The sequence below is a fragment of the Hypanus sabinus genome, chromosome 9 (assembly GCF_030144855.1).
Source record: "Hypanus sabinus isolate sHypSab1 chromosome 9, sHypSab1.hap1, whole genome shotgun sequence".
In the NCBI taxonomy this organism is placed as follows: domain Eukaryota; kingdom Metazoa; phylum Chordata; class Chondrichthyes; order Myliobatiformes; family Dasyatidae; genus Hypanus; species Hypanus sabinus.
The window spans coordinates 6,663,098-6,784,105 of record NC_082714.1 but is presented as its reverse complement, the minus strand read 5'-3'; the positions used below and the strand labels follow the sequence as shown (position 1 = coordinate 6,784,105).

Sequence of the window (121,008 nt, the reverse complement as noted above, 5' to 3'; positions counted from 1 at the left end):
GGGTATGTGGAATATTCTACGGGGGGGGGCATTTAAGAGTCTCTTAGAAAGGCTTATGAATGAAAGGAAAATAGAAGAGTGTGTGGGAGGGCAAGTGGTGGCAGGGCGGAGGTACCAAAGGATGTGTAACGTGCTCCTTCCCTCTGCTAGTTTACACTCGCCCTCGGGCAAGGTGTAACACCTGCTTAGGCAGCTTCCTTCAAAGCCACCAATCAGGGTTACGGGAAGCCACGGGAGCAGGTGGCGGATGATCGTTTGAGCAGCCGATGCAGATCACATATCCTTATGTGACCACTGACTCCAGGCAGACAATCTGCTGCCCTACTTTGTATGTTTGACTCCCATCAAAATCTCAAGATCTTAACGTTTTCCCAATGAAATTATCTCTCACTCTTCTGAGTTCCATGAGCAGAAGCCTAACCTGTCCAACCTTTCATTAGAGGACCTGTTGAGACATGTAAATAATGTAAGACTTTCTTTCCTTTGAACAATGCAATTTTAACATGAAGCATGAAGTAATGGTGTACACAACTTTTAACAAAACTTTTTAAAATAAAATAAAGTTGATTGCTAATAAAAATGTTTACAAGAATAGATTTTATATTCATAATCAATGCCTACAGTACTGTTCTATTTAAAACTCTTACACATAAAAGTTCAAAGTGCATTTATTATCAGTGTTTAATATATACAACTCGAGAGCCGTCTCCTTACACAAGAATTAAACCCAGTAAACCCACTGACTGTCAAACACCCCATGTGCAGAAAAGAATTAAGTCACGCAAACAATAAAAGCAAACAACATTCAGAATTGAAGTTGACAAAAGTGAGACCACAGCCACAAAGTCAGTCACAGCCAATCCAGGAGCTTCAGTTCAACGCAGAGACGAACAAATAGCACATCACTCACCTCCAGCACCAAACCCCTGACCTTTGCAATCTGGCCCAGAGCTGAAATTGGCCAAACAGTAGGTCAATTCTCGCTCTCAGACCCAAACCCTGCTGCTTCGATCCAGTCTTGGACCATGGCCCCACCACCTTGAGTTGCCTAATGCTTAAATCTGCCAAACCTTGCTCTGAAGTTTAAAAATGGCTCCTTGCTCTGGTCTGTACCCTTCCACCTCAACTGCTCAGTATTGCTGCTGCCTTTCGTGTGCCCACCCCCACCCCCAGGGTGGTTATACTACTCCAATAGCTGAGGGGATTCCTCATCCACCTCAGCCCCTCCCTGTCCATTAGCAGAAGAACCCTACACTGTGGTTCTTCCCCAATGAGCCCTTGAGGTGGCTGCACCGAGCTTCAGCAGGTACTCCCACAGCCTGGAGTGTTCCAGTCGGCAGCATTCCTCCACAGACATTTCAACATGGTGGCAGTCCAAAGGATGTCCTCACTGAGCTGGTGGTGCCAGCAGCACTTGATGTTAAAGTTGCTCCATGTCACCAACTGCTCACTGCCTTCACCTTGCAACAAGGCAAGGTGTAAGATAAATGTCCAGGTAAGGATTTTATGGATAGTGTGCAACCAACCCAAGCAAGAAAGGTCTTTGAAGAGCATTATTTCTCTTTACACAACAGGGGACCAGAGCCATTTGGCATCCATAGACAAAATAAGGATGCATGTAATTGAAGAATGCAAAGCACGCACCAACTAGGGGATATTTTACTCAATTCAAAACATCATCAGAATCAGGATTAATATCACAAGCATATATCAGGAATCCTGGTGACCTTGCGGCACCAGTACAATATATATTTAAAAACATGAGTTACAGTAAGTATGTATATCAAGTAAATTAAAAGTCGTGAGGTAGTGTTCATGGGGTCAATGTCCATTCAGAAATTGGATACAGAGGGGATGAAGGTGTTTCTTAATCATTGAGTGTGTGCCCTCGGACTTCTGTACCTCCCTGAAGTGGGCAATGAGAATCAGTTGTTAGCTTGTAATTTCTATTGATTTTTAACACCTGTATTGTAAATGGCAATTGATCATGCAAACAAGGTATTTTGGTCAGTATCTGTAATTGCTAGTCAATACTGTTTAAAAATGGCTCTGTAAGGTTGTGTGCACTCCCTGTGACCACATGGGCCTCCCCCAATTTCCTCCCACATTCCAATGACGTTTTGTGTTAGTGTGTTGCTTGGATTTCCAGCATCTGCAGATTTTCTCTTGTGTGTTGGTAGTTTAGTTGGTCACACAGGTGTAAATAGACACAGGCTCATTGGGCCAGAAGAACCTGTTAGTGTGCTGTAGCACATCATAAATAAAAATGCACTCTATGTATATATTTTTCCACTATGGCATTGAAGGACAAGACATACAAGCAGAATCAGGCCTTTTGGCACAATTTGGCACATTCGATCATAGAATTAAGATGCCTGAGAATAGATGTTCAAAAAATGCATGCCCTTCAAATGTTGTTTAGTAAAAGTCAGTCTAACAAACAAGTTGTCTTTGGAGAGCACATAGGAATTTAGTTTCAAATGAAAGACTGCACTTCTAACAGCACTGAACCTCATGAATACCTGCAAGTGACAGTTCAGGTCAAGACACTTTTTTCAGGGCCAGGAAGAGGGGTATAGCCAGTCCGAAGAGCTGGCAGGAAGGGGGAGGGATAAGAGATGGCAGGTGATAGGAGGGATCCAGGGAGGGGGATGATAGGTAGGTGAGGGATGGGGAGGGAGTATAAATGTCAGAAGATGGCAAGTGACAAAGGCTGAAGGAAATGGAATCCGACAAGAGGACAGTGGGCCATGGAACAAAGATGGGGAAGGGAATCAGAGGGAGTATAAGAGAATATGTACACAATGCTGGAAGAACTCAGCAGGTCAGGCAGCATCTGTGAGAAAAGAGTAGCCAACATTTCAGGCCAAGACCCTTCATCAGGAATGGGGGGGGGGGGGAGAAGAGAGGGCTGAAGCCCAGTAATAGAGATAGGGGAGGGGGTAGGGCCTAGAGGTGCCAGGTGGAAAACCAGAGGAAAGATAAAGGGGGAGGGGGGAGGGGATAAGCATAAAAGAACTGTAGAGATAAAGAAGCAGAAAGTTGAAAGGGGAGAGAGGCAGAGAGGGACCTGGGATAGGGGAAGGGAATTACCGGAAATTGAAGAAATCAATGTTCATACCACCAGGCTGGAGGCTACCCAGATGGTAGATGAGGTGTTGCTCCTCCAACCTGAGTTTGGCCTCATCATGGCAGTAGAGGCGGCCATGTATGGACATATCTAGATGGGAATGAACCCATATATGGGAACGCAACACCTCATCTACTGTCTGGGTAGCCTCCAGCCTGGTGGGATGAACATTGAATTCTCCAATTTCCAGTAATTCCCTCCCCCTTCCCCTATCCCAGGTCCCTCTCTACCTCTCTCTCCTTTCGACTTTCTGCTTCTTTATCTCTACAGTTCTTTCATGCTTATCCCCTCCCCCTTTATCTTTCCTCTGATTGGTTTTCTACCTGGCACCTCTGGACTCTACCCCCTCCCCTATCTCTATTACTGGGCTTCGGCCCTCTCTCCCCCCCCCCCCATTCCTGATGAAGGGTCTCAGCCCGAAACATTGGCTACTCTTTTCTCACAGATGCTGCCTGACCTGCTGAGTTCTTTCAGCGTTGTTTACGTATTCTTTGGTCCACAGCATCTGCAGTTGTATTTTTGTGAGAGAGAGGATAATGTGTGGGGGATAGGCAGATGGAGAGGGGAAAGGATTGGCATGCTGGGGCTGGTGGGATAAGGAGGGAATAACAGGGGAAGCAGTTGCCAGAAGTTAGAGAAATCGATGTTCATGCCATCAGGTTATAAAACCCAGGCAAAGCCCTCCTCACCATTGACAAGCTCAGGAAGTTGAATGGTTACCCTTCAACCATTAGGCTCCTTAACCAGTGTGGATAACTTGAGTCACTTTAACACTGAACTGATTCCACAACCTATGGATTCACTTGCAAGTTCTCAAATTTTATTATTACTGTGTATTGAATGCTTGGCAGCCTTGGTGAGTAGTTTTTTCATTGATTCTATTGTACTTTTGTTCTACTGTTAATGCCTACAAGAAAATGAATTTCCAGGCAGTTATGGGTACTTTGAACTTTGAACTCAGACATGTAACCATGTTGTCTATCACCACCTAGAGGTCGTGAATGGTCACTGTAGCCATGGCGGGAAACAGCAAAATAAATGAAAAGATAAATATTTGTTTTCAATCTCAGAGCCATTACTTTTATTGTATTTTGTGGCTTTTATTTATAGATTCAAGTGTACAATTTGTCACTACATTTTAAAGGCATTTTGCAACATCAGCAACAGTTTGAATAAGGAGAGAATGTAAAATTAATAGTTTGAGAGACCCAAATGTATGCAGCCTCACAGAGTACACTTCAGTGAAGGTGTGAGGGCAGAAGAGGAATAGGAAAAGTTTACATTGGACAAATGCTGCCAACTTAAAGCAGACATTTTCCTTCTTTGACAGCTACACTAAAAAGTAGACAAATGTGTCAGAACACAAGGAAAGGTTTTTTTTCCATAAAATGTTTATTGGGCAGTATCACAAGATATCATGCAACAGCTCAGTGTGTAAAAAAAACTACAAGGTAAACCTCTCAATGTTTCAAAAATAATAAGAGTGGTAGTCGAGGTCAGCGATTCTATCAATTTGTTCAACAAAATAAAAAACCCAGGATCAAACTCAAAGCCTCATGGTCCCTTGAATACTTAAAACGTTATATTGTCCAAACCACTTTCCAATCAGTAATATGCACATCTAATGTAGTCAGGTTTTGATCATCTTTATTCAGGTTCTATGTTCACATGTGAACATGTGCATTCTATCTGGAGGTGGGTTAACCACTGATAGAATAAAGGAAATCTCACCAACAGCCTTTAAGACAAATAGTGTTTTTGTTTTGAATGGTTGGTAGAAGTGAAAGATGGCAGCTGGGAATAGAATCAACAACTTTCAAAAAGAATTTGGCAAATTCAAATAAATACAGTAAGTGGTTGGAAAAATAAAATCACAGACCAGTTTTGTCCATCAGATACTGCATTACAAGTAAATTAACGTGGTCAGCCATGTTCAAATTTCTTCCAAACAATTTGCACTTAATCCTCGTAAACAGCTCAGGCAGAAACACATGATGCATTTCCAATCCAAGCCTCCAAGATTGTTTTAAACCACAATGAGTAATTCAGCTTTTCAGCATAGATTTTTGTAGAAAATATATTTTTACATTGTAATAAAAAAAGGCAAAGATGCATAAAACAGAAAACTGAAGTCTGTGGTCCATTATACGACAGATCAGCTGCAGACATTAACTTCAAATACTACTCAGTTATTGCCTCTGCTCTCTGTTTTAGGCATCTTACGCTCTTGATTTTTGTGGTAATGCTTCCTTTGTGTGGAGACGACCAACAACAGAAGTTCTGATGATCTTTGGCACTTAAGCTGGTAAACTCAGCTTCTTTCCTTTCAGAACTAAAGGAAAACAGAGAAAGAAAAAGTCATTATAATGACTAAGGTTTATTGTTCAGAGTCACAGAACACAGCACAGAAAGTCCCTTCAACACATCTAGTCTGTGAAGTATAATTCTGACTAGACTGATCGACCTGTGTCTAGACCACAACCCCCCCCCCCCCATAACCCACCTATCCATGCACTTATCCAAACTTCTCTTAATGTTGCAATAAAACGTACATCCACCACTTCTGCTGGCAGATCATTCCATACTCTCACCACCCTCTGAGTGAAGTTCCCTTCAGGTTCCCCTTCACCTATGATCTTTAGGTGTAGTCTCACCCAACCTCAGTGGAAAAAGCCTGCTTGAATTTATCCTATCTTACCCCTCAATCTTCTCTCATTCTCTTACATTCTAGAGAGTACTAGCTTAAAAGCTACCTTGCCTCAAATAATCCCCAAGCCCACAATGTGAATTTGTTCATGTGCCTAGTTAAACGTTTCTTCAATGCCCCTAACATATCTGCTTCTACCACCAGTCCTGGCAGCACACTCCCTGCACTCACCACTGTGTAAAAACAAAACTTACCCCTGACATCATCCCTATACTTGCTGAGCTCCTGCAGCATTTCGTGTGTGAACATGGAACAGTGCAGGCCCTCCGGCCCACAGTATTGTGCCAAACATTTAACCTATACCAAGATCAATCAAACCCACATAGCCCTCCATTTTTCTTCATCTGTGTGTCAATCTAAGAACATCTTCATACTCCTAATGTATCTGCCTCCACCATCACCCCAACACCTTGCTCCCAGCTAGCGGGGAGAAAAAGCAGTTCTCACCTTTTGTAACATACAAATAGAAGAAGTCGCAGTAGAGGATGGTTTGAACCACGCCTGCCACAATAGCAATGAGGTCAAAGAAGCCCTCAAAGTAATAGCGCCAGATCCAGTTGATTAGGTACAGGGCACGATACATGCCAAGGAAGAAGAGGTAATGGGTCGTGATGGTTTCTGCTTCACCAGTCTTGCTGATCATGAAGAGCTGGGGCAGGATGGCAACTGATTCCAGATAGATTGAGAAGGTCCACAGAATCTGCAAGAGAAAGCTTTGATCAGACCTCCTTCAGGCTAAATCAGTTTGAAATAAATGATTTTGAACCGCTTTGGTTTAGTTAAATTTCACACTTCAATCCTAAGAATAAAGAACACAGGACCAATTCAGTCTAATTTATTTACATCCCATTCTGCAATAGATGACAACCCCACAAGTTTTTCCAATGTGTCTGCACACAAACCTCTCCCCAAATCTCCAAAAGTAGTGAATATAGCCTAGTCCATCACAAGAAAAACATCCTCACCATTGAGTGCATCTAGAAGGACAAAGTAAATATTATCAGATTACATATATCACCACATACAACCGTGAGATTCACAGTTCTGCAGGCATAATCAGCAAATCTATAGAATAGTAACTATGACAGGATCAATGAAAGATAAGCCAGAGTGCAGAAGACAACAAACTGTAAATGCAAATAAATAACCAGAACATGAAATAACAAGATAAAGAAGCCTTAAAGTGAGATCACTGATTGTGGGAGCACTTCAAGGGCTGGGCAAGTGAATATAGTAATCCCTTTTGTCCAAGAGCCTGATTGTGGAGTTGCAACTGTTCTTGAACCTGGTGGTGGGAGTCCTGGAGCTTTGGTACCTTCTACATAATGGCAGAGTGAGAAAGGAGCAGGCCTGGGTGGTGAGGATCTCTGATGATTAACACTGCTTTCCTATGATAGGGTTTCCTATAGATGCGGTCAATGATTGGGAGAACTTTACCTGTGATGTACTGAGCCAAATCCACTATCTTTTGTAGGATTTTTCATTCAAAGGCATTATTATTTTCATACCAGGCCATGATACAGCCAACACAAGTAAGCAGCATCCACAAAGGATCCTCACCATCCAGGCCATGCTCTTCTCATTGCTTCCATCGGGAAGGAAGTACAGGGGCCTCAGGACTCACACCACTAGGTTTGGGAACAGTTATTACCCCTACAACCACCAAGGTCCTGAAACAGCGTGGATAACTGCATTCACTGCAACACTGAACACAAATATGGAATCACTTTCAAGGGCTCTACAACTCGAGCCCTCAAGTAATATTTTTATTAATTTTTTGTATTTGCAGAGTTTCTTTTGCACATTGGTTGCTTGTCAGCCTGTGTGGTTTTTCTCATTGAATCCACTGTATGTTTTAGTTCTGTGAATGCCTGCAAGAATATGAATCTCAGGGTAGTATATGATGACATATATGTAGTATGATAATAACTTTAATTTGAACTTTGAAATGAAAGTGTATATGATAGTCACCATCCCAAGCAGGGTCATAGGCTCACTTTCCCAAATGTATCTGAGTGGTTGAGGGGTGGGTTTGTGCTGGGATTTGTGGATGTTGTGGCAACGGTTATGATAATATCCAGGCAAGGATAATTTAGACCGCAGTCAGCCCAGGTAATTAACCTGGTAACTCTTGACAGTACAAAACTCCGTACGCTGTCTTCAATCACTTTTACCCCAACAATCAAATGAAGTCACAGTTTGCAAAGTTTCAGTAAAGCCTGCAGATTATTTGTTTCCTAGGGAACCATAGTTAGCTTTAAGTGGAGAGGCCATTGTGTGAGTGGCCCAGTGTTAAGAGTGGAGAGTTGAGGCTTTAACTCTTTGAGGCTTTTGCAAGGAGGGGTGTAGCTGTAGGTAGATTTTTTTAAATTATTATTTATTCTTATTGCACATTTAGAGCAGTACGTATGCCAGGCAGGATAGTGCAAGGCTGCTCTTGTGGGATGTGGAAGACGGGGAAACCTCCAATGTCCCTGATGACTACACCTGCAAGAACTGCACCCAGCTGCAGCTTTTAACAGACCATGTTAGGGAGCTGGAGCTGGAAACTCTGGATTATTCAGGAGGCTGAGGAGTTGAGATACAAGACAGACAGGGAAGTACTTGCACCCAAATAGCCAAACAATCAATTCCTCTTAAAAAAAAGGGGGGGGGTAATTCTTTATTCAAATTTTATAGCAGTTAGAATACATTTGGCGACAGTGGACAGAGTAACACATGCAAAATGCAGGCCAGGCAGCATCTATGGAAAAAAGCACAGTCGATGTTTCAAGTTGAAACCGTTTGGCAAGGCTGGAGATAACAAAGCTGAGGAGTAGATTTGAAAGGCGTGGGAGGGAGAGAGAAGAACTAGGCAATAGGTGAAACAGAGGGGGAGGGATGAAACAAAGAGCTAGGAAGTTGATTGGTGAAAGAGACAGAAGGCCATGGAAGAAAGACACAAAAAGGGTGGGGGGGGAGGGGGAAGAGGAGCACCAGAGGAAGACTATGGGCGGGCAAGGAAAAATAACATGAGAGGGGGAAAAAGTGATGGGAAATGGTGGGGGGAGGGGGGAAGCATTACTGTTAAGTTTGAGAAATTGATGTTCTTGCCATCAGGTTGGAGGCTATCCAAATGGAATACAAGGCGCTGTTCCTCCAACCTAAGCGTGGCCTTATCCCGAAGTGGAATTAAAATGGGTGGCCACTGGGAGATCCCGCTTGTTCTGGCGAAGCAGTCTCCCAATCTACATCAGGCTCATGATACACAAGAGGCCACACTGGGAGCACTGAACACAATATATGACCCCAACAGACTCACAGATGAAGTGACACTTCACCTGTGAGTGAATACATACTTCTAGTGGTTAAACAAAGTATAATGCTAAAGCAACACACACAATGCTGGTGGAACACAGCAGGCCAGGCAGCATCTATAAGGAGAAACACTTTTGACGTTTCGGGCCGAGACCCTTCATCAGGACTAACTCTAATTCTAAAGCATCTTTGTTCTTTCATTAAGTGGCTAGTATTTTGTCATTGTTTGTTTTTATGGCAGTATTGAGTAAGTGTTTTCTAATTGGCTTATTATCTATGGAAGTTCCTTATCTTTCGGGTGTAAAAGTAGCCACTTTATGCTAGGCACCATCTTTGGCTCCTCTCTCCAAGTAGTAAGGCTCCCTATCACTGTTCAGTTTCTGATCCCCTTTTTTCTATTAACTCTTAATAAAACAATCACGAAGTTTTATGCCTCGCTCCTGACTTCTGAAAGAACCTTGGACTTAAACAACAGAATCCAACGTATGTTAACTCCTTCATTCCTGGGATCATTCCTCCTCTGAACACTAATACAGGAAATCTTTCTGAGCCACCTCCCATGCTGAGCAGAGATATATCACAGCTAAGCAACTTAATCAAATTTAATTGGGAAGTTAACAAAAGCATCTTCAGAAACAGTTTTTCAAGATCATATGAGTTTAAGTTTAGGACCAGCTTCTTTCCATCCCTCAGATTTCTGAACGGTCCATGGGCACTCCCTCACCATTTGCTCTCGTACCTATTTTTATAAAAGTCTTATTGTAACTTACAGTAATTTTTAATAAATTGCACTGTACTGCTGCTGCAAAACAACAAATTTTAATGACAGAGTGAAATTAAACATGATTCTGAAATAATTTACCTCCATTGGAGAGAAGTCATGATTGACCAGGAAGGACAAACCACCGACAGGGACAACCAGAAATTCCACCCGGAACGTATCATGGTTTCCATCATATGTAGCCTTGAATTTGAAGTAGATCAAATACACTGTGGCAAATGAACAAGCAATGTAGACGACCTGTGAAAACAAAGTCATTATGGCTCAGCAGAGCAATAAATACCTGCGAGGACAAGCAAGACATGTTCATAAGAGCTTACCTGCACACACAAACTCTTAAAAATAACTCTAGAAATATAATATAGGCACGAATGTTAGAAAAAAATTTAATATAACCACCCTTGAAGCAATTGGCTTGGTTCTTTAATGGGAAGGGAGGGCCCAAGGTATGTAAGGTAAAGAGGAAAGCCTTTTTTTCTCTTTGCAGTTTGTGAACCCACTAGAAAGGCTGCATTTCATGGACATCCTTAGAAGACATTGTGAAAGTGGTGGAACAGCAAATCTTCTTTGAACGACTGCAGTCCTGCTTCCACTGTTGGGTAAAGTTCTAGATCTGGACCCAAAAACATTGAAGAAACAGCAGTGTTTCCATGTAACAATAGTGTCTGAATGGGTGGCAAAGGTTAAGGTGGGCAAAGCACTGATCGCTTGACTGTCGCGCACTACAAAGTGCTAGAGCAACTCAGCATGTCAGGCAACATCTACACAGGGGAATAGGCACGTGGAGGAGCTTCGGAGGAAAATGGCACCTAACGACAACTCCTTAGCTTGCATCTTCGGAAACAGTTCTATTTCTATTTTTTTTCCCCCTTTCAGGGTTCTTTTGAAGACCCTGACCTTGGTTCTTTGCGGAAATGGGACCCGTTCTCAGGGTCTCACGACTGGCCACTATTTGACATGCCAAGGACACGGCCTAGAAGACCAGCACACCTTCAGGGTTCTGGGATTTCGTGCCTCTGAAGGCGGGCGGACTTGAGGTCAGTGTTGCCGCAGAAAACTAGTGTGTCATGGGATACGGAAAATTGATAGCAGTGAGCTGGCTGCGTGCCCAGAGACCCCCAGTTCTTTGGGCACAGAACTTGGAAGGAGAGGCGTAACAGACTTTTAACATTGTAAATCAGTGAGTTGTTTGTTATGTCTCCCCTCTCGCTGTGGAATGGGGACACCTCTTTCCCTTATTAGGGAATGGTCGATATATCGAATACCAGGCGACTACCTCGAGTAGTCTTTGGGGTACTGCAAATCTGTGTCTTTACTGATAACTTGCTGCACACTTCTACACTCAGTGGTGGGTGCTGTTGCTTTCGGGGGGGGGAGAGAGGGGGGGTTGCTTTGTTGCTGCTTGTGTGAGGGAAGGGGGGAGCTACGAGGGGCTTTGGGGTTATAACATTTAATTGTCATTCATTCTTTGGGGCACTCCTCTGTTTTCATGGATGCTTGCAAAGAAAAAGAATTTCAGGATGTATATTGTATACATTTCGCTGACATTAAATGTACCTCTTGAAGCAGTTGACTGTTCATTTCCCTCTATCAGAGGTTTCCACCCTTTTTTAACCTACCATGAACCAAGTCGTCCGTGGACTCCAGGATGGAAACCCCAGCTCTATATAGATACTGCCTGACCCACTGAAGTACATGTCTACTCGGAAATATTGTTTCTGCACACTAGTTTTTATTTTATATGCATTGAAGAATAAGGCAAAATCTGTTTTATTTTAAAAGTGAATCAATTCTTCACAAGCCTCATCACCCAGTTTAAAAATCTAACAACCAAATGCTATTGCACACAAGATACTTAAAATGGGTCTTACACTTGTGAACCCCTAGCACCCTCCACAACGTCTAAATGACCTCTGACATCTCCCCCCATACTTTCCTCCAATCACCTTAAAATTATGCCCCTTCATTAGCCACTTCCACCTTGGGAAATAGTCTCTGGCTGTCCACTCGATCAATGCCTCTTACAATCTTACACACTTCAATCTACTCTCATCCTCCTTTGCTCTAAATAGAAAAACCCCAGCTTGATCAACCTATCCTCATAAGACATGCTCTCTAATCCAGGTGGCAACCTGGTAAATGTCTTCTGCACCCTCTAAAGCTCCAACATCCTTCATATAATGAGATGAGCAGTATTCAAGTATTCAACACAATATTCCAAGTGTGGTCTAAACAGAGTTTTATGGAGCTATAATATTACCTCACGGCTCTTCAGCTCAATTTCCTGGTTAATGAAAGCTAACATACCATGTGCCTTCATAATCCACCTTTCAACTTACACAGCAACTTTGAGGGAACTTTGTGCAGCCATGTTTGAGCTAAGACTGAAGAGTGCTGGTGGCAAGTGAAACCCAAATGGGCCAATGAGTGGTATGCTGGTGAACAAATGTCACTTTGTTCACACCTGCCACTGAGTGACAGTAGGCATATTGGGCAATAAATAGTTGTATTGACTTTATCCTATAATTTTTGATAGGGAGTGTCAGAGCAACTTTTCCACATTGTGACTGCACAAGAGAGGTACTTCATAAAAGGTCTCTGTGCTACCACACCAGAAAATTCTTCAGCCACAATCTTAAATTTACCTTCATGAACGTGTTGTAGAAAGAGATGAAAACCGTGAACAGATCCAGGTATCGAGTGACAAAGACCAAGGCAAACAGAATTTGACTCTTCCCAGAGATTCCTAAGAGAGAGAAGACAACAACTTTAAACAGGACACTCCAAAAATATCCAAATGGCATTACAAGTTTTACTTAAATAATTAACTTAACACACACAATGTTGTTGACCATTATTTAAATGGCAAGATAAAAGATTAGTCACATGTACAACAAAACAGTGAAAGGTGCCGAGGCAGCCCGCAGGTGTTGCCATGCTTCCGGTATCTGCAACTACCCTGCACACCTTTGGAATTTGGGAGGAAACTGGAGTACTCTGAGGGAACCAAAGCAGTCATGGGGGAGAGCACGCAAACTCTTTACAAACAGTGGAAACTGAACCTGAATTGCTGAGACTTTGGTGTTACACAAGCTGCTACACTACTGTGCCACCCTTTAATGACGTAACATTATGGTATCATTACTGTATCATTCTTAATGGTGACTGTCATTAAGAGTCACCATTGAGTTGACAGGCTTGTTAGCTAATCTAGTCACAACTGCTTATATGAAAAGCAAGACCATGGCGATTGCTAGATAAAAACCAAGATCCATTTAACGTAGTTGTAAAAGTACAATGTACCAGGAGAACCCTTTAGAATTTTGTCTATTCTGCAAAAATGACCTAAAATATGATCAGATCTTACACAAGACCTAAAAGTAAATAAAGAGAACCTAATTAAAACACAATAACATTATACTTGTTCATTTGTTTACTGAAAAAAATGATCCAATATTACAAGTATTTATTGGAAAAAAATGTGAAACTCCAGTATTATCAGTTCATTTAAAGGGGAATTTAGAGTTAGACATTTCAATCAATGGGATGACAATCGGGTGTGAGTGTGGGAGGCCCTGCCCTATTTAAAGAACATAAACCTGGGTCTTCACGATCAAAGTCTGATATTTAAAGGTTTTTGGAAGAGTACCTGGCCTCGATCAAAGGAGATTTCTGAGGACCTCAAAAAAAAAGTTGATGCTCACCAGGCTGGAAAAGGACACAAAATCATCTCTAAAGAGCTTGTACATAATCAGGCAGATGGCGTACAAATAGAGGAAATTCAGCACCGTTGTTACTTTCCCCCAGGAGTGGTCAACCAACAAAAATCATTCCAAGAATAAGACATGTAATATCCCAGGAGGTCACTCAGAACCTCAGGGTAACATCTAAGGAGCTACAGGCCTCTCTTGCATTGGCTAATGACAGTGTTCATGAGTCTACCACTAGGCAAACACTGAACAACAATGGTGTTAGTGGCAGGATTGCAAGGAGAAACCCACTACTCTCCAAAACGAACGGTGCTGCCAGTCTAAAGTTTACTAAAGACCACATGGATAAACCAGAAGGCTACTGGAAAAATCTTCTGTGGACAGATGGGTCCACAGGGTGGTGAAAGTGTGGAATGAGGTGTCAGAACAGGTGGTGAATTTGATTTCATTTTCAACATTTAAGAGAAGTTGGGACAGGTACCATGGACGGGATGGGTACAGAGGGCTACGGACCCGGTGCAGGTCAATGAGATCAAGCAGTTTAAATGGTTCGACAGAGACTAAAAGGGCCGAAGGGCCTGATCTGTTCTACAGTATTTTATAACTTTATCCAGAAATTTGTTGTAACTGCATCAGAAAGGACAATACATTTTTAAGAACTTTTTGGTTTAAATAATAAGTGTTATGTTCAGCAAAAAGCAAACACTGCATTCCAGCACAAGAACCTCATCCCATCTGTGAAACATGGTGGCAGTGTCGTGGCTTGGGCCTGCTTTTCTGCATCAGTTTGCCATCATTGGCGGAACTATGAATTCTAAATTGTACCTGCAAATTCTACAGGAAAATGTCAGGGTATCCGCTCATGAATTGAAGCTCAAGAGAAGTGGGTCAGGCAGCAAGACAACTACCCTAACCACACTAGTCAGTCTACCAAAGAATGATTAAACAGAAGAAATTTCATGTTTTGGAATGGCTGAGTCAAAAGGCCTGACCTTAACTCTATAGAAATGTTGTGGAATTTCCATGGGATTATGAAAATCCAATCCTCCAGTTTTTGTTTCTGCAATATACTGCAATGTTAATAACCGTGCTCTGCTCTACATCTGTTGAAACTTCATAGTACCTTGCACTGCACCAATCTGTGGAAACATACAACACATACAGGTGGCCCCCGTTTTTCGAATGTTCACTTTACGACAGTTCGCTGTTATGAAAGACCTACATTAGTACCTGTTTTTGCTAACCAAAGAGGATTTTTGCTTTTACGAAAGGAAGACTCCCGCTTTATACGTGTGCTAACCCCGAGAAAGACTACAATGACCGTGAAGCCCTGTGTAGGCAGTTGTGTGCACATGCTTGTACATGTTGATTTTTTTTCTCCAAATCCATTTTGGCTCACTGTCTTCCTGATTCTGATAAGTGAAACTACACCGTACATACTATATTTCTACTTTATATAGGCTGTATATTTATCATATCATTCCTGCTTTTACTATATGTTAGTGTTATTTTAGGTTTTATATGTTATTTGGTTTGATTTAGTAGGTTTTTTTTGGGTCAGTGAACGCTCAAAAAAATTTCCCATATAAATTAATGGTAATTGCTTCTTCGTTTTACGACATCTCGGCTTACGAACGGTTTCATAAGACCGCTCTACCTTCAGATAGTGGGGGAAACCTGTACGCAAAAAGGAAAACAACAAATTAATCTGAAATAAATTCAAAATGCTGGACATCAAAGTAATTGCATCTCCAATTCCACAAGTGACCAGCTGTGTATTAGCACTAGTTTGTATTTATATCAGATTCCCAGAATTGCCATTTTATTTTGCTTTCGGATTAATTGAAAAGCAGAGTTGACATTTTCTCTAGAAAAGACAGCACCAGAAGGTTTTGCAGACCCAGGCCACTTCTTCCAGTTTGTCCACAAACAGCTTATTCTTTTCTCACATCTCTTTTCTTTTGAAGGTGGCTGGGGTCCTGTCGGAGTTTGTGACCTACAGCTCAAACACGAGCAGACTGGCATGCGGCTCGATGTTTTGATATCTCCAGGTGCAGCCTGGAAGAAATGCCTCTTCAGGGTGTGGCCCCGTGGACGACTTGTTTCCTCGCCGATGTCGCTGACTGAAACCTCAAGGCAAAAGCGCATGCTGCCAGCTGTCACTGTGGGGGAGAAGCGGGCTCTGTGATGTTTCTTGTGTAAGTAGTGGGGGTGAGGGTCGATGCTTCTGCGTGGGCAGGGGAAGGAAGGTCTTTGGAGTTCTGATGTTTCTGTGAGTTATTCTTTTTGTTTTGTGGATTCTGAAAAGATTAAGAATTTCAGTTGTAAACTGTATACATTCTCTGAAGTTAATTTGAACAGAGAGCAATCCATTTTTATGCTGGTCATGAGGTTCCACTAAAGGAGCTGTTCCCAATCTGGGGTCCACGAAGCCCTTGCTTAATGGTATTGGACCATGGCATAAGGTTGGGAATCCTTGCACTAAAGCCACAGTGGACGATCACACAAACCTGCCTAAACAGTCGGTTGAAATATCACTGACCTGACCTGCCAAGCTTAATAAGATCAGCAGTAGACCATCTCTGTACAACTAGCTGACAAACCATACACTTCATTTAACTAGAAGTGAATTGGTGCCAATGCAGATGAAACACATGCACACACAAAATCCTACTGATTGCAAATCGTTCCAAAGGTATGCTTGCATTCAGGGAAGAACAAAGATGACCGGTTTGGGCAGACACCACATGGAAACACAAGTCAATCTACTGCTCAGGGTACAAGACACCAAAGATAAAATGAAAATGTTACAGATTAGTTTCAACACAACACACAATGGAAAACTTACCAGGATAAATAGTTTGAGAGAAGCAGAGCATTTTAACAGTGAATGACTTTTCACACTCTAGTATGGTTCTAAAAATCGCTACTGAAGCAAGTGCACTGCATATCAACAAGCTGAAAAGCAAGACCTGGCATTATTGGCATGGTGTTGCTCAGCAACCTGACAACTTGCAATTTCAATTCACTGTTTTAGTGCCTCAGACTCAGTTGGCAGGTTAAAAGTGATACTGAAAGTTGAAGTGGGTATCGAAAGATCAGTGCAAAACATCAACATGCCATCCATGATTCTCACCCTCAAAAAAACTAAATGAAAGGATATATACAAAAAGAAAATTTACAAGGATGTTGCTGGGTTGAGTTATAAGACTGAATAGGTTAGACTTGAGTTATAAGATTGAATAGGCTAGAACTTTATTCCCTAGAGCACGAGGGGGGATTTGATAGAGGTATACAAAATTATGAGTATAGTTAGGGTAAATGCAAGGCTTTTCCTGTGAGGTTAGGTGGGACTACAACCAAAGGTCATGGGGCAGGGGTGAAAAGGAACACGGGGAATTTCTTCAGAGGGTGTTGAGTGTGGAATGAACTGTCAGCACAAGTGGTGAATGTGATTTCAGTTTCAACATTTAAGAGAAGTTTGGACGGGATGTGTACAGAGGGCTACGATCCTGGTGCAGATTGATGAGACAAAGCAGTATAAATGGTTCGACAGAGACTGGATGGGCCAAAGGGCCTGATTCTGTCCTATAGTATTTTATAACTATCCAGTTCTTTGCTGTAAGCACAACAAAAAGGACAATGCATTTATAAGCCAGCAATCGTTACTGATGAGTCAATAACTTGAGTTTAAAATAGTACAAGTGTATGTAGAAAAATTGTGTTACTGGAATATGGACAAGGTATACAAAACCATGAGAGCTGGGGAGTGGGAAACCAAATGGAGACAAGGGCAGCTTTTCTAAATTATTTTACAAGAATATACATATTTAAAATGCTCCCCCAAAAGCAGTTAAGTTTAAAATCTCTCCACACACCCGATTATCCTAGTGCCACTTTTGCCTCCTTACATTCCCATTCTGCTACCCCATTCCAGACCGAGTGCCTTTGGATGTCTGATAAGTAAATCCTAAGCTCAACCTCTGGAAAATATGCAAAAGCAGGGGAAATGTAGCCAAGACGATCATTCGTATTGGTGACAAACAAGCTTTAAACAATCCTGATGAAAAGTCTCTACTCAAAACCTCGACTGCTTCTCCCCCTCCAGAGATGTGCCCGTCCTGCTGAGTTCCTCCAGCACTGTGTGCGTTTCTCTGGATTTCCAGCATCTGCAGAATCTCATGTTTAAAAAAAATATGCAAGCTTAAAATGAATCCAAGATTATTCAAGCTTTACCAGGTAGGCAAAAGATTCATCAACTTGTCTGAGAAGCAGTTAAGCAGCACCTGTTAACTAACTGGAAAATAAACATTCAAAAATTTTAATAAACCTATGAACACCCAGAATCTAAAACGTAAGAAACTCGTACTTTGCACAAAATGTCTAACTTTAGGAGGTATGAATGAGACATTGCAATGCCAAGATATTTGTCAGGCAATCACTACATAAATTAGATAGCTATTAACATCAGACATATGATGTACTCCAACAAATGTTACATACATTTTGATACTAGCTTGTTAAAAATAGCAGTGAAACGGACAGACTTACACACAAAAAAATTAAGAACTTGACTGCAGCCAAAATACAGTTGCAAGAAAAAGTTTGTGAACCCTTTGCAATTAATTATTTTTCTGCATTAATTACTCAAAATGTGGTCTGATCTTAATCCAAGTCACAATAACAGACAAACACCATCTGCCCAAACTAATAACACATTGTTTAACCACTCACAGTCCAGGCTGGAGATAGTATGTGAACCCTTGTATTTAATAACTGGCTGAACCTCCTTAAGCAGCAATAACTTACACCAAACGTCTCCTGCAGCTGCTGATCAGACTTGCACAATGGTGAAGAGGAATTTTAAATCACTCCAATATCGTAACTGTTTCAGTTCATCAATATTTCTTGCAGGAACAGCCCTCTTCAGGTCATACCACAATATTTTAATTGGGTTAAGGTCTGGACTCTAACTTGGCCATTTTAAAAAATGAATTTTCTTTTTTTTTTTAAAAAAAGCATTATGTTATTTACTCCCTTGTTTCAGATCACTGTCTTGTTGTATCATCTGACTTCTATTAAGCTTCAGGTGACGAACTACTATCCAGACATTCTCCTGTAGAATTCCTCAACGATTGCAAGCTCTCCAGGCCGAGAGCAGCAAGGCAGTCCCAGACAACGATGCTACCACCATGCTTCCCAATCGGAATGAGGTTTTGGTGTTGGTGTGCAGTGCCCTTTTCCATCCAAATACATTTCTGCCAAACAAAAAGTTCAACTTTAGTCTCACCTGCCCACAGAACACTGCTGCTCCCTGTGTGTTCTTTTACACCTTCTTCAGCATTGAATGTTGTGCAATAGGTGCAGGAGTAGGCCATTCGGTCCTGCTAGCCAGCACCGCCATTCACTGTGATCATGGCTGATCATACACAGTCAGTACCCCATTCTTGCCCTCTCCCCGTATCCCTTGACCCCGCTATCTAACTCTCTCTTGAATGCATCCAGAGACTTGGCCTCCACTGCCTTCTGGGGCAGAGCATTCCACATATCCACCACCCTCTGGGTGAAAAAGTTTTTCCGCATCTCTGTTCTAAATGGCCTACCCCTTATTCTTAAAACTGTGGCCTCTAGTTCTGGACTCACCCATCAGCAGGAACATGCTTCCTGCCCCCAGTGTGTCCAATCCCTTAATAATCTTATATGTTTCAATCAGATCCCCTCTCATCCTTCTAAATTCCAGTGTATACAAGCCCAGTCGCTCCAATCTTTCAACATATGACAGTCCCGCCATTCCGGGAATTAACCTTGTGAACCTACGCTGCACTCCCTCAATAGCAAGGATGTCCTTCCTCAAATTTGGAGACCAAAACTGCACACAATACTCCAGGTGGGATCTCACCAGGGCCCTGTACAGCTGCAGAAGGACCTCTTTACTCCTACACTCTATTCCTCTTGTTATAAAGGCCAGCATGCCATTAAGTTTTCTTCACTGCCTGCTGTACCTGCATGCTTGCTTTCATTGACTGATGTACAAGAACACCTAGATCTCATTGTACTTCCCCTTTTCCTAACTTGACTCCATTTAGATAGTAATCTGCCTTCCTGTTCTTGCCACCAAAGTAGATAACCTCACAGTTATCCACATTAAACTGCATCTGCCATACATTTGCCCACTCACCCAACCTGTCCAAGTCACCCTGCATTCTCATAACATCCTCCTGACATTTCACACTGCCACCCAGCTTTGTGTCATCGGCAAATTTGCTAATGTTACTTTTAATCCCTTCATCTAAATCATTAATGTATATTGTAAACATCTGCGGTCCCAGCACCGAACCTTGTGGTACCCCACTGGTCACAGCCTGCCATTCCGAAAGGGACCCGTTAATCGCTACTCTTTGTTTCCTGTCAGCCAGCCAATTTTCAATCCATGTCAGTACTCTGCCCCCAATACCATGGGCCCTAATTTTGCCCACTAATCTCCTATGTGGGACTTTACCAAAAGCTTCCTGGAAGTCCAGGTACACTACATCCACTGGCTCTCCCTTGTCCATTTTCATAGTTACATCCTCAAAGAACTCCAGAAGATTAGTCAAGCATGATTTTCCCTTCATAAATCCATGCTGACTCGGACCGATCCTTCTACTGCTATCCAAATGTGTCGTAATTTCCTCTTTTATAATTGACTCCAGCATCTTTCCCACCACTGACGTCAGGCTAACCGGTCTATAGTTCCCTGTTTTCTCTCTCCCTCCTTTCTTGAAAAGTGGGACAACATTAGCCACCCTCCAATCAGCAGGAACTGTTCCTGAATCTATAGAACATTGGAAAATGATTACCAATGCATCCACAATTTCTAGAGCCACCTCTTTAAGTACCCTGGGATGCAGACCATCAGGTCCTGGGGACTTAACAGCCTTCAGACTCAACAGTCTATCCAACACTGTTTCTTGCCTAATATAAATTTCCTTCAGTTCATCCTTTACCCTGGTTCCTTTGGCCACTATTACATCTGGGAGATTGTTTGTGTTTTCCCTAGTGAAGACAGATCCAAAGTACCTGTTCAACTCGTCTGCCATTTCCTTGTTCCCCATAATAAATTCACCCGTTTCTGTCTTCAATGGCCCAATTTTGGTCTTATCTATTTTTTTGCTATTCACATACCTAAAGAAGCTTTTACTATCCTCCTTTACATCTTGGCTAGTTTACCTTCATACCTCATTTTTTTCTTGGCGTATTGCCTTTTTTGTTATCTTCTGTTGCTCTTTAAAAGCTTCCCAGTCCTCCGGCTTCCCGCTCATCTTTGCTATGTTATACTTCTTCTCTTTTATTTTTATACTGCCCTTTACTTCCCTCGTCAGCCACGGCCGCCCCTTACTCCCCTTAGGATCTTTCTTCCTCTTCGGAATGAACCGATCCTGCACCTTCTGCATTATTCCCAGAAATACCTGCCATTTTTGTTCCACTGTCTTCCCTGCTCGGGTATTGTTCCATTGAACTTTGGCCAGCTCCTCCCTCATAGCTCTATAGTTCCCTTTGTTCAACTGTAATACTGACACATCCGATTTTCCCTTCTCCTTCTCAAATTGTAGGTTAAAACATATCATATTATGGTCACTACCTCCTAATGGTTCCTTTACCTCGAGGTCCCTGATCAAATCTGGTTCATTGCACACTAAATCTAGAATTGCCTTCTCCCTGGTAGGCTCCAGTACAAGCTGTTCTAAGAATCCATCTCAGAAGCACTTGAGTTCTTTGCTGGACTCCTCGGGAGAGTAGCAACAGTACTGAATTTCCTCCACTTATAGATAATTTCTCTTACTGTGGACTGATGAACTCTCAGGTGTCTAGAAATGCTCTTGTAGTCTTTTCCAGCTTCATGCATCTCTGCAATTCTTCTTCTAAGATCCTCTGAAAGTAGTTCTGATGGAGGCATGGTGAACATAGAGTGTGATTGTTTAAATGGTTGTGTGTCATTAGTTCAGGCAAATTGTGTTTGTCTATTATTGTGACTTAATGAATATCAGACCACATTTTATGAGTAATTAATGCAGAAAATCAGGTAATTGCAAAGGATTCACAAACTTTCTTACAATTACGTTGGCTACAGTCATGACCTTGTGCCTTGGCTCTGATTGGGTCACCCATGCCAAAGATGTCAAAGCGTAGAGGCCAGACTAAGGGTGGTCACCGGTCCTGCAACTTCAGGGGTTCAGCTTAGGGCTAACAATCCTGACTGACAAAATAAAACTATTACTAAAACAGCAATGAATCCTTATACATCCGTGTAGTTGGCAAATTATTCAAATTCACTAATATACGATATAGACATTCATTAGAAAGGACAATGTAGCATGCATCTGTTAAGGGAAAGACATAGTTGGCAAATATGACTGAATTCTTTGAGGCGGTAACAAGGAGGGCTGAGGATAGTGTACTCAGATTTTTGACAAGATCCCATATAGCACAAATAAGATAGCAAGCACTGAAGAAAAGCTGCAACTACACAAGATCGTGTGGTGGAAATTCATGAAATTGTTGCTAGGATTGGAAAATTGTAGCTATAGAATGAAAGACTGGAAACACTGGGGGTTACTTCATCAGAACAAGGAAAGTTGTGGAAATATAAATGTTAAACACAAGAGTTTCTGAATTGGGTAGCATCTATGGAGGGAACAGAGTCAACGTTTGGGGTCAAGACTTCTCAGTTGAACAATTTCCAAATGAAGAGCTTTGACCCAACACACCTATTGGCACTTATGCTCTGTGATCCACTGAGTTCCTCCAGATGCTAGTATCTGCAGTTTCATTGTCATCATTTTCCCTTGGACATAGGGTCAAAACCCAAAGTTCAAAGTCCCATTGTGTCCAATGATGACAGAAAGACCTAAGGGGGATGGTTTTTAGAGTGGAAAAGGCATTGCACTGGAGCAGTTCCACCCTCTCGACCTCAGGTCTGGGTCAAGTGGTACAAACAAGCATCTCAAACAGGGGTCTTCCATGGTTGCAGTGGATAATCACTACATCTTCTGTACCTTGTCATGTCCTTCGCTTTCCACAGAACATTGCAGTACGATCTTCCTAGCCTTTGGATCTTACTGTAGATGGCCTAGACAGCCCTGTCCCCATCTCACTAGGGTACAAGGCTGCCAGCTACCCTCACCTGGTTTAGGCTGCCTGTTGAAATGGCTATACCAGGGTGCCAACAGCCACTTGGAACCGGTGTCCAGTGGGGAGTAAAGGTGAGTGAGCTACCTCGGAATGGACATGACAAGCCTCTTCACTAGTGGTGCTGCCCCACCTTAAATATGTCTGAAAGTACATATACTACCATATACAAAATTGAAATTAATATTCTTGTGGGCATACTCATAAAATCATTGATGAAAGAATGAATGGACTCAAGGGGTATGTATAGTTTTAAAATAATTTGTAGAATGACTATAGGGAGATGTGCTCAAAAAGCTTCACAAAGACAGTACGGGAAAAGGAAATCAATAAAAGAGCAGTGGAAATAAACCTGCCTGGTTGTGTACTTGAAGAGCCACAACCTGCAGAGCAATGGGTCCAGTGCTTGAAAATGAAAATCCCTTGAAGAGCTCTTCCAATGGGTGTGGGGACAATATACCGATGTTTTAGATTCAGAATCTTCACTGCCAACAGCCAATGCAGGAAGAGATTTCCACCTCTCAACATACTGGCTTCACTGTAAAACATGGCAGTCAGAGCCCAACTGTGTAGGTCACGTCTGGTAATAAAGAAAAGTAAGTGCCTGGTCCTGGTGGGTTTAGACTGACGTGTTTGGAGACCCAAGCAGATCTCTAAAGAGCTTACCAAAGACAGCTCCATTTTGCCCAGCTCCCAAAAATTCCAAACTGAACTGCCTACAGGTCTAAGTATCTTCAGCACTGTGTAATCTGAGCGTTCAGGTTCAGGGATTACAAGATCTGTTATTCTTTGATTTAACACTCTGCAAGGTATGTTAAAGATTTAAAAGCTAATAAATTAAACTATGGTTTATACAGATTTCATGGCATCCTAATGTGTGGCTGCACCAACGATGCAGAACTTCCAGTCTATGGGAAGACCCCCATTCAGCCATTCTGCATCAAGTTCCCGACTGACAGGTTCCTTGAAAAGCATAGAGCCCTCTCACTTTAAGAGCCATCCTTAAAAATACTATGACAGCTGATCCTGTCATACAGCCAAATTACCAGCTGTCAAAACATCACAGACTAATGCCTGTATCCTTTAACATTCAAACATAAAGTATTCAACTTTTTCAAGTGGCAAGTTTAATTTTAAAGTACTGCAAAATACTTAAATACATTTTTTATCTATTAAAAGGTGAATACAATTAGCTGGAACTTTCCCATCACTGCCATACAGAGTGATTTACCATTGCAACTTCTGTTACAGGAAGTTGGCACACTGCCACAGTATTCCAGAAAGAGCCCAAGTATGCAATCAGAATATACGTGGCAAAGATCTCCCAGGAAGATCAGATTTCCACACTTCAGAAGTGCTCTGAATAATGAATCTGACTGAGTCTCTTCTGCAAAGGTGTATGCCCCCATTGAGTCAACAACGCAAAAACTGAAAAGATGCGACCACAGCAGGCGATGGAAGCACAGGGAGGCAGACACAGCACAAAGGCATTAACTGCACCCAATCACCAAGCTGCACACAGATTCTTGTATATTTCAGGAGGTTATTCAATTAGCTTCTCAGCCATGAGATTAGGAAAGTGAAATATAATGCAAGCTGACAAGCTAATGTCATATCACCCACAAAATGAGCTAAATTTATGACAAGTTAATATAACATCACCCTCAAAATGAGCCAACTCATGACAAGTTAATATCACATCCCCAAAACAAGCTAAATTCATGACAATTTAATGTCACATCACCCTCAAAACAAGCTAAATTCAGGAGACATTTTGTCAACACAGGAAACCACTCATTGTAGAAAAGTGCAAATGTCGAAATACACCAGAGAATCATCAACCTCCACGACCATCTTAACCAACTCAGCCAAGGCTGGCGGCCCAGAGGAGGAAGGTTGGGCATGGGGCTAGCCCATAAACACCTAGCACAACAGAAGCTCCAAGGACCTCATCCCTGGGAGAGGAAGATAGGACACACCTGGGTACAGGCTGAAAAACTGGCCCAGGATAGAGGACTCTGGCAAGCTGCTGTCGTCAGCCAGTAGGGGTTTTGGGTTTAAGTGACCACTTTAAACAGATGATGACCAATCTCTCCAATTAAAGAACTGTCACATTATTAACACTAAAGAAACCATTCACAAAGCACATTTCACTACGCAATGTTATTACAAGGTATTTCAGAATCATTGAGGTGCTATTGGAATGTAAGAAAAATGTAACAGCCAATCCAGGTCTACAAGAGAAATAATGGTACAATGGAAGAATCTGTTGCATTGAATGAAGTTAACTGACACATGAGAACTTAACTCTGAAATAACCACAGAACTGATTCACTCTGCAGGGGTTCCCAACTTTTTTTTAAGCCTTGGACCAATACTATTATGCAAGGAGCCTGTGGATCCTAGGTTAGGACCCCCTATGTAACTCATTCCAAGAGTGCCATATCCAATAGCACATCATTCCCTCAGTTCTATGCTTCACTATCGGTCTAGACAATATGCACTGGTCTATGAAGTGAGATGGATTATCTTGGTCACTAACAGGCAAGATGGTGAACCTGAACCATTTAACCAACTATAATCCTCCTGCAAGCCAGACCATTCTTGAGGGCCATGCTTTATTTACTTATTTAGAGATACAGTGAGGAACAGGCCCTTCAGGCCCAATGAGCCACACCACCCAGCAACCCACCGATTTAACCCCAGCCTAATCACAGGACAATTTGCAATGGTTACAATTTACAAGGTTAATTTATAATTAACCTACTAACTGGTACTACCCTACTAACTAGGTCTTTGGTCTGTGGGAGGAAATTGGAACACTTGTAGGAAACCTATGCACTCACTGGAAGGATGAATAAATTTCTTACAGGACGCCAAAATTAAACTTTGAACTCCAACGCCCCAAGCTAATTGTTGCACTAATGTGGCAACCCATTATATTGTGACCTATTACTTTTAATATTCTTTCAATGGCATATCACATCACCGACACATTTTAATGATGCACTCTCCCTAACCAGGACAGAGTTTTCCAGAACTACAATAAACTGTTAAAAAATTTCAAGTGACTTAACCTATTCTCTGGACCCACAGATCTCTGTTTGAAACACCTACCAGAAGAGTTCACCTTCTCACATCAGACATTAATTTGGAGCTAAAGCATGTTTGTGTGTAGGAGTGGAGTGGGAGCAAGGGAAGGAATTTCCCCCACAAGTGATGTTGCACAGCCACATTAAGTCAACATTGTGCACCACACCTTGTAGACCTGGGTGGAATCACTTAGGCTTCCTTGCAAAGGGCCTCATCATCAAAAACTTCAGTGTACGTAGCAGGAAGCTGCTCCACCTGTTTTTCCCAACATTGACTCTAATAAAGAAGTCTATCAAATGAAGTTTCCTCTGTTTACATTACACCAGATGGCTTGGAAACAACAGATACATGATAATTCTTGTAGAGCTAAAAGATTTTGCAATAATGGGGAGAAAGTACAATTCTAGCCACTTAACATAGTACAGACAATTTGTGTGTGTGTATGCACGCGCTGTATGTGAGCTACAACACTGGCAACTTTAAACTGGGGCAGAGAAAGATGGTGGTCTCTGAGGGACAAAGATATCAAATGACCGAATTTTAGGAAACCCTTGAGGAAATCAGTAACTTAGGACTCACAATCTCAAACAATGTAATTCCAAAGCTGAAAATACCCCTTGGTTAAAAGCAAGCACCTTTTATTGTAGCTGAGGAATGAATAAATATACATTTGGTAATGGAGGGTCAAGATTAACACCTATGAGGAGTTTTGATCCCAATGCCAATTGGGCGGCATGGCGGGGTAGCAGTTAGCGCACAGCGATCACTAACCTGGGTTCAATTTCTGCTGACACAAGTAGATTGCACAACCTCCCTGTGACTGTATGGGTTTCCTCCCACATCCCAAAGGTGTACAGATTAGGGTTAGTAAGCTGCAGGCATGCTATGTTGGTGCTGGAAGTGCGATGAAACTTGCAGGTGTCCCCAGCATGATACTCACACTGTATTGGTTGTTGACATAAAACAACACATTTCACTGTGTTTTGATGGACGTGTGACAGATAATACAATTAATTTTTATCCTTTGTGAATCTGAACTATAATTGTGATATTTAAGAAAAGACAATTGCTCTAAGTTTTTTAGTCCCAAATTCAGGATAGGCTGTGACAGGGTTGAAAGATATTTGAAGAAATTCCTCCCATGCAAGAAAGTTGTTCAAAGAACACACCCGGAAGAATTTAACCTGATGGCTAGCTATACCCTGCATAATGTTGGGTAAAGCAGTCAGCTGCACAGAAAGTACTTTACACGTTTACAGGAGCAGCAAGTACACTGGTGTGTGGCATCTGTTCATCTTGAAGGATAGCACAGGTAGATGATGATAGCATTGTGTGTAAAATCTGAGCAGCTAAGTTTTAAGCAGCACTGTAGAACTACAATGAAATGAAAATGACTGACTCAACTTTTCACATGCTTTACATTACAAATGGGATCATTTTACAGTTGAGGTATTGCTTTCACCAAACATTTTCCTATTGACACTTTAATATACAGTGAAAACATTGATAAAAACTCCACCTTCAAGGAGAAACAGGAAACCACCTCTTCACGCAGTAGCTATTAAGATTTTATAGCATCATTCTTAAGTAAATGCTGGAGGTCACTGATAAAGTGCTGGCAGTACTTTCAAACTGCAGTACAGCTCATCACAGGTGCGCTTATGGCAGAGTTCACATAACCTAATACGGAGAGGTAACCTGGGGGATAACCATCTGCTTGGCCGAAAGCTTTATACAACAGTTGGTAGCTGAAATAAAAGTGAAAGTAACATAACAGTTCATGTCAATGACTTTTCACCAGAATCGTCTCGTCACACAAGCTGCATGATTGGCTGTGTATTTCCAGCAGTTGTTATACCTTTCCATGTGTTGTGAACAAACCAGATACACTGTACTTAATTTAGGGATGAAAGTTGGTTAGCCTTCACAGACCACACCAAGGCTTTCTCAAGTACATAAAATCAGTGGGGAAAACAAGCTAAAGACAGCCTAACAGGCAAATATTTGCTACGAGGGAAGGCTAACACTAGAAAAAAAATCAGAGTTTAGAGGTTAAACGTAGAAGCTATTTTCAAGTTTTTGCAACACACCCAACCACTACAACTAACTTCTTTCATTGTCACTTTCAAGAATTAGACTGTTATTTCTGTTGTGACTGAAATCTTAATCAGTCACTATCACAGGTAAATCACTTCAAATGCTTATTTAAGTTACATGTCCAAAAACAAAAGGCACTGCCACTACAAAACTACACATGTACACACACCAAGCTTATACCTTTGATAATCTTTGACTAAGGGATCTTAAATATCAATTTATCTAACTTCCAGTAAATTCACTCCTCCCCTTCTGATTCCCCTTTCAGCTGCCCATTGCCTCCCTCCTCCTTCCCCTTCTCCCATGGTGCATTGTCCTATCAGGATTCCCCTTCAGCCCTTTACCTTTTCCACCTGTCACCTCCCAGCTTCTCACATCATTCCCTCTCCCAATCCATCCCTTCCTGGTTTCACCCTTCACCTGCCAGTTGTACTCCTTCCCTTCTCCCCACCCCCCACCAACTTCTGGCTTCTACCACCCTCTTCTTTCCCAGTGCGGATGAAGGGTCTCAGCCCAAAACATTGACTGCTGCCTGGCCTTCTGAGTTCCTTTGACAAACAACCTTTTGTCAATAGCAAAGTCCAAATACAGGAGATAAGAGACAAGAAAGAAAGGTATATAATGTAAGCACAGTTAATTCAGAGAAAAGTATTTTCTTTATCAATGAGAGATTGTACAAGAAACAGTATTCTGTGATTCATGTGATTGAATGAATACATTGTGAATTGGTGATCAGACATTTGGTCAATTTACCAAATCCCCCCCATTACTGAAGACTTTTGCTACAAATAACCCCACAAATCATTATGCTAATGGACAAGGCTGCTTCTGAATAAGCAGCTTACTGCATTGACAGTTACAAATCCAACTCCAATAGTACTTGGAGAGGCCCAACCAAGCTCTTCACAAGGGAAAAGGGAAGACACTCAAGGGCAAACCCTCAAAATACACTTAGGTAAGTTTTTCAATATCTGGATTTGGGGACTACAATAGCTTCCGTTTGTACATGGACAATTCATCAGAATTTTTACTGGACTGTTCCCCATTTTAACTTGGAAGGACAGAAGTGCAACGAGCAGCAAGGTTTGACTGAATTTGCGGGAGCGCTCAAACACTTAAAATACATTGTGCATCTTTTTTAATATATAAATTTCAGCAAAGTGAATTTTACTGAGTGCAACTTACACGCATGCGTTCAAGAAACGGTGGCGAAACAAAGGGCAAACAAAGCTGTTGCATTTTCCTCACAATATCGGAACCAACAGATTGTTAAACCAAACACCTAAAGTTAACTAACATTCTCATTCGAAGCGCATCCTTTGCAGAGAAGACAACTCCCTGACCATACCTAAAGCGTCTGCCACGTCAGAGCAATACCATCAAACCAAACTGACGGCTCCACAATGGCATGGGGGGACGGGACCCGAGGAATACACTGAAGTGCAGTTAGAAAGTCATGATTCAATAAAATAAAAGCCTTTCGAACGATCAATTATCATTAGTTATTCGCTATTTGAGCTTCAAATGCTCTACGAATTGGACGGAAGCATCCTTTAGGACATCCATGGTTATTCTCTTGCTAACTTGCAAGGAACATGAAACTCTTATTTAACGTGATCGTTGCAAAGTGAAATCCAACCGTGATGTCAGCAGGGGTTAGAGAGAGATGGTGTGAGTGACCGCAGGTCTGGTCAGGGAGCAGGGTCCAAAAGGTCAGCGCAGACCACGGACGGGACAGCGACCAGATGCGGCCAACACCTGGAGACAGACATTAAGCGGTGGAAGGGAGGACCCGGGGGCACCGCAAAGGCAACCGGGCCTACCGTGGGCCGCCGTCCACTCCCCGGGATTTTCTACATGAAAACCCCACGAAGGTAAGCCCTCTGCAGCTTCGGCGCTGCTACCGCCCCCTTCCCCGTTACCCGCCGAGCTCACCGGCGCACGATCGGGTCTTCCATATCTTCAGCAGCAGGATGATGATGGCCACCAAGTGCGAGAAGTCGCCGGTCAGCCGAAAGATGTTCATGGCGGCCGAGCGTCTGAGCGAGAGGCAGGAGAGAGGGAATGAGAGAAAGCAAAGCGGTGACCGTCAGTCAGCCAAACCTCGGGCGCTCCTCCCCGGCAAAATGGCGGCGGCAGCGACGTGGCCCGGGGACGTGGCCAACGGCCGGGAGGCCACGCCCCCTCCAGGGCCGCGCCGCGCACCATGGGATTGCGGGCAACGTCATCCCTGCCGCCTTGGAAGCCGCACCTACACAAGCCGGATCCCGGACCAAAAGAAAGCCACGCCCACCTAACCCTAGAATCCGCGCCCATTGACCGCGAGGGGACACGCAGACCCGGACCCGAGCGAATCCGGAACCGGCCGGGGCGCGCAGCACCCCATGACGTCATCCCCGCCCGCTCGGCCCTTAGCCCCGCCCACTGCTACTCTTAAAGGGCCAGTATGATGTTTCGCCCCATATTACGGTAATGTCTTTTCCAAAACTCCACAAAGTTATCCGTTTTCGGAGGTGCACAACTAACAGGAATGGTCCTTCTAATAAATAAAAATAAACACTAGAAATACCTAAACAAAGAGATTCTGCAAAGCAACACACACAAAATGCTGGAGGAATTCAGCAGGTCGGGCAGTAACTTGAATAAACAGTCAACGTTTCGGGTCGAAACCCTTTGGGACTAGAAACACCCATTAGATTAGGAGGTATCTTTGAAGAGGAAACCAGGCAAAACCGTTGCGCATCATTAAACATTTCAGAACGGTGAAACACCTTTGTGGGAATTTACACGACACGGTCTGTTGATTTCAGAATCTCAGCATTTGCAGTTTTTTTAAAATTAGAAGCAGGACTGCACACCTCTCTATGTGTCAACGGTACGGAGATGAAGATGGCTGAGAGTTTCAAATTCCGAGCTCTAAATATTACCGCGATCCAAACACATGTATTCAATGGATAAGAAAGCTCAGCAATTGTCTTTACTTCCTCAGAAGGCTAAAGAGATTCAGTGTGTCTCCGATTACTCTGATCGGACGCATCGGGTACAGTAACGACTGCACCCAAGACCGCAAGAAATTGCAGAGTTGTGAACCTCCCCTACATTGACTCTGATTACACCTCCGCTGCCTCAGGAACAAAACCTCTCCACAATGTTGTGCCAAGCTTTTAAGACCAATCTAACCCTTCCCTCCCACATAACTTCCATTTTTCTTTCATACGTGTGCCTATCTAAGATTGTCTTCAATGCCCCTAATGTATCTGCCTCTACCACCATCCCTGGCAGGGTGTTCCACACACCCACCTCTCTCTGATACCCTCCCTATACTTTCCTCCAATCACCTTCAATTTATGCCCACTTGTAATAGCCATTTCCACCTGGGGAAAAGGCCACTCTACCTATGCCTCTATCTTGTATTCCTTTATCAAGTCACCTCTCATCTTCCTCCAGTCCAAAGAGAAAAGCCCTTGCTCTTCATTCTCTAATCCAGGCTGCATCCTGGTAACTGTCCTCTGCACCCTCTGTAAAGCTTCCACCCCCTTCCTTTAATGAGACGGCCAGAACTGAACACAATACTCCAAGGGTGGCCTGACCAGGGTTTTATAGAGCGTCAACATTACCTCATGGTTCTTGAACTCATTCCCCCGACTAATGAAGGCCAGCACACCAACCACCCTATTAAAACATTGTGCGGCAACTTTGAGGAATCTATGGATTGGAACTCCAAAGTCCCTCTGATCCTCCACGATGCAAAGAATGCAGTCATAGACGATCCAAACTGGACCCACAACACCTCCTCATTAGTCTAGAAGGCACAGCAGTGTCTACACTTTCTGAGGAGACTGGGGCATGCAAGGCTCCCATTCTAACAACGTTCTACAGGAGCACCATCAAGAGTGTCCTGTCTGACTGCATCATCGGACCACAAAGCCTTTCAAGGATAGTAAAAGCCACTGAGAGGATCATAGGGGGTCTCCCCCCACCTCCCCCATTTGTGACACTTACCAGGAGAGTTGTAGACGAAGGGCCCAAAGCACCGTTGAGGATTCCTACCACCCATCCCACAATCTCTTTGACCCACTACCATCAGGAAGGAGGGACAGGAGTATTAGGACTAGGACTGTCAGACTGGGTGACAGCTTCTTCCCTCAGGCTGTGAGATTAATGAACGCCACTGCCAAGGTCTCATCACTAGGACGGAGAACTGTTTACTGTTTACCTGTGCTGTGCACCACATGCATTTTGAATGATATTTTATTAACTTATTTATGTTAATAACTTGTTTTGTATGCCATGTGTGATATATGTTGTGTGGCTGCACTGTGGTCTGGAAGAACATTGTTTCATTTGCTTGTTGACAAAAACTTAAACCTGAACTTGAATTAACCCTGTACTCTGCCTTCAAATTTGATCTTCTGAAGTAAATCACTTCACATGTATTACACATGACCTTTTCACTTAATTCATAGGTCTGGATTATGAAGTTAGTGTCCAAGCACTAATCCCGACAGCATCCCACTAGTCACAGTATCTGAACCCTATTACAACTCTGTGTCCTTCATCCAACAGCCAATCCTCAATCCATTTCAGTATGTCATCTCCAATAGTCTGTGCTTTAATCTCCTTTAATTATCTTTTGTGTGGCAACTTTTCAAAGGCTTTCTGAAGGTTCAAAGACTCCACATAAACTGCTTCTGTCTTACCTATTTGCTGGTTACAACTTCAAAAATCTCTCCAATTTGTCAAACGTACTTCCTTCTCAAATCCATGATGACCGTCTTACTCATGGCATGAATATCAATAGATTTCAAAAGCTACACTTAATGTCAGAAATGTATACGATATACATCCTGTATTTCTTCGCAAACATCCATGAAAACAGAGGAGTGCCCCAAAGAATGAATGACAGTTAAATGTTAGAACCCCAAAGGCCCCCAGTTCCCCCATGCACAAGCACAGCAAGGCAACAACCCCCCCACCCCCACCAGCAAAAAAGCATCAGCACCCTCCACCGAGCACTTCAGTGTGCAGCAAAGCATCAATAAAGACACAGACTTGCAGTACCCGAAAAACTACTCGTTCACCAGGTAATTCAACAGACCACAGGCTCTCTCTCCCTAATGAGAGAGAAGAGGTGTCCCCATTTCATAGCAAGAGGAGAGACATAGCAAACAACTCGCTGATTTCTCCTCCCAGTATTTTTTCTTCCACCTTCTCTCAGCTTCTATTCCCTATCCTGGCCCCTTCTTCTCCTCACCTGCCTATCACCTCCTCCTGGGTCCCCTTCCTCCTTCCCTTTCTCCCATGGTCCACTCTCCTCTCCTATCCTTTCTCTCCAGCCCTTTACCTTTCCCACCCTCCAGGTTTCACCTGTCACCTTCCAGCTGGGCTCCTTCCCCTCTCCCACCAGAAAGGCCAGAAAATTCTGGCATTTTCCCACTTCCCTGAAGGTGGAAAAGTCTTGGCCCAAAACGCCGACTGTTTATTCATTTCAATAGATGCTGCCTGTCCTGCTGGGTTCCTCCAGCATTTTGTGTGAGTGTTGCCCCAGATTTCCAGCATCTACAGAATTTCTTGTAAGAATCAGAAACAGGCTTATTATCACTGACATATGTCGTGAAATGTGTTGTTTTCGATAAGATAGCAGTACAGTCCAAAAATTTAAATATTGCAAATTCAGTAAGAAGGAAGGTAGGAAGGAGGGAAGGAAAGAGGTATGGAAGGGGGGGAGGAAAAATGGAGGGAAAGAGGACAGAGGAAGAAGGGAAGGAAAAGAAGAGAGAAAAATAGTGAGGTAGTGTTCCTGATTTCATTGTTCATTCAGAAATCTGATAGCAGAGGAAGAAGCTGTTCCTAAATATCAAAAAATTACTACAAATAGCAGTAAACAATAAAAATCTAAATTAAATCAATATTTGGTGTGACCACCCTTTGTCTTTAAAACTGCATCAACTCTCTGAGGTACGCTGTCATGCAGTTTTATTTAAAAAAAATCAGCTGGTAGGCTGTTCCAAGCATGGTGGAGCATTTGCCACAGTTCTTCCCCAGATTTCATCTGTCTCACTTGCTTCTGTCTCTCCAGGTGATCCCAGACAGCCTGGATAATGTTGAGATTAGGGCTCTGTGGAGGCCACACCATATAAAAAATCAGTGCTGTATGTCAGTGTTAATAAGCCTGATTTGGATTCTGATTCTCATAATCCTATTGAACGATGGAGGTGTGGTTTCAGGATTCTGTTGCCTGGTTCCATTGTGTTACACATCATGTCAAAATTAACTACTGATCCAAGTCAGCTGATATTTGCAGAACTTCTGAACTTTTCCCAAACATCACTCCTGCAAGGAATGCCTCCTTCACTGAAACTGAGTCCTGAGTCTCCCCAAGTGAAGAGCCAGACTGCATTAATATTCATTCTGCAAGGAAATCACCCATTAAGGTTTTACGTTTGGGCAACAAACGATCTGCTGGAGGAACTTAGCGGGTGGAGCATCATCTGTAGTGCAGGCGTGGAGAGGAACTGTTGATGTTTTGGGTCAAATCTCTACATCAGAACCAAGAGTCTAAAATTATACATTGACAGTTCCGATAGATGCTGCCGTTTTAATCAAGGTTCTTTTAGAAGTCAAGAATGAGACATAAACCATGTCGCTTCACAATTGTTTTATTCAAATTTGATAGAACAAGAAGAAATTGAAACAGTGACCAGGGAGTCTACCATTTGATGATGAGAGAGAAACTAAAGATGGTGCCTAGTATAAAACAGCTAATTTTATACTTCCAAGATAAGGAAAATTTCCATTCAAAGCTATAGATAAGAGACAGCCAATTAGAAAGTGCTCATTTGAATATTGCAGTACCAAGTTAGCCAATGAGAAAGCGCATATTCACTTAATGCGAAACAAAGAAGCTTCCAGAGTGTTCCAGAATTATGCTTTGTATAGACACTGGAGGCATATTACACTGTTATTAAGAACCACTTAAAATACAAGCAGATAATTATTGCTAAACTGTAAAGAAAATAATTGAACAGTCTAATCTAGGAATTAAACAGTCATCCCCCCCACCCCCACTCCCACTCACACGCTGCTTGACCCTCTGAGTTTCTCCAGCAGACTGTTCCTGAGGAAATACAGTAACGTGTAAAAAATCTTAGGCACACTTAAAAAAATCTGTGAAGTGAAGATGAGTTCAAAACTAATGAAGTGAAAAGATACTGAATATCAAAAAAATTAATAGAAAGAGCAGTAAGCAGTAAATAAAAACTAAAATCAATATTTGGTGTGCCCCCCCCACTTTGCCTTTAAAGCTGGATCAATTCTCTTAGGTACACTGGTGTGCAGTTTTATAAGAAAATTGGCTGTAGGTTGCTCCAAGCATCTTGTGGAACTCGCCAGTTTTTCTACAGACTTTGGCTGTCTCGCTTGCTCCTGTCTCTCCGGGTAATCCCAGACAGTCTCGATGATGTTGAGATCAGGGCTCTGTGAAGCCCATACCATTTGAAACTATATAAGAAATCTAAGAAGCCCAAGATTTTTCCACCTTTCCACTCAATTACTGGTGCCCTGTCTTGGAGGGTTGACAGAGAGAGATCGGGGGTTCTCACACAACAATACCACCTCTTGCAGGAGGGAGGTACCAATCCAGGGAAACTTTCCAGTTTCTTCTTTTGGGAGGAGGTCCAGGACCCTGAAGACCCATACTCAACGTTCCAGGTACAGCTTCTTCCATTCCACCATCAGATTTCTGAACAGTCCATGAACCCAAGAATACTGTGTGGCTAGGCATAGCCCAAATGGCATCTGTCAATTTGCTGACGACACAAGTATTGTTGTCAGAATTTCAGATGGCGAAGAGAGGGCGTACAGGAGCGAGACATATCATCTAATTGAGTGTGTCACAGCAACAACCTTGAACTCAATGTCAGTAAGTGTGAACAACTGATAGTGGACACCAGAAAGGGCAAGACAAGGGAACACAGCCAGTCCTCATAGTGGGATCAGAATTGGAAAGAGTGAGTAATTTCAAGTTCCTGGGTGTCAACATCTCAGAGGATCTATCCTGAGCACAACATATCATTGCAGGTACAAAGGCGGCGTATCATTGGCTATATTTTATTAGGAGTTTGGGGAGATTTGGTATGTCACCAAAGACACTTGCAAATTTCTTCAGATGTATCGTGGAGAGCATTCTAACTGGTTGCATCACCGTCTAGTATGGGGGGGGGGGGAAGAGGCTACTGTATAGGATTGAAGTAGGCTAAAGAGAGCTGTAAAATTAGTCAGTTCCATCATGGGCACTAGCCTCCGTAGTATCCAGAACATCTACAAGGACTGTTGCCTCAAAAAGACGGTGTCCATCATTAAGGATCCCCTTCAGGAAAATGGTACAGATGCCTGAAGACACACACTTATTAATTCTGGAACAGCTTCTTCCCCCGCCATCTGATTTCTGAATGGACATTGAACCCATGAACACTACTTCATTACTTTTGTTATTTCTATGTTTGCACTACATATTAACTAACATACATATACTGTGTAAACTTACTGTAATGCATTTTTCTCTTTAATTATATATTTAATTGTACTGCTGCCGCAAAGTCAACAGATTTCGTGACATATGCCAGAGATATTAAACCTGATTCTGATTGTACATCACTATTCCTCTTTCAGTACTCTTATTTTTGTAATTTATCATAATTTTAAGTCTTTGCGCTGTACTGCTGCCACAAAATAACAAGCTTTACATAGATTAGTGATAATAAATCTGATTCTGATTCATTTTGAAGCAGTTTAATTTATTGGCATAGTAAAACATTTCCTTTCCAGTTCATTGCTTCCTGGTGAGTGAAGTCATGGTAACTTAGCGGTTAGGATTATGATTTATAGCGCTCGCGATCACAGTTCAATTCCTGCCACTATCCGTAAAGAGTTCTTTCGTTCTCCCCATGACACCGTCAATTTCCTCTGTGTGCTCCAGTTCCCTCCCACATCCTAAAGATGTAAAGGTTAATATGCTTGGAAGTGCTGTGTTGGTGATGGAGGTCGATGGAGCATATTCTACCTGGAGGTCGGTGACCAGTGGTGTTCCACAGAGATTTGTTCTGGGGCCCCAGTTCTGTGATTCTTATAAGTGTCTTGGATGAGGAAGTGGAAGGGTGAGTTAGTAAGTTTGCAAATGACACGGAGGTCGGTGGAGTTGTGGGTAACCTGGAGGGTTGTTCTAGGATGCAGTGGGATATTGACAGGATGCAGAGCTGGGCTGAGAAGTGGCAGATGGCGTTCAGCCTGGAGAAGTGTGAAATGATTCACTTTGGAAGGTGGAACTGGAAGGCAGGATACAGGGATGGTGGCAGAATTCTTGGCAATGAGGAGGAACAGGGGGATCCTGGAGTTCATGACAATACATCCCAAAAAGTCGCAGTGCAAGTTTATAAATTGTTAAGAAAGCTTTTGATGTATTGGCCATCATTCCTCAGGAGACTGAGTTCAAGAGCCGTGAGTTGGTGTTGCAGCTCTATAAAACCCTGGTCAGACTACACTTGGAATATTGAGTTCTGATCGCCTCATTATAGGAAGGATGTGGAAGCTTTAGAGAGGCCGCAGAGGACATTTACCAGGATGCTGTCTGGATTGGAGAGCATGTCTTATGAAGATAGGTTGAACGAGATATGGCTTTTCTCTTTGGCGAAAAGGAGGATCAGAGGTGATCTTGACAGAGATATACAAAAGGATAAGAGGCATTGATAGAGTGGATAGCTGGGGTGGAAATGACTTATACAAGGGGGCATAATTTGAAGATGAATAGATAAAGTATAGGTGGGTTGTCAGAGGCAAGTTCTTTACACAGGGATTGGTGGGTGTGTGGAACACCCTGCCAGGGGTGGTGTTAATATCACATTAAGAAACACTTAGATAAGCACATGGATGATAGAAAAATGGAGGGCTATGTGGGAGAGAAGGGTCAGATTGATCTTAGAGTAAGTTAAATGGTTGTCAAAACATCGTGAAAGGCCCTGTTGTGTGCTGAACAGGACCTCATGTATGAGAACCACATCTCCTTCATTAATAAAAAGGCTCAGTAGAAGACGTACTTCATGCAGCAGTGGGTAAAATTCCATCTTCCCCAGCACCTACTGGTACGATTCTACACTGCCATCACAGACAGCATCCTCACATCAGCTATTTCCTCTCTGGTTTAGTGCAGCATCCTCTCACAATATATGAAAACTAAGCAAGCTGTCAGGTCAGCAGAAAAGGTCATTGACCATCACTGCAGGACTTGCATGTGTCCAGGGCAATGAACTGGGCAGGTAAATCATAGTGGACACTACCCACCAGAAAGCTGCCTTTTCCAAAAGCTCTCTCTGGAAAGCATTATGAGGCTATTAAAACAAAAATTTTACTCCATCTTAAAAGTTTCTTCCCCCAGGCAGTTAATTTGATTGACCATTCTAGTTAGCACCCACCCCCACCCCCTCTATCTATCAACCCTGTCGCTGCACTGTAAACACTTTATACCACTGTTTATAATGATGTTTTATATTGTAAATACATACTGGTATTTATTTACAGTATTTATGCACATTTTATTCTATATTTATTCGATATAATTCATCAAAATTATAATTGTGTTTTTTGTTGCATGTCACACCCTGACCTACACACCACAGCAAATTCCTAATCCATGTAAATGTATGTGGTGAATAAAATTGATCCTCGATTTGTTAAAGATTAAAGCTTAGCTTTATTTTGTTACATGTAAATCGAGATATCTAGTTAAATGCATCACTTGTGTCAATGACAAGCATGGTCAGAAGATGTGCTGGGGGGCTAACATTTCTGGGGCCAACATAACGTGTCCTCAACATATTAACCCTAACCTGGACAGCTCTGTGCAAAAGTCCTGGACACATTTATAGCCAGGGTGCCTAAGAATTTTGCATAGTACTGTAGTAATTTTATGTATTGTGCTGTACTGCTGCTGGGAAAAAAAAAAGATATTTCAGGACACATGTGAGTGAAGATAAACCTGATTCTGATATGGGTCTCTATTGTGGACTGAGAGTGGGAAGGGGGCAGGGAGAGGGGAATCATGGTTGGGAAAAGGGGAAGGGAGCAGGAAGCACCAGAGAGACATTCTGTAATGATCAATAAACCAACTATTTGGAATCAAATTACCTTGCCTGGTGCTTTAGGGCTGGGTGTGTCTGCACCTGTTCCACACCCCAACCCCGAGACTCCCCCTCTGCCACCTGTTCCCCCGGTGCTCCACCCTCACCATTCCCGACATCCTTTGTTCCTGTCCACGTTGACAAATACAGCACTATACAAGAGTCTGTTTCCTACTTCATTCCAAAGAGGAATGGGCTCGGGTCAGTGAGCTGTGGGCACACTATGTTGGCTCCAGAAGTGCAGCCCAGCTGACGAGCTTTGATGCAAACAATGCCATTCACTGGAACACAAACAAATGCTGGGGGAACTCAGCAGGTCAGCAGGCAGCATCGATGGAGATGAATAACCAGGTGACATTTCGGGCTGAGACCCTTCATCAGCACTGAAAGGAAGGAGGAAGATTAAGAATAACACACTTCACTGAATGTTTCGATGTACATGTGATAAATAAAAATAATTTTATCTTTTTAAAGACAGCATCGGGAATTGAACCCTGATCAGTGATTGCTGGTGCCGTAAAGCGTTATGCTAATCTGTGTCTTTGTAGCCAGCCACATTCTGTTGACAGGGACATCTAGAGCCTTTGACCATTCGAATGTACAACAGTATGTGCTGGGACACGCAACTCAGTCTGACCATCAGGGATCAACACACACAGCAGCTGCGGTCGAGGCAGCCCAGAGCAGGAGGTGTAGGTCACCACGGCAAGCCGAACCTGTTAGAAAGTCTAATGAATGAAAAGAATGATTAGACGCAGGAGACACAGCAATGTAAGACAAAAACAATTACTACTCTGCGCTTGGTTCACAGAACAGTGCAACTCTGTCAATCTGGCACTCTCGAGATTTGTTGGTGCTGGTCTGTGCATTGTCTGGACTGCTGGATATTATATTTACCAAAACTTCAAAACATTTTTAAATTAATTTCTTTTATTTATAAGTGATCCGAGTAAATCTAAAGGGAATGTTGGAAATCAGATCCAGGTGAGTGTAAAGGTAGTTTATGAGCGGTATAGATGGGGCAAATGCAAGCAGGCTTTTTCCACTGAGGTTGGGTAAAACTAGAACTCGAGGTCATGGGTTCAGGGTAACAGATGAAATGTTTAAGAGGAACCTGAGGGGGAACTTCTTCACTCAGAGGGTAGTGAGAGTTGCCAGCGGAAGTGGTGGATGGCAGGCAGATTAATGGGTTGGCATGGACTAGATGGGCCAAAAGGCCTGTTTCTGTGCTGTAGTGTTCTATGACTATTGTATGAATTGGTGTCCCGGTGCAGATGGGAAAGGGATCTGAATCCTGATGGGGTGATGGGGAGGGGGACACCTGGTCCAGTGTGGGTGGGAAGGGGACCAGAGTCTCATTGTGGTCGGGAGGGGGCCCTCGGATCCCGGTGAGTTGACGGGAGGGGGGACAGTAGGGTGAGTTATATGCCCAGCTCAGTACAGCAGCGACTCCACACTCACTACCTGTAATCGGGGAAGTGGAGGGGGCTGTCTCCTCTGCTTCGCCTCCGTCCCTGGCGGCCTGCAGACTGGAGGCCTGGTCTGGGTCCAGTGCTGCCATCTGGGCCCCAGTCGCGGCAGCCGCGTTCTCTGGCCCCAGGTTCAGCAGCTGTTGTGGGGAGAGCTCCTGCAGGAGAGGAAAACCACAGGCCAATCTACCCATCGCACACCCATCCGTCACCGACCCCTCAGTCACTCATCTGGTCACGCCGGGCATGAAATGCAACAACTGCTGCAGTTGCTCGGGGGGGAGAGAGAAACGGAGAGGGAGAGGAGGAGGGGAGAGGGAGAGGAGGAGGGGAGGGGGAGAGGAGGGGAGGGGTGGAGGAGGGGGAGAGGGAGAGGGTGGGGGAGGGGATGGGGAGGAGGGGGAGGGGAGGAGTGGGAGGGGAGGGGAGAGGGGGAAGAGAGATTGAAAGAGTTGGAGAGAGACATAGAGAGTGAGTGAGAGAGAGATACAGAATAAGAGAGAGGGCAGAACAGAGTGAGGGACAGAGAGAGAGGGAGACAGACAAAGAGATACAGGGAGAATATGGGGAATACTTGGAGTATTGTGTTCAGTTCCAGTCACCTCATTACAGGAAGGATATGGAGGCTTTAGAGAGGGAGCAGAGGAGATTTACCAGGATGTTACCCGGACTGGAGGACAGGTTGGGCGAGCTGGGGCTTTTCACTTTGGAGTGAAGGAGGATGGGGTGACCTGATAGAGGGGTACAAGGTGGGGAGGTGTAGGTAGAGTCCTGAGACTGACATAGACCAGCGGCAGTTGTATTGAATAATGTGGTTGGATGAGCGGCCTCCTCTGCTCCTATTTTTTTGTGCTCCAGTGAACTTGGATAATGTTCATGACAAAACCATTTCACGTTGCTTTTTATAAGGTTTCTCGAAACCAAAGCACAACTCTGAGTTACCCCTCTCTGGAACGTGGAGCACCTCACCAGAGTAAAGCTTTGGTTCTCCACCTTTCAGCCTAGCCCAAGATCAACTGAGCCCTTCCTTCCCACATAACCCTCCATTACTATCTATGTGCCTAAAAGTCTCTTAAATGCCCCTAATGTATCTGCCTCTACCACCACCCTTGGCAGTGTGTTCCACACACCCACCACCCTCTGTGTAAAAACCTACCGCTGATATCCCCTCCCCCTAAACTTTCCTCCACACACCTTATAATTATTCCCCTTGAATTACCCTTTTCTGCCCTGGGAAAAAGGCACTAACAGTTCACTCTATCAATGTATCTCATCATCTTGTACACCTCTATCAAGTCACCTCTCATCTTCCTTCACTCAACCTACCTTCATAAGACTTCTCTAATCCAGGCAGCATCTGGTAAATCTCCTCTGCACCTCTCTAAAGCTTCCACATCCTTCCTTTAATGAGGCGACCAGATCTGAACACAAGGGCAAGCAGCTATGAAACTTCTCCCAGTGACTGGTGTGATTGTCGGGTACCGCACGTCCCCCTCCCCACCAGCATGAGCAGATGAGTTTACACACACGGGGGATGCCCATCGCACTAGTGCATGCACCAAACTGCAACTGTCGACGACGTCCCTGGGACCAGGGAGAGTCCGGTCTTCTCACCTGGAATACGTTGGCAGGTAGTGCAGCCACCGCTGCTGGCATGAAATAGGGCATCAGGTCCCGGTTCAGCTCCTTAACCTCCTCCCGGCTCAACCCAGCTGCCAAGAAGTTCAGCGGTGAACAGTGAGAGGCTGTAACACAACAAGGAAGTCTGCAACCCTGCCACCTCCCCATCCAGCAGCTCCCAGCAACAGCAGTGCCTCATGGAAGTGGGGTGAGCTTTGCGCCAGAACCGTATGCCCCCTCCCAAAGGGAAAAGGAGGTTCTGGCAGCCTTCCCCAGAACGGGAATCCCACACAATGAGGCCACAATAGATGAAGATTTTCCATCTGGGTAGTCTCCAACCTGACGACATAAACATCAATTTCTCCAGCTTCCAGATATTCCACCCCCCCTACTTTTCCTGCTCTCTTTTTCCACTCTGGTTCGCCTCTCATTCCTTCTCTTCTCCTCACCTGTCTGTCATCTCCGGCTGGTCCACTCCTCCTTCCCATTCTCCCATGGTCCACTCTTCTATCAGGTTCCTTCTTCTTCAGCCCATTACCATTTCCACCTATCACCTCCCAGATTCATCCACCCTCCCCCAACTACCCACCTTTGACAAACTTCTATAGATGTATAATGACTGGCTGCATCACTGCCTGCTATGGAAACACCAATGCCCTTGAATCGAAAATCAAGGAAAAAAAAGTAATGGATATGGCCCAGTCCATCACAGGTAAAGCCCTCCCCAGCAATGAGCTCATCTACATGAAACGCTGCTGTAGGAAGGGAGCACCCATCACGAGACAACCCCCACAACCCAGGACCTGTTCCCTTTTCGCTGCTGCCATCAGGTGGAAGATACAGGAGCCTCAGGACTTGCACCAGGTTCAGGAACAGTTATTACCCCTCAACCATCAGACTCTTGAACCAGAGGGGATAACTTCACTCAATTTCAACTTCACCTGCCCCACCATTGAAATGTTCTCACAACCGATAGACTCATGTTCAAGGACTCTTTATCTCATGTTCTAGATATTTATTGTTTGTTTATTTATTTATATTATTGTTTCTTCTTTTTGCATTTGCAGTTTGTTGTCTTCTGCACTCTGGTTGAAAGCACTAGTTTGGCAATCGTTCATCGATTCTGTTATGATTACTATTCTATAGATTTGTTGAGTACGTCCACAAGAACATGAATCTCAGTGTTGAATATGGTGACATATACATACTTTGACAGTAACATTTACTTTGAACTTTGAGTTGGAATTAACTTCCCATTTTGAGGAAAGTGATCCTCAGAGCACAACATCTACCAGGAGGGGGCAGCAGCGTACAGCTCTCCTTAAGCACCTCAGCTAGTGTAGTGGCAGATGTGCCTTCCCTCCTATCGAGGTTGTGTTGACGGACCATGAGAACTCGGTGATGTTCATCCCCAAAAACCTGAAACTGGAGACCTTTTCCATTATCTCACTATGTACACTATGTATGTAGGGGCTTGTTCCTGAACTCAATTATTATTTCTTTAGTCTTTGTGATGTTGAGTGATAGGTTGCGTTGTGCTTTCTGCACCAACTGGACAGTTTCAGTACCTCCTCTCTATATGTGGAGACATTGCAGAGAACTGGCCAGTGACAGGGACAGCAGTTCCTTCTGCAGACACAGTCAGAGCAGCCATGGGGGCGAAGGGCACTTATCGAGGTACAAGAGAATGCGGATGTTGAATCTGGAGCAAGACATATGGCACCTAAAGATGGCAGTGTCCATCATTAGAGATCCTCATCACCCAGGAGATGCCCTCTTCTCATTACCCCCCCCCCCACCCCCAGAGGAGGAGGTTCAGGAGTGTAGCAGTTAGCATAAAGCATTACAGCAGCTCGTGTCAGATCAGGGATCGATTCCCAAGGTTGCTGTAAGGAGTTTGTACGTTCTCCCCATGTGACTGCGTGGGTTTCCTCCGGTGGCTCCAGCTTCCAAAGACCAACTCTGCAGTTTGTTTCTAAGCTCTGTGACTGTGGCCTGCAGCCATTAGCACACCCCTCAGCCCTGAACCGGCTCTGTGACTGTGGCCTGCAGCTATTAGCACACTCCTCAGCCCTGAACCGGCTCCGTGACTGTGGCCTGCAGCCATTAGCACACCCCTCAGCCCTGAACCGGCTCTGTGACTGTGGCCTGCAGCTATTAGCACATCTCTCAGCCCTGAACCGGCTCTGTGACTGTGGCCTGCAGCCATTAGCATACCCCTCAGCCCTGAACCGGCTCTGTGACTGTGGCCTGCAGCCATTAGCATACCCCTCAGCCCTGAACCGGCTCTGTGACTATGGCCTGCAGCCATTAGCACACCCCTCAGCCCTGAACCGGCTCCGTGACTGTGGCCTGCAGCCATTAGCATACCCCTCAGCCCTGAACCGGCTCTGTGACTATGGCCTGCAGCCATTAGCATACCCCTCAGCCCTGAACCGGCTCTGTGACTGTGGCCTGCAGCCATTAGCACACCCCTCAGCCCTGAACCGGCTCCGTGACTGTGGCCTGCAGCCATTAGCACACCCCTCAGCCCTGAACCGGCTCTGTGACTATGGCCTGCAGCCATTAGCATACCCCTCAGCCCTGAACCGGTTCTGTGACTGTGGCCTGCAGCCATTAGCACACCCCTCAGCCCTGAACCGGCTCCGTGACTGTGGCCTGCAGCCATTAGCACACCCCTCAGCCCTGAACCGGCTCTGTGACTGTGGCCTGCAGCCATTAGCACACCCCTCAGCCCTGAACCGGCTCTGTGACTGTGGCCTGTGAATGATGTTCTGTTCTGTGTGTTATTCATTTACTTTTTGATTGTTTGTTCTTTTCTTTTGCACTTTGGGTGCTGTGTGGGCTTGTTTTAAAATGGTTTGTCCCATGGTGTTCCTTTGTTCTGTGGCTGCCTGCAGGGAGACAGATCTCAGGGTTGTGCACAGTAGACATACTTTGATAATAAGTGTACTTTGAACTTTGGGGTTAGTAAGTTGTGGTGCTGGGAATGTGACAACATTTGTGGGCTGCCCTCAGGACAATTCTCGCTGATCTGATTTGGCATAAATGATGCATTTCATTGCAAGTTTTGATGTGTATGTGACAAATAAAACTAATTTCTGTTCCCAATGACTCAGGAAGAGCTTCTTCCCCTCCACCATCAGATTCCTGAACAGTCCATGAAACCCTGAACAACTAGCTCATTCTCCCTTCGTTTCGCTCAGATTTCTTGGTAATTGACATTAATTTTATGTTTTTGCCCCGTGCTGCTGCTGCTGAACAACAAATTTCCCATCATCACACACAAACTGCTGGAGGAGCTTAGCAGGTCAGGCAGTATCTGTGGAGAGGAATGAACAGTCAGTGTTTTGGGCCGAGAGTCTTATATAGGACGAAGCTAATAAACTTGATTCTGATCCTTAAAACAATCTGCTGGAGGAACTCATCTTTAGTTTGTGGTGTGGGGAGGAAAATCTACATCAGGATTTTCAGTCTTCGATGAATCGTTGGCAGCTCCTTCCCTCCTGCAACAGAGGTTTCCCAACCTGCTAGAGTTCCTCCAGCAGACTGTTCCTGAGGAGATATCAGACCACTGGACTCAATTCTCTGTGCCCCGTGCTGGAGGGGTGACAATTGGCAGTAGGGAGAGAGAATCTCTTTTAAATCTTTCATCTCAATCCAATGCTGTCTAGGTTTAGACTGCCCTACACTGGGGAAAGGACCCTGACTATTCAGCTTATCAATAACCCTCAATGTTTATAAACTTCCCGAATTATGATTTGCCAATACTCCTTACAGGAGTTTCAGTGGTAGGGACATGGAATTTCTTACGGGAGTTTCGATGGTAGGGATAGAGAATTCCTTATGGGATTTTCAGTGGTAGGGACAGGGAATTCCTTTCAGAGAGGGAATTTATTTATTTCGAGATAGAGCACAATTACAGACCTTTCTGGCCCAACGAGCCCAGGCCGCCCAGTTACACCCATGTGTCTAGTTAACCTACTAACCTGGCTGTATGACTTTGGAATAAAAGCATAAGACAAAGGAGCAGAATTAGGCCATTCAGCCCATCACATCTGCTCTGCTATTCAATCAGGGCTGATTTATTATCCTTTTCAACCCCATTCTCCTGCCTTATCCTTGTGGGAGTAATCCAAAGCACCCAGAGGAAACCCATGTGTTCATGGGGAGAACGTACAAGCTCCTTACAGGCAGAAGTGGGAATTGAACCTGTGTCGCTGGTACTGTAATAACGGTGACACCCCATATTGACGGGAATGTGGGGAGCTGGTGGGATTAGTCTAACTTGCTGGTCAGTACAGATACAGTGGGACAAACGGTCAGTTTCCATGTCCAGTCCAATCCTAGGGCTCAGCCCTTGTCCACCTTGACCCCCGTTCCCTCCACCACACACAGCCTCATGGCTGCAGCACCGTCTCCCTTGCTTTCTGACCTGCCACTGTTCCAACTTCCTGGAGGACGAAGCCTGGCCACTCGCCGATGTCTCCGAACACCTCCCTCGCCTTCCTCAGCAGCCTCCGCCGCACCTCCAGCCCGCAGGTGACCTGGCCGATCCTTGCTGCTGCGACACTGCGAGAGGCAGAGGGTGATCACCGGGTGCAGCCATCGCCTGAGCACATTCCGCTAGGCTCGAGACTATTGAACCGGCCCTGATACCCCAAAGTGGACTCTTGATCTCACAATCTCCCTCATGATCTTGCACTTTATTGTCTCCCTGCACTGCACTCCCTCTGTAACTCTGACACTTTATTCTGCGTTCTGTTGTTGTTTTACCTTGTTCGTCCTCAATGCACAGTTGTAATGACCTGATCTACATCAAAAAGGCGACATCCACCATTAATGACCCCACCACCCAGGTCACACCCTCTTCTCATTGCTACCATCAGGAAGCAGATACAGGAGCCTGAAGCCACACACTCAACGATTCAGCAACGGCTTCTTTCCCCCACCATCCGATCTCTGGATGGGCACCAAATCCATGAAATCTACCTCGATACTTTTTTAATTTCTATTTTTGCACTAGTTATTTAATTTAACTATTATATACATACACACAGACACTTACTGAAACCCACAGTAATTTTTCTATTATTATGTATAGCATTGTACTGTTGCCACAAAGACAACAAATTTCACAACGAATGTCAGCGATAGTAAACCTGATGCTGACAAGTTTTTCACTGTATCTTGGTACGTGTGACAATAATAAACCAATTCCAGTCCTGTTATTGCTTTACCTTGTTCTGCCTCAGTGCTCTGTGTAATGATCTGATCTGTGTAAACGGTGTGTAAGACAAGCTTTTCACTGTATCTCAGAACATCTGACAATAATAAACCAACTCCAATTCCACTCCTCACGGCCTCTCTCTTGTGCAGCGGTTGCCCCGACAACACCGTGACCTCGATTCCAGCTTCACTCTGCCACTGTACATTCACCTCCACCATTTCCAAAATGGAAGCCCATGCACACTACCTCAATACTCCTCTTTGTCAGCACTATTTATTTATCCTTTTGTGACTTATACTGATCTTTTGTCTTGGCTCTGTACTGCTGCTGCAAATTAAAAAAAATTCTCAGCATCAAAATCAGTGAAAATAAATCTGATTCAAAACCCGATTTTGAGTCTGATTCTGATAATGAATCTGACTCTGATTTTGACTCTGATTCTGTTGTTGAAGTGAAGTTGGGAGATAACTTCCCTTGTTCCATCATTGAACTGTTTCCACAACCCATGGACTAACTTTCAAAGACTCATCTCATGTTCTCAATATTTTTTGCTTATTTATTATTATTATTTCTTTATTTTTGTATTTGCACAGCTTGTGGTTTTGCATACTGGTTTTACCCAAGTTGGTGTGATTTTTCACTGATTCTGTTATGGTCATTACTCTATAGATTTATTCAGTATGCCCACAAGAAAACAAATCTCAGGGTTGTATTTAGTGACGTATATGTCCTTTGATAATAAATTTACTTTAAACTTTTGAACTTTGAAATAAATCTGATTTTGATTCCAACCTGCAAAATGGTCTCCCTACCTGTAGGCAGCAGCATTCATGGAGTCAACCTCAGAGCTGGTCATCGCGCACAGCAAGCTGCCGAGCCCAGCCAGGACCCAGCCATCCAGATCACCAACCGCCAGGCCGGAACCTCGGAGAAACCCATCCAATATGGCTCTAGCCTGCCGGAGAAGAGCAGCTGCTGAACCGAACAAGAAATATTCTGCACTCTCGCAGTCCCTGTATCTCAGCAGCAGATGTAAGGATAGGAGAGGAAAGGCTCAGTCAAAGAAAGGAGTTTAAGGAGCCTGTGAGAGGTGACGAAAGAGACGGAGAGGTGCAGGGAGGAATTTTCAGAGCTTGGGCCCAGTCTCCTTTAAACCCTCCCACCCTGTCTAAGAACAACCCCAGTGTCTTCTGTCTGAAGGATGACACTGAGGTGCAGTGGATAGAGCCACTGGCTCACAGATCCTGACCTCCGGCGCTGTCTGTATGGAGTTTGTGCGTTCTCCCTGTGACCGCATGGGTTTCCCTGATCTCTACCCACATCTCCAAGCCATGGGTCAATGGGCTAATCGGCTGCTGTAAATAGTTGCTGGTGTGTTGGTGAGGGGTAGAAATCTGGGGAAAATTGGAGGGAATGTGGGGAGAATAAACTAGGATTAGTGTAAATGGTCTGCACAGACTCAATGGGCCGAACAGCCCGTTTCTCTGCTAGGTACCTCCCCAAATTTTCTGCATGCTGGTAATCACCTATTTTTGATGAGAATCAGAAAACCTGCAGATGTTGGAAATCTGGAATAAAAACGAAATGTGCTGGAGAGACTCAGCAGCTCAGTCAGCATCTGTAGGGAGAGGAACTGTTAACGCTTTAGCGTCAAAGTTCAGTTCTGATTATTTTACATCTTGTACAGTGCAAACAGAAAGGGACAGTTACTGACCCTGTTGTAAAGGGCCCTCTTCCAATCACATTGATGCTACGGCTGAGAAAACTCACCAATATCTCAGGAGGCTAAAGAAATCTGCCATGACCCCGTAAATATGATAGAAAGATTTGTAGATACTATAGAACAAGTGCAGAGGTTTCTATATTCTATAGAAAGCATCCTACCTGGACACATTATGACTTGGTTCTGTAACTCCTCAGCCTGTGACCGTAAGAAACTGCAGAGGGCTGTGGATCCAGCTCAGCACATCACAGAAACCAGCCTCCCTCCACGGACTCTGTCTACACTCCTCTCTGCCTCGGTAAAGCAGCCAGCATAATCAAGGACTTCATCCACCCTGAACATTCCCTCTTCTCTCTCCCAGCAGGCAAATTTGGGGAGGCGTGTGGTGTGGTGGATTAGTGTAACGTTATTACAGCACCGGCGCACCGGGTTTGATTCCACATCTGTCTGTAAGGACTGTCAGTCTGTCTGTTCTCTGTGACCGCGTGCGTTTCCTCTGGGTGCTCCGGTTTCCTCCCACATTCCAAAGGAAAGCACATACCCCCGGGCTGAAACACCCACTGTGATAAGTCTACTGAGCCACCCCAGAGGGGGCTGATTGAGCCTCCAGATGGCTGTGGATCAGGAGATGTGACCCATGGACCATGCTGGGACACAAGCCAGGGCCTGATCAAACCTGGCCAGGTCGCCTGAGTGAGGATGACTGATGCTGAAACACCTGATGGCCCCAGGTTACATCACTGAGGGTGAGACCCAGCACATCCCCAGATGTATCTCAGCATCAGGTTAGATAAGATGAACTCATGACTTCACAATCTACCTTGTTGTGACCTTCCACCTTTTTTGTCTGTCTGCGTGGCACTCTCTCTGTAACTGTGAAGCTTTATTCTGCATTCTGTTATTGTTTTACCGTGTTCTACCTCAATGCACTGTGTAATGACCTGTCTGTGTGAATAGTATGCGAAACAAGCTTTTCAATGAAAACAATAACAGAATGCAGAATAGAGCATCACCGTTACAGAGAGAGTGCAGTGCAGACAGACAATAAGGTGCAAGGACATAATGAGATAGACTGTGAGGTCAGGAGTCCATCTTGTTGTTGTAGGGAATCTCTCCGGACTGTGGGAGGAAACTGGAGTACCTGGAGGAAACCCACGTGGTCACGGGGAGACGTACAAACTCCTCACAGACAGCAGCAGGATGTAACTCTGTATTCTGCATTGTTATCATTTCACTTTGAACTACCTTCTCAGGTGTGGTGGGGTGGAGGTGTGTCTCTACCAAAGGGGGTGTAAGGAGCTCCTTCCTTCCATTAGCCTGCAGATCACCATTGGACAAGGTGTAGCTCCTGCTTAGCCCCTGATCGGGGTCATGTGAAACCATGGGAGCAGGTGGTGGATGGTCGTATGAGCAACTGGTGCAGATCACAATTTCTGGTTCTGCGACCGTTGACACCAGGCAGACAATCTCTGAAAAGTATTGATAATGGCTGGGCTCACCCATCTTGTAAAGACACTGCCCAGAAGAAGGTAATGGCAAATCACTTCTGTAGAAAAATTTGCCAAGAACAGTCATGGACGTCAAAAGACCATGATCGTCCACGTCATACAGCACAAATTATGATGATGTCATATGGCACAGCACATAATGATGTCATACGACACAGCACATAACGAACCCACTTTGACGTACTGATGTCATAAAATGATCAATATGGATGTCATGCAAACAAAGATTTTCACGGTTCCTCAGTATACAAGATGGACTCCTGACCTCACAATCTATCTCATTATGTCCTTGTGCCTTACTGTCTAACTGTGACACTCTGCATTCTGTTACTGTTATAGGACTATTGAACGGTCCCCTCATACGATAAGAGAAAATCTGCAGATGCTGGAATCCCAGAGCAACACACACAAAATACTGGAGGAGCTCAGTAGGTCATCTATGGAAAAGAGTAGACCGTTGACAGTTCAGGCCGAGACTCTTCATCAGGATCAGAAAGGAAGGGGAGAATCAGAGTAAGAAGTTACTGTTTTCCCTCGTTCTACCTCAGTGTACTGTGCAATGATTTACTCTGTAATGAACAGTATGCAAGACAAGTTAGAAACAATAATGCACCAATTCCAACTCATTCCTCTGAGACAGGCTTTTTCACACAGGGAGGCGAGGGTCAGAAGGAACTGGTTGAAGAAAGGGACAAAAATGTTTGGGGTCAACAGCCTCTACAGATGCTGCCCGACCTGCTGAGTTCCACCAGCCATTTATTTTTTTTCTGGATCAAAGCATCTGCATCCTCGTTTTCACAGAGCCCCAGGTGTGGCCTCATCTAGCACCAGTGTTGGCGTGTTTAATCTGTCGTCCGTTTTGCACTCATCTGAATTATGCAAATTGTTTATCATATGTACATTGAAACATTCAGCGAAATGCCTCGTTTGTGTAAACAACCAACACAGTCCAAGAATGTGCTGGGGGCAGCCCACAAGTTTTGCCAGTTGAGAAGAAAGAGAGAGAGAGAGAGAGAGAGATGACCTCACTGAAATGTATTGAATATTGAAAGGCTTGGATAGAGTGGAAATGGAGTGGATGTTTTCTATAGTGGGGGAGTCTAGGACCAGAGGGCACAGCTTCAGAATAGAAAGGCATCCATTTAGAACAGAAATGAGGAGGAATTTGTTTAGCTGGGAGTGTGAATTTGTGGAATTCATTGCCACAGATGGCAGAGGGGGTCAAGTTGTTAGGCATATTTAAAGCAGAGGATGATAGATTCATGATAATAAGGGTGTCAAAGGTTATGGGGAGAAGGCAGGAGAATGGGGTTGAGAGGGATAATAAATCAGCCATCATGAAATGGCAAAATAGAATCGATGGGCTGAACAGCCTAATTTTGGTCTTTTGTTAAGAGTGCTGGGAGTATTCAGCAGACCAGGCAGCATCTGTGAAGAAAGGAACCAAGTTAACGTTTCGGGCGTTAGCTGCCCCTACCTGCAGTGGAGACCACTCACTGTGCCAACTCAGAGCCATCACGGTGTCGATGGAGCTGAGATCAAGCTCCGCAATCTCCGCCTCACTCAGGGAGTGCACGATCCGGCCGAGAGCACGTATCTGGTACTTCTTCCAGCCCGGGACAGGGCCCCACACCTACCGGCAAGGCGTCAGTGACACTGTCAGCACTCAACGCTCATTTACTATCCACGTATCTAAACTTGAGATTCATCTTGCAGGCAGCCACAAAGCAGAGAAGCTCAACAAGCCTGCACACAAGAGACCCTCCCCAACTCCCACCACCACTACCCAAGGGGTGGGACCAGCTGCAGGAGTGCTTGTGGAAGGGCAGGTCTGTCACTGGTCTCCCTAATCCCACTCTCCATACACAAGGACAACTAACCTCTCCCTCCCCACATCCCATGTCATCCCCCCCCCGGCTCAATGACTCATTCCTAACTCAGCAACTCTTAACACTAACATCCTCATCCGTGTTCAACATCCCATCCGTGTTCAACATCCCATCCATGTTCAACATCCCATCCGTGTTCAACATCCCATCCGTGTTCAACATCCCATCCGTGTTCAACATCCCACCCGTGTTCAACATCCCACCCGTGTTCAACATCCCATCCGTGTTCAACATCCCATCCGTGTTCAACATCCCATCCGTGTTCAACATCCTCATCCGTGTTCAACATCCCATCCGTGTTCAACATCCCATCCGTGTTCAACATCCTCATCCGTGTTCAACATCCCATCCGTGTTCAACATCCCATCCGTTTCAACATCCTCATCCGTGTTCAACATCCTCATCCGTGTTCAACATCCCATCCGTGTTCAACATCCCATCCGTGTTCAACATCCCATCCGTGTTCAACATCCTCATCCGTGTTCAACATCCTCATCCGTGTTCAACATCCCATCCGTGTTCAACATCCTCATCCATGTTCAACATCCTCATCCGTGTTCAACATCCCATCCATGTTCAACATCCCATCCGTGTTCAACATCCTCATCCGTGTTCAACATCCCATCCGTGTTCAACATCCTCATCTGTGTTCAACATCCCATCCGTGTTCAACATCCTCATCTGTGTTCAACATCCCATCCGTGTTCAACATCCCATCCGTGTTCAACATCCCATCCATGTTCAACATCCCATCCATGTTCAACATCATGCCATTGGCACATTCCTCAACTTCCACTTCCCCTTCTCTCACTTCCTTTCTCATCCCATCTTTCTCCTCTGTCTCTTTTTCTCCCATTCTCTTTCCCCTCTTTCTTTCCATCTCTCTCTTTTGCCTTCTCATACCTACCTTCTCTCTCCCTCCTTCTCCCTCTCTCACATTCCTTCCCTCTTTCTCTCTCTCCCCATTTGTCTCTTTGTTTCATTCTCTTTCACTCTCTCTCTCTCTCTATCTCCTCTTTCTCTTTTCCCCTTCGAGGAGGTGAAGAAGGTGATTGGTGAAGGTAGAGCCATGGAAGTTGTTGATGTGGATTTTAAGAAAGTATTTGAGAAAGACTCTCATGCTGGGCTCATCCAGAAGATTAGGGCGGTATGGTAACGTAGTAGTTAGCACAATGGTTTACAGTGCCAGCAACTCCGGTTCAATTCCCGTCACTGCCTGTGAAAAGTTTGTATGTTCTCCCTGTGACCACATGGGTTTCCTCCAGATACTGGTTGGTAGATCAATTAATTGGTCATTGTAAATTATCACGTGATTAGGCTGGGGTTAAATCAGGGTTTGCTGTATGTTGCAGCCTGTCCCACACTGAATCTCAGTAAATTAAAAAAAGATTAAGATGCATGGGATCCACAGTGACTCGGACATTTGGATTCTGGCCCAGAGGACCATTCAGCCCAGCCAATCTTTACTAGCCTTTATGCCCAAGCCTTCTCCTGCCTTTCTCTATCTAAATGTAGCAGTGTGACCCTCTGGCCTTCTCTATCCTCTCCCTAATTGTTTCAATCCTCGATCATTCTTTCTGCATTCCCACCACCGTGGTGTTAAAGATATTCCTTTCCTCCCTCATGTGGCTCAGCATACATTTAAACTGAAATCCCCAGGTGGCTTTTCTCTGGGACGCTAAGAAAAAGAATGGATTAGAAACACTCGGCAGGTCTGTGGAGAGAGAGTTATTGTTTCAGGGCAAAGATTATTTTATATCTTGTACTCCACAATGAGGACAGATTTGGTACTAATCTTATAAAGTCACACACACAAAATGTGGAGGAACTCAGCAGGTCAGGCGGTGTCTATAGAGAGGGATAAACCTCTAGAGGGAGCCATAGCAGCGTAGCGATTAATGCAGCGCTCTTACAGTAGGGGGCGCTGGAGTTCAAGTCTGATGCCCTCCTCGTGACCGTGTGGGTGTCCTCTGGCTCCTCCACACTACAAAGTCCTACAGTTAGTAGGTTCATTGATCATTGTAAACTTCCCAGGATTAGGTTAGAGTTAAATAGGTGGGTTGCCGGGTAGTGCAGCTTGTTTGGGCTGGAAGTGTCTGTTCCACACCGTATCTCTAAATAAAATAAAATTAAATAACATTTCTAATTGCCAACAAGATACCCTGATGAAAGATCTCAGCCTGAAACATCCACTGCTTATTCCATATAACCATATAACAATTACAGCACGGAAACAGGCCATCTCGGCCCTTCTAGTCCGTGCCAAATGCTTATTCTCACCTAGTCCCACTGGCCCACACTCAGCCCATAACCCTCCATTCCTTTCCTGTCCATATACCTGTCCAATTTTACTTTATTTGACAATACTGAACCTGCCTCTATCACTTCTACTGGAAGCTCGTTATACACAGCTACCATTCTCTGAGTAAAGAAATTCCCCCTCGTGTTACCCTTAAACTTTTGCCCCCTAACTCTCAACTCATGTCCTCTTGTTTGATTTATAAAGGCCAACATACCAAAAGCTTTCTTCACCACTCTATCCACATGAGATTCCACCTTCAGGGAACTATGCACCATTATTCCTAGGTCACTTTGTTCTACTGCATTCTTCAATGCCCTACCATTTACCATGTATGTCCTATTTGGATTATTCCTACCAAAATGTAGCACCTCACACTTACCAGCATTAAACTCCATCTGCCATCGTTCAGCCCACTCTTCTGACTGGCCTAAATCTCTCTGCAAGCTTTGAAAACCTACTTCATTATCCACAACGCCACCTACCTTACTATCATCTGCATACTTACTAATCCAATTTACCACCCCATCATCCAGATCATTAACGTACATGACAAACAACATTGGACCCAGTACAGATCCCTGAGGCACACCACTAGTCACCAGCCTCCAACCTGACAAACAGTTATCCACCACTATTCTCTGGCATCTCCCATACAGCCATTGTTGAATCCATTTTACTACTTCAATATTAATACCTAATGATTGAATCTTTCTAACTAACCTTCTGTGTGGAACCTAGTCAAAGGCTTTACTTAAGTCCATATAGACAACATCTGCTGCTTTAACCTCGTCAACTTTCCTTGTAACCTCTTCACAAAATTCAATTAAGATTTGTCAAACATGACCTTCTGCGCACAAATCCATGCTGACTGTTCCTAATCAGACCCTATCTATCCAGATAATTACATATACCATCTCTAAGAATACTTTCCAATAATTTATCCACCACTGATGTCAAACTGACAGGCTTATAATTGCTAGGTTTACTCTTAGAACCCTTTTTAAACAATGGAACCATATGAGCAATACGCCAATCCTCCGGCACCATCCCCATTTCTAATGACATTTGAAATATTTCTGTCAGAGCCCCTGCTATTTCTACACTAACTTCCCTCAAGGTCCTAGGGAATATCCTGTCAGGACCTGGAGATTTATCCACTTTTATATTCCTTAAATGCACCAGTACTTCCTCCTCTTTAATCATCATAGTTTCCATAACTTCCCTACTTGTTTCCGTTACCTTACACAATTCAATATCCTTCTCCTTAGTGAATACTGAAGAAAAAAAACTGTTCAAAATCTCCCCCATCTCTTTTGGCTCCACACATAGCTGTCCACTCTGATTCTCTAAGGGACCAATTTTATCCCTCACTATCCTTTTGCTGTTCCTCTCCACAGATGCTGCCTGACCTGTTGAGTTCCTCAAGCATTTTATGTGCGTTGCTCTGGATTTCCAGCATCTCGTGTTTATAATTTGTTGTATAGTTATTGCTTGAAAACAGCTCTGATGTGAGGTCATCGAGCCGAAAGGCAGACTGTCTCTTTCTCTCCACAGACGCTGCCTTTCCTGTGTTTGTCTGGCTCCTGTGTCAAGGCTTAGCATGGCCACACCTCTTTGGCCTTCTCCTTCAGGGCCTCCAGCTGAGCGATGCTGAATGTCTTCACGGTACCGAGGAGCTCGACGCTTCGTACAAAGGTCTCCTGGGACAGGCAGCGCAGCTCTTGGACTGACCAATAGGAGTTGGCGTCGGCCAGCTTGAGGATGTGGTCGGAGGGTGGGGTTCGAACCCCAGTGCAGCCTGAGGGGAGATGGAGGGGGAAACACTTCATCAGCACAGATTGGTTAAGAGGCAAAGAAAGGAGAGGGAGAGAGTGAGAGAGGGGGAGAGGGAGAATGTGGGAGAAAGGGGAAGAGGGGAGGGGGAGAGGGGGTGTAGGGAGAGAGAGTGAGAGAGAATAAGAGAGAGTGAGAAAGAGAGAGAGGGTGAGAGAGCAAGAGAGCATGAGAGACAGCAAGAAAGAGAGCGAGAGAGAAAGAGAGTCACAATTTACCATCTTATGATCTTACACCTTACTGATAACCTGCACTGCACTTTTTCTGTAACTGTGACGCTTTATTCTGCATTCTGTTATTGTTTTACCTTGTTCTATCTCAATGCACTGTGTAATGATCTTATCTAGAAACATAGAAAACCGACAGCACAATACAGGCCCTTCAGCCCACAAAGTTGTGACGAACATATCTCTACCTTAGAAATTACTAGGCTTACCTATAGCTCTCTGTTTTACTAAGCTCCCTGTACCTATCCAAAAGTCTCTTAAAAGACCATTTTGTATCCACCTCCATCACTGTTGCCAGCAGCCCATTCCATGCACTCACTACTGAGTAAAAAACTTACCCCTGACCCTCTGTATCTACTCCCCAGCAACTTAAACCTGTGTCCTCTTGTGGCAACCATTTAGCCTGGGAAAAAGCCTCTGACTATCGACACAATCAATGCCTCTCATCATCTTATACACCTCTATCAGGTCATCTCTCATCCTCCATCGCTCCAAGGAGAAAAGGCCGAGTTCACTCAACCTATTCTCATAAGGCATGCTCCCCATATCTGTATAAACAGTGCACAAGACAAGCTTTTCCCTGTATCTCAGTACATGTGACAATAAAAAAGCAATTCCAGTTCCAATTCCTGTCTCCGTGGGCACTACCTGACCTGGGTCCAGCACTGCTTGCGATGGCCAGGCTCAGCCATTACAATGGGACAAGCACTGGACCCAGCATAAACACCACATCATTGCCAGATTCCAGCAGTCATTCTGGATTCCCAGACACCCAAACGATGCAGCAACATGGACTGACCCACTGGAGTGTGGAACCAAAGGACACAGGTACAGAATTAGGCCATTCAGCTCATCAACTCTGCTCTGCTATTCCATGATGACTAATTTATTATTGTACTCAACCCCATTTTCCTGACTTCTCTCTGTAACCTCCATTTTAAATACACCCAATGACAGTCTCTACAGCCATCTGTAACAATGAGTTCCAGATTCACCACCCTCTGGCTACAGAAATTCCTCCTCATCTCTGTTCTACCCTGAGGCTGCACCCTCTGGTCCTAGACTCCCCCACTATAGGAAACATCCTCTCCAAATCCACTCTATCTGTGTCCTCTGGTCCTAGACTCCCCCACTATAGGAAACATCCTCTCCAAATCCACTCTATCTGTGTCCTCTGGTCCTAGACTCCCCCACTATAGGAAACATCCTCTCCACATCCACTCTATCTGTGTCCTCTGGTCCTAGACTCCCCCATTATAGGAAACATCCTCTCCACATCCACTCTATCTGTGTCCTCTGGTCCTAGACTCCCCCGCTATAGGAAACATCCTCTCCACATCCACTCTATCTGTGTCCTCTGGTCCTAGACTCCCCCACTATAGGAAACATCCTCTCCACATCCACTCTATGTGTCCTCTGGTCCTAGACTCCCCCACTATAGGAAACATCCTCTCCAAATCCACTCTATCAGTGTCCTCTGGTCCTAGACTCCCCCACTATAGGAAACATCCTCTCCATGTCCACTCTATCTGTGTCCTCTGGTCCTAGACTCCCCCACTATAGGAAACATCCTCTCCATGTCCACTCTATCTGTGTCCTCTGGTCCTAGACTCCCCCACTATAGGAAACATCCTCTCCATGTCCACTCTATCTAGGCCTTTCAGTGTTCAAAAGGTTTCAATGAGATTTCCCATCATTCTTCTGAACTTCAGGGAGTACAGCCCAGAGCCGCCAAACACTCTTGGGAATGGAACAAATCTCTGTAGAAAAATACTAAAACCTCCCTTGTATTGTTTTTTGTTCTAATTCTGTTCTTTCTTGTTAAAGAACTGTGTACAATCTATGTTCATGTTTTTCTTGTGAATGCTGCTTATCTGATACGATGTTGCTGTCTGTAAGTTTTTCACAGCGCACATGGACCTGCACTTTGACTTCAGTCCTTAAGGACGTGAAGCTGGGAGCAGGAACATTGTACAGGAAATTAAAAGGCCTTCAGAAATGTAGAGTATGGAGACTGTAAGCCAGGCCTCTGACACATCACCGTCACTGTAAGGGCCACACCTTCTGGAAAGATTATAAATCGGTTTATCCATTTATTGTTGTCACCTGATCAAGGTACAGGGAAAAACTCTGTTTTGCATACCGTCCTTACAGATAATTCCATTGCAACAGTGCACTTGGGTAGAACAAGGGAAAACAACAACAACAAAGTTCGAAGTAAATTTATTATCAAAGTACATAAAGGTCATTGGCGTCAAAATGGCTGCTGTGATGTGTCTAGTGTGGTAGAGTAGTGGGTAGTGCTCATCACTCTCACTTTCAGCTTCCACCGCTGGCTGGCAGTCTCGCGAAAAGGAGAGCGGAATGTGTAAGTCTCTCCCTGCCAGTACACAGCCTCTCCAACAGCAAGCCTCATGCAATGCCTCCTTACTGGTGACACATGGAAACTGAACTCCTTTCAGACTCAGGCTGAACTACAGAGGACGGGGAAGAGGTCTGGCCCCTGCACACATAGCACACAGGCCCACCAGGGTGGACTCACCCTGGTGCTCATGAACCTGATCCCCAGCTATGGGTAAATAGAGCCACTGCCCATGGGCAGCCTCGGGAGACGAAGGCTATGGGAGTAAACCCAGACAACAAATCCGGAGTGGAGCCCCTAAGGTGGCTGGATGTCATTGAACATCCTTCCAGCAGCTCCTTCATATGCTTTCCTTTGGTGAGGCTGAGAAGGGGACCTTGACAACCGGGTATCGCAGTCTCCGTACCTTCTGCCCAGGCTTGCGATGATGATCATCACCCATTGTCTTTCGAGACAGACGGATGCCAACGACGATACAGGTCATCATATACAATCCCGAGATTCACAGTGGATACAAGAGCATAATAGAATCAATGATTCCGGACTCGTCCGGACTTGGTTGGGGCTGCCCTCCAGTGCTGGATTGGTGGAATTCCAGGCTGGGCTGCTGGGAACCATCAATTCGTGGGACTTGGACTAAAAATGTGTTTTCTTACATGACTGTTCATTTGTTCCTCTCATTATTTTGAATGCGCATGTATGTTTTTGTAGCTTGGCCCTAGAGGAAGACTGTCTTGCTCAACTGCATCCACGTATGGCTTTAATGATAATTAAACTCCATTTGATTTGAAAGACCACTCCCAACAGGACAGAGAGTCAGTGTGAAAAGGACAACAAACTATGTAAATACTAAAAGAAAAATGCAATAATAATAATAAATAAGCAATAAATATCAAGAACATGAGATGAAGAGACCTTGAAAGTGACACACACATAAAATGCTGGAGGAACTCAGCAGGCCATAGTCGACATTGACTGTACTTTTTTTCCACAGATGCTGCCTGGCCTGCCAAGTTCCTCCAGTATTTTGTGTGTGTTGCTTTGGATTTCCAGTATCTGCAGATTTTCTCTTGTTTGAAAGTGAGCCCATAGGTTGTGGGAGCAGTTCAGTGTTGAGGTGAGTGAAGTTTTCTCCTCCGATTCAAGAGCCTGATGGTTGAGGGCTGATAACTGTTCCTGAACCTGCTGGTGTGAGCCCCGGGACTCCTGCACCTTCTTCCAGCTGGGTGGTGGAGTCCACGATGATGGATGCTGCTTTCCTGTGACAGCGGTCCGTGTAGATGTGCTCAATGGTGCAGAATAGAGTGTTACAGTTACAGAGAAAGCAATCTATTTCCCACCCCCCTGGGAAAAAGACTACATCTCTGCTCCTGTAAGATCAGCCCTCAGTCTCCTACATTCTGTGGAATGAATCCCAGCCTGTCCAACTTCTCCTCTCTCCGTCTCTCAGTTACTTACAGTCTACACAAGTCAGTATCGTTTTCACAGATGGTGAGGTTCTCTGTGGCTACTCTTTTATTCTAGGTGTACGGTATCTATTCTGTGGATTGACTAAGTTCCCCTTATTGTGTCTGCCCTGAACAGAGTGCTTGTTGAACACAAAGATACCATATCAACAAGTACTTTCCTCACGCTTGCTCTCCAGAGGGTTCAGGGCTGGACAGGATTGGATCTCCAAATGATTCAGGCAAGCAGAGAACAGAAGGGATCGATAACAGCCAGACTCAGACAGAGGGCTCTTTCAGAAAGGAAAAGATGTTGGAGAGGGGGTTGGGCCGCCTCCCAGGGGGTCAGGAGAAGGGAGCAGATTCACCTGAAGACGGGTCCGAGGATTTCATGCTCCCATTTGTTCTCTCGAGAGCGTGGAACACTGCCCAGAGGAAATCCTGAGGAACAGCCTTGCCCTTGGCTTCCAGCGCTGACTGCAGCAAGATGTCGGGGAACTGTAGGTGAACGGACACGGTTAAACTCACTGGGAGAAACACAGCACTGTGCGAAAGTCTTAAGCACGTATAGGGTTCCTGTGACTTTTGCACAGCACTGTATCTGTCAACGTGGAGCGGAGAGCGAGTTTGTAAATCTGGCAGAGCAAAGGATGCTGGGGATGGGGAGGGTGGGGAGCCGCGGGAGGGGTGAGGGACAGGTGGCAGAAGAGGAGTGCCAGGACAGGGGTTGGCCCGGGTGCAGACACACCCAGCCCTGAGACACCAGGCAAGGTCATTTGATTTCAAATAATTGTTTTACTGATCATTACAGAATGTCTCTCTGGTGATTCTCTTTTCCTCCTCCTTCTCCCAACCATGAGTCCCCTCTCCCTGCCCCCTTCCCACTCTCAGTCCACAACAGAGACCCATATCAGAATTAGGTTTATCATCACTCACTTATGTCATGAAATGTTCTTTTTTGTGGCAGCAGTACAGTGCAATACATAAAATTACTACAGTAGAGTGCAATGCATAAAAATAGTACAGTATTGTGCAAAAGTCTCAAGCACCCTAAAGTCTCAGGCACAGTACTGTATGCCTTGCTGAATGTTTCCTCAAACCTTTTCTATTCTCGGCTGCTGGTTCTGCTGATTGCCCATTTAGCACTGAAGAAAGAGAGGGAGGGAGGGAGATAAGGAGAGAGGGGTCAGACAGAACACTGCTCAGACTGGGGGGGGGGAGAGATCCCCGACTGCTCAGACTGGGAGGGGGGTAGCCCCATTGTTTTTTTTTTGTTTTTTTTAAATTTAATTGCACCTGGTATTCCCAGGCGATCTCCCATCCAAGTACTAACCAGGCCTGAGCCTGCTTAGCTTCCGAGATCGGACGTATGGCTGTAGGCCAGAACCCCACTGTTGGACTGGGTGGGGTTCCTCCCCCAAGACGTAAATCGGTGCTGTGTTGCTCTATGACTCAGTCATGGAGCATTACAGCACAAAACAGGCCTTTCAGCTCATCTAGGCCATGCTGACCCAATCTTCTGCCTTGTCACATCTACCTGCACCTGGGCCATATCCCTCCAATTCCCTCCCATCCATGTACCTACCCAAATTTCTCCTCAATGTTGCTATCGACTCTGCATCCACACTTCTGTTGGCAGCTTGTTTCACACTCTCACCACCCTCCAAGTGAAGAAGTTCCCCCTCGGTTTCCCCTTAAATATTTCACTTTTCATCCAAAACCTATAACCTCTAGTTCTACACATAACTATAGTCCTGACAAAGGGTCAGTCTGAAATATCAACTGTTTATTCCCCTCCACAGATGCTGCCTGTCTTGCTGAACTCCATAAGACTATGAGACATAGGAGCAAGATTAGGCCATTCAGCCCATCGAGTCTGCTGTGCCATTTCATCATGGCTAATCCTGGATCCCACTCAACCCCTTACACCTGCTTTCTCATCATATCCTTTGATGCACTGACCAATCGGGAGTCTACCAACTTCTGCTTTGAACATACCCACGGACTCGGCCTCCACCGCAGTCTGTGACAGACCATTCCACAGATTCACCATTCTTTGGTTAAAAAATTCCTCCTTACTTCTGTTCTAAAAGGTCGCCCCTCAATTTTGAGGCTGTGCCCTCTAGTTCTGGATACCCCCACCAGAGGAAATATCCTCTTCACATCAACCTTATCTAGTCCTTCCAACATTCGGTAGGTTTCAATAAGATCCCCATACATTCGTCTAAATTCCAGTGAGTACAGGCCCAAAGCAGCCAAACACACCCCTCATTCATGGATTCATCCTTTTGAGCCTTCTCTGGACTCTCTCCAATGACAACACATTCTCTCTGAGATATGGGGCCCAAAACTCTTGACAATACTCCAAGTGCGGCCTGAATAGTGTCTTATAAAGCCTCAGCATTATCTCCTACTTTTATATTCTATTCCACTTGAAATAAATGCCAACATTGCATTTGCCTTCGTTACCACGGACTCAACCTGTGAATTAACTTCCTGTGAATCTTGCACAAGGACTCCTAAGTCCTTCTGCACCTCTGATGTTTGAACCTTCTCCCCCTTTAGTTAATAGGCTGCACTATTGTTGCTTTTACCAAAATGCATTATCGTGCATTTCCCAGCATTGTATTCCATCTGCCACTTTTTGCCCATTCTTCCAATTTGTCTAAGTCCTGTTGCAATCGCATTGCTTCCTCAGCACTACCAACCCTCCACCTACCTTCATATCATCAGCAAACTTTGCCACAAAGCCATTAATTCAAATCCAAATCATTGGCAAACAATGTGAAAAGTAGTGGTTCCTATACTGACCCCTGAGGAATACCACTAGTCACTGGCAGCCAACCAGAAAAGGCCCCTTTCATTCCCACTCACTGCCTCCTGCCTGTCAGCCATTCCTCTATCCATGCCAGTATCTTTCCTGTAATACCATAGGATTTTATCTTGTTAAGCAGTTTCATGTGAGGCACCTTATCAAATGCATTCTGAAAATCAGGTAAATGACATCCACTGCCTCTCCTTTGTCCACCCTGCTTATTACTTTCTCGAAGAACTCTTAACAGATTTGTCAGGCAAGATTTCCATTTAAAGAAACCATACTGACTTTGACTTATTTTATCATTAGTCTCCAAGTATCCAGAAGCCTCTTCCTTAATAATGGACTCCAACACTTTCCCAACCACTGAGGTTAGGCTAACTAGTCTATAATTTACTCTCTTTTATGTTCTTCCCTTCTTAAAGACTGAAGTGACATTTGCAATCCAGTCCTCCGCGACCATGACAGAAACAAGTGATTCTTGAAAGATCATGTCCAATGCATCTATTATCTCTTCAGCAACCTCTCTCAGGACTCTGGGATGTAGTTCATCAGGTCCAGATGACTTATCCACCTTAAGACCTTTCAGTTAGCCTAGCACTTTTCCTTTGTAATAGCAATGGCACTAACTCCTGCTCCCCGACCCTCACAGACCTCTGGCACACTGCTGGTGCCTTCCACAGTGAAGACAGATGCAAAGTACCCATTAGGTTCATCTGCCATTTCTTTGTCCCCCATTACTATCTCACCAGCATCATTTTCCAGCGGTCCAATATGAACTCTCACCTTCCTTTTACTCTTCATATAACTGAAAACACTGTTTGTATCTTGCTTTATATTATTGGCTAGTTTGCCCTCATATTTTATCTTTTCCCTTCTTATAGTTTTTTTTAGTTGCCTTTTGTTGGATTTTAAAAGCTTCCCAATCATCCAACTTACCACTAATTTTTGCTAGCTTGTATGCCCTTTCCTTGGCTTTTGTGCAGTCCTTAACTTCCCTTGTCAGCCATGAATGCCTAGCCCTGCCATTTGAGAATAATTTCTTCTGTGGGACATATCCATCCTGTGCCTTGTGAACTATTCCCAGAAACTTCAGCCACCTCCGCTCTGCTGGTATCCTCCTCCAATCCACCTGGGCAAGCTCCTCTCTCATGCCTCTGTAATTCCCTTTATTCCATTGTGATACTGATACATCTGACTTAGGCTTCTCCCTCTCAAACTGCAGTGTGAATTCAATCGTATCATGATCATTGCCTCCTAAAGGTTCCTTTACATTAAGATGACGAATAAGATCTAGGTTATTACACAACACCCAAACTAAGATCGTCTTTCCCCGAGTAGGCTTGAACACAAGCTGCTCTAAAAAGCCAACTTATAGGCATTCAACAAATTCCCTCTCTTGCAATCTGGCACCAACCCAATCCCCTTGCATGTTGAAGTCCCCCGTTACAATTCTGACGTCCCCTTATTACATGCCCTTTCCAGCAACCTTTGCACCTTGGCTACCATTTGGAGGACTATATATGATTCCCATAATGGTAGTTTTACCCTTGTGGATTCTTAACTCCACCCACAAAGATTCAACATTTTCTGATCTGATGTCACCTCTTTCTAAAGTGTAATTCCATCTCTTACCAACAGAGCCACACCACAACCTATGCCTCCTACCTGTCCTTTCAATACAAAGTATATTCTTTGATGTAAAACTCCCAACTATGGCCTTCTTTCAGCCACGGATCAGTGATGCCCACAATGTCATACTAATTGCACCATGAGTTTGTCTGCCTTATTCCAAATGCCACGTGCATTTAAATACAGCAGCTTCAGTCCTGCATTCTTCAACACTCCCCCAGTATCTTGTGTGCGTTCTCAAGATTTCCAGCAACTGCCAAATCCATTGCATTTATGAACTTCTAGCTCTAGTCTCACCCAACCTCAGTGGAAAAAGTCTCTTTGAATTTACCCTATCCACATCCCACATCATTCTGTATACCACTATCAAATCTCTCCTCATTCTCGCAAGCTCCAGAGAATAAAGTCCTGATCTATTGAAACTTTCTCTGTAACTCAGATCCTCAAGTCCTGCCAAATGTTCTCTTGTAAATGTTCTCTGCAATCTTACTGATATCCTTCCTGCAGACAGCTGACCAGAACTGCTCACAGTATTCTGAATTTGGCCTCACCCAACATCTTGCACAACTTCAACGTAACATTGGTGCAGCAGACAGGTTTCTATGGCAACCCAGTGCAGTTGTGTCACCATTACCAATTCCATTTTTGATTCTGAATGCAATTAGAGTCTACAGAGTCACACAGAATAAGGAACAGGCCTTCAGCCGGACTGCTCCATGCAACACCAAGATGCTTCACCTCAGCTAGTCAGTATGTGGCCCATCTCAAGGACCCCACTGTCCAGGCCATCTTACCGCTGCGGTTGGGAACGAGCCTTAGGTCCCACGCCACCAGGTTTAGGAACAGTTATTACCCTACCACCACCAGGCTCTTCAACCGACTAACTTCACTCACCTCTTTGAACTTCAAAGATCAAGATACGTTTCTTGTCAAAGTATGTATACATTATACAGCCCTGAGATTTGTCTCCTCACAGACAGCCACTAAACAAGAAACCCGAAAGAACCCATTAAAAAAAGACTAACTAACACTTGATATATATATAGAGAGAAAAAAAAAAACACAAATTGTGCAGACAATAAAAGTAAGCAAGTAGCATTTAGAACTAAAGTGAGTCCTCAGATGTGAAGCCTGGAGCAACCGGAACCTACTTAACCCTCTCGATCGGTTGTATCTGTCCAACCGTCCTTGGAAAGTGAAATGGCCGACATTGCTCTGTTAGTGAGAGGGAGAGCCTGTGATGTGATGAACTGCCGGGTAATCTATAGCTCTTTTTGTTGGGCTGCAGACCCTGGTCTCTCTTTGGGTGATTTCCTGTCACTTGGTGGGAGATCAGCACTGATGTTTTCTGCTAAAATGGGTGGGGGGGGAGAGGGGGAGGGTTGATGCTTTGCCTCTGCTTGTGCATGGGGGGGGGGAAGAGGGGGCTTTGGGGTTTTAATGTTTTTCTGGATGCCTGATAAGAGTAAGAGTTTCAGGCTGTGTACTGTATACATTTTCTGATATTAAATGGAACCACTGAACTATTGAAAAGTCATTAACTCAGCCGCTTCCTCTGGCAGCTTGCTCCACATATGTAGCAACCTTTGTGTAAAAATAACTGCCCCTCAAGTTCCTGTTGAGTCTCTCCCCTCTCGCCTCAAACCTCTGCCCTCTGTGGTTTGACAATTCTATCATCTTCCTTGAACATGGATAGGCTTTTTCACTGGGGTTTCGGGGAAGCAGGAATGCTCGGAAGTTTAGGGGATCTGGCGTGTCATTGAAAGGTCTACAGATGTACAGTGGAGAGCATTCTGACCGGCTGCATCACTGCCTGGTAAGGATGGCCGAGGTCCTGGGGAGTGGTGGGAATCAGTGCCAGTTCCGTCATGGGGATGGCTCTCCCCACTGTCGCGGACATCTACAAGATGTGATGTCTCAGGAACATGACATTCATCACCAGGCCCCTCCTTGATGCTCGAGTCATGCGTGGGTACGGAAGTCAGAAGACCCACACCTCAAGGTTTAACGACTGCTCCTGTCCCACCGCTTTTCCTTGAACTGACCCGAACAACCCTCACACTACTTCTGACTGTACCTCCCTCCACTTGCACTGATGTTGTTAAGCTTATTTTCTTGTGTGAGTTAAGTACAAATGATATTAATTTGACCATAAGATATAGAAGAACTAGACCATTTGACCCATTTAGCTTGCTCTGTCATTTCATCATGACGGATACATTTCCCTCTCAATCCAATCTCCTGCCTTCTCCCCATAACCTTTCACACCCTGACTAATCCAAGAGCCTATCTATCTCCACCTTAAATACACCCAATGGCTTGGCCTCCACAGCCGTCTGTAACAAAGAATTCCACAGATTCTCCACTCTCTGGCTAAAGAAATTCCTCCTCATCTCCATTCAAAATGGGTTCCCCCTCTGTTCTGAGGCTGTGCCCTCTGGTCCTAGCCTCCCCCACTGTAGGAAACATCCTCTCCACATCCACTCTACCCGGGCCTTTCAACATTAAATAGGTTTCAATGACATCCCCCCTCATTCTTCTAAATTTCAGTGAGCACACGCCCAGAGCCATCAATAGTCGCTCATACGATAACCCTTCTACTCCCGGAATCATTCTTGTGAACCTCCTCTGACTTCTCTCCAATGTCAGCACATCCTTTTTTAACTTGGGCGCCCAAAACTGCCCACAATACTCCAAGTGAGGCCCCACCAGTGCCTTATAAAGCATCAGCATTGCATGCTTGCTTTTATAGTCTAGTCCTCTCGAAATGAATGCTAACGCTGCATTTGCCTTCCTCACCGCTGACTCAACCTGTAAATGTGAGTTTGTAATGTTCTGTGCTGCTGCTGCTAGAAGATAATTTTCATGACATTTATACCCTGGGGACGCTTGCTCATGGATGGTCCCAAGCCTGGCTGTGGAAGGAGGGTTGGGCACGGGACTAGCAAAGCCAGAGCTCCAGAAACACCCACAGAAGCTCCATAGACCTCGTCCCTGGGAGAGGAAGGATCTCCGACGATGGGCTACACCTGGGGACAGCTTGGAAGACTGGCCCAGGACAGAGTGCTGTGGTCAGCTGCTGTTGGTGGCCTTTGCCCCAGTAGGACTGATGGGATTAAGAAGCAGAAGAAGAATGTACAGAATGCCCACAACAATAAACTTGAACTTAACTCTGACAGTAAGACACAGCGCAGACGGGTGGTACCTTCTCAGCAACCGTGGTAAGGTCCTCCTTTGACAAGAGTGTAACCAGGAGTCCCAGATCCTGCATCAGCTCTGGCGGCCACGCGGCTGGATCGCTGTTACAGAAACACAGGGCGACCTGGGAACTCAGTGGACTTCTGACTAAAGGTATTCGGGGGTGTCGGGCAAAGACAATGTTAGATTTCCGATTTAACTGGAAGTGGTCTAGTGACTACATACCCCAAACCTTCGCCACATATGTATGTTCATTGCCCTCCCCACAAGAGATACTGCCTCAAGAAGGCAATGTGTATCATCAAAGAACCCCTCCATCCAGAATCAGAATCAGGTTTAATATCACTGGCAAATGTTGTGATATTTGTTGTTATACGACAGCAGCACATAATAATAAAAACTGTAAATCACAGTAAACAGTATGTGTATATATAAAGTTAAATTAATTAAGTGCAAAAAGAGAAAAAAACTAGTGAGGTGGTGTTCGTGGGTTCATTGTCCATTCAGAACCAGGAAGGCAGAGGGTTAGAAGCTGTTCCTGAATTGCTGAGTGTGTAGTTCCTTCAAGTTCCTGTAGCTCCTCCTTGCTGGTAGCAGGCCATGGCATCTTCCCACAGCTCCTATCAAGCAGGAGATACAGAAGCCGGAGGTCCCACACCACCAGGTTCAGGAACTGCGACTTTGCTTCAACGATACGGTTCCTGAACCAACCGGCGCAACCTTAATCTCTGAAGTTTATCTCCGCTATGTCCACACTGCACTAAAACTGACCTCAGTCATTTGTTCTTAGTGAGTTCTTTGTTGTACAAATTGTGTTTAATTTATATTTGGAGAGAACTGCAAGGCTGAGATTAGCACAATGCTCTATAGTGTCAGTAATCGCGGGTTCAATTCCCTCCACTGTCTGTAAGGAGTTTGTACGTTCCCCTGTGACTGTGTGAGTTTCCTCAGGGTCTCATTGTTTTGTGCAGATGACAATAAACTGAATTTTGGCTTTCTTTGGGTAATAAACTATCTCCTGCCTTACCCGTAATATTCCTGCATTTTATTTCTAACTTCGCTCTTCTGGGCAGGGCTGAGCTCCGTACAAGTCCTGAACTGCATGAGGGCTTCATTCATGGCCTTGTGGGAAATGTTGGTCCTTATGAACTCGGCTGACAGATGGCAGATGGTTCTGCCCAGGACATCGACATCGTATTCGTCCAGCAGTCTGTAGTCCTGAAGAATGTGAAAATGAACTTTCACCCATTTGCTTTAACAAGACAGCTGGAGTTGTGGTTGCTCTGGGGTGGAGCTGCCAGCGGAAGTAGTGCACGTGGCTTTGATTGCAACATTTAAAGAAAAGCTTGGATAAGTACAGAAACACCACAGATTCAGCAGATGCTGGAAATCCAGAGCAATGCACACAAGATGCTGGAGGAACTCAGCAGGTCAGGCAACATCTATGGAAAAGAATAAGCAGTTGACGTTTGGGGCTGAGCCCCTTCCTGAGGACTGGACAGGAAGGGGGAAGACACCTGAATTAAAAGGTGGGTTGGGGAGGAAGGAGTGCGAGTGAGAAAGTGATAGGTGACACCAGGTGAGTGGGTGGGGGAGGGGGGTGATGTGAGAAGCTGGCCAGTGATTGGCAGAAAAGGTCAAAGGTTGAAGAAGAAAGAATCTGATAGGAGAGGTGAGTGGACCATAGGAGAAAAGGAAGGAGGAGGGGTACCAAAGGGAAGCTACGAATCTGGTCCAGGTACACATCGATGGGACTAAGCAGAATAATTGTTTGCCACGGACGAGATGGGCCAAATTATTTCTGTGCTATGTGACTCTGCGTGGGCTCGTCTAGGCTTCATCTCTGTAACTCCTCCAGCTCTCTAACCTCCCTGACTCCTGCACATCTCCCAATACTGGCCACCTGAATGTCCAGCCCGCCCTCTTCCACCACCCCAGCATTTCAATTGGCCCCCCATTGTCAACAGAATGCTCAGCTACCCCGATCAGAATCAGATTTAATGAGACCTTCCATCAGCTGGGGTTGACCATGGACGTTGTGTACAAGTTGTCTACATTTGCTACGCCAGCCAGGACAGTGCGATACGGGGAGCAAGCTGTTGATACGCCAGCCAGGACAGTGTGATACGGGGAGCAAGCTGTTGATACGCCAGCCAGGACAGTGCGATACGGGGAGCAAGCTGTTGATACGCCAGCCAGGACAGTGTGATACGGGGAGCAAGCTGTTGTTACGCCAGCCAGGACAGTGCGATACGGGGAGCAAGCTGTTGCTACGCCAGCCAGGACAGTGTGATACGGGGAGCAAGCTGTTGTTACGCCAGCCAGGACAGTGTGATACGGGGAGCAAGCTGTTGTTACGCCAGCCAGGATAGTGCGATACGGGGAGCAAGCTGTTGTTACGCCAGCCAGGACAGTGTGATAAGGGGAGCAAGCTGTTGCTACGCCAGCCAGGACAGTATGATATGGGGAGCAAGCTGTTGTTACGCCAGCCAGGACGGTGTGATACGGGGAGCAAGCTGTTGTTACGCCAGCCAGGATAGTGCGATACGGGGAGCAAGCTGTTGTTACGCCAGCCAGGACAGTGTGATACGGGGAGCAAGCTGTTGCTACGCCAGCCAGGACAGTGTGATATGGGGAGCAAGCTGTTCTTACGCCAGCCAGGACAGTGTGATATGGGGAGCAAGCTGTTGTTACGCCAGCCAGGACAGTGTGATACGGGGAGCAAGCTGTTGTTACGCCAGCCAGGACAGTGTGATATGGGGAGCAAGCTGTTGTTACGCCAGCCAGGACAGTGTGATACGGGGAGCAAGCTGTTGTTACGCCAGCCAGGACAGTGTGATACGGGGAGCAAGCTGTTGTTACGCCAGCCAGGACAGTGTGATACGGGGAGCAAGCTGTTGTTACGCCAGCCAGGACAGTGTGATACGGGGAGCAAGCTGTTGTTACGCCAGCCAGGACAGTGTGATACCGGGAGCAAGCTGTTGTTACGCCAGCCAGGATAGTGTGATACGGGGAGCAAGCTGTTGTTACGCCAGCCAGGACAGTGTGATACGGGGAGCAAGCTGTTGTTACGCCAGCCAGGACAGTGTGATACGGGGAGCAAGCTGTTGTTACGCCAGCCAGGACAGTGTGATACGGGGAGCAAGCTGTTGTTACGCCAGCCAGGACAGTGCAATACAGGGAGCAAGCTGTTAGTTATGCCAGCCAGGACAGTGCGATACAGGGAGCAAGCTGTTGTTACGCGAGCCAGGACAGTGCAATACAGGGAGCAAGCTGTTAGTTATGCCAGCCAGGACAGTGCGATACGGGGAGCAAGCTGTTGTTACGCCAGCCAGGACAGTGCGATACGGGGAGCAAGCTGTTGTTACACCAGCCAGGACAGTGCGATACGGGGAGCAAGCTGTTGTTACGCCAGCCAGGACAGTGCGATACGGGGAGCAAGCTGTTGTTACGCCAGCCAGGACAGTGCGATACGGGGAGCAAGCTGTTGTTACGCCAGCCAGGACAGTGCGATACGGGGAGCAAGCTGTTGTTACGCCAGCCAGGACAGTGTGATACCGGGAGCAAGCTGTTGTTACGCCAGCCAGGATAGTGCGATACGGGGAGCAAGCTGTTGTTACACCAGCCAGGACAGTGTGATACGGGGAGCAAGCTGTTGCTACGCCAGCCAGGACAGTGTGATACGGGGAGCAAGCTGTTGTTACGCCAGCCAGGACAGTGTGATACGGGGAGCAAGCTGTTGTTACGCCAGCCAGGACGGTGTGATACGGGGAGCAAGCTGTTGATACGCCAGCCAGGACAGTGTGATACGGGGAGCAAGCTGTTGTTACGCCAGCCAGGACAGTTGGATACGGGGAGCAAGCTGTTGTTACGCCAGCCAGGATAGTGCGATACGGGGAGCAAGCTGTTGTTACGCCAGCCAGGACAGTGTGATACGGGGAGCAAGCTGTTGCTACGCCAGCCAGGACAGTGTGATATGGGGAGCAAGCTGTTGATACGCCAGCCAGGACAGTGTGATATGGGGAGCAAGCTGTTGTTACGCCAGCCAGGATAGTGCGATACGGGGAGCAAGCTGTTGTTACGCCAGCCAGGACAGTGTGATATGGGGAGCAAGCTGATGTTACGCCAGCCAGGACGGTGTGATACGGGGAGCAAGCTGTTGTTACGCCAGCCAGGACGGTGTGATACGGGGAGCAAGCTGTTGATACGCCAGCCAAGACAGTGTGATATGGGGAGCAAGCTGTTGTTACGCCAGCCAGGACAGTGTGATACGGGGAGCAAGCTTTTGTTACGCCAGCCAGGACAGTGTGATACGGGGAGCAAGCTGTTGTTACGCCAGCCAGGACAGTGTGATACCGGGAGCAAGCTGTTGTTACGCCAGCCAGGACAGTGCGATACGGGGAGCAAGCTGTTGTTACGCCAGCCAGGACAGTGCGATACAGGGAGCAAGCTGTTGTAACGCCAGCCAGGACAGTGTGATACGGGGAGCAAGCTGTTGTTACGCCAGCCAGGACAGTGCGATACAGGGAGCAAGCTGTTGTAACGCCAGCCAGGACAGTGTGATACGGGGAGCAAGCTGTTGTTACGCCAGCCAGGACAGTGCGATACAGGGAGCAAGCTGTTGTTACGCCAGCCAGGATAGTGTGATACGGGGAGCAAACTGTTGATACGCCAGCCAGGACAGTGTGATACCGGGAGCAAGCTGTTGTTACGCCAGCCAGGACAGTGCGATACAGGGAGCAAACTGTTGATACGCCAGCCAGGACAGTGTGATACGGGGAGCAAGCTGTTGTTACGCCAGCCAGGACAGTGCGATACAGGGAGCAAGCTGTTGTTACGCCAGCCAGGATAGTGTGATACGGGGAGCAAACTGTTGATACGCCAGCCAGGACAGTGTGATACCGGGAGCAAGCTGTTGTTACGCCAGCCAGGACAGTGCGATACAGGGAGCAAACTGTTGATACGCCAGCCAGGACAGTGTGATACGGGGAGCAAGCTGTTGTTACGCCAGCCAGGACAGTGTGATACGGGGAGCAAGCTGTTGTTACGCCAGCCAGGACAGTGTGATACGGGGAGCAAGCTGTCGTTACGCCAGCCAGGACAGTGCGATACAGGGAGCAAACTGTTGATACGCCAGCCAGGACAGTGTGATACGGGGAGCAAGCTGTTGATACGCCAGCCAGGACAGTGTGATACGGGGAGCAAGCTGTTGTTACGCCAGCCAGGACAGTGCGATACGGGGAGCAAGCTGTCGTTACGCCAGCCAGGACAGTGCGATACAGGGAGCAAACTGTTGATACGCCAGCCAGGACAGTGTGATACAGGGAGCAAGCTGTTGTTACGCCAGCCAGGACAATGTGATATGGGGAACAAGCTGTTGTTACGCCAGCCAGGACAGTGTGATACGGGGAGCAAGCTGTTGTTACGCCAGCCAGGACAGTGCGATACGGGGAGCAAGCTGTTGTTACGCCAGCCAGGACAGTGCGATACGGGGAGCAAGCTGTTGTTACGCCAGCCAGGACAGTGTGATACGGGGAGCAAGCTGTTGTTACGCCAGCCAGGATAGTGCGATACGGGGAGCAAGCTGTTGTTACGCCAGCCAGGACAGTGTGATACGGGGAGCAAGCTGTTGCTACGCCAGCCAGGACAGTGTGATACGGGGAGCAAGCTGTTGTTACGCCAGCCAGGACAGTGTGATACGGGGAGCAAGCTGTTGTTACGCCAGCCAGGATAGTGCGATACGGGGAGCAAGCTGTTGTTACGCCAGCCAGGACAGTGTGATACGGGGAGCAAGCTGTTGCTACGCCAGCCAGGACAGTGTGATATGGGGAGCAAGCTGTTGTTACGCCATCCAGGACGGTGTGATACGGGGAGCAAGCTGTTGTTACGCCAGCCAGGACAGTGCGATACAGGGAGCAAGCTGTTGTAACGCCAGCCAGGACAGTGCGATACGGGTAGCAAACTGTTGCCCATGCAGCAGGCTCCCCCCTCTACAAAGCTGGTGGATCTAAAGGAACGGCACCAGCAGCATCGCAGGAGTTGCCAGTCCGCACCGAATTCAATGTAGGATTGCCTGAGGAACTCCAGCTCTGGATTTTTCCCTCGGGGTTCACTCCCAAAGCCTTCCCCATGAGTGGGTACCGCCACAAGGCAGCGGAGGTTTGAGATCAGAGATTTCCTTCTCCTAGGTGAGCTGACAACCACGGCTGACAAGCCCCATCTGCCCAAAGTGACTAGTTTCATGGCGCCAGTAATCTGCCTTTGCACCTTCTCCTGTCAGTGGAAGCAGTTTCGCAGTTTAGCTAAGCCACTCGTGAAGGCCAGGAGCTGGATGTGCATGTCAGAGGCTATTTGAGATGCATGTCATTGGGAGCATTTAATAGGTTATCCCCATGACAACCTTAAGGAACCTCAGGTTTAATATCACTGATAAATGAGATGGAATTTGTTGTTTTGTGGTAGCAGTATAATGCAATACATTAAAACATTTACAACATTACAATAACAAAAATATATTAAAAATTAAATCAAATAAGTAGTGCAAAAAGGGAGCAAAAATACTGAGGTAGTGTTCATAGGTCCATTGTCCATTCAGAAATCTGAAGGCGGAGGGGAAGAATCTATTCCTAAAATGTTGTGTGTGCTCTTTCAGACTCCTGTACCTCCTCCCTGATGGTAGCATTGAGGAGAGGGCATGTCCTGGGGGATGGGGGATCCTTAATGACAGAAGCTGCCTTTTTGAGGCATCGACTTTTGAAGGTGTCCTATGGCCCGTGACCGAGTTGACTGTGTTTGCAACTTTCCACAGCCTTTTCTGATTCTGTGCAGTGGCCTCTCCATACCAGACAGTGATACAGCCAGTCAGACTGTTCTCCACAGTACATCTGTAGAAATTTGCTAGAGTCTCTGGTGACACACCAAATCTCCTCAAATTCCTAATGAGATATACATTAGCTGGTGGTGCGCCTTCTTCTTATTTCCATGAACATGTTGGGCCCAGGATACGGTAGATCTTCAGAGATGTTGACACCAAGAGCGTTAAACTGCTCCCCTTTCCACCACAGACCCCTCGATGAGGACTGGTGTGTGTTCCCTCAACTTCCCCAAGTCCAATTCCTTGGTCTTACTGATGTTGAGTAGAAGAGTTGTCGTGCCGTACTGCACAGGAACAGGTCCTTCAGCACATGACTAAACACCCATTCACACTGTTGGAACTGATTGTGGGCTTCAGGAAGGGGAAGCCAGGAAACACACACCAATCCTCATCGAGGGATCAGCAATGGAGAGGGTGAGTAGATTCAGGACCTTTGGTGTTGACATTGCTGAGGATCTGTCCTGGGCCCGACATATTGACACAATCACGAGGAGGGGATGCCAGTGGCTGTATTCCATCCGGAGTTTGAGGAGACGTGGTTTGCCACCAAAGACTCTTGCAATCTTCAGGAGATGTGCCACCATTCTGGTCTGGAGGCTCCAACGTACAGGTTCATAAGAGGATTGTAGAGTCAGTCAGCTCCACGACAGGCACCACCCACTCCTACCATCGAGGATGAGAGCGGCATCCATCACTAAGGACCCTCACTACCCAAGACATGGCTTCCTCATTGCCAACATCACAGTCAAGGTACAAGAGCCTAAAGACCCACACCCAGGGTTTAATCCACGGACCCTACCTCCTTGTTCTGTCCTTTTTTCTGCACTGGTGGTTAGCACATGCACTGTGGGCAGCAGGCTCAGTTCCTGTTCTATACTGCTTTCTGTTCCTCCTGTTGGCGGGTGTCTGTCAGCGGGGAATGGAGGGAGAATATCTGCCTTGAGGGGAGGTGGGAGTTGTGCGGGGAGAGTTGTGGTGAGTGGGTCAGTTAGCGGGTCTCCCACTCAGCGCCAGACTCACCAGGCAACGCTCTGCTCTGCTGACTACCACCGCCCTCTTTGCCGGCTCGGGAATGATTGACGACAAATCCGCTTCAGACAGTGCCGCTAACAGCGGCCGGCAGACAGAGGGCGGGCTCGTGGCCAGGACCCCAGCCCTGGGCAGAGGAGAAACAGGTCACAATGGGAGGCTGCTCCCTGGCTGCCCCCCACCAAACCCATGGCCCACACATTCCCACCACTCGGCCACACAATCTCCACCAGCACACACCCCCCCCCACATATACCGACCTCAATTCCACAGACACACACCCCCATGTGTACCCATCCCAATTCCACAGACACACACCTCCATGTGTACCCATCCCAATTCCACAGACACACACCCACATATACTGATCCCAAACCCACAGACACACAGAGTGATACAACGCAGAATAAGCCCTTCCAGCCATATTGCCCCGGCAGCCCAGGACAATACTAATTGAACCCCAACCTAATTTACACGTCCTGATGAAAGGACGAAAGAAAGGTCAACTGTTGATTCTTTTCCATAGATGCTACCTGAGCACTTCCAGCACTTTGTGTGTGTTGCTCGGATTTCCAGCATCTGCAGATTTTCTCTTGTTTGCAATGTCTGGGACATCCTTGGAATGTGGGAGGGAACCAGAGTACCGGGAAAACCCACACTTTCCTTGGGGTGGATGTACAGTGATTCCTTGCGGAGGACATTGGAATTGAACCCCGAACTCTGATCCTCCATGCTGTAACAGTAATACACTAACCGGTATGCTTCCACAGTGCCCAGTATACACACTCACACATCACCCACCCCCGCCCCAGCCAAGCAACAACCCCCCCACGGCCACAGCCACATCCCAACTCCATCTCCACACACCCGACCCACCCTCCCACAAAGCCACTACACCGACCCCACCCACACCACTCCAGCCTACAGCCCCTGCCATCCTCACCCTCCCTGCACCCCGGGCAGCGGCTACTCACGGGAGGGTGGCGAGCAGGAGAGGAGGCAGTGAGTCGGGTTCCAGCCGCAGAAACCTCCAGGCCAGGCAGTTCAGCTGGACAGACAGGAGTAACACATTACGGATAGGCACCGCCAAGCAAGTATGCGTTGCTGGAGTTACTGAGGGGGCTAGTATCACCGAGAGAGGCAAAGGGCTCCTACAAACACCAGCTTTTGGCAACCCCCCACCCACCCTTACCTCTAGCCCTCTGGGGCAGCAGACTGACAAGAAACCATCGCGAATGAAGGACCAACCAGCAAGCTCTCATACACCAGCACAGGGTTGACGGGCTGAACAATCTCACTCCACTGGGTGGGATCTCAGGAATGGTGTCTACCTGGTCAACCACAACGCCCACACTGGCCAGGGCTCTCACCATCAGGCGGCTTCAGGAAGTACCTCAGCAAGGAAACAAGCCCCTCAGCCCTACAGTTCCAATACTGACCGAGGAGTAATTCATCTCACGCCCGTGTCCCTCCGAACCTTTCCGATCCATGCACCTGTCCAAGTGTCTTTATTCGTCATATGTACATTGAAACATACAGTGAAAGGCATTAACTGCCAACACAGTCTGAGGATGTGCTGGGGGCGGCCCACAAGTGCCTCTTTCCTCCTGGTACCAACATAACATACTCACAACCCACCAAACCAATCCGGCATGTGTCTGGACTGTGGGAGGAGACCAGAGCACCCGGAGGAAACCCATCTGGCCACGGGGAGGACATACAAACTCCTCACAGACAGTGGTGGGAACCGAACCCGGGCTGCTGGCAATGTCAAAGCATTACGCTGCCCAGGTTTGCATCTTGTTGGATCTGGCTGTGCGCATGCTGGCCGCCACCAGTCCAATGGGACAGCAGTGACGTCATTGGTCAGGAGGAGACTCGAGTGTCCCGGGAATAGTGACCGCTGCCTCTCGGTAGCGCCGCTTACCTGGTGGGGTGACAGCAGGGCGAGGCTCTCCTGGAAGAGGGCACGAAGCCGGAGGAGGGTGGGCCGCTCCAGGGAACGGAGGTGGCTGCAGGTCAGGCCCCTTGCTAGCTCCCCGAATCTGTGCAGGCAGACAGAAGCAGAAGCAGTGAAGGGTGACAAAGCCAGGGTCTATATCGATGGGGGGGGGGGGGGAGAATGGATAGAGCAGCATGACTGAAAAGGAGGGTCTGTCCTGTCAGAGGGACCTCCAATGCAAACACGTTCTCCCAGAAAGAGAGCAGGAGCTTTCACTGGGAAATCTGATGCAAATGAGAATGGGAGCAGGAAGATAAAGAGAGATAGAGAAAGAGAGAGTGAAAGGGGGAGAGAGAGAGAGAGAGAAAGGGGGAGGGAGAAGGAGAGAGACAGAAGGAGAGAGAGGGAGGGAGAGAGAAGGAAAGAGGAAGAGAGGGAGAGAAAGATAGAGAGAGAGAGGAGAGGATGGTTAGCGAGAGGGGGAATTGAGAGAGAGGGAGGGATGGATAGAGTGTGAGGAATAGAGAAAGAGAGATGAGAGATAGTTAAAGGGAATGGGATAGAAAGAGATGGATAGAGGAAAGGGTGTAGAGAGAGGGAAGAAGAGTTTATATAGAGAGAAATGGAGAATAAAAAGGAGAGTAGCAGAGAAAGCAGAGAGAGGGAGGGAGAAACTGAGAGAGACAGAATCAGATAGACACACAAACAAAGGGAGAGACAGAGAGAGAGAAAGAGAGGAGAGTGAGTGATGCGCTATCAATAACTCTAAGAGACTGGAAGTAGAGTACAAAATGATTGATGCACCATCAATTTCTCTAAGACGTGAAGGCAAGATATCGGCTTTTATTGACTGGAAGAAAGAACAAGCAGTAGTTGACCACCATACTACATCCTGGAGACTGAGGGCCGGGCTCAGGCCTCAGTTGCGTTTATACTGGGGTCTGTGGGAGGAGCTATGGTCAGTGGCAGGGGCCACAGGAGCAGTCAGCAGGGGGCATGTCCAGACAGGTGTATGTAGTTCACCACAATGATAGGCTTTTATTAACAGCGAAAATGGGCATGACCATATTGAAGACTGAGGGAGGAGCAGTGCCCCAATCACCTTTATACAGGGGTCTGTGGAAGGAGCCACAGGAGCAGTCAGCAGAGGGGTGTGTCCAGACAGGTATACATAGTTTACCACAGTGAGTGAGAGAGGGAGCAAAATATTCAAAGGGAGAGTGACTTGTGAGGAAGACCCATTTTTGAACACTTCCTTATCTGAACCAAAGGAGACCTTTCCAGGGACCAATTATTGGAAAATTAAGTTTCCCACATGCTCCTTACCGGATAATTTCCTGGATGGGCAGTGTGTCTGATGCCAGATGGTACAGGAACAGAGCCTGTGGGTGACAGGGAAAGTCGTAGCTGAATATGACAGAAAGGGAGCACCATCACGTTCCTTCCCCTCCCTTCCTTGTTTTTGTTACAAACATACAAAACTTCACTCAAATACAAAAGACCTACAAAGCTTAGGGGTTACAATATTGTTAATGAATCCAAATGAAAATACAATTATAATGTACTCAATTCCCTGGAGGGCCCACCCTTCCCAGCAATCCCCACTGAACCCATTGGGATTGCATGCTCCTGAGCAAGGACACCGGGCACAACCATAGCCCTGGAAGGGGAGTCGGCATTCGGCCCAGGTAGAGCCCTCAACAGCTGCTGTCCGGACCCTCAAATGGCCCTCTTGGCCAGGCCAGAAGGTCACACGGGCAACCAGCCCACCCCCGTACTGGGTGCCCACAAACCCATTCCTGCAGCAGCCTGACCCAGCAATTAAGGCCGGTTTTGTGCAGGTCTTGTAGCTTTAGTTTTTGGTCTTGTTTTTGTCTGGTGGATTTGGAGCTCCTTTCCGGGGAATGGAACGAGCTAAGACGGTAGCTCGATATTAATACGCAGCAGCCTTTCTGGACTCTGGATTGGGGATTGCCAAACTTTATGTGGATTTTCTGGTGTAGTCTGTTTTGTCAAATGCTTTTGTGATATCATTCTGGGGGAACATTTTCTGATTTTTTGACTGCATTGCATTTGTGGTTTCTAAATGACAATAAACTGAATCTGAATCTGGATTTCTGACAGAAACAGGGTGAGTTATAATGTCACCCATGGGGGGTCGGGGAGGGGTGGCACACTGAAAGTTGGTGCAGCCACCATAAGAGCTCAGTGGGATAGGACAACTCCCTGGGTGCTACCCGCTCCCACACATGTGCCCCTCAGAGAACGCCAGGGATTAGATTAGCTTTCTTTGCTATGTGTAAGAGACACACGGTGAAATGCATTGTTTACATCAACAACCAACACAGGACAGGGAGAGGGGAATCATGGTTGGGGAAAAGGGGAAGGGAGACAGGAGGGAGTGGGAAGCACTAGAGAGTGATTCTGTAATGATCAATAAACCAATTGTTTGGAATCAAATGACCCAATTTCTCAGGGTTGGGTGTGTCTGCACACGCCACCCCCGCCCCTGACACTCCTTCTCTGCCACCCCCACCCGGTCCCTCACTCCTTTCGTGGCACTCTACACTCACCATTCCCAACATCCTTTGCTCCCACCAGATTTACAAACTTGCTCTCCACTCCACATTGACAAATACAGTCGGTGCAAAAGTCTTAGGCTCCCTAGCTGTATACAGAGACCTCAGACTTTTTTGCACAGTACTGTAGGTATATTATTGTAAGTTATAGTGATTTTATCTATGGCACTGTATTGCTGCCACAAAACAACAAATTTCATGGCACATCAATGATAATAAGGCTGATCCCGGCTGCAGTCAGGCAGCATCTATGGAGGGGTGTGTGGCAAAGACCTTTCATCCAATGACTACAGACCAGTGGCATTGACCTCCCACATCATGAAGACCCTGGAGAGACTTGTTCTAGAGCAGCTCCGGCCTATGGTTAGGCCACACTTAGACCCCTCCAGTTTGCCTACCTGCCCTGACTAGGAGTTGAGGATGCCATCGTCTACCTGCTGAACCGTGTCTACGCCCACCTGGACAAGCCGGCGAGCACCATGAGGGTCATGTTTTTTGACCTCTCCAGTACGTTCAACACCATCCGCCCTGCTCTGCTGGGTGAGAAGCTGACAGTGATGCAGGTGGATGCTTCCCTGGTGTCATGGATTATTGATTACCTGACTGGCAGACCACAGTACGTGCACTTGCAACACTGTGTGTCAGAGAGAGTGGTCAGCAGCACTGGGGCTCCACAGAGGACTGTCCTGTCTCCCTTTCTCTTCACCATCTACATCTCGGACTTCAACTACAACACAGAGTCTTGCCATCTTCAGAAGTTTTCTGATGACTCTGCCATAGTTGGATGCATCAGCAAGGGAGATGAGGCTGAGTACAGGGCTACGGTGGGAAACTTTGTCACATGATGCAAGCAGAATCATCTGCAGCTTAATGTGAAAAAGACTAAGGAGCTGGTGGTGGACCTGAGGAGGGCTAAGGCACTGGTGACCCCTGTTTCCATCCAAGGGGTCAGTGTGGACATAATGGAGGATTGCAAATACCTGGGGATACGAATGGACAATAAACTGGACTGGTCAAAGAACACTGAGGCTGTCTACAAGAAGGGTCAGAGCCGTCTCTATTTCCTGAGGAGACTGAGGTCCTTTAACATCTGCCGGACGATGCTGAGGATGTTCTATGAGGCTGTGGTAGCCAGTGCTATCATGTTTGCTGTTGTGTGCTGGGGCAGCAGGCTAAGGGTAGCAGATACCAACAGAATCAACAAACTCATTCGTAAGGCGAGTGACCTTGTGGGGGTGGAACTGAACTCTCTGACGGTGGTGTCTGTAAAGAGGATGCTGTCCAAGTTGCATGCCATCTTGGACAATGACTCCCATCCACTCCATAATGTACTGGTTAGGCACAGGAGTACATTCAGCCAGAAACTCATTCCACCGAGATGCAACACTGAGCATCATAGGAAGTCATTCCTGCCTGTGGCCATCAAACTTTACAACTCCCTCGGAGTGTCAGACACCCTGAGCCAATAGGCTGGTCCTGGACTTATTTCCACTTGGCACGATTAACTTACTATTATTTAATTATTCATGGTTTTATATTGCTATATTTCTTCACCATTCTTAGTTGGTGCAGCTGTAACGAAAGCCAATTTCCCTCGGGATCAATAAAGTATGTCTGTCTGTCTGTCTGAGTTGCTCCAGCATTCTGTGCGTGTGGCACAAGATCTGCAGATGCTGGAATCCGACGTGAGCAGCTGGAAGGAGGTAAAACAAACCTGACTTCTCCTCAGCTCCTTCCGCTCAAGGTGGGTGATGTTGTAGCTCTCCAGTGGAAGCAGGCCCTGGAGGGGCAGCTCCTTTAAGAAGGGACCATCCAAGAGGTCCAGCAAGGCCGACACATTCCTGGAATCTGCAATCTGGGAATGGGGGCATAAATAGTCAGATCTGAGCACAAAAAATACACTTTAATGAAATATTGGTTACTGTAACACTATTACAGCGCAGTGACCAGGGATCAACTCCTGCCTCTGTCTGTAGGGAGTTTGTACATTCTCCCCATGACTGAGTGGGTTTCCTCGGGGTGCTCTGGTTTTCTCCCACAGTCCAAAGATGTATGGGTTAGTAGGTTAATTGGTCGCATCAGGACTGTGAAAATGGCCGAGGGGATCACAGGATCACATTTACCAGGAGCGCTGTGTACACAGGGCCATTAGTATGATCAAAGATCCCACTCAACCATCCAGCGTCCTCTTTGACCTTCTACCATCAGACAAGAGACACTGATGCATAAAGACAAGAACAGTCCGGATATGAAACGGTTTCTTCCCTCAGGCCATTAGGCTTCTGAACTCCCAGCCGCATCGCATTCGAATTGTCACCGGATAATTAGTACTGTACCTGACAATATTTAATTTATACACTTCACTTTGTTTATCTATGCGTAATTCATTTGTGGACTTAATTCCTACTTCCCTAAGTTATTGTGTGTTATGTGTACAGTACTAGTGTGCTTTACACCCTGGTCCAGAGAAACGTCATCTTGCTTAATGGTACATGTGTATATAGTTAAGTGACAATAAACTGGACAAGAGTGAAATTGGGCATCATGGGCTTGTTTGGATGTGTTATCATGCTGAATCACTAAACAAATAAATAAATAAACTTCAAATCTGAATAAACCTGCAGCTGCGACAAAATGAAGTCTCAGAACGTGAGGGGTACAGACAGGGTGACAGCAAGCAGCCTTTTTCCCCTCAGGTTGGGTGAGACGAGAACTAAAGATCATGGGTTAAGCGTGAAAGGTGAAATGTTCAAGAGGAACACGAGGGGGTAATTCTTCACTCAGAGGGTGGTGAGAGTGTGGAACGAACTGCCAGAGGAAGTGGTGGATGTGGGTTTGATTTCAACATTGAAGTTGGGGGTATGGAGGGGCGGGGTCTGTGTGCAAGACTAGGCAAGAGATCAATCAGTATGGACTAGATGACCAGTTGCGGGACTCTGTGTTCTGGTTCAGTACCACCCCGACGTACTTGTGAAATGATCCACCTGGAAGACACACAAACAAATACTTTTCACTGCTTTTAGTGTCCATGACAACTCCTTCCCCCCACAGTGAGCTCTCACTGTGTTTCCAGCAGCTCTTGTTAACGGGGGGCTGGTGACTTTAAACCCACTGAGGTTTTTCATATGGACAGGCCCTTTAGCAGATGATTTGTTCATTCAGATTGAGAAACAGGCTTATTTATCACATATACATCAAAACCTACAGTGAAGAGTGTCTGCGTTACACTAGGAAGGCCAGCCTCTTTAAGCTACCCTGAAGAAGTTTAAATTTTCTCATCAGTGAGACCCTCCCTCTGTGATCTCTGCTGCCCTCCAACTCATCGACCGTGTGCTCACCCAGACCCGCAACCTATCACCTTCCTGCTATCCTCCTGCCCCTCACCCTACCTTTTCATTCTGGTGTCTTCCCTCTTTCCTTTCCTGGAGAAGAGTCTCAGCCCATAACCTATTCATTTCCACAGATGCTGCCTGACCTGCTGAGTTCAGGGAGGAGGTACAGGAGCCTGAAGACACACACTCAATGATTCAGGAACAGCTTCTTCCCCTCTGCCATCCGATTTCTGAATGGACAATGAATCCAAGAACACTACCTCACCACTTTTTTATTTCTATTTTTGCACTATGTATTTAATTTAACTGTAATTCAGTTTTTTCTGAACCTGATTGCTATAGTGTTGTATGTGTGATGCCAAGGAACATCAGGTCAGCATGGATTTGATGGGTCGAAGGACATGCTTCTGTGCTGTAGTGTTTCATGACTCTACCATTCGAATCGTCCTCAGAAACTGCAGGTTCCAATTACCATCTCTGCTCATCCCGAGACACAAGAGACCGACTGCAGACTCTGGGACCTGGAGCATCACACAAACCACTGGCAGAACTTAATGCATCGAGCGAACAGCAGCTATGGAAGGAATTGGAGAGTCCATGTTTCAGGTTGAGACCCTTCAGCCGGAGTCCTGACCTGAAATGTCGACTCCCCATTTCCCTCCACGATGCAGTCTGACCTGCTGATTCAGACACCGTGATTCGGTCCCACCTGCTGATTTAGACACCGTGATTCGGTCCCACCTGCCGATCCAGACTCCGTGATTCGGTCCGACCTGCTAATCCAGACACTGTGATTCGGTCGGACCTGCTAATCCAGACACTGTGGTTCGGTCCGACCTGCTAATCCAGACACCGTGATTCGGTCTCACCTGCTGATCCAGACACCGTGATTCGGTCGGACCTGCTAATCCAGACACCCTGATTCGGTCTCACCTGCTGATCCAGACAGCGTGATTCGGTCCAACCTGCTGATCCAGACACCGTGATTCGGTCAGACCTGCTAATCCAGACACCGTGATTCGGTCCGACCTGCTAATCCAGACACCGTGATTCGGTCCAACCTGCTGATCCAGACACCGTGATTCGGTCCAACCTGCTGATCCAGACACCATGATTCTGTCCGACCTGCTAATCCAGACACCGTGATTCGGTTGGACCTGCTAATCCAGACACCGTGATTCGGTCGGACCTGCTAATCCAGACACCGTGATTCGGTCCGACCTGCTAATCCAGACACCGTGATTCGGTCGGACCTGCTAATCCAGACACCCTGATTCGGTCCGACCTGCTAATCCAGACACCCTGATTCGGTCTCACCTGCTGATCCAGACTCCGTGATTCGGTCGGACCTGCTAATCCAGACACCGTGATTCGGTCCGACCTGCTGATCCAGACTCCGTGATTCGGTCCGACCTGCTGATCCAGACACCGTGATTCGGTCCGACCTGCTAATCCAGACACCCTGATTCGGTCTCACCTGCTGATCCAGACTCCGTGATTCGGTCGGACCTGCTAATCCAGACACCGTGATTCGGTCCGACCTGCTGATCCAGACTCCGTGATTCGGTCCGACCTGCTGATCCAGACATCGTGATTCGGTCCCACCTGCTGATCCAGACACCGTGATTCGGTCCCAGCTGCTGATCCAGACTCCGTGATTCGGTCGGACCTGCTGATCCAGACACCGTGATTCGGTCGGACCTGCTAATCCAGACACCGTGATTCGGTCTCACCTGCTGATCCAGACACCGTGATTCGGTCTCACCTGCTGATCCAGACTCTGTGATTCGGTCTCACCTGCTGATCCAGACACTGTGATTCGGTCCGACCTGCTGATCCAGACACCGTGATTCGGTCCGACCTGCTGATCCAGACACCGTGATTCGGTCCGACCTGCTAATCCAGACACCCTGATTCGGTCTCACCTGCTGATCCAGACTCCGTGATTCGGTCGGACCTGCTAATCCAGACACCGTGATTCGGTCCGACCTGCTGATCCAGACACCGTGATTCGGTCCAACCTGCTGATCCAGACACCGTGATTCGGTCCAACCTGCTGATCCAGACACCATGATTCTGTCCGACCTGCTAATCCAGACACCGTGATTCGGTTGGACCTGCTAATCCAGACACCGTGATTCGGTCGGACCTGCTAATCCAGACACCGTGATTCGGTCCGACCTGCTAATCCAGACACCGTGATTCGGTCGGACCTGCTAATCCAGACACCCTGATTCGGTCCGACCTGCTAATCCAGACACCCTGATTCGGTCTCACCTGCTGATCCAGACTCCGTGATTCGGTCGGACCTGCTAATCCAGACACCGTGATTCGGTCCGACCTGCTGATCCAGACTCCGTGATTCGGTCCGACCTGCTGATCCAGACACCGTGATTCGGTCCGACCTGCTAATCCAGACACCCTGATTCGGTCTCACCTGCTGATCCAGACTCCGTGATTCGGTCGGACCTGCTAATCCAGACACCGTGATTCGGTCCGACCTGCTGATCCAGACTCCGTGATTCGGTCCGACCTGCTGATCCAGACATCGTGATTCGGTCCCACCTGCTGATCCAGACACCGTGATTCGGTCCCAGCTGCTGATCCAGACTCCGTGATTCGGTCGGACCTGCTGATCCAGACACCGTGATTCGGTCGGACCTGCTAATCCAGACACCGTGATTCGGTCTCACCTGCTGATCCAGACACCGTGATTCGGTCTCACCTGATGATCCAGACTCCGTGATTCGGTCTCACATGCTGATCCAGACTCCGTGATTCGGTCGGACCTGCTGATCCAGACACCGTGATTCGGTCTCACCTGCTGATCCAGACTCTGTGATTCGGTCTCACCTGCTGATCCAGACACTGTGATTCGGTTCGACCTGCTGATCCAGACACCGTGATTCGGTTCGACCTGCTGATCCAGACACCGTGATTCGGTCCCACCTGCTGATCCAGACACCGTGATTCGGTCCCACCTGCTGATCCAGACACCGTGATTCGGTCCCACCTGCTGATCCAGACACCGTGATTCGGTCCCACCTGCTGATCCAGACACCGTGATTCAGTCGGACCTGCTGATCCAGACACTGTGAGTGATTCGGTCCCACCTGCTGATCCAGACACCGTGATTCGGTCCCACCTGCTGATCCAGACACCGTGATTCGGTCCCACCTGCTGATCCAGACACCGTGATTCGGTCCGACCTGCTGATCCAGACACCGTGATTCGGTCCGACCTGCTAATCCAGACACCGTGATTCGGTCCGACCTGCTAATCCAGACACCGTGATTCGGTCGGACCTGCTAATCCAGACACCCTGATTCGGTCCGACCTGCTAATCCAGACACCGTGATTCGGTCTCACCTGCTGATCCAGACACCGTGATTCGGTCTCACCTGCTGATCCAGACTCCGTGATTCGGTCCGACCTGCTGATCCAGACTCCGTGATTCGGTCTCACCTGCTGATCCAGACTCCGTGTTTCGGTCCGACCTGCTGATCCAGACTCCGTGATTCGGTCTCACATGCTGATCCAGACTCCGTGATTCGGTCGGACCTGCTGATCCAGACACTGTGATTCGGTCCGACCTGCTGATCCAGACACCGTGATTCGGTCCGACCTGCTGATCCAGACACCGTGATTCGGTCTCACCTGCTGATCCAGACTCTGTGATTCGGTCTCACCTGCTGATCCAGACACTGTGATTCGGTCCGACCTGCTGATCCAGACACCGTGATTCGGTCCGACCTGCTGATCCAGACACCGTGATTCGGTCCCACCTGCTGATCCAGACACCGTGATTCGGTCCGACCTGCTGATCCAGACACCGTGATTCGGTCCCACCTGCTGATCCAGACACCGTGATTCAGTCGGACCTGCTGATCCAGACACCGTGATTCGGTCAGACCTGCTAATCCAGACACCGTGATTCGGTCCGACCTGCTAATCCAGACACCGTGATTCGGTCCAACCTGCTGATCCAGACACCGTGATTCGGTCCAACCTGCTGATCCAGACACCGTGATTCTGTCCGACCTGCTAATCCAGACACCGTGATTCGGTTGGACCTGCTAATCCAGACACCGTGATTCGGTCGGACCTGCTAATCCAGACACCGTGATTCGGTCCGACCTGCTAATCCAGACACCGTGATTCGGTCGGACCTGCTAATCCAGACACCCTGATTCGGTCCGACCTGCTAATCCAGACACCCTGATTCGGTCTCACCTGCTGATCCAGACTCCGTGATTCGGTCGGACCTGCTAATCCAGACACCGTGATTCGGTCCGACCTGCTGATCCAGACTCCGTGATTCGGTCCGACCTGCTGATCCAGACACCGTGATTCGGTCCGACCTGCTAATCCAGACACCCTGATTCGGTCTCACCTGCTGATCCAGACTCCGTGATTCGGTCGGACCTGCTAATCCAGACACCGTGATTCGGTCCGACCTGCTGATCCAGACTCCGTGATTCGGTCCGACCTGCTGATCCAGACATCGTGATTCGGTCCCACCTGCTGATCCAGACACCGTGATTCGGTCCCAGCTGCTGATCCAGACTCCGTGATTCGGTCGGACCTGCTGATCCAGACACCGTGATTCGGTCGGACCTGCTAATCCAGACACCGTGATTCGGTCTCACCTGCTGATCCAGACACCGTGATTCGGTCTCACCTGATGATCCAGACTCCGTGATTCGGTCTCACATGCTGATCCAGACTCCGTGATTCGGTCGGACCTGCTGATCCAGACACCGTGATTCGGTCTCACCTGCTGATCCAGACTCTGTGATTCGGTCTCACCTGCTGATCCAGACACTGTGATTCGGTTCGACCTGCTGATCCAGACACCGTGATTCGGTTCGACCTGCTGATCCAGACACCGTGATTCGGTCCCACCTGCTGATCCAGACACCGTGATTCGGTCCCACCTGCTGATCCAGACACCGTGATTCGGTCCCACCTGCTGATCCAGACACCGTGATTCGGTCCCACCTGCTGATCCAGACACCGTGATTCAGTCGGACCTGCTGATCCAGACACCGTGAGTGATTCGGTCCCACCTGCTGATCCAGACACCGTGATTCGGTCCCACCTGCTGATCCAGACACCGTGATTCGGTCCCACCTGCTGATCCAGACACCGTGATTCGGTCCGACCTGCTGATCCAGACACCGTGATTCGGTCCGACCTGCTAATCCAGACACCGTGATTCGGTCCGACCTGCTAATCCAGACACCGTGATTCGGTCGGACCTGCTAATCCAGACACCCTGATTCGGTCCGACCTGCTAATCCAGACACCGTGATTCGGTCTCACCTGCTGATCCAGACACCGTGATTCGGTCTCACCTGCTGATCCAGACTCCGTGATTCGGTCCGACCTGCTGATCCAGACTCCGTGATTCGGTCTCACCTGCTGATCCAGACTCCGTGTTTCGGTCCGACCTGCTGATCCAGACTCCGTGATTCGGTCTCACATGCTGATCCAGACTCCGTGATTCGGTCGGACCTGCTGATCCAGACACTGTGATTCGGTCCGACCTGCTGATCCAGACACCGTGATTCGGTCCGACCTGCTGATCCAGACACCGTGATTCGGTCTCACCTGCTGATCCAGACTCTGTGATTCGGTCTCACCTGCTGATCCAGACACTGTGATTCGGTCCGACCTGCTGATCCAGACACCGTGATTCGGTCCGACCTGCTGATCCAGACACCGTGATTCGGTCCGACCTGCTAATCCAGACACCCTGATTCGGTCTCACCTGCTGATCCAGACTCCGTGATTCGGTCGGACCTGCTAATCCAGACACCGTGATTCGGTCCGACCTGCTGATCCAGACTCCGTGATTCGGTCCGACCTGCTGATCCAGACATCGTGATTCGGTCCCACCTGCTGATCCAGACACCGTGATTCGGTCCCAGCTGCTGATCCAGACTCCGTGATTCGGTCGGACCTGCTGATCCAGACACCGTGATTCGGTCGGACCTGCTAATCCAGACACCGTGATTCGGTCTCACCTGCTGATCCAGACACCGTGATTCGGTCTCACCTGATGATCCAGACTCCGTGATTCGGTCTCACATGCTGATCCAGACTCCGTGATTCGGTCGGACCTGCTGATCCAGACACCGTGATTCGGTCTCACCTGCTGATCCAGACTCTGTGATTCGGTCTCACCTGCTGATCCAGACACTGTGATTCGGTTCGACCTGCTGATCCAGACACCGTGATTCGGTTCGACCTGCTGATCCAGACACCGTGATTCGGTCCCACCTGCTGATCCAGACACCGTGATTCGGTCCCACCTGCTGATCCAGACACCGTGATTCGGTCCCACCTGCTGATCCAGACACCGTGATTCGGTCCCACCTGCTGATCCAGACACCGTGATTCAGTCGGACCTGCTGATCCAGACACCGTGAGTGATTCGGTCCCACCTGCTGATCCAGACACCGTGATTCGGTCCCACCTGCTGATCCAGACACCGTGATTCGGTCCCACCTGCTGATCCAGACACCGTGATTCGGTCCGACCTGCTGATCCAGACACCGTGATTCGGTCCGACCTGCTAATCCAGACACCGTGATTCGGTCCGACCTGCTAATCCAGACACCGTGATTCGGTCGGACCTGCTAATCCAGACACCCTGATTCGGTCCGACCTGCTAATCCAGACACCGTGATTCGGTCTCACCTGCTGATCCAGACACCGTGATTCGGTCTCACCTGCTGATCCAGACTCCGTGATTCGGTCCGACCTGCTGATCCAGACTCCGTGATTCGGTCTCACCTGCTGATCCAGACTCCGTGTTTCGGTCCGACCTGCTGATCCAGACTCCGTGATTCGGTCTCACATGCTGATCCAGACTCCGTGATTCGGTCGGACCTGCTGATCCAGACACTGTGATTCGGTCCGACCTGCTAATCCAGACACCGTGATTCGGTCGGACCTGCTAATCCAGACACCCTGATTCGGTCCGACCTGCTAATCCAGACACCGTGATTCGGTCTCACCTGCTGATCCAGACACCGTGATTCGGTCTCACCTGCTGATCCAGACTCCGTGTTTCGGTCCGACCTGCTGATCCAGACTCCGTGATTCGGTCTCACATGCTGATCCAGACTCCGTGATTCGGTCGGACCTGCTGATCCAGACACCGTGATTCGGTCCGACCTGCTAATCCAGACACCGTGATTCGGTCGGACCTGCTAATCCAGACACCCTGATTCGGTCCGACCTGCTAATCCAGACACCGTGATTCGGTCTCACCTGCTGATCCAGACACCGTGATTCGGTCTCACCTGCTGATCCAGACTCCGTGATTCGGTCCGACCTGCTGATCCAGACTCCGTGATTCGGTCTCACCTGCTGATCCAGACTCCGTGTTTCGGTCCGACCTGCTGATCCAGACTCCGTGATTCGGTCTCACATGCTGATCCAGACTCCGTGATTCGGTCGGACCTGCTGATCCAGACACTGTGATTCGGTCCGACCTGCTGATCCAGACACCGTGATTCGGTCCGACCTGCTGATCCAGACACCGTGATTCGGTCTCACCTGCTGATCCAGACTCTGTGATTCGGTCTCACCTGCTGATCCAGACACTGTGATTCGGTCCGACCTGCTGATCCAGACACCGTGATTCGGTCCGACCTGCTGATCCAGACACCGTGATTCGGTCCCACCTGCTGATCCAGACACCGTGATTCGGTCCGACCTGCTGATCCAGACACCGTGATTCGGTCCCACCTGCTGATCCAGACACCGTGATTCAGTCGGACCTGCTGATCCAGACACCGTGATTCGGTCCGACCTGCTGATCCAGACACCGTGATTCGGTCCCACCTGCTGATACAGACACCGTGATTCGGTCCCACCTGCTGATCCAGACACCGTGATTCGGTCTCACCTGCTGATCCAGACACCGTGATTCGGTCTCACCTGCTGATCCAGACACCGTGATTCGGTCCCACCTGCTGATCCAGACACCGTGATTCGGTCTCACCTGCTGATCCAGACACCGTGATTCGGTCTCACCTGCTGATCCAGACACCGTGATTCGGTCCCACCTGCTGATCCAGACACCGTGATTCGGTCCGACCTGCTGATCCAGACACCGTGATTCGGTCTCACCTGCTGATCCAGACACCGTGATTCGGTCCCACCTGCTGATCCAGACACCGTGATTCGGTCCCACCTGCTGATCCAGACACCGTGATTCGGTCCCACCTGCTGATCCAGACACCGTGATTCGGTCCCACCTGCTGATCCAGACACTGTGATTCGGTCCCACCTGCTGATCCAGACAGCATGATTCGGTCCCACCTGCTGATCCAGACACCGTGATTCGGTCCGACCTGCTGATCCAGACACCGTGATTCGGTCCCACCTGCTGATCCAGACACCGTGATTCGGTCCCACCTGCTGATCCAGACACCGTGATTCGGTCCCACCTGCTGATCCAGACACCGTGATTCGGTCCCACCTGCTGATCCAGACACCGTGATTCGGTCCCACCTGCTGATCCAGACACTGTGATTCGGTCCCACCTGCTGATCCAGACAGCGTGATTCGGTCCCACCTGCTGATCCAGACACCGTGATTCGGTCCCACCTGCTGATCCAGACACCGTGATTCGGTCACACCTGCTGATCCAGACAGCGTGATTCGGTCCGACCTGCTGATCCAGACACTGTGATTCGGTCCCACCTGCTGATCCAGACACCGTGATTCGGTCCCAGCTGCTAATCCAGACACCGTGATTCGGTCCCACCTGCTGATCCAGACACCGTGATTCGGTCCGACCTGCTAATCCAGACACCGTGATTCGGTCGGACCTGCTAATCCAGACACCGTGATTCGGTCCCACCTGCTGATCCAGACACCGTGATTCGATCGGACCTGCTGATCCAGACACCGTGATTCGGTCGGACCTGCTAATCCAGACACCGTGATTCTGTCCGACCTGCTGATCCAGACACCGTGATTCGGTCGGACCTGCTAATCCAGACACCGTGATTCTGTCCGACCTGCTGATCCAGACACCGTGATTCTGTCCGACCTGCTGATCCAGACACCGTGATTCGGTCCGACCTGCTGATCCAGACACCGTGATTCGGTCCGACCTGCTGATCCAGACTCCGTGATTCAGTCTCACCTGCTGATCCAGACTCCGTGATTCGGTCTCACCTGCTGATCCAGACTCCGTGATTCGGTCTCACATGCTGATCCAGACACCGTGATTCTGTCCGACCTGCTGATCCAGACACCGTGATTCGGTCCGACCTGCTGATCCAGACTCCGTGATTCAGTCTCACCTGCTGATCCAGACTCCGTGATTCGGTCTCACCTGCTGATCCAGACTCCGTGATTCGGTCTCACATGCTGATCCAGACTCCGTGATTCGGTCCGACCTGCTGATCCAGACTCCGTGATTCAGTCCGACCTGCTGATCCAGACTCCGTGATTCGGTCCGACCTGCTGATCCAGACTCCGTGATTCGGTCCGACCTGCTGATCCAGACTCCGTGATTCGGTCCGACCTGCTAATCCAGACACCGTGATTCAGTCCCACCTGCTGATCCAGACACCGTGATTCGGTCCGACCTGCTAATCCAGACTCCGTGATTCGGTCCGACCTGCTGATCCAGACACCGTGATTCGGTCCGACCTGCTGATCCAGACACCGTGATTCGGTCCAACCTGCTGATCCAGACACCGTGATTCTGTCCCACCTGCTAATCCAGACACTGTGATTCGGTCCCACCTGCTGATCCAGACACCGTGATTCGGTCCGACCTGCTAATCCAGACACCGTGATTCGGTCCGACCTGCTAATCCAGACACCGTGATTCTGTCCGACCTGCTGATCCAGACACCGTGATTCTGTCCGACCTGCTGATCCAGACACCGTGATTCGGTCGGACCTGCTGATCCAGACACCGTGATTCGGTCCCACCTGCTGATCCAGACACCGTGATTCAGTCTCACCTGCTGATCCAGACACCGTGATTCTGTCCGACCTGCTGATCCAGACACCGTGATTCAGTCTCACCTGCTGATCCAGACACCGTGATTCAGTCCGACCTGCTGATCCAGACACCGTGATTCAGTCTCACCTGCTGATCCAGACACCGTGATTCAGTCCGACCTGCTGATCCAGACACCGTGATTCAGTCCGACCTGCTGATCCAGACTCCGTGATTCGGTCTCACCTGCTGATCCAGACACCGTGATTCGGTCGGACCTGCTAATCCAGACACCGTGATTCTGTCGGACCTGCTGATCCAGACACCGTGATTCGGTCGGACCTGCTAATCCAGACACCGTGATTCGGTCCGACCTGCTGATCCAGACACCGTGATTCGGTCGGACCTGCTGATCCAGACACCGTGATTCGGTCCCACCTGCTGATCCAGACACCGTGATTCGGTCCGACCTGCTGATCCAGACACCGTGATTCGGTCGGACCTGCTAATCCAGACACCGTGATTCGGTCCCACCTGCTGATCCAGACACCGTGATTCGGTCCGACCTGCTAATCCAGACACCGTGATTCGGTCGGACCTGCTAATCCAGACACCGTGATTCGGTCCCACCTGCTGATCCAGACACCGTGATTCGGTCGGACCTGCTGATCCAGACACCGTGATTCGGTCGGACCTGCTAATCCAGACACCGTGATTCTGTCCGACCTGCTGATCCAGACACCGTGATTCGGTCGGACCTGCTAATCCAGACACCGTGATTCTGTCCGACCTGCTGATCCAGACACCGTGATTCTGTCCGACCTGCTGATCCAGACACCATGATTCGGTCCGACCTGCTGATCCAGACTCCGTGATTCAGTCTCACCTGCTGATCCAGACTCCGTGATTCGGTCTCACCTGCTGATCCAGACTCCGTGATTCGGTCTCACCTGCTGATCCAGACTCCGTGATTCGGTCTCACATGCTGATCCAGACTCCGTGATTCGGTCCGACCTGCTGATCCAGACTCCGTGATTCAGTCCGACCTGCTAATCCAGACTCCGTGATTCGGTCCGACCTGCTGATCCAGACTCCGTGATTCGGTCCGACCTGCTGATCCAGACTCCGTGATTCGGTCCGACCTGCTAATCCAGACTCCGTGATTCGGTCCGACCTGCTGATCCAGACACCGTGATTCGGTCTCACCTGCTGATCCAGACACCGTGATTCGGTCCGACCTGCTGATCCAGACACCGTGATTCGGTCACACCTGCTGATCCAGACACCGTGATTCGGTCCGACCTGCTGATCCAGACACCGTGATTCGGTCCCACCTGCTGATCCAGACTCCGTGATTCGGTCACACCTGCTGATCCAGGCACCGTGATTCAGTCTCACCTGCTGATCCAGACACCCTGATTCGGTCACACCTGCTGATCCAGACACCGTGATTCGGTCCGACCTGCTGATCCAGACACCGTGATTCGGTCACACCTGCTAATCCAGACTCCGTGATTCGGTCCCACCTGCTGATCCAGACACCGTGATTCGGTCCCACCTGCTGATCCAGACACCGTGATTCGGTCCCACCTGCTGATCCAGACACCGTGATTCGGTCCCACCTGCTGATCCAGACACTGTGATTCGGTCTCACCTGCTGATCCAGACACTGTGATTCAGTCTGACCTGTTGATCCAGGCTCCCCAATGCAGTCTGGGCTCCCCGTGACAACGTATGTTTCCCCGGGTGCTCCAGTTTTCTCCCACAGTCCAGGTTAAGGATTGTGAGTTGTGAGCTTGCTGTGTTGGTGCTGGAAGTGTGATGACTATCGTGGGCTGCTCCCGGCACATCCTCAGACTGTGCTGGTCATCGATGCAAATGACACATGTCTCTGTATGCTTCAATGTGACAAATAAAGTTTCAGACCTGGAGGAATCATTCACGGGGCTGATGATCTAGTGTGTGTCCCTGGGAACGACTCTTAGAAGTGTGGGACAAACACCTCTACATCCCTGCCTGGCACTGGAGCATTTCTGGAGAAGGTGGGTCCCATTCCCAGGAAGGAGAAGCCAGGAAGAACACACACCAGTCATCAAGTGATCAGCAGTGGGAAGGGTGAGCAGCTTCAAGTTGCTGGAGGTCAACATCTCTGAAGATCTACGCTGGTACCAACATACCGATGAAGAACAGAGTAGAAATTCATTGTCATTGCTCATGGTGATGAGATTGTGGTACACTTTGGTAGCTGTATTTCATCAGGTGTTTGAGAATATTCCGTGTGTCCACCAATTTCTACCGATGTAGAGCATTCTGACCGGTCGCATCACCGTCTGGTATGGAGGCTCATAAAGATTCAAATTCAAAAACTTTATTGTCATTCTAACCGTACATCAGCTCTGCAGGGCAGAATGAGACAGCATTTCCCAGGAGTAGTGCAAACATAACAAACACAACACTAAATAATAAACATAACAATAAACAGTAAAAACACAACAGCCACATGTCAGTTAAGAACATCAGAAATAGGAGCAGGGGGAATTAGCACTCCTAGCAGTGTGCTCAGTTGAGGTCAGCAGTAAGTGGCGAGAGAAAAGAATGGGCAACCCTCGTGTCTTCTTCAACATTGGTTTTGATAAGCAGCCAGGAGGCTACATTGTATTCGAGCTAAGGAGCGATGTTGTTCCAAAAACTGCAGAGAACTTCCGTGTGCTTTGTACCAAGCCAGAGGGTGACGGGTTTAAGGGATCGATTTTTCACAGAATAATTCCTGGCTTTCTGTGCCAAGGTGGAGATTTCACAAAAGGCAATGGCACAGGAGGCAAATCCATCTATGGGAACAAATTTCCAGATGAGAACTTCATACTCAAACATGAAGGACCGGGAACACTATCGATGGCAAACGCTGGGCCCAATACTAACGGATCACAATTTTTTATCTGTACTGATAAAACTAATTGGTTGAATGGAAAGCATGTTGTGTTTGGCCGTGTAGTAGAAGGCTATGATGTCATACAACAAACAGAATCAAAGGGATCACAGTGTGGAGAGACAGGTGTTACTGTTTGCATTCTTGACTGTGGAACAATGTGATGAGAACATTCCTATGGTGGCTGCTCAGTCTTTTTTCCATTGGTACGTTGCTATGAAGGTGGCAAAATCCAAATCTCAAGTTGATTTGTGTGATCGTACATTTCCAAGTTTCCAAGTGAGGCTTTTGCCCAGGTTGGAGCCTGAACCATCAATTTTCAGTGATCTGTGTCAGTGCTTAGCCTTTAACATTTTTCATGAGGTATAATGGAACTATTTGTTTATTTTAGCCTTGTACTAAAACACTTGATTCAAATAAAATGTACATTTGCTCACCAAAAAAAAGAAATAGGAGCAGGGGTCGGCCATCCAGCCCATCAAGCCTGCTCTGCCATTCAATAAGATCACGGCTGATCTGACAGTACAATGTACTGAGTATGTTAATCAAAATGGCTTCTTTGTTTTGTTAAGAGTAGGAAGGCTTCTTTGTTATGAGAAGTGCTTTCTCTCACAGTTGTTTAGCTTTAGAATTGCTGATAACGGGGATTGTATTCATTTGTTAACCAATGGGGGGGATGTTATTTTGTCTTGTGGGTCTGGGAGCTGGGGTTTTCGCAGTCTTTTTGAGGAGTCAAGAAGATGCCGAGGAAGGTGGACATGTGCTGCACTGCTCGGTCAACTACCCGGGTGGTCCCAGGTGCAAGGACGTGGAGGTCGGAGGAAAGCGACGAAGGGTCAAATGGTTCGATGGTTGAGCTCCAACGATGTGCACTAAACTGAATGAACTCTGAAAAGTTTGGCGCCTTGTACTTTATTTTCTTTTTCCTTCATATATACTGTATTGGTAGTACTCATTTAGTTTTAGTAAAATCTCTAAAGTATATTCCATAACGGTATCCGGTGTGAGTTTGATATTGTGTGCGTGACGCGGCATTAACTTGATTCCCACAACACCTGCGTATACGGGAGGCGGGGTTGGTGAGTGGCTAGACTTTTTTCCCCCTAGACATTTACCAGCCTGTTCGGCAAGTGTTACATGACCATCTCCATCTACCTGCCTTTCCCCCATAACCCTTAATTCCTCTACTATGCTAAAATTTATCCAACTTTGTTTTAAATATATTTACTGAGCTAGCCTCCTCTGCTTCATTGGGCAGAGAATTCCACAGATCTACCACTCTCTGGGAAAAGCAGTTCCTCCTCATCTCCGTCCTAAATCTACTCCCCCTAAATGTCCCCTGTTCTAGAAGGCTCCAATGCACAGGATCGGAAAGAGCTGCAGAGGGTTGTAACCTCTGCCAGCTCCATTGTGAGCACTGGCCTCCCCACCATCGAGAACATCTTCAAATGGCGAAACCCCAAGAAGCCAACAGCCATTGTTATGGACCTTCAGCACCCAGGACGTGCCCTCTCTTCTCACTGCCACCATCAGGGAGGGGCACAGGAGTCTGAAGACACACACTCAACGATTTAGGAACAGCCTCTTCCCCCTGCCATAAGATTTCTGAACGGTCTGTGAACCCTAACTTTTTGCTCTATCTGTACTATTATTTTTTATATTTCCTATATAACTGATAGGTTTTTATGTACTGCAGTGTACTACCGCCGCAAACCACAGATTTCACAAGATGTCAGTGATAATGAACCTGGTTCTAATTCTGACTCTGCAGCCATCCACAGCGTGTGGCACGGCCAGTGAACCGCGCATTGGAAATCCGATGCGATGTGGTTCTTGCTGGAAATGTTCCGGCCCTGAGGCTTTGGCAGTCTGCTTGGGAAACCGATCCAGCATCTCCCTCCCCTCACTAGGACCTAAACGTTAACTTGCAACTGGTAAGGAAGGCAAATGCAGTGTCAGCATGGGTGCAGCGCTGAGGGTTTATAAAGAATCGGTCAGACTGCACTCTTGGAGTACTTGGGCCCCTTATCAAGCCAAGGATGTGCTGGTATTGGAGAGGGTCCAGAGGAGGTTCACGAGAATGAAACAGTTAATGAATGAGAAGTGTTTGATGGCTCTGGGCCTGTATTCATGGGAATTTAGAAGAATGGCGGGGGGAGATTTCATTGAGATGTACTGAATGTTGAAAGGCCAGGATAGAATGGTTGTGGAGAGGGTGTTGGGGAGTGGAGGAGGCTCAGACCAGAAGAATCCCACCTCCCCAATTCTCTCCCCATCCTGTTCCAACACCACATACCATCCCCACCTCCTGCTCCCTCCCCATTCTCCCCCTCATTCCATTCCCTTCATGACCCCTCCCCCTCTCCTGAACCACCCCCACCCTGAAGTGCCGGTTACCTGGGAGACGATAGCCAGCCGCTGAGCGATGGAGAGCTGATCTCCATGCTCGGTCAGGACTCCCCGCAGGGCCTGTGCCAGCTCACCAGCCTGGGTGTTGTACAGAGTGTTGGCACCGAGCCCAGGCACCACAGATCCCATCTGCCTCAGCAGAGACAGTGTCAACAGCTGCAGGAATAAGGGGGGTGGTGAATACACATAGCCATTAACATCACACCAATCCCACCCCTCTGCAGGAGGCCATTCAGGCCATTGGGACCATGCTGACCCCTAGCAGACAGTTTAGCACATTACAGAAAACTAGCCTCCCCTCCCCTTCTCGCTGCCTCAGTAAAGCAGCCCCCACCCACCCAGACATTCTCTCTTCTCCCCCTCCCATCAGGCAGAAGATACAAAAGCCTGAAAGCACATCCCACCAGGCTCAAAAACAGCTTCTACCCCACAGTTAAGAGACTTGAATGACTCCCTAATGGACTCTTGACCTCACAGTCTCCCTCGTTACAGTCTTGCACCTTATTGTCTACCTGAACTGCACTTTCTCCCTTACTATTATATTTTATTCTGCATTGTTATCGATGTCCTTGTTCTACCTCAAAAGTGGTGGCTACAGCCCAGTCCATCACAAGCCAAGTCCTCCCCACCACTGAGCACATCTTCACAGAGCGTTGTCCCAGGACAGCAGCATCCATCATCGGGGACACCCTCCACCCAGGCCACGCTCTCTTCTCGCTGCTGCCATCAGGAAGGAGGTACAGGAGCCTCAGGACCCACACCACCAGGTTCAGGAACAGTTACTACCCCTCAACCATCAGACTCCTGAACCAAATGGGATAACTTCACTTAATTTCAATTCTGAACTGATTCCACAAACTATGGACTCACTTCCAAGGACTCTACAACTCCTGTTCTCAGTATTTATTCATTATTATTATTTTGTTTTTTCTTTTTTGTGTTTGCACTATGTGTTGTCATTTGCACATTGGTTGTTTGTCCATCTTTGTGTGTTGTCCTCCATTATTTATCATGTTTCTTAGTATTTACCATGAATGCCCACAAGAAAATGAATCTCAGGATGGTATATGGTGACAAAGCTCAGAAGTTCAAAGTTCAAAGTAAACTTTACTATTGAAGTACGTACATGTCACCACCTACAGCCCAGAGGTTCATTTTCCTGTGGGCATACTCAACAAATCTTTAGAACAGTAATTATAACAGATCAATGAAAGATCAACCAGAGTGCAGAAGACAACAAACTGTGCAAATGCAATTATAAGTAAATAGCAATAAATAACATGAGATAAAAAGTCCCTAAAATGAGATCATTGGCAGTGGGAACTTCTCAATGAACTTCTTCAATGAGTGAAGTTATCCCCTTTGTTCAAGAGCCTGATGGTTGAGGGGTGGTAACTGTTCCTGAAACTGGTGCTGTGAGTCCTCAGGCACCTGTACCTTCTACCTGAAGGCAGTAATGAGAAAGAGCAAGGCCTGGGTGGTGAGGATCCCTGGTGATGGATGCTGCTTTCCTATGACAGTGTTTCATGTAGATGTGCTCAATGGTTGGGAGGGCTTTACCTGTGACGTACTGGGCTGAATCCACTACCTTTTGTATACATGTACTTTGATAATAAATTTATTTTGAACTTTGAACATCATCGCACTGTGTAATGGTCTGAAGTTTTTCCCGATCTGGGTACGTGACAAAAATAAACCAATTCAAATTTTGTTTACTGTTTTACCATGTTCTGCCTCAATGCTCTGTTGTAATGATCTGATCTGTATGAACAGTGTGCAAGAGAAGCTTCTCACTGTACCTCCGTACATGCGACAAAAATTAACCCTATCAAAACGTTCTGATTTCTCAACACCAACTTTCTTCCGTCTGCACTCTCAGCCTTGTAGGGTGTTGACCATCCCTCTGCCTCCACAGACACTGTCAGACTCACTGAAGTCCCCCTGCGGGTTGGTTTGAACAAGCTGGTGGATCTTCTCCTCCCTGTGAGCGGGTCCACACACAATCACCCTGACCCCTGACCCCTTCCCCCTCACCTCACCGCCATCCCCAACCATCTTGTCGGCCAGGATGACTGCTTGGCCGGGGCTCCAGCCACTGACTGCTCCGAGGATTGGCATGGCGCTCTGCACGGACTCCGGAGGCAGGGATTCGAGCTGAGGGAAGGACAGGCAGCCAAGAGCGTCGGAGACGGAGCCCAGGGTCTCATTAAGCCGTTGAGTTCTCAGCACGAGTCCCAATAGCTGGGACTTCAGCTGGAAGAGAGCAGAGAGTCGCGGTCAGGACAGTCGGAATCCACGGACCTGTGGTGAACTACATATACCTGGACACACCCCCCCCACCCCGCTGACTGCACCTGTGGCTCCTCCCACAGACCCCGGTATAAAGGCGATTGGAGCCACAGACCCTTCCTCTGTCTCCAGGATGTTGTGTGATGGTCACTTGCTGCTTGTGCTTTCTTCCAGCCAATAAAAGCCTACCTTAACCCACGTCTCAGGACCCACCGTCTCCAATGACCTTCCCGCCCGGCCCAAAGCACTTGCTGCCCTCTGCCCTCTGCCCTCTCCCCATGTCCGTCTACACCTTCAGCTGCCTCAGTAAAACTAAGCTCATCACTGAAACCAGCCTCAGAACCAGCACTGATGTGATGGTATAATCTCTGTGCATGGCAAGCAGATCAAAGCTTTTCACCAAGCCTCAGTAGGTGTGACAGTAATAACCCGATTATTAACTATCAGCGACCATCACCCTATGGAATGAATGGTCAATGGGACAGTCACCTCTTAGAGACATAGAGAAGAGAAAAAGGCCATCAAATCTGTGTAGTTACATCGAAATCGCTCCCATCCAGATTCCTATTCAAACTTCTCTTAAGTGTTGATGTTGAACCCTGGTTGTAGACACTTAAGCCAAGGGTAGCATTAATATATATTTTTATTGTAATTTATAGTAATTTTTTAATGCATTACACCGTACCACTGCCCTAAAACAAAAATTTCATGCTCTATGTCAGTGATAATGAACCTGATTCTGAGAAGCAGTTTGGAAACTCTCTGGATGAGGGCAGCGCAACGCCACTGGGAAACCAGGCTGCTCGACCAGCACACTATACACTTGATGAAGGTCTCGGCCCAAAATGTGGACTGTTTACTCTTTTCCATAGATGCTACCTGGCCTGCTGAGTTCCTCCAGCATTGTGTGTGTTACTGGGATTTCCAGCGTCTGCACATTTCCTCTTGTTTGTGACACTAAAGACTATTGCAATTTCTAACAATGGTTCTCAACCCTCCTCTTCTCGGGGCCCAACTGTGCCTTTCATTTACCTCTGAGGCCTCCACCTTCCATTGTCTCTGTTAGATAGCTGGTTACGTTTTATTTTTGGGCAGCTGTACTAATTATTTTAATACACACTCAATACTTACTTATGTTTTAACAGGTTATAGATAGTATTATATGTTAAATATAATGTAACAACCTTAAGGTTGTCATAGCTGGGGGTGGTAATGGGGACAAGCTCTCACTAACTATTAAGTTCTCCCAACAGCGTGCATCTCAAATAGCCTCTGACGACCAAGTCCAGCTCCTGACCTTCATGTGTGGCTTAGCTACGAAGCCTGGCAGAACCGTTTCTACTGACAGGAGAAGGGGCCAAGACGGGTTAATGCCATTTAAAAACCAGTTGCTTTGGGCAGATGGGTCTGATCAGCTGTGGCTGGCAGCTCATCTAGAAGGAAAGTTCTGATCATATCGTACTGCCCTGGCTTGTGTATCATGTAGACAGCTGGGATGCAACATCTATGGTCCGTCTTGGAAATGGAGAGCCCAAGATATTGTTCCATGGTTGACCCTAAACAGCCGAGGTCCTCAACAGGTGTATAAGGAAAATAAAACTATTGCAAAGCTCTGAATGCGATCTGAGGCCTCTGTTGGTCAGGGTCGACCATGGATGTTGTGCCCTAGCTGTCTAGATACGCAAGTCAGGGCAGTACGGTGTGGAGAGCAAGCTGTTGTCCGTGTAGCAAGCTCCCCCTCTCCACGCACCTGATGAACTCAAAGCATGGGCAGAAACCAGCAGCATCACAGGAGTAGCCAGTCAGCATTGACGTCACTGTAGGACTGCCATAGCGACTGAATCCTGGATTCTTCCTAGCAGATTACTCCCGAAGCCTTCCCAACCAGGAGCTTTGAGTTTCGAGTTTTCCTTCCCCTAGATGAGCCAACCAGGGCTGATGAGCCCCATCTGCCTGAAGCGACTGGTATTAGGGCACCAGTAATTCACCTTTGCCCCTTCTCCTGTCAGTAGAAACAGTTCCACCGGGCTTACTACCCACTGGGAGCATTTAATAGGTAGTGGGATTTTTCTCTGTTACCACCCCCAGTTATAACAACCTTAGGGAACCCTGAATCGGATACTTTATTTATAATTTATATGATATTCTTCAACCAGCAATGGAAAAGCACTTAATATTGTTACTTTGGGTATCTAGTGAGATCTTACAACTGATGCAAACTAGTGAGTTGTTGAATATCTGGTGGCAACTTGATCGAAGGTAACCAAAGATCAAACTTTTACACAACATCGAGATGGTTATGAGCTTTTTGAAGCAGGTGGGGAGCAGGTGCAAGCTTTCGAAAGCCGGTCTGCCACTGGGCCTGGAGAGTGTCCCCAGGTTTTCTGCATTTTGGATGTGGACTTGGACTAGAGTTGATATCAGCCTCATTGTTCACTGTCTTCCATTTGTACAGGGAGGGGGATTTGGAGGAAAATGTGCCTGATCTATTTTGTTCAGCCTTTGTGTGGGAGGGTCGCTGTTCCTGCTTTGTTTTGTTTGTTTTTTTGTGTGGGGAGTGGGGATTTGGGGGTGGATGTTCCTGTTCCATTTTGTTTGTTTTTTGTGTGGGGAGGGGGGATTTGGGGGTGGATGTTCCTGTTCTGTTTTGTTTGTTTTTTTGTGTGGGGAGTGGGGATTTGGGGGTGGATGTTCCTGTTCTGTTTCATTTGTTTTTTTGTGTGGGGAGTGGGGATTTGGGGGTGGATGTTCCTGTTCCATTTTGTTTGTTTTTTTGTGTGGGGAGGGGGGATTTGGGGGTGGATGTTCCTGTTCTGTTTTGTTTGTTTTTTTGTGTGGAGAGGGGGGATTTGGGGGTTGACATTCCTGAGGTTGTATATTTTAGCAATATTTTATTAGAACAGCTTATCAAGGCCTGTTCAGAAACTTCTATATCCTTAGTTTCTGGTTTTTCACTTGTGGCCCCTACGGAATTCAATATGGCCCGCGTTGAGAGCCTCTGATTTAGAGTGTATTTACCACCACCAAACTCTCCACTTCACTGGTTACATCACTGTCTGGAACGGAGGATCGGAAAAAGTTGCAGAAAGTTGTGAACTCGACCAGCTCTATCATGGGCATGCGCCTCCTCCGCATCAAGGACATCCTCAAAAGGCAGCATTTGTCATTAAGGAATCCCCATCACCCAGGACATGGACTCTTCTCATTACTATCATCAAGAGAGGAGAGTCAGGAGCCTGAAGAGAGACACTCAATCTTTCAGGAACAGCTTCTTCCCCTCTGCCATCAGATTTCTGAATGAACAATGATTCCACATACGTGACCTCACCATTTTTTTCTTTTTACTTGGTCTCCTTTAGAAGTTGTTGTTGTTGTTCAGTCATTATGTTGAGTCTGACTCTTCGTGACCTCATGGACCATAGGGTCTATAGGGTTTTCATGGTGAGATACGGAACTAGATTGTCAGGCCTTTCGTCCACGCAGTTACTACTGCTGCACAAGCTGGAACCCGTCGGGTTTGAAATTGTAATTTATGGCTTTTTAATTATGTATTGCAACATACTGCTGCCCCAAAACAACAAATATCAGTGATAATAAACCAGATACTGATTCCCCATTTAGTTTGCTGCCCCACAATTTCCAGCTGCATACCAAGGGGGGGGGGGCACTGCCAGAAACAGTGAAGGGTCTTTGACCTGAAACATTAACTCTTGTTTCTCTCTCTTCAGATGCTGCCTGCCCTGCCGAGTATTTCTGTGTTTCACTTCTGTCCCACAGTTTCCAGCCTCCATACCCAATGAGGTAGAACCCGGGCCCCCAATGATAACCCTACCTTCTTGACATCAGCTTGGAAGCCCTTGAGGCGGTTGCATTTAATCATCTGGTGGAGGAGGCTGCGGGCCTCGCCAGTGTCCAACTCCTGCACGTTGTCAAAGAAGCAAACCAGGAGGCCAAGTCTGTGAAAGGGAACAGTTAAGATCATAAGACATAGGAACAGAATTAGGCCCTTCAGTCCATTGAGTCTGTTCCACCATTCCACCATGGCTGATCTATTATCCCTCTCAACCTCATTCTCCTGCCTTCACCCCATAATCTTTGACACCCTGGTTAATCAAGAACCCATCAACCTCCGTTTTAAACATACTTGGCCTCCACAGCCGTCTGTGGCAATGAATTCCACATGGTGAGGTTGTGAGGTTGACATGGAGCCTGCTAATCTCAAGGTGGAGCTTATTATCCTGTGCGCAAGTCCATGTAATGAAAAGCTTACTTGCCACAGCGTCACAGGCACATGGCATCAGAAAAACAACAAATCACAAACTCAGGAGATTCTGCAGACGCTGGAAATCCTGAACAAATCACAAAAAATGCTGGAGGATCTCAGCAGGTCAGGTGGCATCTATGGAGAGGAATAAACAGTCAACATTTTGATCCAAGACCCTTCATCAGGGCTCTTAGCTCAAAATGTTGGCTGTTTATTCACCTCTATCAGATGACGATCACGGATCAAGGGAGATGGAACTTTACCAACTGTTGCAAGAAGTACAGCCTTTGCCGAGCCTTTTTGTTAATGGAGGAGAGGTGCTTCTCCCACATTTCAAATTCCTGGGTGTCAATATCTCTGAGGACTTAGTCTGTATTTGATGTATTGATGCCAAAGAAGGCATGTTCAGCGGCTACATTTCATTAGGAGTTTCAGGAAATTTGGTATGTCATCAAAAACACTTGCAAATTTCTACAGATGTACTGTGGAGAGCATTCTAAATGGCTGCATCACCATCTGGTATGGGCGGGGGGGGGGGGTTGCAGATGAGCAGGCTACTGCACAGGATCGAAATCAGCTGCAAGAGAGTTGTAAGCTCAGTCAGCTCCATCGTGAGCATCAGCCTCCCTAGTACCCAGGACATCTCAAAAAGGTGCCGTCCATCATTAAGGACCCCCATCACCCAGGCCATGCCTTGTTCTCATCTCTACCATCAGGGAGGAGGTACAGGAGCCTGAAGACACACACTCAACAATTCAGGAACAGCTTCTTCCCCTCTGCCATCTGATTTCTGAATGGACATTAAACACTACCTCACTACTTTTTTAATTTCCATTTTTGCACTACTTATTTAACTATTTAATGTATATATATTTACTGTAATTTACAGTTTTTTCTCTATTATTATGTATTGCAGGGTACTGCTGCCACCAAGTTACTAAATGTCATGACATATATCGGTGATATTAATTCTGATTCTGCCATGAGCTCCTATGAAATGATGCCCAGGAAGATGAACACTGAAACGGTGCGAACTGGAGTTGTTGATGATGAGATGCATTTCTCCTGACGGCGATACCCCTCTCCACAGTTTTGAGGGCATTCAGTTCCAGATCATGTGATTGCACCAGGACTCTACCTTGTTTACATCCTGGTGATACCTGGATTTGTCATCTCTGGTGATCAGTCCAACCCTGCCACCACCGAGGTCTCGTCTCTTCGGCAGCCAGCTGTTAGCTGCTTACCTGTACTGCAAATTTCATGCACTTTCAGTTATATTTTATTTATGGTAATATTTTGTTTTGTGTGCTGTGTGTAAATGAGAATCAGACTCAGTTCTGTTCTGTTCTGTTCTGTACAGTTCTGTGTGAGGGTCTTAGGCACATATTTATAACCAGGGTGTCTAAGACTTTTGCACAGTACTGCAATAATTTTATGTATTGCACTGTACTGCTTGTTACGAACCCATAGGTTTTGTTTGCTGCGGACTGTTGCTTTAAGGGAGTGCCCGAGTGAGGCGGGACTATAATGTCAGCTTATGGATTTTAAAAGGGGGGGGGGGGGAGAAGAGAGAGAGAGAGAGAGAGAGAGAGAGAGAGATTGATTTTATATATATATTACACTGGATTACAAATATCTCTCTCCCATCATTTATTCCGTGGATGAACTGAACTTCCCTACTTTACCATCTCAAGACTCTAAGCCTTGTTCCCCCTCAAAGCTCAATATAGTTTGGGAGTTATATTTACATACATATATACACATCTTGGTTTAAATTACTATATTAAGTAGTTTACTAATAAAGATCGTGGTTTTAACCTCAAAACCAGACTCCATGTACAGTCTATTGCTGCTGGTTCATTTCTGATGATGAACCTGATTCTGATATGGGTCTCTATTGTGGTCTCAGAGTGGGAAGGGGGCAGGGAGAGGGGAATCATGGTTGGGAAAAGGGGTAGGGAGAGGGGAGGGAGTGGGAAGCATCAGGGAGACATTCTGTAATGATCAATAAACCAGTTGTTTGGAATCAAATGACCTTGACAGGTGTCTCAGGGCTGGGTGCGTCTGCACCTATGCCTTCCCCTGCCCCTGTCACTCCTCCTCTGTCACCTGTCCCTCACCCCTCCTGTGGATCTCCATCCTCACCATTCCCAACATCCTTTTATATATAGATGTGTGTGTGTGTGTGTGTGTGTGTGTGTGTGTGTGAGTGTGTGAGTGAGAGTGTGAGTGTGTGTGTGAGTGTGTGTGCGTGAGTGTGTCTGTGTGTGTGTGAGTGTGTGTGTGTGTGTCTGTGTGTGAGTGGGTGTGTGAGAGTGTGTGTGTGTGTGTGTGTGAGTGTGTGTGTGTGTCTGTGTGTGAGTGTGTGTTGAGTGTGTGTGCGTGAGTGGGTGTGTGAGAGTGTGTGTGTGAGAGTGTGAGTGTGAGTGAGAGTGTGTGTGTGTGTGTGAGTGTGAGTGTGTGTGTGAGTGTGAGAGTGTGTGTGAGAGTGGGATAGCAGAAAAGATTGAGGACAATGTGTGAAAGGAAAGGTCAGTGCCTTTAAGCCGTTACGTTTCATAAATTCTTCGTGGGAAAGAGTTCGACTTCAGGGACTGAAGCAAAACGATGTGAAAGAGAATTTAAATCGTCTTAAAAAGTCTCTCCCTTAAATGGACTGTGAGCATTTTGAACTTGTGACAATACTACTTTAAAGAACTGTTTTGAGCTGCATCGCTTTAAGAATTGTTTAAGCTGCCGCACAGCAGCTGATTTCCGGTTACATTAGTGTTTGTTTACTTTTGGGGAGTTTGTTTTCAGTGTCTAATAAACGTGTTATTTGTTATATAAACTCTTGCCTAACTCATATGTTTATTGTTGCCTGAATACGTAACTGTGTGTGTGGGTGTGTGTGTGTGTGTGTGAGAGAGAGTGTGTGTGTGAGTGTGTGTGAGTGTGAGTGTGAGTGTGAGTGTGTGTGTGTGTGTGTGTGTGTGTGTGAGTGTGAGTGTGTGTGTGTGTGTGAGTGTGTGAGTGAGTGTGAGTGTGTGTGTGTGTGTGTGTGTGTGTGTGTGTGTGTGTGAGTGTGTGTCTAAGACTTTTGCACAGCACTGTATGTGCTGTGTGTGATATATGTTTTGTGGTGCACCATGTTTCCAGAGGAACACTACTTTGGTCGTATACATGTACAGCTAGATGAGAATAAAGCCAAACTTAAACTTGACAAGGCACCATCCATGGAGATGACACAACTGTCATCAATGGGCAGCCATTCTCAAGAAATAAAACATAAATTACACAACATTGTTACAGAAAGAACATAATGTTCTGATCTTTTGTTACACCATCATCATCTTCATTATGTGCTGGGTTATATGAGATGATCATTATGTGCCATGTTGTATGACGTTAGTGATCACGGTCTCATGACCATGACAGTTCTTGGCAAATTCTTCTACAGAGCCGGTTTGCCATTGCCTTCTGGGCAGTGTCTTTACAAGACGGGTGACCCCAGCCATTATCAAAACTCTTCAGAGCTTGTCTGCCTGGAGTCAGTGGTCACAGAACCAGCACTTGTGATAAGCACCAGCTGCTCACATGACCACCCACTACCTGCTCTCATATCTTCACGTGACCCTGCTCGGGGTGGGGGGGGGGTGGCTAAGCAGGTGCTTCACCTTGCCCAAGGCTGAGCTGCAGGATAGCGGAGGGAAGGAGCGCCTGTACACCTGCTCGTTAAGGCATCTATCTAATCAGCCAATCACATGGCAGCAACTCAATGCATAAGAGCATGCAAGCATGGTCAAGAGGTTCAGTTGTTGCTCAGACCAAACTTCGGAATGGGGAAGAAAATGTGATCCAATTGACTTTTGACTCTGGAATGATTGTTGGTGCCAGACGGGGTGGTTTGAGTATCTCGGAAACTGCTGATCTCCTGGGATTTTCGCACACAACCATCTCTAGAGCAGAGGTTCCCAATCTTTTTCATGCAATGGACCAATACCATTAAGCAAGGAATCCATTGACTCCAGATTGAGAACCCCTAATCTAGAGTTTACAGAGAGTAGGTGAGAAACAAAAAACATCCGGAGAGCGACAGTTCTGTGGGGGAAAACGCCTTGTTAATGAGAGGTCAGAGGAGAATGGTCAGACTGGTTCAAGCTGTTCAGAAGGCAACAGAAACTCAAATAACCACACATTACAACAGTGGTGTGCAGAAGAGCATCTCTAAACACACACACACTTTAAACCCTGAACTGGATGGGCCACAGCAGCAGAAGATCACAAACATACACTCAGTGGCCACTTTATTGGGCACAGGAGGTAACTGCTGTATCATACGTCATTGATATAAACCCAATTCAGATTCAGATTTTCATGTTGGTGATAGCCAGACAAGAAGAGGTATGGGGCTGGGGTGCGGGAAGTTCCCAGGGTTGAGTTGCAACTCACCTGTACACAGTCGAGGTGTTGGCTATGTTGAAGCCGCTGGCGTTGATCCTCTCCTGGAAGGCTCTGGCAGTTGCTGGCGTGATGTCGTAAACCGAGTCCAGTTGCTTCGTGGCGTTGTCGTAATTAATGAAGAGCCGGATCTGGGGTTGGGGGAAATGACTCACTGGTTAACAAGGGAGGGATCGGAGAACACTGCACCTTTTCAATGGCTTCAGCGCAACACTCAAACCCTTCCCCCCGGGAGATAGCACCCTTCCTATAGAGCGAGTCATATTCACCATAGAAACAGGCCCTTTGACCTAACTCATCGATGACGCCCATCCAAGCTCTCCCCAGTCGCCTGCATTTGACCCATGATTATCTAACCCTTTCCAATGCACATACCTGTCCAAGTGTTGTGTAAAAGTCAAACACTTCTCCTGGCAGCTCGCTCCACACATGCATTGATATTTCACTCCTCAGATCCCTGTTAAACCTTTTCCCTTTCACCTTAAACCTTTGACTCTGCTTCTTGATAGACCCACCCCAGGAAAAAGACCTGAGTGCACTTGCCCTGTCTATGCTCCTCGTGATTTTATACAGTTCCATAAGGAATGGTCAGAGGGAAGTTTCAATGGAAAAGGAGAGAGAGAGGTCTAATGCTCAAGGCTGTAGATCCCAGAAAGTGGCCAGGGTGTTAAAGTAGGCCCATGCCATGTCTGGCTTCATTGGTTGAGGTGTGGAGTATGAGCAGATGCTTAAACTTTACTGAGGTCACACTTGTAGAGTTGCAAGCAGTTTTGGTCGTCCCACTAGAGGAAGGATGTGGAGGCTTTGGAGAGGCTGCAAGAGGGGTTCACCAGCATTCTGCCTGACTTAATGAGAAGTTGGGTAAACATGGGTTGTTTTCTCTGGAGCAGTGGATGCTGAGGTTTATGAGAGGCATAGATAGAGTAGACAGTCAGATTTGTTCTCCCCGAGTAGAATTGTCTAATACAAGAGGGGACGCATTGAAGGGAAGAGGGAGAAGGTTCAAAAGAGATGTGTAGAGCAAGTGTTTTTTAACACAGAGATTGTGGGGGGTGGGGGCTAGAATGTGGTACAAGACGTGGTGGAGGAGGCAGATACAGTAGAGGTGCTTTAGAGGCTCTTAGAAAAACACATGGATGAGCGGGAATGGAAGAAATGGAGATTGCTGAGGTTGGAGTTGCAACATCCATTATTAGTGACCCCTACCATGCAGGACACGTCCTCTTCTCAATACCACCATCAGGGTGGGGGTACCAGGAGCCTGAAGATACACACTTAACATTTCAGGAACAGCTTCTTCCCCTCCATCATCAGATTTCCCACCCATAAACATCACCTCAGTCTTTTTTTGCTCTCTTTTAGCATTACTTAATTTAATTTTTATATTGTGTACATCTCATATTGTAATTTATATATGTTTTAATTTTTATGTACAAAACAGCAAATTTCATGACATGCTGTTGATATTAGACCTGATTCTGATTCCGAGTCAATTATTTCAGCACAGCATTGTGGGCTAAATGGCCTATTCATTGTTTCTGCCCCCTTCTTCTCCAGTCCTGATACTAGATCTCAGCCTGAAATTTTGACCCTTTATTCGTCTCCCTAGATGCTGCCTGGCCTGCTGTTCCTCCAGCATTTTGCGTGTGTTGCTCTGGATTTCCAGCATCTGAGGTTCTCTCGCATTGTGATTTTTTCTTCTAGGGTCTAAAACTTGAGATGGCCTGAGATAGAACGAGGCCATTCAGCCTCTCAGTCCTGTTCCCTGCCTGGTAGGAGGAGGATAGTGGGTGAGGCTGACCTCATTGAGGCTGATCTTGTGGATCTCCTCAGGAGGGAGATGGACCACGAATCGCCCCAGGAACCATAGGTTCTCAGCCACAATCCACGGCGCTCCCCCGCTTGCTCCTGCAGTGGGGAAGAAAACAGACAGTGTTCAAAGTGTCCACGGCTTTTCCACTGCCACTGGCCGTCTGAGGGTCGGAGGGCCTGGCTGGGAGGAACGGCGGGATGGTGAGGGTTCCCACATCACATACCAGACTGCTGGTTGGGTCTCTGCAGGATGTGTCGGATCCACTCGTAGACCGCCCTTTGACAACGAGACGTCATGTCGTCGTACAGTTCCTTAAACACGGCGGTGCTGTGGAGTCAGAGAGGTGACTCAGTCAGAGGGACAGCAGCTGCACTCATGTGGTGCCTCTCATGACAGCAAAACATCTCAAACTAAACCAGCTCTGAGATTTGGCCGCAGCAAGGTCCTACAAACAGTGGGATGATGGTCAACAGACAGTTGACTCTGATTATGCTGGTAGAGGAGTGGGTGTTGGACTAGGAACTCCCCCTACTCACTCTGTGTATGTGTGCACATGCATGTGCACAGAGCGTGACTGCTTATATCTGTAACCCTGAAGTGTCTATGAACTTATAGCAGTTGTAAAATGTAATGTGACAAAATGGAACTGGTGTGATCACAGGGTGCTCTGCTGGACTGTTCACTTGTTTGGATGAAAGCTTCAAGAAAAGGAGTGATTTTTGAAGGGAGTGTGTTTTATGACAGGGAGTGTCTTGACAACAGAGAAAAACAGGACACAACTGTCCTGGGTTTGCGGCGTGGAAAGAAGAGAAGCCTCAAAAGACAAATGGACTCATTACAGATGGATGCAGATCAGGATGAATTACTGGACTCTGTAAGTATATAAAAATGATCTGTTTTGAGCTGTAAGCTTACAGCTACCTACTAATGACTTAACATATTGAGGTAAACTTGCTCTTAAAAGTAACCCTAGCCCTACCCTGTGGGGCACGGTTGAAAATCCTGCCTCACCCTCACTCTTACCTGCAGCCAAACAGGAAGCAATGGCTATCACTGGAGACGTTGGGTGGAACAAAACCCTCAAACTTTCTGTGCAACATCTCACTGGGGAGTGATACGTAGGCATCATCACAAAGAAAGCACCAGAGTGCTTCTGCTTCTTTCTTAGAAGTTTGTGTAGATTCGGCATGTCACCAAGAACTTTGACAAATGTCTACAGATGCACAGTGGACAGTATCCTGACTGGTTGCATCACAGTCTGGTATGGAAACACCAATGCCCATGAATGGAAAAGCCTCAAAAAAGTAGTGCATACGGCCCAGTCCATCACAGGAAAGCACTCCCCACCACCCACTGAGCACATCTACACAGAGTGCTGCCACAGGAAAGGAGCTCCCTCATCAAGGACCTCCACCACCCAGACCATACTCCCCTTCTCACGACCACCATTGGGCAGCAGGTCCCACACCACCAGGTTCAGGAACAGTTATTACCCTGCAACCATCAGGCTCCGGAACCACTGTGGATAATTTCACTCACCTCAACGCTAATCTGACTTCACAACCTTTCAAGGACTCTTTATCTTATGTCTTCAATATTTATTGCTTGCTATTATTTTTTTCTCTCTGTTGGTATTTGCACAGATTGTTGTCTTTTGCACATTGCTTGTTTGTCCTTCATGCGTGTGTTTATTCACTGATTCTATTGCGTTTCTTTGTATTTACTGTGAATGCCCACAGGAAAATGAATCTCAGAGTTGTACTGTACGTGGTGGCAGATTCTGTACATACCTTGGTAACAGATTTACTTTGACTCACATGTTGTTGAAAGTGTCCTCCGGAAGGTCCTGGGGCATGTCAGTGACCATCTCTGGCTGCAGGTAGGCGGCTGACGACAGCCTCAGGGCCTTGCTGAGAAGCTCCAGGCACCTGGGCGAGCTGAGCTGCAGGGAGCACCTCTGCCAGAGTGGAACGAAGAGGCTGCGGCCGCCGCCCGGGGAACGCAGGAGCGCCTCTCGGATCTCCCCGAAGGAAAGGGTTGTGTGAATGAGCTGTGGATGGGAAGCCAGAGAATGGGCAAGGGGAAGAGAGGTAGAGAAAGAGAGAGAAAAGGAGGGGGTTCAGAGAGAGAGAGAGAGAGAGTTGGAGAAAGGTAGAGAAAAGGAGAGGAGAGAGAGAAAAGGGGAGGAGGCGGACAGAGAGAGAGAGAGAGAGAGAAGGGAGGAGGGGGACAGAGGGAGAGAATGAGAATCAGTCTCAGGTTTAATATCACTGGCATATGTTGTGAAATTTGTTGTTTTGCAGCAGCAGTACAGTGTAATACATAATAATAAAAATATAAATTACAATAAAAAAAATATAAACAAGATTAATTTAAATAAGTAGTGCTAATGAGAGCAAAATAGTGAGGTTGTGTTCATGGGTTCATTGTCTATTCAGAAACCTGACAGCAGAGAAGCTGCTCCTAAACATTGAGCATGTGTTTTCAGGTTCCTCAGCTGCTCCTTGATGGTAGCAAAGAGAGGAAGTCATGTCCTGGGTGATGGGGTCCTTGATGAAGATGCTGCCTTCCTGAGGCATGGCCTTTTGAAGATGTCCTGGAAGCTGGGGAGGCGAGTGCCCATGATGGAGCTGACTGAGTTTACTACTTTCTGCAGCTTTTCCTGACCCTGTGCAGTGACCCCTCCATACTAGCTGGTGATGCAACCAGTTAGAATGCTCTCCATGGTACATCTGTAGAGATTTGCTAGAGTCTTCAGTGATATACCAAGTGTCCTGAAACTCCTAATGAAATATAGTCACTGCATTGTAGTAATTGCATCAGTATGTTGGGCCCAGGATAGATCCTCAGAGATGTTGACACCCAGGTACCGTACTTGAAATTGTTCATCCTTTCCAATTCTGATTCCTCGATGAGGACTGGTGTGTGTTCCCTTGTCTTCTGCTTTCTGAATTCCCAGTGAATTCTTTGGTCTCACTAACATTCAGCGCAAGGTTGTTGCTGCAACAGCACTCAACCAGCTGGTTGATCTTGTTCCTGTACGATTCCTCACCACTGTATGAAACTCTGCCAATAACAGTTGTCATCAGGAAATTTATAGATGGTATTTGAGCTATGCCTAACCAAACAGTCGTGGGTGCAGAAAGAGTAGAGCAGTGAGCTTTGTTATTTCCGATCCACACTGATGGTGGTTTCTCAGCGAGGAAGTAGAGGAGCCTGTTTGAGAAAGGAGAGAGAAGGAGGGGGAGAGAGAGAGAATGAGGAGAAAGAGAATGGGGAGAGTGAGAAAGGAGAAGAGAGGGGAGAGGGAGAGAGAGAGGGTTGGAGAGAGAGGGGGAGGGAGAGAGAGGGGGAGGGAGAGAGAGGGGGAGGGAGAGAGAGGGAGAGGGAGAGAGAGAGGGAGAGAGAGGGGGAGGGAGAGAGAGAGGGAGAGAGAGGGGGAGGGAGAGGGGGAAAGAGAGGGAGAGAGGGAAATTAACAAGGTTAGAAAGGAGAGAGAGAGAGGGGGAGAAAGGGAGCAAGAGAGAGAAGTGGACAGAGTGGGAGAAAGCCAGAGAAAGATACAGAGACCTTTCTCTCTCCATGCACATCCTCCCTAGGTGGGAACTGGAATGTCACACTGTACTCCATGTGGCTTTGTGGGGTTGCCCAAGACCAGCCCACTCTATACCCCACCCTACCACAAGCCTTTTGCACCATGTATCAACTTGTGTTGCCACTATCAGGGATCTATGGGACTCTCATAGGAAACAGGCCCTTCAGCCCATCTAGTCAGTGCCAACCTGATCTTCTGCCTAGTCCCATCCACGTTCTTATCCAGACTTCTGTTTAATGTTATAATTGAACCTGCATCCACCACATCCTCTGGCAGCTCATTCCACACTCACACCACCGTCTGAGTGAAGAAATTCCCCCTAGGTTCCCCTTAAATATTTTACCTTTAACCTCTTCTCGCTGCTGCCATTAGGAAGAACGTACAGGAGTCTCAGGACCCACACCAGCAGGTCCAGGAACAGTTATCACCCCTCAACCATCAGGCTCTTGAACCAGTGGGGATAACTTCACTTAAATTCACTCACCCCATTACTGAACTGTTCCCACAACCTATGGACTCACTTACAAGGACACTTCATCTCAGGGTCCCAGTGTTTATTGCTTATTTATTTATTGATTATTATTATTTCTTTTTCTGTATTTGCATTTTTTATACCCTGGTGAACGCCCAAGCTGCTGTGGTCTTTCGTTGATTCTATTATGGTCATTATTCTATTATGGATTTATTGAGTATGCCTGCAGGAAAATGAGCCTCGGGTTTGTATATGGAGACAGATGTGTACTTCGATAATAAATGTACTTTGAACTTTGAAAGGAAGAGGGGTGGGGATGAACAGGCACTCGGGAACCGCAATGGGAGTGGCTCAGGGATCTCAGAGGTTGGAGGGGTGGGGAGTGGGGAGTGGGTTACAATGAGGAGGGAGGGGTGGGGATGAACACCATGACCTTGCACAGCGACACCAACCTCCACACTCCCGTCACTGTACAGGTATCTCATGCTGAGCAGGAAGGTGTCAGTGTCCATCTGCCAAAGCTCAGCACCCAGCTGCTTGGGCTGCTGCACGATTCCCTGGAAGTAGGCAGCGAATGATGTCTGGAAAGTGAAGAGAGACAACTGGAAATGGGAATGTTCCCAGCAGCTCAGGAACTCCATCCCTGCACCACCCTGTTACCCTGGTTAACACAGCTCTCTCTGTCCATCTACAAGCCTGCAGAGCAAGGCTCCACCCCCAAAGGGACGACACATCCACTGGTGTGGGTTGGCTCTGACCCCCCCAAAACTGACAGATGCTGCCCCTGGAGACTTCACCCAGCATGGTCTGCCCATCACCAGAAAGACCACGTCCCACACTGACAGACCCCGCCCCATTCACTGGACACCTCCCACACTGACAGACCCCATCCCATTCACTGGACTCCTCCCACACTGACAGACCCCATCCCATTCACTGGACACCTCCCACACTGACAGACCCCATCCCATTCACTGGACACCTCCCACACTGACAGACCCTATCCCATTCACTGGACACCTCCCACACTGACAGACCCTATCCCATTCACTGGACACCTCCCACACTGACAGACCCCATCCCATTCACTGGACACCTCCCATACTGACAGACCCTATCCCATTCACTGGACACCTCCCACACTGACAGACCCTATCCCATTCACTGGACTCCTCCCACACTGACAGACCCTATCCCATTCACTGGACACCTCCCACACTGACAGACCCTATCCCCAGGTGCAGACCCACCCAAGTTCACTGCAACAGGGAAGTCTATTCCAACATAAGCGGATTGCCCACGCCGGGGCCACATATTTAATCTGACCCCACCCACTGAGGGCCACTCCCAGACAGACAGACTACATTCCACAGCCCACTCCCACATATCCAGACCTCACCTCCACACACCACTCCCATTTACCCAGACCCCATCTCCACACACCACTCCCACTTACCCAGACCCCATCTCCACACCACTCCCACTTACCCAGACCCCATCTCCACACCACCCACTTACCCAGACCCCACCTCCACACACCACTCCCACTTACCCAGACCCCATCTCCACACACCACTCCCACTTACCCAGACCCCATCTCCACACACCACTCCCACATACCCAGACCCCACCTCCACACACCACTCCCACTTACCCAGACCCCATCTCCACACACCACTCCCACTTACCCAGACCCCATCTCCACACACCACTCCCACATACCCAGACCCCATCTCCACACCACCCACTTACCCAGACCCCATCTCCACACCACTCCCACATACCCAGGCCCCATCTCCACACCACTCCCACTTACCCAGACCTCACCTTCACACCACTCCCACTTACCCAGACCCCATCTCCACACCACTCCCACTTACCCAGACCCCACCTCCACACCACTCCCACTTACCCAGACCCCACCTCCACACCACACCCACTTACCCAGACCCCATCTCCACACCACTCCCACATACCCAGGCCCCATCTCCACACCACTCCCACTTACCCAGACCTCACCTTCACACCACTCCCACTTACCCAGACCCCATCTCCACACCACTCCCACTTACCCAGACCTCACCTCCACACCACTCCCACTTACCCAGACCCCATCTCCACACACCACTCCCACTTACCCAGACCCCATCTCCACACCACTCCCACTTACCCAGACCCCATCTCCACACCACTCCCATATACCCAGACCCCATCTCCACACCACTCCCACTTACCCAGACCCCATCTCCACATACCACTCCCACTTACCCAGACCCCATCTCCACACACCACTCCCACATACCCAGACCCCATCTCCACACACCACTCCCACATACCCAGACCCCACCTCCACACACCACTCCCACTTACCCAGACCCCATCTCCACACCACTCCCACATACCCAGACCCCATCTCCACACCACTCCCACATACCCAGACCCCATCTCCACACCACTCCCACTTACCCAGACCTCACCTCCACACCACTCCCACTTACCCAGACCCCATCTCCACACCACTCCCACTTACCCAGACCCCACCTCCACACCACTCCCACTTACCCAGACCTCACCTCCACACCACTCCCACTTACCCAGACCTCATCTCCACACCACTCCCACATACCCAGACCCCATCTCCACACACCACTCCCACTTACCCAGACCCCATCTCCACACCACTCCCACTTACCCAGACCCCATCTCCACACCACTCCCACATACCCAGACCCCATCTCCACACCACTCCCACTTACCCAGACCCCATCTCCACATACCACTCCCACTTACCCAGACCCCATCTCCACACACCACTCCCACATACCCAGACCCCATCTCCACACACCACTCCCACATACCCAGACCCCACCTCCACACACCACTCCCACTTACCCAGACACCATCTCCACACCACTCCCACATACCCAGACCCCATCTCCACACCACTCCCACTTACCCAGACCCCATCTCCACACCACTCCCACTTACCCAGACCCCATCTCCACACACCACTCCCACATACCCAGACCCCATCTCCACACCACTCCCACATACCCAGACCCCATCTCCACACCACTCCCACTTACCCAGACCCCATCTCCACACCACTCCCACTTACCCAGACCCCATCTCCACACACCACTCCCACTTACCCAGACCTCACCTCCACAGCCCACTCCCACTTACCCAGACCCCATCTCCACACACCACTCCCACATACCCAGACCCCATCTCCACACCACTCCCACTTACCCAGACCCCATCTCCACACCACTCCCACTTACCCAGACCCCATCTCCACACACCACTCCCACATACCCAGACCCCATCTCCACACCACTCCCACATACCCAGACCCCATCTCCACACCACTCCCACTTACCCAGACCCCATCTCCACACCACTCCCACTTACCCAGACCCCATCTCCACACCACTCCCACATACCCAGACCCCATCTCCACACCACTCCCACATACCCAGACCCCATCTCCACACCACTCCCACATACCCAGACCCCATCTCCACACCACTCCCACATACCCAGACCCCATCTCCACACCACTCCCACTTACCCAGACCCCATCTCCACACCACTCCCACATACCCAGACCCCATCTCCACACCACTCCCACATACCCAGACCCCATCTCCACACCACTCCCACATACCCAGACCCCATCTCCACACCACTCCCACTTACCCAGACCCCATCTCCACACCACTCCCACTTACCCAGACCCCACTTCCACACACCACTCCCACATACCCAGTCCCCATCTCCACACCACTCCCACATACCCAGACCCCATCTCCACACCACTCCCACTTACCCAGACCCCATCTCCACACACCACTCCCACATACCCAGACCCCACCTCCACACACCACTCCCACTTACCCAGACCCCACCACACCACTCCCACTTACCCAGACCCCACCTCCACACACCACTCCCACATACCCAGACCCCATCTCCACACACCACTCCCACTTACCCAGACCCCATCTCCACACCACTCCCACTTACCCAGACCCCACCTCCACACACCACTCCCACATACCCAGACCCCATCTCCACACACCACTCCCACATACCCAGACCCCACTTCCACACACCACTCCCACTTACCCAGACCCCACCTCCACACCACTCCCACTTACCCAGACCTCACCTCCACACCACTCCCACATACCCAGACCCCACTTCCACACACCACTCCCACTTACCCAGACCCCATCTCCACACACCATTCCCACTTACCCAGACCCCATCTCCACACCACTCCCACATACCCAGACCCCATCTCCACACACCACTCCCACATACCCAGACCCCATCTCCACACCACTCCCACTTACCCAGACCCCATCTCCACACCACTCCCACTTACCCAGACCCCATCTCCACACCACTCCCACATACCCAGACCCCACTTCCACACACCACTCCCACTTACCCAGACCCCACCTCCACTGGTCACACACACACACCCAGATTTCATTCACTCCCCATCAGTCAGTCACACTCAGGCAGACTAGGCCCTGGCACTACAAAGTCCCCACCCCTCCTGTCCTCCAAAGACCTTTTCCCCTTCAGCATAACCCAGACACCCCTCTCCAAGGCCTAGACCATTTCCTACAACCCAGGTCTCTGCC

General features: G+C 47.4%; 3 protein-coding genes across 3 annotated transcripts; 1 reads left to right on the top strand and 2 right to left on the bottom strand.

The window, feature by feature from the left end:
* Positions 1-4,503: 4,503 nt before the first annotated feature.
* Positions 4,504-30,147, bottom strand: kdelr2b (KDEL endoplasmic reticulum protein retention receptor 2b). The gene is made up of 5 exons (XM_059978983.1): positions 29,919-30,147; positions 12,561-12,661; positions 9,997-10,155; positions 6,285-6,537; positions 4,504-5,462 (listed from the first exon to the last, which is right to left on the bottom strand). Exons 1-5 carry the CDS (start codon positions 30,007-30,009, stop codon positions 5,428-5,430), a joined length of 639 nt encoding a protein of 212 aa, XP_059834966.1. The 5' UTR covers positions 30,010-30,147; the 3' UTR covers positions 4,504-5,427.
* Positions 30,148-39,411: 9,264 nt separating this feature from the next.
* On the bottom strand, positions 39,412-117,117 carry LOC132399053 (otoancorin-like). Its single transcript, XM_059978981.1, has 23 exons — positions 116,803-117,117; positions 114,101-114,333; positions 112,507-112,610; positions 112,272-112,378; positions 110,462-110,601; positions 105,599-105,722; positions 101,512-101,730; positions 99,466-99,633; positions 82,546-82,686; positions 79,579-79,634; positions 78,238-78,355; positions 77,285-77,358; positions 76,302-76,437; positions 69,435-69,625; positions 68,415-68,508; positions 61,131-61,260; positions 56,506-56,693; positions 52,182-52,337; positions 48,286-48,428; positions 46,679-46,815; positions 42,238-42,335; positions 40,619-40,781; positions 39,412-39,882 (listed from the first exon to the last, which is right to left on the bottom strand). Exons 1-23 carry the CDS (start codon positions 116,989-116,991, stop codon positions 39,794-39,796), a joined length of 3,198 nt encoding a protein of 1,065 aa, XP_059834964.1. The 5' UTR covers positions 116,992-117,117; the 3' UTR covers positions 39,412-39,793.
* Positions 95,748-98,051, top strand: LOC132399054 (peptidyl-prolyl cis-trans isomerase-like). Its single transcript, XM_059978982.1, has one exon. The coding sequence runs from the start codon at positions 96,738-96,740 to the stop codon at positions 97,230-97,232; it is 495 nt and encodes a 164-aa protein (XP_059834965.1). The 5' UTR covers positions 95,748-96,737; the 3' UTR covers positions 97,233-98,051.
* Positions 117,118-121,008: the final 3,891 nt, after the last annotated feature.

What these genes read in the sequence shown, in the direction of transcription:
- kdelr2b (XM_059978983.1), bottom strand. Translation starts at nt 30,009, where the DNA reads ATGAACATCTTTCGGCTGACCGGCGACTTCTCGCACTTGGTGGCCATC. An exon ending in TCTACAACACGTTCATGAAG is followed by an intron (nt 10,156 to 12,560) that starts GTAAATTTAAGA and finishes TTGTTTTCACAG; the next exon opens with GTCGTCTACATTGCTTGTTC. An exon ending in CTATTTGTATGTTACAAAAG is followed by an intron (nt 5,463 to 6,284) that starts GTGAGAACTGCT and finishes GTTTTCCTTTAG; the next exon opens with TTCTGAAAGGAAAGAAGCTG.
- LOC132399053 (XM_059978981.1), bottom strand. Translation starts at nt 116,991, where the DNA reads ATGGAGTTCCTGAGCTGCTGGGAACATTCCCATTTCCAGTTGTCTCTC. An exon ending in AACACCTCGACTGTGTACAG is followed by an intron (nt 105,723 to 110,461) that starts GTGAGTTGCAAC and finishes TCCCTTTCACAG; the next exon opens with ACTTGGCCTCCTGGTTTGCT. An exon ending in TGGTTGGGGATGGCGGTGAG is followed by an intron (nt 99,634 to 101,511) that starts GTGAGGGGGAAG and finishes TTATTCCTGCAG; the next exon opens with CTGTTGACACTGTCTCTGCT.
- LOC132399054 (XM_059978982.1), top strand. Translation starts at nt 96,738, where the DNA reads ATGGGCAACCCTCGTGTCTTCTTCAACATTGGTTTTGATAAGCAGCCA.